The 144179-nt window shown below is 41.7% G+C and overlaps 3 protein-coding genes across 3 annotated transcripts in view; 2 read left to right on the forward strand and 1 right to left on the reverse strand.

Annotated features, from left to right (window-relative positions):
* Nucleotides 1-20451: 20451 nt before the first annotated feature.
* On the reverse strand, nt 20452-23744 carry gba3 (glucosidase, beta, acid 3). The gene is made up of 5 exons (XM_036551825.1): nt 23510-23744; nt 23117-23341; nt 21425-22224; nt 20941-21064; nt 20452-20660 (listed from the first exon to the last, which is right to left on the reverse strand). The coding sequence occupies exons 1-5, from the start codon at nt 23580-23582 to the stop codon at nt 20452-20454; spliced, it is 1431 nt and encodes a 476-aa protein (XP_036407718.1). The 5' UTR covers nt 23583-23744.
* Nucleotides 23745-28993: 5249 nt separating this feature from the next.
* Nucleotides 28994-66481, forward strand: adgra3 (adhesion G protein-coupled receptor A3). The gene is made up of 19 exons (XM_036551772.1): nt 28994-30041; nt 41545-41616; nt 46945-47016; nt 52348-52419; nt 52893-52964; nt 53165-53325; nt 54027-54240; nt 54756-54920; nt 55764-55965; nt 56780-56929; nt 58692-58853; nt 59366-59566; nt 59938-60145; nt 60665-60873; nt 61239-61363; nt 61798-61921; nt 62451-62596; nt 64123-64218; nt 64972-66481. The coding sequence occupies exons 1-19, from the start codon at nt 29818-29820 to the stop codon at nt 66248-66250; spliced, it is 3954 nt and encodes a 1317-aa protein (XP_036407665.1). The 5' UTR covers nt 28994-29817; the 3' UTR covers nt 66251-66481.
* Nucleotides 66482-128417: 61936 nt separating this feature from the next.
* The window catches only part of kcnip4 (Kv channel interacting protein 4), a 116066-nt gene continuing 100304 nt past the window's right edge, over nt 128418-144179 (forward strand). Inside the window, exon 1 of the mRNA XM_036551284.1 lies at nt 128418-128885. Coding sequence (XP_036407177.1) covers nt 128798-128885 — 88 coding nt within the window. The 5' untranslated portion in view covers nt 128418-128797. The remainder of the gene's footprint in view (nt 128886-144179) is intronic.

The raw sequence follows: 144179 nt of genomic DNA on the forward strand, positions 1-144179 counted from the left end.
GCAGCTGTAATGTGACAGCACATCACAAACAAGGGAAATGCAATCCCCCGCCATCTTCCCTCGGATTCCCACAGAGCGCCATGGCCGTCTCCATTCCGGTTTGGAGGTGGAGCGCTGGCACCACAACCGCCGAGGGGACCGGCGCAGACGCCGGTGAATAAAGAGGTCCTCTCACGGCGAGCGGCAGCAATGGGGAGCAAGCCCCTGCGATCCTTTATCTTCCCCCCCCCCCCCTTTTGTGTCAGAGGCCCACTCTGAAGGGATGGCCCCAGAAATGATTATAGAGCGGCCTGGTCCCCGTGCCCATCAGTCTTTATCTTCTCCTCCCTTCGCCAGCTCCCGGGTGCCAAATTGTGTGCTGTTTGGGTGACGGTGACGGATGTCCGCGGTGGACCAGGCCGAAGCCCCCAAACTCATTTCATTTGTGCCCTAAACTGGGTGTTAATCCCAGGCCTGCACCAGTTAGAGGTGTGAAAGGCTTGATGAATTAACTCTCTGTGGCTCTCGGCTGCCACGGTCACCACGGCCCCCCGTGGAGAGGGAGCCCCGGACCCACGGCGGCGCGGCCCTCCGCTTGAAAGAGGAGCGCGCCCCTCAACACCCTGCGGAGCGCCGGAATTGACTTTTCAATTAACGTGATCAGACCCCAGACTGTAATGTTAGCGTGATTAGATTAGTTCCTGTGGGGAGAGTTTGATTTGACGTAATGCGAGCGCCATTTGAAGGGGCCTCAGATGGACCTCTCGGTGCTGCAGTACTCCAGCGGAAGGATTTACCTCCAGAGGGGGAGGCAGCCGCGCAGCTCATACATTTCATAAATATGTTATTTGCTGCGCAACCTCTTCTTTCAGAGATGTGTCCACAGTTCTGTAGTGTTTGCATATATTGTTGTGCCTCTTACTGTCCTTATAGAGCATGTTACATTGTGGCGTTAGCAGGCTATAGGCTCTTTAAGACTGTAATACAGCCCTTGAATTTTGATGGAAATATATCAAACAAATGGATTACCATAGATTACTGCGGTCATTATATTCCTTACGAAGATGTTCTACCAGTTGCATAAGTGATTATATTGAAACTTATCATTACATAAATTAAAATTGCCGCGTTCATTATTTCATCCAGGCCCGAGGCTAACGCTTCTGTTCCCATGTAAGGTTGTGAAATATTGCATTATTCAGCGATTACTGGTTTCCATTTCTCTTCCATATAAAACGTAAAAAGATTTATAGTGCATCATGTTCTGAGATAACCCAGACTCATGTGAATTTATGGTGTTTGCCCCCTTTCTTTTTTTCATATACACCCATAAAGACAGTTCTTCTGAAAACGGGAACCAAAGGAAGTTTGGCAGTCCAGCAAGGCCATTGGACAGACCCTACAGGTCCCTACTGTCACCAGTCACTGGTTGCAATGAGCTGGGTATGACTAACTGAGACTGCTGGTGTGGATATCAGAGGAAGAGGCTGGCCAAAGAGAAGGCAGTATAATGCCAGATGTCGTCTCAGTAAATTCACTCTCAGGAATGAGAAAGGCTAAGGAAGCCAAAAAGCCATTAAAACTGTGTTCATTCATTTTCTTTTCTGCTCTTAATCCATCTCTTGGGGAATAGTCAGGTCGTTCATAGTAGAAATGTACACCTTAGGCTACCAATCCATCCCCTCCCTGTCTCTTCACATTATACTGAACAAAAGTGAGGAGGTGTAGAAAAGATGCCACACTTAGAATGTTTTTGTGTGGCATTCTAAGTCCCCGACAGCCTGCTGTCACATCCGCACGTGCGTAGACGGATACATATTCATTCCCAGCAAGCCCAATATTACATTACTCTATCTTTTACATTGATACAGGCTTGAATGGGAGACGTCGATTGGCAGCCTGTTGCTAGTTCATGTTTTGCCTTATTTCATATCTTTGCCTTAATTCACATTGATTCCTCAGAGCCCTCAGTATCCCTTTCGTGTCCGTAATAAGTCAACTGTCTGTGAACGTGATTTATGAGTACCTTCGCAGAGGTTTGGTCAAGTAAGATACAGTATGGTTATGTTTTTTAGAGCTTGGAATTAATGGCTTAAATCAAATGACTTCTTTAATTGAAAAAAAAAGTGGGGGCCGGCCCCCTTTCATGGCCACGCATGTGCGTGACCTGGGCGTTTGGAGGGGAAGTGTGCCGGTGTTCATTCCGTGCCTCGTCGAGCGTAAAAAGCCGGGGAATAAAAAGGTGCTTCAACCAAGGTCTAATTCCCCATCAAACGGAGGTTCTCAAGGGTGCCCACACCATTTGAACGTCACATTAGTCCATAAAAACGTTAACCTTCAGCACAAAACATTCCAAATTGAAAAATAAATGCTCGAAAACTATACCCCCTCCTTCACTGCATATCAACTCTAGAAATGCTGAATGACTCCGTAATAGATGCTTTATAATGTAAATTAGGGAAACGGTTATTTGAAAAGATCAGTTCATGAAGAGAGTGTGATTTAGAAAGAGAATCCATTATCCATTTCCATCATACTCAAAAACAATGACCTGGTATTTATGCTACATGATTAAATTACACCCAAATTGCTTCCATGATGCTCTGCTACAAAGCTTCATACTAAATATCTACTAAATATTTATAGGGCATTATAAGATATTAAAAATCAGCACTTCAGTAAAAAGTGTTGTTATCACCTCACGCTGGCCTGGCAGCCGAGATGTCAGGTTAGGAATCAATGTACATGCTGTCCTCTGTGCTGTGGTCTTCAGCAGACAGAGGTTCAGGCTTTCCAAGGAAACTAAATGGTCTTTAACTGCATGGATCATGTGCAGGATAAAAGGTTGCCAAGTACTGACTGTCTGCGACTTAGTTCCATCTAAATTTGGTTATCTAATTGGTGTAATTGCTTGATGAATTGCAGTCATTTAGCTTCTATCTCCAGGCTTCAGCAATTTTTACAGGTATTGTAAAGCGCCTTAGATCAAGTCTTTTTATATAGTCAACCAGAAGAGAACCTGCAAATGATAAATGTGTACAAATGGACAAGTAATCAAATTATTTAGACTAAAAAAACTTCCTCTGGAAGCCCAAAAGCTCAAATGTGGAGGGTTGAAAGTATTAAAGTATGGAGGGCTGACTGCATTATTGGTATAATATAAATTCAACTCTCTTCCAAGTTGAATGCACCCTAAAATCTGAAAAAATAAAAAATCACTCTAGTAAAATCTAAATTATTGTGCCAAACGACATATTTTTAGCACAACAACCTGCTTTCTTTCTTCTCCTAGGATGAGGGATGATATGTTTGTGTGGTCGCAGTGTTTCCCTACAATTGAAAACTCCATGTAATATAGATTTTTCTCACTTGAAGGTGTATTCACATGTAGGCAGCACCACGTTATATTCACATAATAAAAAAAAAGTCCAGTTGGTCAGTGGGGATTTTCTGAGCTGACCGCACTTGCTATTTTAACATTTCAACTTTGATTTTCTACCCCCTGTCTCTCTGAGTGTGCTGAGGGATAAGAAAGCACATATCTGTTTTAACTTTAACCTCATGTTTGCATTTATGTACAGCTTTCCTGCTGTACTCGTTAAAAATGTACCGCATTTCAAATAAAACGTATTTGGAATCCATTTCTGGCATCGTAAATGATTCATCTACACTGTCAATGTTGGAACTCTCAAGGCGCCAGGCATGTTATCTGTGATGGCAAGGAATGGAAGGTGGTTATTTCAGGAGAAACAAAGTTTACTACATCAAGACAAGTGAAATTATTCCTGTCTTGCGAATCTAAATTGAATTTCTGAATGCAAAATAACGACTTGTAGAATGTAGATATCACTAATTGAGTGAGCAGACATAATTGATATTTGTTCCAAAAATCACATTTTTTTTTTCTGTGTTTTCCTTTCCGTGTGCCTATATATCAAAGAAGCTTTTTTTTCGGCTGCCTTCATCAGATATCTCTGCCACAGTTGTTTTCAGTCCTCTGGTGAATCTGCTTTGCGTAACTAGCACCTCTCCTTATGCCGCTTATCCGAGCTCATATGTCATGTTAGAAGTATGCCAGATGTGAATAACCATTGTCATTAATTTTAAAAAATCCCCTGGACCAAGATGAATAAGCTTTGTGTGTTCAGTCGGTGAGTGAAGCAGTCTTTTAGAAGTAAAGTGCCACCACCACCAGGAACAGCACCGCACCAAAGCCACCCGGCACTGATAGCACACCATCAAAACCAGCAGCAGCAGCAGCTTCAGTTCAGGCTATATTTTCCATCCATTCCTTTTTCCATGCCTCTTTTGGCTCTTGATGAGATCCCTGACTGGTCCAGCATGATTTGTGCTTTGGCTATATGAAAGAGGTGAATGCCGGAATGTGCCAGGCTATGTCAAACTTTAATGGCAACCTTCAGCTCTCTCCACGAGCGGGCAGTTTTTTGGCAAGGCCTTGTCAGGAACAAGTGACAGGAGGGGAGGCAGAGTGGAGTGTGCTCTTGTCTTGTGTGCTAAAAAATAGTTGGGTCAGTGCAGTTGTCACTGTCTATATTTGGGATGTATGGATCCATAAATGGCCCTGGGTTGAATTTTTTTGCTTCCATTAACTGTAATATCAAATAAAAAAAAAAATCAGATACAGACGTATTTCCTATTGGAGTTTGTGTAAATCTGCTCATTCGGTGCGCAGCACTCAGGAGTGCATGTCTCAGCGAGGAGCTGTGCAGTTTACAGTCTGCTGCGTAAATGGGGACCCGGACTCCTCTCCTCTAAGTGACTGCAGATCAATGTTATAAAAAGCCAAATCAAAGGTCAGGATTCTCAGTTGTGTCTCTGGGATTAGCAGTTTCAGCGACTCGTAATGGGACCACGCTCTCATGGTCAGACACCTCAATACACCACAGTGTGTTTTAAGCAATAATGTTCAAAATGCGTGGATATGGGAAGTGCCCTGATTTCCTTGCATAGCATTAAAAAGCTGATTTGACTTTCAATTCCTGCCATTCCAACAAGAAAGGGACATGAAAAATTCAAATGCGTCACAATCGTCCCCAATGCTCTCTTTTCACCCCAGCCTGACAAACAAGGTTCTCTTCACTTGCCAATTCTAAATATATGTTTACTGCAAATAATCATCATAAAGAAAATCAGTCACATTAATACATCTGTACGTGTGGAAATGTATTGGTCTGGACACCAGCCTTGGAATAAATGAGCATGGTGCAATGCTTGGCAGGCACCTGGCTGTTAGTCTTCATTCCTGACGCACCAGTACAGACTGTCCACAGTCAATGCCAGACAGACTTACACAAGACAGGACAGCACTCAGTCTTTGTCAGAACATTATAATTTCCAGGTTCAGCACTGCCCCTCTGTGTGTTTACAATGCCAGACTATTCCATATGCAAACTGCACAATAGATTCACAAGCAAAAAAAGAAGATGATACCCGCAAAAATTGATGAGAGGAGAATTCAAGCTGTGCATTCAAATTGGAGAACACAGTTTGACAGGTGACCGCAGAGCCTGTCTCTTGGATTAGAGCTGGAGAAGCTATTTATTTGTGTTAACTTGTTTAGAGAATATCTCTCTCCTGTCTGATGGCTTTGATCCCAGTATCCACCATTTTTAAGCCCCTGTCAGTTTTTATAGACAAAACTTTCTCTTTTATTTAATCTTCCTCCACACTGTAGTACAAACAAGAACAGAAACTGGGATAATATTTGGAGAAAATCAGCCCAGGGCAGGCAGAATTTAGAAAAGATTCAGAATTAATTTTTAACAATTTAGTCCCTCGCTTAAATGAAAAGTATGGTAAAACTTACATTCCAGTTCTTTTGACAAACCATTTTTAAAGGAATTTAAACATTTCTCAATGGGGCTATTTTTGCTCAGTAAGGAATTCTATTATTAAGCAACAGTTATCTGTGAACCCTAATCAAGAACAAGTGCCTTACAGATGGCCTGTAGTTACTAAGAACAGAAGAATCAAGGTTAGATTTCTAATTAAGGGGCAGAAACACAGCAGAATTAAAATAAGTGGGAACTGTCACAGTAACAAGAGAGCTATTAATGATTGTGAGACTGTCATTTGCACACTCTTCCAGCCATTACCTACCATTATTACTTACCCATACATTGCTTTACTTAACTATTATCCAATCAGTCTTGGAGGAATAACATAAGGAGTACAATTTCATATGCATTACTGCTCACCAGTTGTTCAAATAGAATGATCCAAATTTTGCAATGTTCTCATAGACCATTTAGAGGCATCTAGCTCCCACCCAGAGACATCCATACACCACGTGAACACCTTTATATACTGTATGTGTGTGTGTTTATATATACTACTATAATATTATGGGTAGTTAGACTGCAGACTATTTCCAGAGTAGTATTACTAACTCAGATTTAATTAAAAGTATCAATCTGTAGTTTTAGGATAAATCAAAAGTGATTAACGGGGGCATTATTTCATAAAGGAATTAATTAAGTTTAATAACCAACTTATTTTTCGACTAAGTGTGTAATCTATTAGGTGCTGGAATGAGTTCCTGAGTCTCTGTTACCCATGAGTATGTGTCTGTTTTATTGTAGCAGGTTTAAGGTCTTACCATCTACTGTGTGTGCCTGTCTTTCAGCATCCTGTGCAGTGAAAGCACACACTGATCACAGCAAAAGTATATTATTAAAAGCCTAACTGTCCTTATGTATTAGGTGTCTACTGAGTGCCATTTTCCTCCTCGCTCTTGTACTGTAGACGACTGTTTAATTTATATCAGTTCAACCTCAACCGGAGGCCAAATAATTATGTTTGACTTTTTATTTCCTGTGGATTAGAAGAGCTAATCCAGACTGTTCCATCACACACAAAATGTTTTGTCACCAGATAGGGATATATGGCCCTGTCTGTAAACAGGCTGCCTTTGCTCCCTCAGATGAGAATATATAGCAGAACAAAAACAAGGATTTATAAGCTCTAGCCCTCTTTTTCTCTCTGAAGGGTGGATACAGAATGGGAAAGAAAAATGGCTTGGATGGTTTAGTATTCCTTCGGGGGCTAATCCTACACATATGGATGGAGCTATTACTTATCATCATCAAAAAAATGCTTGTTTGGTAATAATAATGGCTGGGGAGAAGGCTCTCTCCGCAGACAGGACAACCTGACGAATTCAGAGGGATCCGCGGCCTGCCTACCCAAGCATCTTTTTTCATATATAACCTATAACATTGGTGGGTGGGGGGGGACAGACAGGCAGATTAAGACAAGGATTATCTGAGTAAATGGACAGTGATGGAGTTCTTTATAACTGGGGTGAGGGGGGGGGGGGCGGATAAAGGATAACTGACAACTTCCCCTCGTGGCCTGAGATAAATTTGTCAAATGCGCTCGCTGTGCAAAAACCCAGCCCTAAAAACAGGAGTAAACACATGTGCCAACGGTGTGGCGCTCTATTTATCAGGGGCCCGCGTGTCTGAAAATAACAATGCTCCTGAAATATATTTGTTGCCCTTCTTTGTGCGATAACCTTTTGGCGAGCAAAGGGGTGAGGACGCAGCAGTTTTTCCTCGGGGCCACTTTACGGGGAGAGTGACCTCAGCACCTGCGGTACAGTGCTCCATTAGATCCACTGGATTCTATGGTGCATTCAGGATCAGACTGTTAATGTTAAAGCACTGCCCAGAGGAGAGGGGCAAACCCTGAGGACTTGGACCTCCAGAGATTTTTTTTTTCACCCCCCTGTTCATTACTTTTGTAACAGATGCTGGAAAAGGATAGCTCACCTTTTCTGATGTGAAATATCAATACTACTGTGCCATGTGGAAAAAAGAAATACATAAATGAGATGTTTATTTTGGGCTCAGCATTCAGGTGGTATGTTTGTGTAAAAGCAACACATTGCAATGTGCTTTTTGTCCATAGCCTGTACATAAGCACACAGTGCCGTGAAATACCACAACGTCTTTTCATTATTTTTCTGCCATTTTCAAGTGACAGGGAATATGACCAGTCCTATTCACCCCGCAGTTACAAAGATGATTCCGGTGCTCATATTTATGTAATATATTCAGAAGGGGGAGAGATGGTGAAGGAGAGGCACATATCAGGGTAGATCACCGACCCTCTTGGATAAATCACAGTGCTATGGGTTTCCAGAGTGCTTCAAAAGGCACTTTATGTTCTGTGTAAGATTAATCAGCACGTGTATTCGGAATACAAAATCACCCTGGGACATTTTTGACATACATGAAAAATTCACTACAAACTCCAGTGCCTCAAGTATTCATTTTTTGTGCAGTGGCAATTGTTTTGATATTTCTTTGAGCAAATAATGGGGAATTTATTAGTAGGGAGGCGGCTGTCAATGTCACATTCCCTTCACACAACCTTGGGTTTGTGGACTTGTAGTCTCATTACCTTCTTAGGTGTGTTTAAATGGAACACGGCAGTGCTGTGGAGCCAGCCGCCCCCATTGTTAAATGACCCAGCGCGTGAATACAGGAGTAAAGATTGTGTCAGTATGTGTTATGGGAAAAGACCACATGCTGCTCCAAAACAGACGCAGTCAAAAACAGGGATAACCGAAAACATAAAGAAAATAAAGCTTTACAGATTTCCGTTGACAGAAAAATGAACAGTGCCATGTCCACTAAGGGGTTAGACTTTGTACAAATTCCTTTAAAAGTCACAAGTAGTAAAGCAAGCTCCGAAAAATAAAATAAATATATATTAAAAAATAGCTTCTCTGCACGGAGGACAGATTTGAAGATATTATCCTCAAAGCCTGAAACTGCTTTGAGTGAGACTCGGAGAAGGGCTGTCTTTGGTAAAATATGAAAGTCCCATACTTGGTGACAGCCCATGGCTTTTCCTGATACTGCTAACACCAGCTGACTGGAGTGATCCATGGCTGCTTTGTGCGTACTTCTGATAGAAACGCTGAGGGCGAGATGTTCCAGATCCAAGCCCCTCTCGCACACAGGGGAATTTGTTATGTGCTTTTGCACTTTCAGGGTCTAAATATAAGGATGGGGACTCTGCTTGCTTGTCCTTGTGTCTTTACAATTTGACAAGCAAGTGGCCTTGGGGACTTAAAACTCTGTTTTGAAATTGACAATTTGTAATCGGTTTTCTAGAGAGAGAGAAGGGACAGAAATGGAAATGGTGCTCTTTTTTTGTCAGTATTGCAGGAGACTTTGCCGGAAATATCTGTGTGAGAGGTGACTTTGAGGGATGTGGGGACTTTTGCTTCATGAAGCAAAACAATAAAAATGTTCAAAAAAAAAAAAAAAGACCACACTTTTCAAACATGTATTGCCTGTGAATGTAACTAAGCCATGTGAAGGTAGTCTTATAAAATGCAAAATGTACTGTTTTCTGCACACAATGGCATATTGTACATTACCATCACAGCCAGGCAGTCTGAAAGCATCAGGATCCAGAGTCACGCCCACCGCCTGGCTCCATCACGCACTGACATTTGCGCAAGATGGCTCCCCTGAATTATGCGCCACAAAAGCTCATTTTCTGGATGTCTGCTCCTCACCCTAAACCGCACTTGTTTTCATCACAACAGAGCGCTGCTTATGCAAAATGGCATGTTTGTAATCGACCACAATCAATGTGTCTGCTTTCTTCAGACAGGCCGTCTCTCTGAGCGCAGCGACACGGTGTAACCTCTAAGCCGGGTCCTGCCTCAATTAATCCTAATTTGCGGGGAAGGGCTCGGAGCGAAGGTTGCATTGAAGGTAATCACCATTCACGGGCGTATGCATTTTGGGGAATGGCCGGCCATCGGCAATTGAAAAATAAGACTGACACCGGGTCGTTTGCACACGCAGGTCATTTCAGCTGCAGGAAGGCGCTGCTCAACCTAGCATGTAGCAATGGCGTGCGTGCGGAGGACATTTCATTAGCATAGCGGCTGATCGGGATGGGAGGTTGAGGTCATTCTCTCAGAACATTGACTCCATGGCGAGTCCTTCCCCTTCCTCGAGGCACTGTATCTTCCTCCGCTAAAGCCAGCACTGATGGTGATGCTGGTGCTGGTGCCAGCATCCATGCTGCTCTGTAATCCAGCCGTGGGTCTTTAGCTGGACTTCAGAAAACATCGCCACCCTGGGCAGCATGTTATCAGCAATGTTGCTGATGTCATCAGGAAATGCATATGGTATATTGAGAGCCCACGGTCTGTGAATGCATTATGTGGTGGTGATGACTGATGGCGTTCCTGTTCCCGTTTGAAATTCCCGTCCCTTGTGTTTCTCCCTGCAAATTTTGTTTGCCTTTTAATATGACCTGAAAGCCATAAATTCTGATTATGCCATTTACATGAGACCTGTGAACATGAGTTTTCATTAGGGTAAAAGGAGTCCACGGCAATCCAGACCAGTGCACCTCGTGCAGGAGGGTGTTAAGATTTGGGAGGGAGGGGTAATTACCATGCGAAGGAGGTGGCCAGAATTTGGTCTTGTGGTGCGAGTCCATTTGTTTTCGGTAATGTAAATTGATTCCAAGGTCCTTTTGAGCCATTTGCATCACATTCATTAAGAGCCCCCGCACTCACATGCAGCTCGCAGGACATATTGATGGGCCGCATTGATCTCCCCATGCATGTGTGAGCAGCTGTGCAATAATCACCGGGATTTAAGAATTTGCCACCCGCTGCTGACAGCGCTATTCATTCAGGTCCGGCGCGTGGCGGCTCAAGTGGGAGAGTGCCACCTTCCAGAAGAGCGTCCCTGATATTCCATCGATTTCGGAAGCGGTCAAAGCCCTAAAGAATAGCCTCACGGCCGACACGCGTTGACTCCGGCGGCCGGGGGCCGGCCCATGTAGGGCGGTGAGCGGAGATAATAAAAACCAGTCAGAGTTTGAATGTGGCGAATGCTGATTGAACAGAACTTCTAGTGTCACGGGTTCAACTCCGGCTTTATACCCGAGCAGGTGTTTTATAAAAGCGCCCAGCTTATTCAGTGATCCTCTACATTTTCCCTCACCTTGCATTTTCATTGTTGTAAGGGTTGGTTGGTGCTACCTTTATTCTTGCGGTCCATGGAAAACAATGAGTAGATGGACATTGCAGACGAAATCTCCTTGAAGCGGGTCTGTTTTTTAGCTGAGGCCCTGTACGTGTGAGATAAAAATAAAGGGAAAGGAGCCCCTTGCAGTTCTAAGTGTTTGACTTTAAAAGCGGATCATTCCATTTGCATAATGCTGCAACACTATTTATAACGCTCATTAACGGAGTCATGAGTACCCTCTAATCCCTCAAACCTACTGTGGTAGAGCCTTTTAATGATATGCAATATGGTTTTGAATTTCATCAGGCGTTGAGCACCCAGATGAAATATTGATTGATGTGGATGCTCTGACACAGACCCTGACAGATCTGGCCGCGGCCCGCGGAGACTCGCGCCGGCTCAGATGGCGGGATGGATGATGAAGCAGAGACAGAGACAGCGCCCCTGTCTCCGGTCCTCCCCGCGTCCGACACGCCGGCCACACAAACAAACAATGGCGTCCGGCGGACACGCCGGCAGGCACGTTCCGGCTGCCCGCTGATCGGCTGACAACAGATCCGTCACCGCCGGCGGGGCCGTCCTTGACGGTCCGTCCGATCCCCTCTCCCTGGCGCGGCTGAGCCGGACTGCAGATGAGAGGGCTGGGCGGCACCATCACCGTCCCGCCCGCTGGTGGTCCGACCGGGGCTCCTGACCCAAACCCGCATCCATCTCCTGTCAGCCGGCTGAGGCCCAACAGCCCCCACCAAGCCCCCTGCGTCCCCCCTCCGTCATCACTCACCGGACAGAGAGAGGGAGAGAGAGTGATGCTCGTCAGCGGCCTGAACGCAGACCGCTCTGCGCACGTCTGAGGCGGCGCATGTCAATGACCCCCCACGCCCGAAAACTCAATCTGCCAGAACCGAACACCGTCTCCCAACGCCACGCTCTCCGACAAGCAAAAGGACAACATTTGGACTCGTCCCCAAACTGTTACTCTTTCAGCGATTATGAATACACTTTGGGGAGGGGGGTATCTGCTCCTAATCTATTTTATACACAAAGCGATGTGTGGGAGTCAATGTAATTTGCCTCCATTAGAATAAAGCTGACGAGGAGAAAGAGGTTTAGGTGTGACAAAATAAGAAATCCCTTGTATAAACAAAAGGTCTGGAATAACAATGTGCGCATATTTCCAGCAATTATTGAGGTTCCGGGGTGCTTCTTCTCCACAGCTCGCGCGATGACAGTTCACTCTGAGTGGCTATTGTTCGGTTTAAATTGAACTGGAAACATACGTTCCAGAGTGAATTGGCTGCCGAAGGTATATCTGCAGTCTCCATGGCATGACTTGCAGCAAATCCCATTAAATCCATCTTAATTGTGTCGTTAGGCTCCTTTCAGTAAAATTCAAATTGTGTGTATACACTAAGAAAAACACTGTAATGAGGCTGGAGTGCTGAGGCTTCTGTGTAAGCACTTCCTAAGCACGCTGGTTTTTTTCCCTTCCCTCCACTCCACATGACGCATGGGGCCATGGACTATGATTTACCTTTATATTCCTGCCCAAGTTAACACACTTCTAATGTCCCCACTTCTACCCGCCGCGAGATTTATTACAATAAAAGACCCCAAAACAGGAATGCAAAGCTATTTCTGAGCAGCCTTGAACTTCCTCCGATCTGCTATTTATTACCTTGAATTGCTCGAAAAACAAAAAAATACCAACACCAAAATACCTGAAGGGGGTTATTTCTCATGTTGCTGGAGTGTAATGCCGCTTTGCTTAAGAACCAAGCACAGCATGCATTCAATTTCACACTAAATGAAGACTGACACTCTGATCCAATTAAAGTCTGAGGCTTATTTTCTTTAATATGAATGCGTAAATTAATAATATCAGCAGGTAATTATTAAATTTGTGTGCCCCCCTCTATACATTTGTATTGCATCTGAAGTTATTGTTTGTTCAATAATCAAGTCCACATTTTGTTTTGGCGCCAAAGGATAATGGTTATTATGCTAATCCAGCAAAGCTATTTGCATGTTATGGAATTTAACAGTAAACCTGTGACCTTATTAACCTTTCTAATCCTTACACTGTATGCTCTTGATAAGAGGCTTACACACACTTATTGACAGTTGCTTTGTTTCGTTGCACATCGTTCATTTCAAAATTGGCCAGTTTTTTTTTTTTTTTTTTGGTTCCGCATACCTGATGATCAGAAACAACAAGGTGATTCGATGTAATGGCGAAATCAGATCAGTCAAATACACACAATAAGGACGCTTGATGTTTACGCTGCTCTACATAGTAAAAATCAGCAATATATGTGAGTGGGATTAAGTCATTAGATAAGAGCTCAGCCGCACAACTCGGGCCGGTCGTGTTAATTTGAATGAATTACTTGTCAGTGTAGATAATTCTCTTAATAGACTGACTCCAGCCCTGAGTGACAACATGGGTGAGAGAGAACATGGCCAAATGGATGTATCACAATGCTTAAAGTTAATTAGTCAATAGAAGCTGTTGCCACCATTTCACTCTTTCAGTAATAAGCTGGGGGTGTCATTAAATATTCATGCCAATCCATTGGTTGTACAACACAGGAGTTAAATGCCATGAGAAACAAAATAGTGACTGAATTATATTGTAAGTGGCACATTTGCAGATTTGCGATATGTCAAACTTTGGGGTTTTTTTGGTAGTTATTTGAGTATGAAGAATAATTTATCATTAATTGACACTGGTTGTAAACCTAAAGTGACAGGTTTTCAGTGGCGCTCTCAGTGAAGATTTCACATAGGAAAATGCATGTTATGTGTCGGACAGCAATAATAAGCAAAGTGTGTCTTTGCTTTCATTTCCGACTGTGTTTGTTGACATTTACAGTGGAGAGAAGTGAACCCCTCAGCATACTAATACAGTAACCCGTTGGTCGCTGTTTCATATCTATTTATATTTTCGCATTTTTTTTTCCTTTCTGCCTGGCTGCTTGGTATCATTGTGGTCTATTAAGTCTCCTGTTTCTATATGCCTTGAATGTGAAATGAGCTTCGGTCTCCTCCTGTGGTTTTTGCGAAGAAAGGCGGCGTTTGCCGTGCTCACAGGGGGTCGCTCCTTCATGTACCCACCCCCCCGCCCCCAACATTCAGAATACCAATTACCACACACTTTCCTGCCTGCCCGAACAGGCGGATCTGAATATTCTAATGGCACGTTTTGAATCTTTTAGGGGATCTGTGAACCGTTGTCATTATGTGGCACGGTACGCCATAGACGGTCTCCAGCAGCGGTGTGAAGGGTCAGGGTTCTCGCTTCGGCAAAGCTCCCGCCTTTTTGCTCTGACGGACAGACGGGGAATCGAGAGAGAGAGGTGAGAGAGAGAGAGAGAGAGAGAGAGAGAGCGGGAGAAAAGTTTTGAGCAGCTCCTCTTGTTCACTCTCCCTCGTCTGCGAGGATGAACACGAGCTCACTCCGGCGGCCCCGCCCTCGCCGGCTCCATCCGCCATTCGGAAACTCAAAAATCAATGTACCAATTTCAAAAGCTGTCTAAAACACATTTTAACTTCAATGTCACGCTTCTTATGGCATTGATAAAAGTAGCGCCCTGGCTCCAAAGGACGGGGTAATGCCACGGAATGTACTTACTGCTACCACAATGTAGCACACATATCCGCTTAATGGGATGTGTTGAGACGGCCTGGAGCTGATAGAAGGGGGATATTGGTAGCAAAGAAGAAAAAAAAAATTAAGAAAATATTTTTTTTTCCCCACAGTGTTTCGCATTAATAAGAAATCCCCCAAAATATCTGGCAAAGTAGGTCAATGGGATTTGGAGAGTTGGGGTTGTCTTTCATGTGGATGGCAGAGGAGCAAGTGTGGCGAACAGGAGTGGGGATGTGAGCTCTGTGAAGAGAGACACAAAAGGCCTGCATCTCCTTAGGCCCTTCTGTAGCCTCTGACACTCTCACCGAAAGAGAAAGGAAGGGAGAGAGAGAGAGAGACATTCTACACAAGAGGAGTCTGGGATACACTGCATCTCTTTATCTAGATATTAAAGAAACAATTTAATTACACCCTTTCTCCGGGGAATATGCATATGAGGGTAATCAGTAAATAGAAAAGGTAATTATTTGCCAGAAGTCAGCGCCTCTGTACCTGTAAGCAGTACATCAAAAATAAGCTTAGATTTTATAATTTATTATGGAGATAGTTAATTAGCAGCTAAATTATTCAGTTAATTTATATTAAGTAAATGAGTTCCCTTGCTGTTGAATATTTTATAAGACCTGTCAAAATATAACAAGTTAAGTTTGGTCAAATACAAATGTGTCTCTCCTACTAATTTGTGAGTACGCTCATCTGTACCGATCTCCATTGGCGAATGTGATTGAATGTTACAATTAAAAGTACTAATTCATTGTCAGAAGTAACTTATCTATATACATGATATATTTGCAGTTTAATTGGCAAGCACTGTTAGAAATAGCTTTCATTCGTATTTTATACATCATAGCCTAATCAGAATAAATTCTCTCACAATGAATTAAAGTGTAATATTCTTGGGGTTATTAAAACTGTACCAGTGAATTATTAAAATGTTAATTAATGTTTTAATATAACAACCTAAAGTCAGAACATAATATTCTAAACTGTTACAAAGGCCATTTGTGGTTTTCATTGAGAGGAAAGTAACTTTTTTTTCCCCTCAGACCTCCATTTCTTGGCACAATGAGACAGCGCTGTATGGCAGTATTGAATGGTCTTCCTCCATGGCATGTTGACTAAATTTACATTCTTTCATAATCACGATCCAGAAGGAATATATTAAAGTAGGAATTATGCCGTCAACATAAAATTTGTGTTGAACAAGTGCAAAGTGGCATATACTCATCTTAAAATATGCAATGGAAATAATTTTGAGGAATGAGATGGTTGGCGTACTGTGTTCATATCCTCCTGTGATGTGTCTGATATATACATAAGTATCTCTTTAACAGCTTCTTAAGGAAGCACTGTCTGTGGGGTGTTTTTGATCACTGACAATGTGGTGTGAATCATCACTCCTGTAAAGGGTTTGCGAGTGTAAGACAGTATCAGAGTTATGGTACTATGTGGTACAGGGGTTAGAACACTGCACTCTACAATTGAGGGTCATTGATTTGGGTCCCATGCAGTGGTTCACATTAACAAAGGCAATTTACCTCAGTTGTTTCAGGAATCCTCGGTGCAGCTGTGCAAATGAGTAAAAGAATGTGTGGGATGTAAAAACTGTAGGCGCTGAGTGCCCTTGGAGAAGGGCATGCCTATAATGAGCCACTGTCCGTCATGTGTAGGCTGCCAGACATGCTTTCACCCTCCTGGTGTGGAGCCCCCCCCCCCCCCCCCCCCAATCGCATTCCCCCCTCCTTCCTCCAGGGGGTGCTGTGATTCTCCAGCCCCAGTGCTGTAGGTGCTTTCCCCACAGGTTCAGCAGGTTGATGGAACAATGGAGCAGGCAGCTGTGAATGTGCCCCCTCTGCTGGCCTCCACAGGTTCAGAGGAAGTGGACAGTTTCTTATTTACAGTCGGGGGGCGACACTTTATCAGAGCAGAGTTTATTTATTTATCATTGATATCTGTAAATTATTCTGTCAAATTTTTAATTCATATTTTAAAGCTTCAAACTGGGAGCATTTTTGAGCTGTTTTTGCAGATGTTTTTCCTCATTTTTTAACCAGCTGCAAATTGCTATGGCGATTCACATTGTGCTGTATGTTGTGTTTTGATCGTTGAAGATATTGTGGTTGATTGTGCCAGGTTTAGCAGCTTCTGTCTGTGTGTTTTCAGAGACATGTCGGCATGTTTACATGGAGTCTGGCTTCATTTTTTAGAGCTCAAGTCCAGCCTAAACACAAAAAACAATTCTGTTTGCAAAAAATGCAAAGTGAATGCTGGGCACGGTTGGGGTCCTTCGCATTTGAAAGGCAATGCGCTGCGCCTTGGCCTTCCCTCCGGCAGACAGGACAGCCGGTGGGCTGCCTGTAGTGCCTGGCTCCTGGGTGCGGGCTTTGCCAGGCCTGCGGTGCTTTAAGCACTGCTCGTAGAGGTGGAATGATGTCGCCCGGGAGGCCGTGGGTCCGGGGCGTGGTACAGTTCGCTGATTCGCTCATTTCATGCTAGAGCGGGAGCAGGAACATGCAGTAACCTCCAGAAAGATCATTCAGGGAGGTCTTGCCGTTAGCCATGCACCTCTAGGCTTTACAGCTCACATAATGATAATGGAAAGGCGTGGGGGGGATGTGTGTGGGGGGGGGGGGGGGGGGGGGACTGAAAGTCACTCTGTGTTTCAGACTGAGTAAAAGGCTGGAAATTGCCCTTGTGAAGGATGGGTAAATCATTTTTCATTGGGGACCACTCACTGACACACCGCTTGGATTGGACCATGGAGGAAGAGGCCAAGGAGGTGTGCTGGGGTGTGCAGCTCTTTTATCTCTTTAGTGTTTTATTAAAGCCTACACCGAAAAATCCACAGCACAGCTAACACGGCCCCTTTAAAACCACATAAACTAGCATTGAAAACAGGACCCCAAACACTTCACTTTTACATGAAACATACTGCATTTACTTTTCAAGCAGAGTATAAGAGCATTAATCCTCATAAGCCTGTAAGAAAACCTAGGGCTAAGACAGCGCTGAAGATTGAACAGTGCAATATTGTACATTTCTGCTGATAATGTTCCAATATACTGAAAATATCATACTCTACATATAAATATCACATTTGTACTGTATGGGAAATCTTGTAGGAAGGCTTTCACTAGTAATTCCTCAGGGGACCATAAAAAGCACATACAAAATGTGTGACTATCAATCTGCATGGAAATCCCGTACATAGTTTTGCTTTGAATGATTGTGATACTTTACTTAACCACACGAGGGCAGTACAGGTCAATACAAAACAGTGCTCCTAATTAGTTGAGCTTATGAAATGCACATACACGGTATTCTGCCTCTCTGAAATTAAACGAAAGCACATGTCACCTTTAAGGTCCCTTTTCAAGATTTTGATCATGAAAATGGTGATAGAAAATTATAAAAATGTCTGCAATTGAATGTGAATACACTTGTATCTGTAGAGGAGCAGGGGAAAAAATGTGATGGGGCTTCATGAGCATAGGTCTTAAATTGAAGACCGTGTGACTAGAACAATAATAACTTTAAGGAAAATGAACATGCAGCTGTTTGTCATGTTTACGGGTTTCTGAGTTTCCTGCTCCATTTCTGCCCTGCTTTGGTGAGATCATCCTCAGTATCCCGGGACAGCACCAGTGACAGCTTAAGGCCAGATTTCAGAGGATGAAAGCTCAGTGACCTGCCCGTCTTCTTTTATTCCCCTTTTTATCACACCAGCTCAGATAAATGTTTCGCAGTAACCTCATATCAATGGCATCGCATCATGTTAGGCTACAGCAGGTTGGGCCTTAACAATTCAAAGAGAAGCCCATTGTGGTGAAACGTACCTCACTGAAAAGAGCAGCTGCGGTCCTGCACTGAGCCCAGAGGTGTCATTGTGATTCTGCGCGAGTCTGAAGGCCTGTGGATTTGCGCCCTATTCTTCAGGCCCCGCGCTCCGTGCCCAGAGTGTGTTTACTCAGCTGCTCGGCCCCACCGGAGCAGCTGGTGTGGAAACGCGGAGGATTTGATTGCGCTGACGGTACACTTTGCTTTCGGAGGCACTGCTCCCATCCGTGCCCATTCCGCCCCCACTAATTAAAAGCTGCGGTTTTATTTTTGGAGAGAATCGTCGGGAGATTCATGGGAACATACAAATATGAGCTTCTCGCCGCTAACCTCTAACCTACAAAGCGTGTTAGCCGTTGTTCTCGCCAAACGGCAATCCACTGCGCAACAGGGCAAGGTTTTTTTTTCCCCTCTTTCTCAGACTGCCCACCTAAATGGATGCACACTGACAAGCTCAATGTAGTAACAAGTTCAGACAATGCGGTCACAAAGGGCTTCCCTACATGGAACAGAAGTAAACAATATAAATATTGTAAATATAACTCCACATTCTAATCCGTAGATCAGAAGAAAATGAAAAAAGAACACCCAAAATTGAATAGTCTTGATGAAATCACATTTTTGACTTTCATTTAGCTCAGAAGCACCTCTCCGAGTTTCAGTTATGATAAATGGAGCAGCTGTAGTCATAGCTGCTGCTGTGAATCCTGGCCTCTGTGGGGGGGACACATGGGGGGATACATGCATCTCAGGCCGAGCGCCAAGCTGCCCTGGCGTCTGCGCCCGTCAGCCGAGTGATCGCTTGCCCACCCAGGAGTCATATTCCAAGCTCTCATGCCCCGAGATCCATTTGGCTGCTGTCTGGCTAAGGAAAAGTGACATCACCTGCAGGCCTTTGATCCATTAAGACGACGAGCCAGTGCCCACACCCCCCACCTCCTACCTCACCCCTGTGGGCAATCCGCAGCACTAAAAACACATGCAGGCGTGTTCCACTCAGCTCTCCCGCATTATAAAAGGAAAGTTTCCTTATGTGCCGCGTTACTTCAGTAACCTCCCGTGCCCTTGTCCTCTCAGAGACTCCGCACGTAGGGTAGAATGAGAAGATCTGAGCACGGCGGGGGCTTCGTGCTGGGGAATATACTGTCTGTGGTTTGCATGCGCTGGGGTCACATTCACTCTGGGGGGGTCTCTGAGTCGGCATACGTGCGTGTTCACGTGGCTTTTATTGTCGGTCCTTGCGTGCTGGTGTGTGTTTGTTTTCTGTGTGTTACCGTGCTGTTCACGCACGGTTGTCCTTTGTTAACTCGCCCAGCGATAAGCTCCGCCCTCTCGCCGCCCTGAGCAGGATAAGCAGGCTTTGCACAGGTATGAATGAACAGATTTACTTTTAGATCAGGGCACAATGAGCGGCATTGTACGTTCCCATTCAACGCCAAGGCATTTCGGATTTACAAACGAAAGCCATGGGGGCTAGAAGCTGGCCGGATAAGGTCTGCCCGTGGTATCAGGTTACACACCGCCAGCCCACCTCTCCACTGACAGCGGCAGTCTGGGCTGGATGGATTGCAGCTGGCAAGATACTCTCTGTGAGGAGAACTCCACTCTCGATATGGGCTTTGTACAGGTTCGCTTGGAACTGGGTACCATTTCTGATTCACTTAAACATTTCACTGTGCGTGTTTAGATTGGAAAACACCCAAAGGCAGGGAAACCATTTTAATGTAACTGAATTATGCCTTTTTTGCGATGAAGTGCTTATGCAACATTATACAGCACAATTGAATAGGCTGCCGTTAAATAGTTTATATTGACAGAGAATTCAGAGGGCTAAAGAAAATAAAAACTATCCTCGTTGGTCTTTCATGTAAATCCAATTTTCAGGAATGCATCTGGTGGTGTTTCCACTGCATACACTGAAAAAGGCTCTGAGTCTTTTTCATGATTGTCCTTTCAGCTTTGTGTGCTGGAAGGGAAACCATTTCTTGCGATGATTTTGGCATACTCTCCTCCTGAGCAGTACATGGTGCGTGTCAGCTTCGGATGTTCAAAGTCCACGTGAAACAGGCCGAATCGAACGCTGAACCCGTCAGACCATTCGAAATTATCCAGGAGGGACCAGGCGAAGTAGCCTCTGACATCAACTCCATCTTCATGGATTGCTGCACAAAAAAATGATGACACTTCATCTGTTAAAAACATAATGAGATCATAAATACAATCTCAATAGTTTATTTGTGAGATCCTTGCAGGATCTGACCAGCTATGATACCCAATCTTTCGAAATGAGAATCCGTATGACTTTCTCTGTGATTCTGCTACACCCTTGTAATTGGACTTCTATTAAGGTCTGGGTTTAAAAGCTCCTGTGGTCCTTTGATCCTTTTTGATTTCCCATGGAAATACTGTATTGGTAATTGCGTTCTCCCCAGCATGCAATACCTTTAGAGACCTCCAGGAGGGTGTCCCGGTAGAATCCACAGCGTTGGGAGTCTTCCAGGTCAACAGGTCCCACCTGTGAGAAGCCATTCTCTGTAATGTACACAGCAGGGTTGTTGCACGTGTCCTGTGCGAACACGAGAGTTCAGTTAACAGACTTCATCTGGTTCAATAAAATGCCTATCCATTAGGTAATCGCGGACTCTTGGGGGAAGAAAAGCTAAAACAAACTTGATACTATAGCGCCAGGAGTGCAGTTTTCAGACTGCAGCCAGTACATTTGCGCTGCATGAGCTGGCAAGCCTGTGCAACAGGAAATTGTGTGTTTTCAGACTCTGATAAAATAATCTATCAATGTTTTATTCGATGTGACAGCTATGAAAGACTGCACATCTGTTTTTGAGTGAGTAAAAAAAAAATTTTAAAAATCAATAACCGGTGACTTACTCAGTCATATATCATGTCTTACTTTTTTTTCTCCTTTTACCTTAATGTGCTTCAGCAACTTGCGCAAGCCGTCTGGAACCACAGCCAGCCAAGAGACCCCACACATGGGCCAGGACGGGTCCAGTACTCCCTCAGCGCCCTGGTCGCTCTTTAAACTCGGTGTCCCCGAGGGAGGGCTTGCGGGCCTCACTCTGCGGGACGTGTAATAGTTCAGAGCGAAAAAGTCGGCGGTGCCCAGAACGCTGGGCTCTCCTTCGGAGAATCCTGGCAGCCGGGAGGACAGAAAGCCCTGCGCTCGGCTCCTGGCGTCTATCCGGGACCTCATCACGGCTGGATAGTCTCCAGTCATGAAAACGGGGCTGGCGAACCAGCCGAACGTGAACGCCATGTATCTCTCCTTGGCAGCCGCGTCCTGGGGGCTGCCCGGGTCCAGCGGCTCCGCCCAGTCGCTGCTGAGCGCCAGCGACACTAATCCCCTCTGCTCCGGCCTGAAGAGGGCGTGGTAGCTGTGCCAGGCCTTGGCGTGCGCCCGCAGCATGTTGTGACCCACCAGATAGGCGGCCGCTCCCGGGTCCCTGAGCCCCGGGGCGTGGAGGCCGTCCTCGTGGCCCAGCTTGGCGCAGACAGCAGGCTCGTTCAGGGTGAGCCACAGTTTCACTCTGTCCCCAAAGGTCCCGAAGCAGAACACGGCGTAGCTGTTGAAGGCGTCCGCGATGTGCGCGGATGTCCACCCGCCCTGATCCTGCAGTGCTTGAGGCAGGTCAAAGTGATACAGCGTAACCATGGGCGTGACATTGCTGGCTAGCAAATCGTTTATCACTCTGTTATAGTAACTAACCCCTGCAGGACCAAAAAAAAAGGTCAGATGTTAAGTCTGTTTTTTTTCCAGTACTGTTTTTTCAGTATTGAAAAACAAAAAAGGATTGTCCCATCTAACATGAGAATCCTAAATAAATTTTGTGCGTATTTTGTGCTCCCTGTGTGCCAGAGATCCACCACTTTTACGAGAATTTCTGTGAGCAAGCTATGCTACAAACACCAGCTGCCATCCTGATATAGAGCAGCTATATTTAAACCAAAGGTGATACTACAATTAAGACACTATGAAAGGAATGTTAGACATGAGGAAGCAGAGGCTTGCAAGAATTAAAGAGGATGTGATCCTGTTATCCTGTTAGTCCCAGTTACGAAAGGACTGCTATCATGCCATTGTCACTCTTTTTGTGGTTAGAAATGTACTTCCTTTATTGCCCTGTCAGAATCATTGATCAATGAGCAGATGCAAATACATTTGTAAAAGATATTGTATCATTATGCCTCCCTTCTAAAGTGTTTTTCTGACTCTGGCAAAAGTAATCCAACTGTGCTGATTCGTCAAGGTAAGGTAAGATTCCTGTCATCATTGGAAAAAACTAGTTGCCAGACTAGGCTAGCATTCAAGCAAAACAACAAAGTAGCACTCAGTGAAATATTATAACTGTCTGATGATACCATAGAACAGTACAAAATCTGATTATGTTAACTGAATTTTTGAGTATTTAAGATTTTATGCCAGATACGACTTTATTTTTCAAAATGCCTTTAGCTATTTCGAACCTCCTGTATAATAATAATAATAATAATAATAATAAACCGTTGCCCTTACAGTGTACAGCACGGCTCTTCACCTCCGTTTAATTTTTGTTTTATTTCTTTGTACCACTACAACTTTCCCCTCTGAAGTCTGATGTACCTTTCTGGTTAATGTGTCCCGTTGTTCCATCAGGTAGCAGGCGAGACCAGGACAGTGAGAAACGGTAGTGTGTCAGTCCTAATTGCTTTATGCAGCGCAGGTCTTCCTCCCACAGCTCGTAGCTGTTACAGGCTACATCTCCGTTTTGATTCTCGTACACCCGGCCTTTTCCATGACAGAAAGTGTCCCAAATGCTTGGACCCTTGCCGTCTGCATTCCAGGCCCCTGAAAAGACAGATGGCTACACTGTCACAAGCAAACAAGCACAACTCTTGACTACGAATTCGCTCTGCTGCTAATTTTCAGCATCCACTTCCTCTTCGGAGATCACGATCTTTAGATAACTTTTATATTACAGATCAAAGCACAAATGCTTCCTTTATTATGACCTACCCTCTATTTGATAAGCTGCTGTCGCTGCTCCCCACGCAAAGTCACTCGGGAAAACGTTTTCCTTGATAGACATTTCATTGACGAAGTTTTATAGTTAGCTGATTCAAATGACAACGCAAGAAGTAGTTTAGTTTGTTTCTGTCCACGTAAGAAATGTTGTAAAACGTTTAAGCGTACATAAAAAGTATATTCAAAGAATATTCACACATGCGATGAGTTAAGACACATTTCACACATTCCCTCTTTTATCAACACTCGTTGTGTCAAAGCAGCCGCGTGAAATGAAATGCTTACGTCTCCTACGTAACGTAAGATGCGTCTGTGCGTACTCGGTACGCACGTTGACTACGCGTTTTAGAAGTGGCGTGTATTATCATGTGAAACACACTTCACTACTGGTAGGCGCCCGTATTTATTTAATTTAGTCAAACTTTAACATATATTCCATCAAAAAAAACTGCTTGACCATACTCTGATGTAGAATAACTTTTTGTTGACTAATTCCGAAATATAGGCTACCTTGATTTGCGAGATTAAAGAGTAATGACATAAGATCTCTATCAAATAATATTTCGGATGAAATACAATAAGATAAAGAGAGAAAAAATTAAGTGTTTCGTAACGTGTGCAATGAAGAGATAATATACACCACATTTAAACACAATGCTGTATTCAATGCCGTAACCTATTTGTAAAAGGAAATATGGGTATATAGAAAAAGTAAAACTGATTTGAAAATGAGTTGAAAGAAAGTTTACTCCCTCGCTGGCTGGACATTGAAACAAATACAAAATGAAATCAAATTTACTTTTTATGTAAAGCTGTGATGAAGAGTAAGAGTGAAGTGTAAGAGTAATGAACTGAATGACTGAGTAATAATAATAATAATAATAATAATAAATGAATATTCACCACATGTTTCTCAATAATGTGTATCTACTGATTAAGTTTCATAGTGATTCGGGCATAAGGTATTCCATTCTTTTCATCCAAAAGGAACCAAACGATGGATATTGCTAAAGTAAACATATTAAGCTGAATTGTCATAAGCTTGGGGGCACTGATTTTGCCATTCAGCTCATATGAATGAAAGAGAATGGGAGCTGATGTCTGAGTAAACTTAGAACACCCTGCACCAGTACAGTGTCCTCTTTTTTTGGCATACATCTCTATCTGTCCAAGCTTATATGTAAAGCATGCACATAAACTCAGTTATTATCCAGGAGGTAAAATTTTGGTTTAAGAATTCAAAATTGTTTCAGGAAGCTGTGCAACCCAAACAGCAGCGAATTTCACTGCAACCCACAGCAATCTTTGTCTTCCACAAGGGGATTTTTCTGAAATGATAACAGTGTGTATTGTTCAGCCATACAGTACTCTTGTCAGGCAGCTTGTCTTTGCTTCAGTGAACTTGAATTGCATTTTATCTGGCCTCAGGGCAGCGTTATTTGTGTTTATTTATTTATTTTTACTTTTTCTTGTTTGAAGTCTTCACACAGACGTAACCTGATGAGTGTGTCATTCCAATCACTTGATTGATCACTTGATGCCCACCCATACTCTCAGCTTCATTGACACATATGAATACACTCTATTCAACCTGCGTTTTGATTTCTCAGAAGGTACGACATAACACTGAAAATCTGTTTTCAAGGGCAGAACTTTTGTAAAATTACATAACCATTCTCAACGGTGTCATAGTTTCACAATAACACTGCCTTGTTTTTTACATATAAAATTGACTGTAGGATATGGGTACAGTAATTCACTATTACTGACAGCATGTCATAGACCTAATTGACATGCACTTCTTCATGTATTGATAACAGGGAAAAGAAGATGTCAGATGCCATATTTTTATAAACAGTGTAGCTCCCCAGTGGTGCAAATTATTAGTCAGCATTGGAAGCCAGCAACAAAATCATGTCCCCAATTTATATATGTATTTACTCGTGAAACACAGCATCTTTTTGAACGAGGAGTGCTCTGCCTGTTTACCATCAGCCTCCTTTCAACTACCGTCAAAGCTCTCAAAGAGCTTGAAAACAAATTAAGACTAATGGAAGTAAGAGCTACATGGCCCCAGGACAGAAGAGTCCCCTGTAACCCACATGAAGGCACTACGGGTTGATACAGTACTTTCTAATATGAAGCTGCTTAATTGACCTGATCATAACTGAGATGAAAAAGAATGACAGGCCCCAGGCACCGTGAACCTGAGATGGATTTTTCATCTTAGTCCTCTGAGATGGTTCTCGCATGAAGATGAGGCAGACTCGCGGTAAATGAAGTCTCGATTCTTGAGAATGCTGTCCACTCTGAGCACGTCTGAACTTGCTCACGTTATGAATAGGACTTTTGCAGTAGCAACCAAAGCACAGAAATATGAAGACCTTGAAAGTGTTACATACAGAAACACTTTGCTGCATGCTTGCAGAGGGGGATTCTGAATATGCATGGGAGATCCTGAGGCATTTGCATATACTTAACCCGGACCAGCAATGTGCCTCAAATGTGAGCAACGCTAATGCATTTGGAACATACAGCTCCGCCATGCCCCACAATTTGTACCACTTTCGTTGTGCCACTCTGTGACACTATATTTACATTCAGTGGTCACAAACAAATTCTGTCATATCTTGATTTTTTGTCAATTCAGTGAATACATTTACATCTCACATTGACAGGACAGTGAAGTAATCATGCATTTAAACGGGCAATGCTTCTACTGTTCTCATCTTTCTTCAAACAGTTAATTTTGATTTACAAATGTGATTGGGTTATACTTATGTAGACATGTAGACAAATCAGCAACTGGGCACAAAGCCAGACTGTGAGGCAGAGGGACCATCTTAAGAGAGCTTATCCTCTGTCAGGTTCAAACTTGGTTTAAGGACCCAGGAGCTGGGCCCATAGTCTCTGTCTTTCAGTCTGCATAGTCCTCTCCCTTTGAAGCTGAATCCATTAATGATTTATTTGACAGCCCACAAACAACAAAATGGGCTGTGTTTGACCACATCAGCAGCACCATATCCAAATTCTCAGGTTACACAGCTTAGCTTTTGCAAAGGACTGTATGCAACCAAACGGTATAGGGCCCTGCAGGGTGACAGGTAACCACCCAGATCTGAAATGTGTAAATAGGACACAAATGTTATGCATAAAGCCGACAAATTTCATCATGTGTGTGAATACTGTGATGAACTTGTCTGACTGGCTTTGAAAACAACAGTATTATTTCCAGCATTTGTCAGATGCCTGGTGCAGAAGTTGGTGACAGTGGACATGGTTGTTGGCATGGCTTTGTTTACCCACCTGTATGGAAGTTACTGCATTCTGGGTGGTGTTTAAGAGAGTCAAATGAGCAACTTTAATGAGCAGAGCTGAGAATGACTGAGTTTAATCCTGAGAGTAAGAAGAATTATTCTCTTATCACGGCTGCTATGACGGAGCATGAATGCACACACAAGGCAGGTTTTAAGATGTGTGGTTCAGGTACTGGACATCCACCATAGATGTTATATGGTCTGGTACAGCACACAGGTTCTGAAAATGAAGTATTCTCCTACTTTTGCATTGCATAACACAAACAGCAGGAGGGCCAAACTGTTTTGGCTTATTCATAGTTTTGCCGAGAAGAGGACAAGAGACATTAGAGAAACATTCAGACTACAGAGCAAACAGAATAACAATAATCTTTGATCATTGATACTTGTTATTCACACACTCAGGAAAAAACAGCTATCATGTTTCAAGCCAAATGACTAATTCAACATATTTAACTATGTGGGAATTTTAAGTAAGAGCACTTGGATTTCTCCAGAAATGTACTGACTCCAAAATGGTTCATTATTCACAAACCTCCCTGTGCTGACTCACCCTTTCCAGCACTTCCTTTTCAGGATGGTAACCGCTGGTCCCTTTTGAACCCCTTTTACCTCAGTGTTAGTCAGATAAGTTACATACAAACACTGCGATGAATCAGGTGAGGAGTGGTTATTTCACCCTGACTGTGTGTGTGTGTGTGTGTTTGTGTCTGTGTGTTGGGGGGCAGGGGTATCAGATATGCTTTTACTGTCAAATACCATTTCAGGCTTTTTTCTTACACTGGTGCTTTACACTGCTGGCCATTGTCTCATTTCTTGCACATGGATGATTTAACAAATTGTGGGAGATAGTAAAAAAAATATATACATTAAACATTAAATAAGCAAGCTATTAAATGAATTAAATAAGCAAGCTTTAGCCAATCGATTGAACCAATTAGCCAATCAATCAAGCTGCAGAATCCCCATTAACACAGAAGAAACAGATAAAACTGCTTAATTAATGTTATGCATTATAAAACTGACAAAGTGATAATCAGCACATATACCCCCTCCCATACCTCTGACTGATTAAATTTCTCAGATATATACAAACCCACACACAGTGAACACTCAGAATAATGCCCAGCTGACTCCTTCATGGGGGTTTTCAGCAAAGATACTATCTATCTGCACACAGAGCTTGGCTCTGTCTGAGATTACCAGTACCTGCAGTCAATCTTCACTGTTGTACAGCAGACTCTTTGCTTTCAGTGGGACTGAATGCTACATCTGAGTATCACAGCCAAACAGTAGCACCCGCTTCATGAATCATTTGTTTTACATACTGTTCAGATGTGCATTAGCTGTCACACTATTACTTTGCTATAGATTTAAGATGAGCCCCTGAGTTTATTTTCGATTCTGATGCTCAAATTTCATGATGGATTCAATATTGCATCTGCTGAAGATGATTTTACTGTTGTTGCTCTGAAAACTGTGCAGGATTCTCATAAACAGATGGATGTTGTCAGAAATAGAGATGGATGTTGTAAATGTCTATTCCATATTACTTTACCCTAGCCCAGTCACCTTTGCCAAATATTTGCTTGAAATGAATGGCGAGTGGTCAATGTGCTTTGCTTTGGCCCACGTTCAGAATTTCTCCAATCTTACGGTATAAGACCATATTTAGTGTATAAATATATCATTGATTACAATTTATCTCAGTCAAAGCACATTCAAAATTAAAACACTGACAACATAAAAACGCCTCATATATAAACGGATTATGCAGCATAAATAGGTAACTTTAACGGCAACGATGACAAATTTACCATACAGCACTTCAATCAACACAGATATGTGAATAAAAATCCGCGTCGACAGTAAATCGATTACAGTAGCATGTAAAACGTAACATGAAACTTTCATGGGGAGGCTGTGCTCAGAAAGGACAGACCTGTGATGACGTCAGGGGGTGGAATTTCAACATGGAGCCCGGGCAGGTCTGCGAGTGTGGAGTTCCCAATGGGTAGCTTGGGAGTAACTACAGAGTGAATCGAGCAGTCGCCAGCCCTGGAGAAAGCACAAAACCTCAATGTTTAATGTTGTTTGGAACTTTTTTGCTCATCAACTGTACGGTTTGGAGGACACACACACACAGCACCGTGCAAAACTTTAAAGGATTATTCTTGAAGCGAGGAAGAAGATGAGTTGTGTTTGTCGGGAAATATTGTTTGGTATCGTTTAAGATTTAGCAAGCAATGTGAAAACTTTAGGCGTAGTAAAATTATGCACCGGTGTGGTGAGAACTTGTTTTTCTTTTGCGTATACTTTGATACAGCGCCATAACGAGTGGATTGTGTTGTTTGATGAAAGAGATAAATGTGGCAATGAGAAAGTTTTCTGTCGACCAAAGCGTAATCAGATTTCCTGAAGTTACCGTCTCAGTCTGGGATGACTGCAGCTATCTCCGTGTGAACAAGAAACGGAGACCTCAACTTGGTTTCACCCGGTTGCCAGCAAAGAAAATCTGTAATTGTAGTTAAAAGTACGTGTTAAATTTTGTCACCACAATCGTGTCCGTATAGCCTAAGCGTGCATTTCATACTTTTACTACACTCGTATCACGCAGTGTGTGCTACGAGAGGAGATGCAATGGTAACAAACCCTAACCGTTTGGCAAACAAAGAGGATGTCGAGACGATCTGTCTGTTTGATTGACGCCGAACATATACAAGGAGATCCATGCAAAAATGGAAGAAGAAGGATACAGCGCAGAGGACGAGATGGTTGCAATATGACTGAAAACAGTAGCTAGCTAGCTATCTCCTTTTTCTGAGAGACGCTTGAGTTTTATGTGAGAAGGGCTGGCATAGACCACCAGGCCATTTTAAAACACCGCTGCTTGAATAATTTTAAGTGTATTTAACCATTGTGTTTGGATTTACTGTTTTATCCCTTTTGAACGCGCGGGTTTATTTGCGATTTCGTTTAGCGATGAAGATCAGCACGGCGGATGTTTTGGAAGTCGTTGCATTTCTGCTTTTTGCAAGCTTTGGTTTAACAACATCATCTGATTGTAAATCATATGATGAACGTTCAAAAAACGCTGGGAAAAGCTCCTCTCCTGCAGCAACGTTGGAGAGGAAAGTGGTCTGCAGCAATATGGACCTCGTTCAGGTGTTGCCTTCAGACTCGTTTCCCAACAGGACGGTGACCCTGTAAGTACAAACCCAGCAATGTTACGTTGTTCTGTTAAACTTGTGCTATAACCTTCTTTCGCTCACTTCATTTGGTGACAAAATGCTAACAAGATAAAGTCAAATAAAGCCAAACCACATGCAACTGTTCATTGCTATAGCTAAAATTACGAACAGGAGCACCACGGGGTTATTCACCTTGCTGGTCTAAACCAGCCGTTAAGATTGTGAATATGAATTTATTCGATAGCTTTACCAGTTTGACCTTTCACGCTACTTGCTCAAAGAAAACTTCCTTTGGCACAGTCGCAATGTTTTGGTCTCGTCACACATACTATTAAGTGACATGGACTGGATTCTAGGCTGGCTTGATTTCATAGACAAAATAAACTGTTTTTTTTTCGTGATTTATGGTTTGATCTTTTAGAGATGAAAGGTGTCACAGCTGTGTTAACTTTGGCATCCCTAATCAAGCGAAGGTATTGCTGAGTGAGCTGCTATCTATACAATGTCGCTAGTGCCCCAATTATACAGAAATGTACAACACAGATAATTGTCGTTTTATTGTCTTGTTTAAGTCTGTTTTATGTCTGCAGTAATCTAGCCATCCGTTGTTCCTGGTTTTCGTTGCTCTCATACACCTTTGTTATGAACACAGTCACCATACCCTTCCTCCCTACATTTTTTTCTGTGAAATGGGCAAAGGTCACTTTCACCTTGATAAACATTTTGCTGACATCACTTCCCTTTATTCTACATCAGGATACTTAAATTCTTAATGCATGCAACAGAGGCCACAGAGACCGTATCTTCAAACAACTATTCAGCATTGTGATAACGCTGATGCCATAAAATGAGACCAAATCACGACTTTTTAACGACCCGTTTCAGTCACAGTATATATTACAAGGTACCACTAATTGCATAGACGCCTTCAAAACTCTCATTCTTTACTAATGCGTACTTCGTAATGATTTTCATCCCCGTATAACTGCCACAGAAGAGATGAAGTGTATTCTGTTTGTGCAGCGCAACCGCAATTTGCATACCAGTCGACCACCAGAGCTGGATGCGCTGCATATTCATTTACCATGTCTGTGTGCTCGTGCAGCATGCTGCATGCCTAATTAAAAATGTTACTTTAAAATAGCAATGGCGGCTTTGTAGCGGAAATCCCGTGCAGCTTGTCCTCCCTGGCTAAAAATAAGAAATGATTACCTGCGTACAGTTTATGTAGGATGTTTCACATTTTTTAGTTTCATGAATATAACAGGAAGCTAATGTGAACTGGTATTGGATTTATGGTAGATATTTCACTGGGCTTGTGCTGTTTGGCCCGGTAAGTGTGAAGGAAGTTTAGCTGTGAAGATGAACAAAGAGGAAAAAAGATAAAAGAGGCAAATAGACCTCATGTGGGTGCTAGCTGCAGTTTAGGAGTTGGGAGTCTTTTAAATTTATATTTACGGCTTATTTGAATTCTCCATTTTATTGGGTCTGAGGGAACTCGTTTTTGGTTTGAAGAGGGAGTGCACCCACTATGTCTCTCTGACAGGTTGTTTACCATTATTTTTAAAATGGTCTGGGAGACCCTGAAATGACACATTTCCCTGAGTCTGGGCCAAATGTGGTCCACCCTTGAGTAGGGTTTATTGGCCTAGGTCTAAACTGAAAGGAGATCCTACTGTCATGGCTTTCAAAATTGTTTTGAGTTGTAAGAATTCAAGTAATAGATTTAAGTCCTTGTATGTCTTGGTTATAAAAACAGGTGCTGTCAGTAGTTTATTGACATGCATTTGAAGAGGCTTCACAAGACATTATTTGTCTGTAAATAAACATGAAGACGTACTGTGCTTGCTGTAGGATTCTGCAACCTGTGATAGTGATAGATTTAGTAGGTGATCTTTGAGATGGCGCCATTTTTGAGATGGCATGGCAATGTAGCATAGTGGTAAGGAGCAGGGCTTGCAAACGAAAGGTTGCTGGTTCAGCTGGGGCACTGCTGCTGTACCCTTGGGAAAGGTACTTAGCTTAGAATTGTCTGGATAACATAAAACATTGTAACTTATGCAAGTTGCTCTGGATAAGAGTGTCTGCTAAATGCCTATAATTAAATGTAATGTAATCTTTTATAGTCAAAACATTGCAGCAGTCTTGTCTCTTTACTTGAAGAATTACAGAAGCAGTTACTCTTCACAATGTTCTTATGTACTCAGTAGGACATCTTTACTTTACCAGTCTATACATACATCTATATTTGTGTATTTGTAAATACTTTCTCCTCTCTGTCATGAGCAGATTGAAGAATGATTGGAAGATTGAAAAAGGTTGAGAAATGGGCTTGCTAATTGTGTCCAGGCACGTTGGTGAAATGCGACACTCCTCTGGGAATCAGGAGCTGGGTGTTTGTTAATGGCCTGTAAAATCAGCAGCCCTCCCATTTTGCGATGGTTTTGGAGATTTTTACGACCTTGGCTGACCGTCCTGCGGAGGGGATGACGGCGGTCAGGGCTGTTTGACGGCTGAAGAGCTGGGCGAGCGCGATCCAAGGCAGGTTCCCTGCTGCCACGGTCAACCTCCCCTGACCCTGAAAATCAATCTCTTCCCCTGGCCGGACACTGTAAATCACCCTTTCTGTAGGCTCCAAGGTTACTTTTCCTGGCCGTGCTGTGTGCTGACAGTCACTTTAGGAAAATGGCATTTCCAAAGAACATCAGGCTTGATGTGGGTTTGTAAGGAGTGAGGGTAACAAGCTGGATAAAACACAGAATTTGATTGCCTTTGATGAATTGCAGATGTTTTTAAACCGAAATTAATATGGATATTTGCAAATCACTCTGGAAAAATACTCCCTAATGTTATATGTAATGTTATATTATCATCTTAAAATCACATTTTTTGATAAAAAAAAACAAAGGCTGTATTGTGCTGTACCAGCTATGTGAGTGTGCATGTTTTTTTCATGAAGCAGAGAGCAATTAGTCAGCTTGAGTCAGTCTGACTTGTAGATTGAAGTCTCAGAATGTGAATATTGATAAAACTAGACCTCACCTTGCCACTGCACATTACTAAACTCTTTGCTTAGTTTCACATTTGTCCCTCACTGCCAGTTACTCAGGGCAGTAGGTGACAGAAATGTTTATACTGCTTTTTGTTTGGGGTGAAATGGAGGGGGCTGGTGAGTGGTCCATTCTCTGAAACTCCTCACTCAGTGCACATTCCTAAGCCCCTTTCACACCGATGCTCTGGACCTGGGTCACGGCCTTCCTCTCGCCAGCCGGCGTAAAACAATTAGCCTGTGTAAAAGGCACCTATCAGGGTCATAGTCATGTTGACACTGACTTCATTGCTGTTTCCGTCAGCACATTGCCCTCTTTCATGTGCCGGGGGGATTGGTGCAACCTGGCTAGTTTGAACGCCAGTGTGAAGCTGTTTTGCCAGTGACTCTAGAGACCCAGGTGGAGACCTCACCCTGGCTAGTGAGCCAGCATGAATGGGGCAATAGAGCAGGCATTTCACATTGTGAATGAGCTGCTAATGAAAATGATACATTATAATAGCATATTACAATTACATAATACATTTCCAGTTATGGTTCAGGTTATGAGTACAGTGTTCCTTCAAAGCACTCCAGAATAGATCTGCATATCACAGGTATATAACTGAATATAGTAATATAAAATGTTTAGTCCCGCTTCAGTTATACATCACCGGGTACACAAAGACCCTGGATTTGCAGCAAAAAATTGTCAGTTAGCATGTTTACCATATCAGAGTAATTTCTAAGATCAAATCTGGGTCGTTAGCATTTTTACAATTTTACCATGACATATTTATAAAAGGTTTCCCCCCAGACCACAACAGGCTGAGCTGACTATAAACAATTAGACGGGTGGCTTGGGAAATCTTCCTGGTCTTCATGTCTGTTGGTCCTGAATGGAGATAGTCAGGAGCCATACCCATTAGTGGATTATGAGATTTGAGCGTTCAACATTCCAGGTAAATATGACAGTTACAGCCTGTGAGATGTTTTCAGATGCATCTGCAAACAAGTGTTCTTAAACCTTTTTTTGTTTACCCTGACCATAAAGACGAGAGTTGAAAAGGTACCATACTGGCTACTACAGGGTTTGTGGATTTAGTTCTCGCTGTGCACACGTTGCTGGGCCTATGTGCCCTGGCATGTCTTGCACTGTAAACAGTTGTAATTGATCCCCAAGAATCAGCAGTCCTGCCTGTGTGGAGACTATGTTGTTGATGTGTTGAGGACTTTAGGTCAAAGAATGATCATGATCATAGTGGATATTATAGTTAAGGTAATGTGTAACCACATTATCCTTAACTTGAAGAAGATCATATGCAGTGTCTAGTAAGTCTTATTGTCAATATAAGGCAAAAAGGTAATGTAGGATGCAGTATGAGCCTTTTCAATTTGACATCTACAACACAATGTATTGTGTGGGGAGGGTTACTGGCTTTAAGAAGACCTTAGGGAGTACACCAAAAGTTTACAGGACTCTGTTCAGTTACTATAAAATGAATAAAATCAGAATACCCATTACAAGACAAAATTTGTCATTACATTAAACAACAGTGACACATAATAATGATAAAAACTTAAATGTCCCAAAGGTTCGATTGCCTAACACATTCCTCAGTGTGTTTATGTGTTTGACTCTGCCAACACAAACCTGCTTAAAAACCGACCAGCCTTTGGATGGCGCTGACTGTGGTCTGTGTGGGGGCCAGGGTTATGACCACGCTCACATTTCTTCCAGGGACAGGAGTGTTAACGGGATCTGTTCCCAGCTACACCTGGGTAGCCTTCCTCCGTGCAGCACACCTGGCTCCCACCACTGGGAGAGCGGGATTGATGTCGGGGAGAGATTTCCTACTGACTCAGGAGGGCTAGTTAAACTTGATTATACAGCCGAGTGCTGTAAACGGTCACGGTTCAGAGCAACACGGAGCCAGGGGGACCTTCAGGAGCGACAGCAGGCCGAACACTTGAGCTGCACACAGTGGGCCTGAACCAGGCCTCTTTCCCTTTGGATAAACACTGAGTTTTGTCCTCATAAACGTTGTATCAGCGCAAAATAAAGCGGAGCTGTAAATCTCATGCCTGTTGAAGTGGACTGAAAATATCTGGACACAAGTATGTTTGATTTGATTAAGCGTCTGACTGCAGCAGAAGCAAAAAGGTACACAGTGCCTCCTTTGAAGTGTTTGTTTCAGTAGTACCTAGGAGCATGCTGTCATGCATGTCCACTGGATTCACAGTGTTGCTGTACCTTTCTAGCTGAGCGCTCAAGCATGGAAAATTCCAGAGAAGGTTTGTTTTCCTTGTTTTACTGTTGTGCGGGTTTTCCTTAGGGAAAAAAAAAAACCTAGAGGTTGGGTCACGACAGAAGGGAAAAGAGTTGTTCTATGACTGGAACCTTTCAGTGCTGCGGTAGATTGAGGTTATCATAACTCTTAAATGGACTAGACTGGCATCAGTCCGCTGCATGTAAGGTTGGTGAATTTCATATAGGCTACAATGGTGACACATTCTTTGCATCCTGCTTACGTAACACACCTGATATGTGAAACTTTAACATTTGTGGTGGGTAAGTCCGGTAAAGGAAACCACGGTGCATTTTGCTAAAGGGGCTTGACTTACTGGAATCAAAGTAGGCTATTTAGAGGCCTATGATTTGAGGGCAACTACGGAGCATTGTTAATTCTTAGTGGTAAGAGTACTGTATACAAAGTCTCCCATAACAACACAGTTACTCCTGTGCAAAACATGGGCTTTTGCAAGAGCACAATGCCACCAGCTCTCAACCAGAAACTGGCAGACAGTCCTCCATGGTTCATCGAAGCAGTCATTAAGGCCAAAGACGGGCCAACATGCTATTATGGCGCACTGTTGAAGATCATGACTCTTGTTAGCATCTGGTTGTGGTTTGACCTAGGCGGACAAGATGTTGCTACCGGAGATTGCGCTAGGTTATGGGCTAAAGGAGACATTATGTGGGGAGTTGAGGGGAATCGGTGAATCTAAGCAGTGTTTTCCAGTGACAATGAGGTTGTGTTAGTCCCATGGTCACAAATTTCTGAGGCAAATATTGGGTAGCGCATTCAACACTGTATACACATGGGTATGCATATAAATGCAGAGCTGTGGCAATTGTGGCTGTTTGTTCAAAACATTGTGGCTGAGTTTGTAAGGAGCCCTGATGTAAGTGAGTGATTTTTCACTTTTTTGTTCCTTGGAAATTCATGGAATCAGCAGTACATGGCATTAAAAGGCTAACTGTAATTTTAACTTTAACTCTAACTGTAACTGTGATTTTATTTTCATAGCATATTACAAAATGCAAAATTCTCACTTTATTAGTATTAAGAGATTATTGCCACCCAGAGCCGTATTGGATATAGTGAGGAAAAGGGAGGGGAAGGTGGGGCGGTATTATCGCAGTTAAACTGACTGACGGCATTTGTGCTGTTGCTATAGAGGATAAATGCACACCTCTGTGCTTGGACCTGAAGGAAACGCCCCTTACTTCTACATGCGAGTCCAGACGCATTCCTTCCGGACATACTGTCCTGGGGTTTTATGGAGCGGCTTGCTGGAGACGACTGTAATTTCACCCATTTGGCTGAGCTGGGCAGAGCTGACGTCTTTTGTTTCAGCACAGGAATCCTGTCTGCACCAGCATTCATCCGGGGGAACTGCGGGGCACTGCAGACCATTTTTACGAGCTAACAACCACCACAAACACGTTGTCTCTCTCTTTATCAGTCTGAAATCCTCCTTTGTTTTTTTTTTTTTTTCTGCAGGGCTAAAAATGTTGATTAGAAACCATTGTTTCTGGGCTGCCTTTGGTCAGGCTGTGGAAGTGTCAGGCCTGTGCAGTCCACCAATATATTACTTCCTTGTTAAAAACCTGTGGCCTGTCATTTCTCAGGTTGAACATAAGGACCATACTGGGTATTGTATTATTGTGCTTCTCTGTGGTCCAGGAAGCTTAAAATGGAAGGTATGTGTAACTCCATCCTCTCATTACATTTCAGTTACTTGTGCTGAGCCTAAAACACAAGAGTATATTGGTCCACAGTCTTATTTTGTGTTGAATTTTGAAGGCCAGGTAACAATTGTCTTATAATTTGCATCATTGGGTTACGTAGTGCATTATATTCAGTTAAATCTTCTTAGTACGTTTATGTGTATGCACGGGCTATTGCTGCATAATGCATCAGGACTTGTTAGTATTCAAACCCTGGGCACGTTTAAAATGTTTTGTAATCTGTCGTCCTGAACATGCAGTCAGCTGCCCAGGTGCTGTCTGCGTTTGAGTGTTCACAGCGCAGGCCCGGAATGCCCTGTCATACATGAAAGGCTTTGTGGGTGGGCGGCTCCTTTTCCCCATTTCCTGTCTGTATTATCACTAGAGTCATGATGCCTTCACATTTCATACAAATTTAACGGATATGATGATTTTTTTTTGTTGTATTATGGCCACGGTAATAAGAGATATAGTAATATGTTGAAGTTAGATGGTCCTCAGTTCAACAAACGGGCCCTTACTGTACTTCTGTAAAGAATGCATAACATAGTGACAGCATTGAGTACATTTCAATTCTGGGTTACACTATTCCCATTGCCAAGGCTGAGTCTTCTACCTTTAAGTTATTGCTAAAGTAAGAACTTTTTTTTGCTATGAAGTGACAGTATACACAGTACGTCTATTTTGAGAAAATGTCTGGTTTCCTGGAAGGGAGGTGTTTGTAGACTTACCTCAGGAGCGAGAAGGACGACTATCTGATCTTAAACATGCCAGGACACATGGCTGTTTACAGAGTGCGGCATGCTGGATGTTCTCTCTCTTCAGCTGTGTCAAAGTTGCGGAAGAGATCTTCGCTTTAGCCTTCGGTGGGGCATTCCTTCGTCCACCACCGTCTCCTGGACCAAAGGCTCAAATTCTGCAGCAAGAAACTGTAGTTTTCCTACGTAGCTCTTCAGTAGAATCACCCGGGGAACAAATCGGAAGAGAACCCAAACACTCCTGTCTTGTTTGTTAGATGGTGGCTTTTATTCTGTGAATTGTTTGCAGTCATTCAGTGAGAGTAGTGTCACTGTCTGTGGCGGCTCCTTCAGCTGGACTGGAGACGAGGCAGCCAGACTGTAGGGGAAGATGAAGGTGGCCTATATCCCAACTTTGCATCGTTAGGGTTACAGTGTCCACTGTGCATATCAGAGTAATATTCTGTCGTCCTCATTTCTCACAGTTAAACCGAGAGGAATTCAACACAGTTTTTTCACTGAGCTACAGAAAATAAAGGAGTAAAATAAAGGAGGACATTCTTGTACAAATGCCTCTTGTGTGTGAATGTCAAATACAATTGCATGGTTGAAAGTGGCGTATCCAAAAATACAGGGTAAACCCACACTCATGTATCCAAACATGAAAGAAAGTGGCCTTGTGAATGAGCGCTGTTCATAAGTAATCTTACACTGCCAGTCACATCAAATGTCCATTCAGCTCGTGCATTTGTAAAACCCCTAGCTTAAGTTTCTCTGAACCTTGCATGTGGTTCCAGCTCGTATACAGAAGTGCCCAGGCAGTGGTGTGGGGCTGTTATGGGTTTGACAGCAGGAGGCTGTAACAGTGTGTGAGTGGCTCTGCTAGAGAGGAGCATGATGCAGGCCCTTTGTGGTTTGTGCCACTCTGGGGTCATACTCCAGTCATGGGAGAGAGCTCTCAGCTTATGACTCAGAAGGAGCCCCTTACAAAGATTTATTTTGACAGCCAGAAAGTCACAAGGCCGCCTGAGCATATTTATCCAGCCAGTCTTTTCAAATTTCCCTCAATTTGGTCTCTGCTCATTTTGTTTTTCCAAACTTAAGTCTTGCATAAATGTGTATGCAGTGTAAACATAGTCGTAACAATCTCTGTGAAAGACGGGTAGATGTTTTGTGTCAGTATTCGCAGCTATAATTAGAACAGGGTGTTTCCTAAGGTCATGGAACTCCTAAGAGACTGTGATAGCCAGCCTTTCAGTTCTTTTTTTTCTCTCCTGCTTGTACTCTTACTTTCTTGGGCTTCTAAGCCTAGTTGCTTTTCTGTTTTAAGCACGTTCTGTTATGACAGCAGCTCATGCATTCTCTCACGTCGTTCACAGAATGCGTTACCCCCATGGTCGCATATAATTATGCCGTCAGGTAGGAATCCAGGCCAGACAGGTAGTTTCACAATGCAAATCATAGTTGCTGAAGTATACTCTTGAGTAAGAGGCCTCATGGTTCCTGTTGATTTAATCTTATTTTCGTTGTGATCGGTCTGCAATGCTTTGCTCTCTTTCTGTGCTAAGCATAGATTTCAGGGCTTTCATAGCGCATCTTATGGTAATATAAACGCTGATCTTGGAGCCGAGGAGAAAGGTGTCTTTCTGATCTGACTGCCCCTGGAACAGACTTGTTTTCTGCAGTTCATAATCACAGCAATCTGAGGGAAGATGTCAATCCTGCTTGTGTTACCCATCACTTCCCTAAAAGCCAAAAAATGTCAACCACAAGTCATTTTGGTCTCGCCCTAAGACGAGCTGACATCCCAGTTTAATTACTAGGCCTCTGGGAATGGTCTTTCCTGTGTGTTTATGAATAGAGGAATAGAGCTATGGGAAAACAAATGTAGACATGTGAGACATCACAGCCAGCAGGCCGAATTTCACTGAAGCGCTTGCAGTAAAAATCTGTGCTTGGTAAGAATCTCTGCTATGTGGTCTGGATTGGTTCAGGTGAAATCAGACTCTCACTGTGAGGAAACAGTTTATTTTACATTTAGCAGCCTCTACTGGGGTGTTATAATGGGGCAGCTGTGTGTGGGAATGTATTTGAAAAGAAAAGCCGTCTCAGAGCGGGTGGCGCTCTGATGTTGGACCCCGAGTTCCAGCCAAGCCCGTGTGCACCCCCAGGGGAAGGAGAGACCGCATCCTGGTGCTAAGTTTTATTAGCGCTGCGTTCACGTTTTAGGTTGTCCATAGCCCTTTCTCCCACACAGTTTTTCTTTTCTTTACTGTGCGGTTTGCTGACACGTGATTATGAACATAATTGCCCATGGTGATTATCTGCATTCCAGTCACACATCATATGTGGCCGTTTCATTTTCATTTGCAGTTAATATGGAAATTCCTGCTGCTGTATGAACTGGCTGTGTTTTTTTCCCGTTACGATGGAAAACTTGGCTGCCTATTCTCTTAAGATGAAAATACGAACGATTTTACTGCTGCTTGTTAATTTCTGAGGGCAGATGTGGGAGCTGCTGATGGATGATAGCAAGAGTTTATTTGACACCTTTCACAAGCACATTGAGTAAGATTGGCCTGTGTTACAACCCGTTTTGCCAGTGATCACAAGTGCCATACAGTCTTCAAGAGCTGAAACGGGGTGACCCAGGTTTCAGGAAGATGTGTACAGTAAAATTTAGGGTTATGGTTAATGTAAAGTGGGTTCATCTGTTATTTTGAGCATTGCCTTATTTTATTCATTGTGAATATTAGTATTTTTGTTTAACCAGTGAGGTTGAAAGTACAGGTTGTTGGATAACCCTTTTCATTTTAAGAGTTAATTCTGGGGGGTACATACGAATGTGTTGGAACATGCAAGAGATTGTGCCCAGAGACAAGATTACACCGGAACTAGACAATTTTACCTCTTCAGACGCTTATGCTGCAATACTCCGCTCATTTTAGTTTAATCAGAGTATCAAAGACTTCAAAACTATGACTGTCAGAGTGATCAAGCATATAATCTTGCTTCAAACAACTTCATATGGTATGTAAAACCATGAAAACAAGTGCTAAATTAGTCATAGCATTGGCTCTGATTATCATACCTCAAGCCAGCACTGACTTCAAAGTGAACCGGGCTTGGATTTTATCTTTTTATGGAAAGTATGCATCGTATCGCTTTTGAGCTACCTAATTGAACTATATATACGCTGTAGAGTTTTGGATGTAGAATTCAGCTTTACAAAAGAGAGGAAAGTCTTGTTGCAGAGGAATGTCTTGGTTATGAATGAAAACAAGCATTAGCACAGCAAAGGCTGTAGTTACCAGATTTTTGGTCTTTCTGGCACCAGAGATAGTCTGCAAGCTGCACTGAGTGATACCTTGATGGGTAAAATATGTGAACCTGACAAAGAAAGGACAAAGGCTTGTTCTCTGTGAACTGAAGCAAAAACTCATTAATGTAGACATTTCAAATGTAACATCTCCTGCTTATTTCCTGTGAAAACAGCACATTGTTTTTAAGGAGGCTGGTCATCAAAAGCTGTGGTGGATTTTACGTGATTCAGTAGCATGATTATGTTGTTGTGATACACATTGTTAAATATGACATGAGCTGACTGTCCAATAGATAGATAACTTGACAGACAATTGATAATCGAATAGATAAAGTATTTTGAAAAAGTTTTTTTTTTTTTTTTTTTTTTTTTTTGCTTTGGAAACCTCTAATTTTTGTCATTTTTTCCCCCCACAGGATTTTAAGCAATAATAAAATTCAAGAACTGAAGAATGGCTCCTTTCTTGGTCTGTCTGCACTGGAAAGACTGTGAGTATTTTAGTTTTCCTACAACAAGCTACCATGGTCCATGGTACCAAGTTCATGTAAAAGGGGGTGGGGTGCTGTGCAGAGGGTTAATTATAGCCACTGCTTCAGGGGATGGCTATTGTCCAATTCAGTGTCGAGAAATCTCTGTATAATACCCATCATGCCCCACTGAGCAATAACGACCCTTGATTCACTTACAGGATCAACTGAGGTGAGTGCTGGGACTTGATTGTCTCCATTCCTGTAATGTAGGAGCACATGCCCAGATAAATGTGTTGTGTATGTGCTGTGAAGTTTTTTTTTTTTTTTTTTAACCAGTATACGCTCAGTATTGGTCAGTGTAGATTTCTTTGGGGGAGATCAATATACGCAGGTGTCTCTCATTTAGTTCAATGTCAAGGTTGTGTTTTAGCCTTGGATAAGGGCAGAAGAACCACTGGCTGACAAAAATGGCTCCTTTCTAAAGAGTGTTCCCCTTCAAGCTTCTCCCATGGGGAAAAGGGAGTGTTTGGGTTTCATGGCAGTTATTGTGTGAGATCATTTTAAAACCTTTTTGTGTTGTATTTGCATCCTAAAAATACAGTCCTGTTTATTTAGATATTTGAATTTTTATTTGGACTGTATTAAGTACTGTTTAGGTACTTTTTAAAAGGTTTTAAAAGGTTTTATTGTGTATGTTCTATATGGCTAACTAAGGTTAGAAATATGAGTTTGGATCTGTGAGGATTATTCAAACAATGACCAATTTTTTAAAAAGAGAGAGAAGAATTGGAGGTGGTGCAACATTTGCTTTATCTCAATCCATTGCCAGGAGAGAGTGCAATAGAGTGCTTTATGCAGCAGATTTTGACATGATGTGTGTAGGAGGGTTTATGCGATCAACCTGAAAGGAGTTATTGTTTCTGTGAAAAAGTGATGAGTCTGGCTGTGGAGTTTGAAATTTATTGCTGATGTTTCCCCAGAGAATTAAAGGAAATACTTTTGGCATGTGCTTGTGGATTTTCTTGATTTATTGTGCTGAAATTGCTTCATGCAGATAAAATAACCAGAGCATTAATGGGCTGCTTTTACGGAGACTTAGAATAACACATGATGGCATTAATGTGGAATTTTAAGGACATATTTTCCATGTAATTACTCCAGGTCTTGCTTAAAATGGTGTGCCAGTCCAATAGATTGGAGCTCATATGAGGTTTTTGTGGGTAATTTGGTCATAATTGGCCATCAGTTATTGGTTTTGAAACCACAGTAGGGTGGAGTTTGACTGGATGAAGATATGCTTGTAACCTTACTGCACTGTAATCTGAATAGCTAATGCTTATATTATAATACATTATATTCCTTATAATACTACACATCATCCCATTTTATTAAGCACCAGTCATACCTGCCAGCCCATCCTGTCTGCTCCAGGCTCATTTTACCACTCATAAAAGGAGGTCTGCTGATGGGAGGCTGCTTTTTTTTACTGCGTCTGTTTTAGTCTCATCCATAATGTTAAGTCCTGATGTTCAGCAAGCAGGGCATGATGTATGACCATGCCTCCACAAATAAAGCAGTCAGGACTTCAGCTCAAGTGCCCTTCATCAAGACTAAGGCAATTAAAAGGATATCTGACTCTTTCAAGAATGACCACAGCTGGAAAGCAGCCAATTACCTGCCCTGGTGTTGTGCTCTGTGCCAAATCTCAAGCAACTCTTGTCACTGAAAGACTATATGAATGTGTATCAACAGGTCTGTCAGGCTGGAATGCTCAGGCACATTTCTGTAACTGATTGAAGGTCTGTTTATTGGTCCCCCTGGATTTTGGGGGATATTTATCAGGTAATGGGGGGAAAAAATAGGATGTTGCAAATTTTTATTTTGGTTTAGTTTCTTGTTTATGGAGTTACGCTTGATAAGAGGTCTATTGAGATATTGTGCATGGATTGGGAGAATTGTAAGAAACTCCTCCTTTTAAAGTAGACGTTGAACACATCAGCGGCAGAGTCTAGGGAGTAGAAGATGATAAGCCTTTATAGCCCCTGAAAGTGTAAACAGCTTTGATCCTCCCACTGTGGAGAACCCATAGGCATTCCGCTGCTTCTCTACAGTGAATCAATTTGGCTCATTTCATTCTTTTCCCCATATGTACCCAACGGCACATTTACCTCAGAAAAGAGCTCCCTTTGTGCTTGCAGGGGCCGAGTGCGCCCGCGCGGGCTTTGTCATTGTAATGAGCCTAGCTGGGGCCAGAGGTGTTGGCAGGGTGATTTTCCTCAGAAGCGCGTCGCTTCGCCGTTCCGCGCGCTCGAGTGTTCTCTCTCTCTCTGCCGAAGACGCCTGTAAAAGGGCTCTCCGTCAGCCCACGTCAGGAGCGCTTCAGGAGCGACACGCAGAAGGGGCGTCGTGACTGGCAACCAGGCAAAATCAATTGCAGCACCCCACCACCACCATGAAATTGCACCACAACTGGAGAAAAGGGGCTGGTTTTGTTATGCTGGACTAGAGCCCCCCCCCCCCCCCCCCCCACCCTTTGGGTAGATAGAGCCCAGGGTTTATACTGTGGCGTTGCTCAGAAATATGAATGTGATCCAGAATGCACGATTAGTTAAAGCCTTACCATTAAAGCACATTGCGTTTAATGCAGACAATGGAGAGTCAATTGAATGGATGGGCCTGAAAAAGTGCTTTGGTTTGGAAAGTGTTGATTGAAAAGTGCTTCTCTCTGCTTGTTTCAGCAATTATAGTATAGATGTATTGCTTCAGTAAACTGGAAGAACATGTGTCCATAATAGATAAAAATATCTTTTTCAGTGGTTGAGCTTTTTTTTAGAATTAAAAAGCAAAGCTAGTACAACCATGCATCTTTCCATTTGTGAACAAAGCAAAACTAAATGTAAAACTTGATCATTTCATTCTTTTTTCCGCTGTTTAAATCCTGAATACATTCTGCATAGCAGTTAAGAAGCTGCTGTTGTGACTAGCATAATATTACTAGAGGAAAGAGACTTGTGAACTTGTACCAGGGAAACATCTGTGATTCAGGAGTTTCCTTTCCAGAAACAAGCCATTAAAACGTCACTAGTTTTAGCTCCCTGCAAAATGTCTTATCACTCTCCCCCTGAAAGCATGTTTAATGGGAAAGAGATTTGATCTTCCTCGTCCAAGGCGCATGGCCATTTCACCGCCATAAGTCATCCAGATCTGATTATTTGAATCATCTGGTCATCATATTTTTGTGTAAGGTTATGTCAGAAAAAAAATTACATTTTAATGAAAAGAAAAGTTGAATGACTTCTTTCAAGTGGATTGTCTCTTGAACTTGAACTTTTTTACCAAAGCAATATAGCTATAATGGCAATGAGTGCAATGTAGTAACCTCATCAGTTCATCGGTAGTTTATAGCAGGTGAACATCTCTTCCATTTTCCATGTTTGTGCATTATACTTTTAAAAGATAAAAGACCTAGGGCACTGCAACTGGAAGCATGTGTGATTTTGTTACCGCATAAAGTGCTCAACACAAAATTAATTCAGACTTTATTTCTTAGTAATCTCCATTTATTGTGACACGTAACCTTTACATGTGCGCAACCTTTGAATTTATGTGGGCAGAGTGCTTTTGAAAGTTTGTCAGTCCCATTGCAGGCTACAGTGTTAATATTTCCCAGGGAAAATGCATGTATTTAAAGTTACCAATTACGTCTGTGTAATTCTGCACACTGCAAATTGTCTGAATGTGTTGTGGCATTGCCAGAATGCGTTGTGGTAGTCAGCTTTGGCAGAGCTCATATATAACAACAAATAAAACAGTCTGCTCATGGAGGGGTGCCCTCCTGAAGTCAGAAACAAACACTTTATTTGGATGTTTTCAAACACAATAAACACCACATGTGGGAATATTGCCTTAGTTTAAAAAAATATATATATACTATTAGTTTTTAGTAAATACATGCCAACATACATTCTTCTTTATGAAATTCCTTCGTGGTGAAATTCATCACATGGAGAGGACAGCAAAGAAGCAATTAATAAAACGGTTAACAAATTGCATTCCACTCAGACAACTGCAAAACAAGCCCTGGGTCCTAGGTACCTGTCAATGCCAGTGAGATGTTAGGCTGTGGATTGCATCACTGGTTGAGTTTATGCTTGGCAGCTGGCTTACATTAACCTTCCCAGTGAATTAGTCTGCCAGGGAACAGCGTAGATTGTGCTTCCCCAGTGTAGAAAGCACGTTCTGCATCACAAATTGCATTTGTGAGTGCTGAATATAGTGCATGAAGGAAGGGTTGCTGTGAAGGAATCAAGCAGATGATGAATCTGAGACCAAAAGAACTGAGGTAATGGTGGATTTCAGATGGACTGACCAAAATCAGAGTGTTAGCCATAATGGCTAACATTGTGCCTGATTTGTGTGTACATGTGTGTGCATGTGCATGCAAGGGCCTGTGTTGTGCATGGTGATTCTATTGGTGGATCTCACAGTACCCCAGAGGTCGGCTGGGTTTGTGCCTCATGTCTCAGGCCTGTCTTTAGGACACGCTTACAGGGAGCGGCTTCACGGGAAATATCAAAAGCCCCAGCATGGTGATAGATGTTTATAATATAGCCCAGGTGTAATTGCCCCGTGAGACAGCCTCCCAGCATCGAAGGGCAGTCCAGATCTCACTACAGGCTTTTGCATAGCGCTCATGAGCCGTGACCATTCTGAGAGCTTGCTGCTGAGTGACACACAGACCCCCGTGGAGGATGAGGACGCTGATGGGCGCAGGTGTCAGTGACCGCAGCCTTTGAACCGTGCAGCAAGCTTTTGGGACCGGTCCAACTGGGACAAGCTCCCAGTCTCTGTCAGCAACCAGGCTGCAGATCACTCATAGGTTCTGTACTTCATGGACATCTACAAATCCTACTTATAATGATCATAATATGGCAGCATTTTAGAATAGATATCATACACAATGTGTACTCACATAAGTCGTAATAAAGTACTGTGACAGTGTAATTGCTTTGGCTTTTTTCTGTATGACTGCAAGTTAGCAATTGATAACCTTATAACAATTAATGTTTTCAAGGAGAGGTATCTTTAGTGTTGTTTAGCAGTAGGGCTATGAGTAGGTTCGAGTTCACAAGCTAATTATATAACATAATCTAATTACATCAAGTCCAAGTTTCTGTTCCAACTGTGTCAGTATGTGTTTTCAGAGGATACTTGGTGCTTGCAGTGGAACTGGAATGAAAGTATTTCACAAATTATGTACAATTATGTTGGACCAAGAGTTTTTGTTCTTCATTGCTGTTGTAGACCGTCTTAATCTTGAGTTACAGTATTTGTTTTGCCTTGCAGCGACATTCGGAACAACTCTATCAGTCACATCGAGCCTGGAGCTTTTCTTGGACTGCAGGCCCTCAAAAGACTGTAAGTACCTCTGGTTACTGCTTGTTCCGATGAAAAAACTCACACTTTTCCATCCAACACACACTGAGTCTTCAAAAATTCAAATCGGTCTGTTTTGGATTAGGCACCATAAAGCCACCACTTATTTCGCTATCCTCAATTCTCTCTCCAGTGTTTCCCCTAACATTTTTTTCTTCTTCTGGTGGTCATATTTCTCTGCATTTTTGTCTCATGCTTGGGATCTTATTTCTGATAGATAACTTCATGTTTGAGGTGACATACTTTTGTATTTTTAATCAGTAATCTATCAAATTTCTTTATACTTCATTTTTAGATGAATGATCAACTGTTTTGTGGCTGCTGTTCTCACTGAAGAGTGGTTCTTAATGAATTTCTTAGGTTTCCCTCAGTTTCTGTGTAGTTTTGAATGTCCTGCAGAACTCTTGCTCTAGTTCAACGCCAGCCACTGCATTTGTGTCATCTGTAAAAGCAGCAACTTTTCTGAATAAGCCAAACCTGCATCATTATAGTAAGTCAGCGGACACAGCCATACAGCCAAATCTGCAGTAATTACCATGCGGTTTGAGGTGGAAAATACGCATGTCAATACCACACAATTATATTTTTTCTACCCATTGAATTTTTTCTGTCCCAGAATATTGAAGATGTATATTTACATAGTCATGCATGTATGTGTGGATGTATGCATGTATATGTATGTGTGCACACACACACACACAGACATGCACAATGTGTCTCACAAATACTCGCTGTCGTCCAGATGGTTCTTATTTGGCAATGCGGGGAGATTAAGTGCAGGGTAGTGTGTTTCAGTGGGTCCACAGCTAGTACAGCGTGTCTGAGAGTAAGCGCTGAAATGTAACTGCATAGGCCTGCAGCGGGTTAGTGTGTCTGAGCTCCTGTCAGACCAGGCTTCGCACAGTGTGAGTGGCTGAGGCGAGTTTGTGTTTGTTTGCGTGTGCGCCTGTGGGAGTGTGTGGGTGTGTATGTGGTTGTGTGTGTGCGTATTTGTTTTTATGTGACTATGTACCCATGTCCATGCTCAGTTGTGTGTGCGCACATGGGTTTGTGTGTGTGCGTGTGTGTCTGTGTATGTGTATTTGAAATGATTTGATATGATCCGGTTCCTGCCAGTGTAAACTTGAATTCAGCCTGGCGGTTACGGTTCGCTGCTGTGTGAGGCAGAACGGCGGACTCCTCGGTATGGACACATTCAGGGGTTTGGTTTTGGCCCGAACAAATTTTCCCTTCTTATGCCCCAGATCTCTGGTCTTCACTGTAAGGACTTGTGTAGAACAGAGCAGACATGTCCTCCAGTGTTTACAGCTCATCTGACTGCAATAAACCAAATCAGCCACAGCAGAAATCATAGAACATTTTGAGAAATACACGTTGTGCAGATTATTTCCTACCGTATGGAAGGGCCTGAATGCCCATCCATACGGTAGGAAAAAGAAATGCTCTCTACCTTGTAAAATGTCACTGAGTCTTGCAGTTGCTGCCTTAATACCAGAAAAGATGTTTCTGAGAAACCGGGAGTTCCACAGGCAACACTGTCTCAGACTGGACAACACAAGGATGGCGTCATGGAAAAATGAAGGAGACTGAAAACTCCTTGGAACCTGAGAGGCAGTTAGATTTTTTTTAATGAGACTGCACTTGCCACACGATGGCTTTGTTGTCTCAACAATATAGCTTAGGATGTTTCTCACTTAAATGTATCTTGTCTATCCCATAGTTAATCAGTATTATTAGTACTCAAGCAGATGAATGTACGTGTAACTGGGCAATCGATTCCCCATATGCAGTCCTGCTGGGTACAGATCTCAGCACTGTTCTTCCCGTGGAAACAGGGTGTTAGCGAACTGTGTTAAGGCACACTGTTGTCAGTGTGGAGAAACAGCAGGTGACCTTTGATAGTAAACCCGTGGGTAATTAGAGATTCTTTGGAAACTACTAGCATACATGGCGCAGATTTTGGAACAGGGTGTCACCGTTAATTGGTATCATGTAGAAGAAAACCTACTTAATTTGGTTGCTACTAGGACTTCTCACAAAGAATCCCTGTGTGCCTTTCCTGTTTTTATCAAAATGTTGAATTTTTTCTCCCCATCTGTTCCTCCCTCTCTTAAAAGAGCAAAATTAGATTTCACTCTGAGATTAAGAAGTGCCACTCCGCAACATGGACCGCGAGTCGCTCTCACTCCCTTTGCCACGGTGGCCAGTCTGCACCGTCACCCTGTGAGGAGCCGGCTCTTTTGTACAGTACCTGTCATCTCGTGAGAAGCTCCCACCTGTCACTCCCGCCACCCCCGCGTGTAGCGTGATGTGTTTTTTTGCCACCTGTCAGTGCAGCGTCAGATTCGGCTGTTCTGCATTCACATTGGACTTCTTGAGTGACAGCCAGGGAACGGGAGAGAGCACCCAGTCATTAGAGAAATCAGCTTGTCTGGAGAAGACAGGAGGAAACAAGGAGGACTCGTAGGAGGGAAAGATGATACCTTCGTAGGGTCACCCTCCCCCCAAAATATCAGCCACAGCCTGATTTTTTTTTTTTTCTTCACTGAACACGTTTCACTACTCAGGACCTCTATCAGCTTAATTTCACCAATTGCCCTGCTAGCTCATACACATTTTGTGTACCACACACACATTTTCAGGGCAATGTATGTGCGTGTGAGAGCAAATAAATGATGAATAAAATGGCTAATTTGATAGGGAGGATAAATGATCGAGGGCTGTCCTCATTTCTACATATGCAGACAGTATTGCTCAACACTCTGCCTTCTGTCACATTATACTGCACTGTACAAGGAAATCCTTTTGATTATACCCAGTCACATAGTAAACACCACTGCCAGCAGCCTTGCTCTCAGAAAAAGGGGAAAAAATAAACATGAACACCAGAGCGGTACTTTTTGCCCAACAGATCTGGCATAAGCTTTCCTGATCTGGTACATACTCCTATGCATTGAGGGTAAAATGGCACTCTAGCATAGAAATCATAGGTAGTGAAGGAATAATGTGGATTGTATATGTCATGGTGTTACGTAATGGATATTAATATCAGTGAATACATTTTTTTTCTTTTTTTTTCCCCCTGGTTCTATAAATGGTTCTACGTAAGATTCTTCATTTCTGTCAGTCCTGGTATTCATTTAGTCATCAGAAAGATCTCAGTTTCTCAGATTTAGGAATGTTGGCAGGTCTGAGTCAGTGTTATACCGACTGTGTGAAACGTGCTGAATGCTGGCACAGAAATGGAGCTGTTAGCATCAGACAGCCACATGCGGTGTCTCCTTTTGTTGCTGACTTCACTGCCCTGTCCTGCTATGCTTCACGTTTTGGCTTGGCTGTGTGTGTGTCCGTGTGTGTGTGTGTCCGTGTGTGTGTGTGTCCGTGTGTGTGTGTCCGTGTGTGTGTGTGCGTGTGTGTGTGCGTGTGTGTGTGCGTGTGTGTGTGCGTTTGTGTGTCCGTGTGTGTGTGTGTGTGTCCGTGTGTGTGTGTGTCCGTGTGTGTGTGTGTCCGTGTGTGTGTGTCCGTGTGTGTGTGTGCGTTTGTGTGTCCGTGTGTGTGTGTGCGTGTGTGTGTGTGCGTGTGTGTGTCCGTGTGTGTGTGTCCGTGTGTGTGTGCGTTTGTGTGTCCGTGTGTGTGTGCGTTTGTGTGTCCATGTGTGTGTGCGTGTGTGGCTGCGAGCGGCCCACGTGCACACGTGCAGGTGCCCGCCCGTGCCCTGCAGCCAGGGAAGACGCCCCTGCGCCGTTATCCTCCCAAACAGAGCATTCCTGCCAGGCTTGGCAGCCCCCAAAAGGTTTTTTTTTTTTTTTTTCATCAGAGCTCAACTAATAACCTCTCACAATAAAATCCCCAGGTGCTGTCTTATGCTCCAAAGAAAACAGCAAATGTTTGTCTGCGAATAGGGCTTGTTTTCCTCTTCAGCCCTTTATCGGTAATTGTGGTGGTGTTGTCCGTGGCAGGTGAGGGGAGGCGTTTATGACATGGAGGCTTACCCCAGTTTGATTGGTTGCTCGGTTGCCATGCCTCCTCCCCGTCTCGCCGTGGTAACAGTCACTGTGCCATTTATTGGCAGCGAAGCGGCAGGGGCATTCTGAGCCAGGTCATCAGGTACCACCGCTTGCTGAAAAGGCGACTTTGATGCTTTGGCAGCAGTGCTGTTGGTATATTGCATTGCAGTGTTGGAGATGATGTGATATGCAGGTGCTGTCATTGGAGCAGTAACAAGTGAAGTCAGCTTCTTGAATGTTTTCATATGGCTTAAGTTTTGCCTGCATTTGAACCCACGGTCATAACACACTATATCATTTTCACTGGGATTCCTATAATCCTAGATGGTGTTGTGATGTGCCAAACATGGTCAAATCCATTAAGCATTAATAACAGAAGTGTAACTTTGAGATGTCAGACAAGAATCCTAGCATATTCATTAGAACTCCGTATGCAGGTTTTTAAGGTGGAAGCCCCAAGGCACTGTCAAGGAGAAAGAAATTATTGCAAGCCTTTTAAACATTGTTTGACATGAGTTGGATCTGTATGAAAGCATTGAAATATACCTCATTTTGCGGCATATGAACACTTGTTAAAAGATGACAAAATCTTGATTCCAGCAATTCCAGTATGTGCAGTTAATACCAAAAGGAATCGAAGACTTTGAAAACTTTGGCTCAGGGTCCATTTTGAGTCTTGGAATAATCATCTCTGTTTGTATAGTTGATATTTAAATTTCGTGCTGTTTTAATCCATCCACGATCACAAGTTCAGGGAATTATTATAAGCATAACTGATAAATTAAGTACTAAATTTGTTCTTGTGTACAGACTCTAGATTCTAGTTGAATGTTTCATAGGCTTGCATGTACAGATTTCACCGTTCCTCTCAAATACGATTTTTTTGTGTGTTATTTAAATGTATGTATGTGTACCTTTCTTATAGCACAGGAAATTTTATTGTGAAATATATGTTGTAAGAAATGATTTAAAAAAAAAAAATTCTGAAATCATACATCTATTCATGAGATAATGTATGCAGACACTGTTTAGAGGAAGCCAGCTTGTTAATGTCCACCTCTGCTGTTCAGCCATAGAGAGATGCAAATGTGCATAATATGCACTGTTTATGTTGTGCTGATATTTCCACTAAACACACTCTTCATTTACGCATCAATTGCATGTGTTGAGAACAGTAAAACAGAAAATTTAGAAGGTGGTCACATCTATGCCGTAAATGGAATTATAGCATTGTGTTTGCTGGCAGTAGGAAAGGAAAATGACACCATCATAAAATGCCATCATAAAGTGTCCTTTTTCTTTACAGAGATTTATCCAATAACCGAATCGGCTGCCTGAATGTGGATATATTTAAGGGCCTCCCGAGTCTGGTTAGACTGTAAGTCAATTGTATTTTTCATTACTGTAATTTACAGTCAGCATGATCACTATATTTATTCCATGCATTGCAGCACAGGTCTGTGTGGTGTGCTGGAGCTCAGTAATGCTGGAATAATGAACTAGCTCCATTGTATTGAACAGGCATGAAGCTTGGAAAAATAGTAACAGGTGTGGTGATATTAGAATGATGTGATAAAGACAGATTTTTGTCACAGGCCTCTAGTGGATTCCACGCACCAGCTGCACAGCTGATGGTGCATAATCTGTTGGAGGCTGTCTGTATGCAGTCTGTAAAAATGATAGCTGGACATCTCAGTGAAGGTCATGGAGCCAAGCTGGTGCTGTTAAATGGTTATTATGAAGATGAGTCTTCTACCTTACCAACCGTGTGTCAGGTTCTCCCAAGACTTAAGTCCTTGTTGTCTGTATTGTGCTGTTTGTTTCTAATGTATAATTGTATTGTCTTTTCAGAAATATATCAGGGAATATGTTTTCATCTTTGTCTCAAGGGACCTTTGACAGTCTTGTCTCTCTGAAGACTTTGTAAGTACAGCCAGACAAGTGGAGATTTCTTGTGTTAGATCATGCATTTTGAATGGTTGAGGTATTATTTTAAATACTTCATTGTGTTGGATTTGACTGTCATGGTGTGAAAGGCTAGGTAATGATTAAATGTGTTAGGCACTTATTTGATTTTGTGGTAGAGGGTGGCAATGGGGGGTGACCCTCTCTTCTGTCCTCAGGGAGTTCCAGACCCCATACCTGCTATGTGACTGTAACCTGCTGTGGCTGCTTCGCTGGATCAAGGACAGGAACATTGCTGTGAAAGACACCCGCTGTTCATACCCGCGGTCCTTACAGGGCCAGCTCGTCACCTCCCTCAAACCCGAGCTTCTTACCTGTGGTGAGAAACGGCCTGTCACCAGAAACCGTCTGGCTGTCTGCAGTGTGCCTATCCAATAACTCCATGTACCTGTCTCCTCCTCCACCCTCCACTAAAACCTGCCTCTTCCACCCACAGTCTAGAATGGGAGAGATTCATCTCCCCCAGGTGCTAGTAGAAATAAGCTTGAGACATAAACCAGCTTTTGCTAAAGATGGTTGTTAGAGTTCTTTATATTTAAGTGAACTCATGATAAATAGTAACAGGGCTGGGGCACATGATAACAAGCATCCTGTTTGATATCAGCATGATGTACTGTAATACTATATAACTTGCAGCTTGCAAGTGTTTCATGAGTATGGCCTTTTATGAAAATATTATGAAATATGTGGCACAGAGGAGTACACCACATACTCCATGATTTATGTCTCCATCAGAAACTGTATAATTAAGCACTAAAGATAACTCAATGGATTCCCAGTGGATTGTGTTAATGCAGTATTTGGCTTCACAGGCATCTCGATCTCATAGGCCAAAAAATAAAAAATGTTCCAGACAAGGTTAGTTCATCCCCAGACCGCTGGAATATATAGGAGAGTTATTTTCTTTTGCTGTTTCGCCTCGACTTTGCGCAACCAACGTCAAGCAGAGGGTGGTTGAATATGTGTTGTGGCGAGGCCGCGGGCGGGATGACCTCTGACCTCTGACCTCGTCGCCCGCAGACGCCCCCCTGGAGCTGCCGTCCTTCCAGATGACCCCATCCCAGCGGCAGATCGTGTTCCGCGGGGACAGCCTGCCCTTCCAGTGCATGGCCTCCTACATCGACGAGGACATGCAGGTGCTGTGGTACCAGGACGGCAGGATGGTGGAGCCGGACGCCGCCCAGGGCATCTTCATCGAGAAGAGGATGGTCCAGAACTGCTCGCTGATCGCAAGGTAGCCTCACGCTCTGAGAAACGCACTGAGTAAGCTGCAGCTATCCCCTACAGTCACGCCTTAACAGTAGTGATAGGACAGTGCGACAGCTTTAAGGCAGTGAGTTGCTGGTGAATGCTGGATGGCTCTACCCGTTTTTGTGTTCTTCCTGGTCCATTATTTTCCATTGTAGTAAATTTTTGTGTCCTTGAGAATACTGTGCCAAGTGATTGCATGGCGTCTGAGTGGTTTAAAAGCTGAGATGGCTTTCAGGACCAGCTCTCCCTCAGGTGGACAGCAGTGTGGTGTAGTGGTAAGGAGCAGGGCTCGTAACCAAATGGTTGCTGGTTTGATTCCTCACAAGGGCACTTCTGTTCTACCCTTGGGCAAGGTACTTAACCCACAATTGCCTCAGAAATACCCAGCTGTATAAATGGATAAAATTGTAACGTACTATATGTACATCGCCCTGGATAAGAGCGTCTGGTAAATGACGGTAACGTAATGTGAAGCGAATGATGTCTGTGACGTTGCAGCGCGCTCACCATCTCCAACATCCAGCCGGGCTCGACGGGGAACTGGGAGTGTCGCGTGAGGACGAGCCGAGGGAACAACACCCGCACCGTCCACATCGTGGTGCTGGAGACCTCGGCCAAGTACTGCCCCCCGGACAGGGTGTCCAACAACAAGGGGGAGTTCAGGTGAGGGGGCTTGGAACTGCCCATTTATGTCACTTCATCTTCCTGTCTGCTTCGGCAGATATCTCTAGACTCGCAAGATGCTTCAAACATTCACTGTTTCATTTCAGCACAAAACTGTTAACAGGAGATGCCACCACTAGTATATTGACTGGTTGTAATTAAATTTCTGGCTTTCAGACAGGTATTCGTTATTTTTTTAGTTTAGAGGTACCAACAGCAGCTGCTTTAGAACGTGAATGACAGCTACACCTATGAGTTGGACTTCTGTGAGTGAGTGGTTAGGTGTTGTTAGCTGAGATGACTGGTCTGTGCACAAACATTGTCTTTCTGTGTTCATAGCTGCCATAATCCAGCCTGTCAGTCAGCAAGCGCGTGAGATACTCAGCTCCGCGATGCCCTCTAGTGGTAGAATATGTCACTGGCATCTCCTTCTGTCTAATAGTGTAGTAGAACACCAACAGTTTACAGTTGTTATTATTTGTGGCCTAGGTGCCTGGAATGTATGAATAGTGGGAAGAAAACCCTCTTGATTGGGCAAATCATTGTATTTCCCCGAGAATGTCAGATGCGCTCATAAAACATGGTTAATGGCTATCAGGGCTGGGGACTCATAACCAAAGCCTTGCTGATTCAGTTCCCTGCTAAGGTGCTGCTGTTGTACCTTTGAACAAGGTACCTAATCCACAATTGCCTTAGTAAATATCCAGCTGTATAAATGGATAAAATCGTGAACTACTATATATATGTTGCTCTAAATAGGAGCGACTGCCAAATGACAATAATATAATGTACCACGAGTGAAAGCCTGCTCTGCAGTGCTCTGAAGATTCCCCTCTTTGCCAGGTGGCCCCGCACTCTGGCTGGTATCACTGCCTACCTGCCCTGCAGCCGGCTGGCCTCTGGCACGGGCATCTACTCGGGCTCCTCTGCGGACGACCGCAGGGCCTGGCGACGGTGCAGCCGGGACGGGTTTTGGGCGGAGGAGGACTACTCCCGCTGTCAGTACCAGAAAGATGTCACCCGCGTGCTCTACATCATCAACCAGGTAATGCAACAGGAAAGGCCACACCTTTCTGCGCTTTTGGTTGTGATTGAGGACATCAGGATCTAGGAGACCTAGGAAAACCCAGGTTATGTGCTTGTCCTCCATGACGCCACTGTTGTACGTACCTTGCAATTGATAGAGGATTTAACAGACAGAACTCTGAATAAATTCTGTTAAATCCGTAGAAATGCACATGAAGTATTTCACTTTTTCTGTTTATGACCTAACTTTCAGATAGACACCTCTTGCCCTGTTTGTAAGGGCTCTTTAATGATTTGGGATATGCCAGATTCTGTTCCATTTCTGAACATTTGTGTAACAATGCACATATTGTTAAGACGCATGTTTTGTGTTGGCTACCCTCACCTATAAAGTAAATCTATATGTAAGGGTCCCTTACAATTGCATGAAAGTACATGCATAATCATAATAACAGCAGGGCTCAGTGAAGCTGCATTCTGAAACATACCCTTTGTGTATTTAGCATGTTATGGAACCATTTTGATGCGGGACTGCAAACTGATCCATGCCTGGCCTCAGAGGGACCTCGGATGTAGATGTTATCTGAGAGCACTGCTTATAATTTTGGGCTGAGGCTTCAGAGCTGCTCATGTGGTGACATGCCTGAGTCTCTCTTTACCCCTCCCCTCTCTCTCTCTATCCCCCTCCTGTCTCCCCCCCCTCCTCTTCCCCTTGTTTCCTCTCCCTTTTCTTTTCTCTTCCCCCCTCTCTCTCCCTCATTTCTCTCTCCCTCCTCTCTCTTCCTCTCCTCCTCTCCCTTCTCCCTGTCTCCCTCTCTCTCTCCCTCCCCCAGATGCCTCTGAACCTGACCAATGCAGTGACCACCGCCCGCCAGTTGCTAGTGTACACCGTAGAGGCCGCCAACTTCTCTGACAAGATGGACGTCATCTTTGTAGCGCAGATGATCGAGAAGTTTGGAAAGTTTGCAGAGAAGTATAAGGAGGTGAGTTCAGGCTCTCTGCATCTCTGCAGGGGGTCTTTGGAGACGGCCGCATCTCTTCTTTGCCTGACGGGATCTGTGGTCAAGGCCACTCCCACCCCCCCGGTCTTCAGAGAGCTCAGCTGAAGGGAAGCGCCCCCCTGCTGCGCATCTGTCCCCTGATTGGAGCAGCCAGCCCGCTCTGCGGCTCTCACCAGCAGTGGTGGCCTCATGCAGAGCCGGGAGGAGAGAGGCGACGTGTTTGTGTCTGGAACCGGGAGGAGCGGTCCTGTCTCTGGTGTATAAGCTGCCTTTTCTGCGGAAGAATAGCTTAACCTTTCGCAAAAGTGTGTTAACTCTCCTTTCAATCCCCACGATGGGGACAGGTTCTTAAAGCAAACTTTTCTAAGGCGAACCACAAAGGACTGTCCATCAGACAGACTGAATTATTTAAAGGAATTAAACGGCACCATCTCTTTTCTAAAACTTAGTATTTGAATTGGCAGTTTTTAAAGTAACGTCTCTCTTTCTGAGTCCGCTTCCGTCTCAATTGATGGTGAGCAGTGAAGCAGTCACACAGATGTAATGCCTTATAAGCTGGTGCTGTGACTGACAGCTGTCTTGTAAGATCACCTAACACACCTAGAACTTAAGACATTATTAGATGAAGTCCCATTTCCAGGCCCCTTTTATGAAAGAAACCTCGGACTGGTGAGGCTCAGATTGGTGTTGCATTAGACACAGTCTGCCTGTGAGACACGTGGGCAAAATAAATGGCCCGTCTGTAGATTGAGATGTCCTCTCGTTGGCTTCACCTTGCCCATGCGCCCCGGGATTGGCCCTCTGTCCCCCCCACAGATGGGGGAGCTCTGTCTCTGTCTTTCATCACTGGGCCGTCTCCCCAGCCCGGGAAGCGGCGGAGCGGCTCTGAAAATAAACCGCCGGCGGTAATTACGCTTCGGGGACCATCTGCATGTTGTTCTTTTGCGGAGACGGAGTTAGATGAGAGCGGGTGTGACGGGCGATGACGGATCATGAAGGTAATGATTACCTGCTGCTCGGCGAGGACCTGGAGGTGTTTCATCTCGTCTGGCGGCGAGCGTGCGGCACCTGCTCGCGCACAGCTGTGGCGGCGGGAACGGCAAACTCGCGGTCCGCGGCCCAGACCCCCCGCTGCTCCTCTGAACCCCCCCCTCGCCTGCCCTGTTTGAGCCGTACCAGGGGAACAGTGCAGCCATGCAGAGGTTTATCCACAGTAAAACTCTGATGGGAGCGGTTGACAGGATCTCTGGCAGGAGAGCGTTAGGGCCCTGTCTGATGGCTGGTGTCTGGGAGAGCTGACTGCTCTGTGACACGTGTTGCTCAACTTCCAATCCAGTTGGCGTAACTCTGGAGGCCGATTCCCTCTGTATTGCCACAGCTTTGTTGCTTCTGAGACTTAATGAGGGAAAAAAACAGTGGATGATGCCATTCAGTATAACTGTTTTTGCCTTTGCCTTTGCCTCAGGACAGTAGCGCTCTGTGTCTCTGCTTAGGGCGGTGTTGCCAGGCAGTGTTGACAGGCATGTAGACAGATACAGAGCAGGTGACCCTAGGGTGTGTGACACATGTGTCTGTGGCTTTAGCAGAGTGTCTCGCCCACGTGGGCTGTGTGGGTGACTCGGGGTGACGGTGTGTGTCTGTGGCACAGCGTGGGCTGTGCGGGAGACTCTGGGTGACGGGGAATGTCTGTGGCTGTAGCGTTTCCCATCCGTGCGGGTGACGGTGTGGGTGTCTGTGTCTGCAGCTGGGGGACGTGATGGTGGACATCTCCAGCAACCTGATGCTGGCGGACGAGCGGGTGCTGTGGATGGCCCAGCGGGAGGCGCGCGCCTGCTCCCGCATCGTCGAATGCCTGCAGAGGATCGCCAGCCACCGGCTCGCCAGCGGCGCCCAGGCATACTCTACTGTGAGTCTGCACGCGCATGCACACACACACACACGCACACACACACGCACACACACACACATAGGCTGCTCGTGGAACCAGCCAGACGAGACACTGGGGACCAAGTTTGGGATTACAGTTGGTTGGTGGTTTATGATTTTAGAATTGCTGGTACCACCATAAAAAGGCTAATGAAAATTTACCACATTTAGCACTTACCCTGCAGACACCATAGAATTCAAACTTTTCACCTCATTCCACATAAGGTCTATATGTATCTATACATATATATGTGGGTGTATATAATATACATATATACTATATAAAATATTGTATATAAAATGTAATTATACATTTTATGTGATAATTTTCATTGTAAGTGGTAGACAGAACATTTGCATATTTGGAAGGAGGTTTTACAGGCACTGCTGTGTAGTGAAATTGATAATGCTCTAGTACAATCATAAGACTATAGAAGCGCCTCTGCCTTAGATGTGCGTCAGTAGTTGTGAGATAAGTGTGTCTCCCCTCAGAACTCCCACAGCATCGCCCTGGAGGCCCACACCATCAAAGCCAGCAGCTTCAATGGCATGACCTGCACGCTCTTCCAGAAGATGGCGCCGGAGCGCTCAGGCATGCGGGAACTCGGCAACCGAGACTCGGACATGAACCTGGACAAGCAGCTGAGCTTCAAGTGCAACGTCACCAGCACCCTGTCCAGCCTGGCCCTCAAAGTCAGTGTGCTCTCCACCTGTCTGTCCCTCTGATCTCATCAAACAGCTCCTTGAACCCTTCTCAAAAACATGACGATGAATCATATGCCAGTGTGAATTCCGCGCTAAAAGTAGAATTCCTCTCTCCATCTCTTTTACATAGACTTCCTGCAGTGCCATTTAATTTGGTTTGACATCTAAAGTTTAAAAGCTTTAGTTTGGTGGTTTTAAAACTAGTGGTTTAACCCCTACCTGTGAGAGGAAGAGGATTGTGAAGTTTAGTGTGGTAACATCGACTCTGAAGCCTGCAGAGGTGCCGCAATTGTGGAGCTTGTAAACACTGTGAGTGAGGTACCACTGGAGTGACTGGATCTTGCTGTCCACTCTCCCAGAACACCATTGTGGAGGCGTCTCTCCAGCTGCCTGCCTCACTGTTCTCCCAGCACTCGGGGTCTGGCCAGGCTGAGGAGGCCTTCTACAAGCTTCACCTGCTGGCCTTCAGGAACGGCAAGCTCTTCCCCGCCACCGGCAACTCCAGCCACCTGGCCGACCAGGGCAAGAGGCGGAGCGTCACCACGCCTGTCGTCCTCGCCAAGATCGGTGGGTGTGGAAACGGCCCGGCCAGCACAGTACACCGCCGCTGTAACAGCACTGTAACGCCATGGGTCGCTCCCCTTACCTCAGTGTATTAGCACTGTAACACCATGTGTCGTCTTACCTCAGAGTAACAGCAGTGTAATCTTTTGGGTAACCTTACCTTATTATAACTATGGCATATTGCAGTGAGACACCTTTTGAGACACCTCGATGGACTGGTCTTAACGTTTTAAGATAATTCATAGTCTGATTATTGTTGCTCATTCAACTTGAATGGATACACTTCTGGTCTTTTGTGCTGGAAGTTGCTCTGGATAAGAGTGTCTGCTAAATGTATATAATGTAATATGATACAGTTCTTTTAATACTGGCTTGGTAAAGGAGATCAACAAGTAAGCCTTGGGCCTTGGCAAGCCATTTGAAATAGTATTGTGGAGTATGGAAGTTTGAGATGTATCTCAAACTTTGTGTGATAGTAGTGGTTTTGGCCTCTGTTCTCATATGTGGTCTCCTCCTTCACAGAGGGCTACCCTCTGAAGAATCTGCGCAGCCCGGTGAATGCCACGCTGCGCAGGTTTGCGCACGGGGCCGACGGCGTGGCGGCCTACTGGAACTTCAGCCTGCTGGGCGGGCAGGGGGGCTGGGAGTCGGACGGCTGCCGGATCCTCCACTCCGACGACAACTTCACCACCATCTCCTGCAACTCGCTCAACAACTACGCCGTGCTGATGGTGAGGAACGTCCACTGCGCTTTTTCCAACGTGCCATCTCGTACCTCCTCCCAAGCCGAAATTCACTCACCTCTGCTTGGAAATTGCTTAAGGAGACCTTACCATCATCATAACGATGGAGTCATTCAGCTTTATGGATGCTCTTTTTTCTCACTATATGCTAATTTAATGGCTTCTCTGAATTGTAAATAATGCTCTATTTTGCATTGCTTCCAGTAATGAGTCCCAGTTATGTCCTACGGCATACTGCCTGTAGGGACTAATTACATCTGTTACAATGCCATCTCTGCTGTCACGTGCACGGGAACCCGAGGCTGTCAGTGAGATGGACGGATGGATGGATGGGTGTTTGTTTCTTCCTCCAGGACTTAAGCGGAGGGGAGTACTTTTTCCACAGCACTGACCTGCTCCACCCGGTCATCTACGGCACCGCTGTCATCCTGCTGCTCTGCCTGGCGGCTGTCATGGTCAGCTACATCTACCACCACAGGTAACGCCCCGGACCGCGCTCTGCAGTACATTACATTCATTTAGTGAGCTCTCTTACCCAGAGTGACTTCCAGCACGATAGAACAAAAGTGTATCCATTGAAGTTGAATAAGCAATAGTGTCAGACCAGGCTAATAATACACACAGGCCAGTGAATGTGAGCATAACACTTCAAGCCCTACCACAAGTTAACTTGTGCAACCTATCTAGACAAGGGAAGCCAAGTGTACTACCATACATCAGTCACAGAATCCAAAACACACATTAAATAAAACAGCAAGTATTACAAGTAGCAGGAATATGAGATAAGAGATGGGTCTTCAGTCCGCATTGGAAAATGGCTGGCGATTCAGCCGTAGTGACCCCTGGGGTTTTCTCTGGTGTTTTCTCTGCACTGCGGCAGGATCATGGCTATTTCTTGTCGTAAATCTGCAGGTCTGTCAGGATCAGCCGCAAGTGCTGGCACATGCTGGTCAACCTCTGCCTCCACATCTTCCTGACCTGCGGCGTGTTCGTCGGGGGCATCAACCAGACGCGCCATGCCAGCGTGTGCCAGGCCGTGAGTACCCCCCTGTCAGCCTGGCACGGGCTCACTGAGAACAGCGCAGGGGGGCCCCCAGTAGACCTTCAGCGGGATGGTTCTGGCGCCATGTTAATTCCAGGAAATGAAGAGGGACAGTCCTTAGAAGTCAGCTTAGTCAGAGTGCCGGTGTTTGTAAATGAAGATGGCTGGAGCGCAGTGCTGCTGCAGAGATTTAGTGGAAACCCAACACCACAGCCCTCTTGTCCCCAGTCTGACATGAATAGCTCAAGTGTTATGAAGATTTTACACAGAAACCCTGCTGTTGTCCTGCATACCAAAAAAAAAACCTAGTTAATCTGTGTTTGTCATCCCTATCACAAGTGTTAATTCCTTTCCGCTGTATGGAGCTGAAATTTAATGCCATACTTGAAAACATAGCGATGTATGGAAATGGATTTGGGATGCTTCGGCTAGGCATATCCCCACCATTCTTAGGTCCTGTGTTAAATGCCAAGTCGATAGCGTTGATGTTGACTTATTGTGACCCCCTTGGTGTCCTCCTTAGGTTGGCATCGTGTTGCATTACTCCACTCTGGCCACTGTGCTGTGGGTGGGAGTGACTGCACGCAATATCTACAAGCAGGTCACCCGTAAGGCCAAACGCTATGAGGAACTTGATGAACCGCCTCCCCCACCCAGGCCCATGCTGAGGTAAAATACGACATCCCCCACAATGCACCTGAAAAATTGACTGGAACTGCAGACTTGGGCAAGGCTTGGAGCTTTTTGCAGTTGTATCTGATTTTGTTGTTTCAGGCTGTGTAATGGCATCGCCTTTTCCCAGTGGGCATTTTACTGTAATGTATGTGAATTTCTTAATTAACCAGGCAACAAATAAGTACTTCAAAGTCTGTCAAGTCTTCAAGTGTTTTGCTGTGGAGATGATGTTCAAGGAACCAGGGAGTGTTCAGTAGAGGGTACAAGGGTTAAGACCTGCATTGTCACTGATCACTTACAGTTGATCATAGTGAATGGCATCCAGAACTTCCTTGAGTGCAGGTCTGTGTATGACCACAGGGTGTCAGTAAAAGTGTCTTAAATCAGACATCTGGGCTGTTTGTACAATAGTTACAGCAGTATGGTGTTGAATTTACACTGAGCATTTGTCTTTATAAAAACCACACATTACTGTTTTAACAAGAGAAGCACTGAATAACCAGTTCTTCAAAAAACGGAACAGTAATTTGCCACCTCTACTGACATCCCTGTAAATGACAAATAAACCGCTTCAGCTGCATGCTGCAGCTCTAAGGGGAACTGCATTTATAGCAGAAATTAGGGAGATGTTCATAGCGTCTCAACAATGTCAGAGTAAGAGGAAAATTTTACCCAGAATCCATTTTTCTTCTATAGAGTCACATTCCGGCCAGTGAACCTGGGGATGCTGTACTGGCTCTGATTTGTGGTTAGACCTGTGACCTCCATGTCATGCTGCAGGGGTGTGGGGGTCTGTGTGTCCACATGCATTTGCATTGTTGCCTGCATTGGGGCTCCTTGGTTGGAAGTGCAGTCATTAATGTAATTAATCATAGTAAGAGTGGATCGCCTTTGGCTGCTCAGGCTCGGTCATGAAGACACTGCTGCCTTCACCCTGTACATAAGGATATCCAACATGTTGGCAGCACATCAATGCTGTAACTCGCCTAAAGTAATAAACCAACTGCCCTTGCAAGCGCTTGATAAGTCATGCAAATTAAATGGAATATGTAAATAGAAATGTATAAACTAATTACAAAATATATAAGTCAAAACCCATCAACTGGAATGCACTTCATTACTACAATACATTTAATCAAGCATTACAACTGAAATAGACTTGAAAATGTGGTCTTTATTTTACAGTTGCATTTATTTGAGCAATTTGAATGGCTCGTTGACATGTACAGGACATGTAATCTGGATTTAGTGGAATTTGGCTTATGTGTAGTTTACGTAAATTGTCTTTGTAGAGCACTTCCTCGTGGCAGCTCTCTCACACAGACTCATGGTTAACATGCTTGTGACTTTCACAAAACCTTTCCAATTTTTTAGCTGTGCGGCCAGTATGGGTACATGTTTTTAACAGGTTCCCATGCCTCCTCATAGCCATTTATTCTTTTACTCCCTTGTTAAAAAGTTAGAAGAGAAGATGGGAGATCTAAGGAGGTGTTGAATGTGAATGTCTTTTCTTTTCGTAGATTCTACTTAATAGGCGGAGGAATACCAATCATTGTCTGTGGTATAACTGCAGCTGCTAACATTAAGAACTATGGAAGCCGGATTAATGCTCCATTGTAAGTACACCAGGCTCTATGATCTCATTGTACGGAGATGGATAACTTTAATAATGCCATGTCTGCTCCCTTGCTTAGGGTAGGTGAAAAGCTGTCATTTTCTGTCTTCTCCAGTTATGCTTTAGCATATTCCTTCCCTATTCTTTCTTCATAATCTGAGAGAAATTGCTTTTTTATCATCCAGCTGCATTTGTTTGATTTTGTAAATAATGGATATATATGGAGAAAATTTAGTTTTCTCAGAATTTCGAAGCGCCTAATTATGACTGGCTATTTATAGCTAGCATGTCAGCGGCTTGCAAGTGCTGGTTCCAGAGCTGCCTCTCTCAATGGTGACAGCTGTTTTGGTTGCGTAACAGTAGTGAGTAATTTGGAAGTCTGGACTCTCTGAAGTCTTTTGAGTTTAATTAATTTTGCTACAGAGATGCAACGAAACTACAGATTGGGGTGTTGCGGAACAGTAGCGCTTGGAGTGGAAAACAAAACTTAACGCGCAGAATGCATCGGTTAATTTACTGTATCACACTCCAAAGTGAATTATAATGAAGTTTCAAATTTAACCTAATGAAGCTCATCCCTGTCTGTTTTTAGATAATTTGAGACCATAGAGTCTTAAATATTAACTGTTTGCTTGCTGTTCCCAACTGAGATGTAGTGTTTAATCACATTCCATAGATTGTGAATCACTCTGGTTGGAGAGGGGGCCAGTGAGCTTGGTGCTGTTAACTGTAATCCTGTCCGCTATGTTTGCAGTTGCTGGATGGCCTGGGAGCCCAGCTTGGGGGCCTTCTACGGGCCGGTCGGCTTCATCGTCTTCGTGAACTGCATGTACTTCCTCAGCGTGGTGGTGCAGCTGAGGCGCCACCCGGAGCGCAGGTTCGAGCTGAAGGAGCCGGCCGAGGAGCAGCAACGGCTGGCGGGCAGCGAGACGGGCGAGGCCGCCGCCCACGACTCCGCCTCCGTCTCCCAGGGCAACTTCTCCGCCGTGTCGCTGTCAGCCCTGGAGAACGAGCACACCTTCCCGGCCCAGCTGCTCGGCGTCGGCCTGGCCCTGCTGCTCTTTGTGGCGCTGTGGGTGTTCGGCGCCCTGGCGGTCTCTCAGGAGTACCCCGCGGACCTGATCTTCAGCTGCCTGTTCGGGGTGGTGGCGCTGGGCCTGGGGGCCTTCATGGTGGTCCACCACTGCATTAACAGGGAGGACATGCGGCGATACTGGGTGTCGGCCTGTTGCCCCGGGAGGCGGGACTACTCCATGCAGGTGAACCTCCCGCCAACGGGCTCCAGCACAGGGACTGAGGAGGCGCCCAAGTGTCCTAACGGCAGCGCCGAATCCTCCTGCACCAATAAGAGTGCCTCCAGCGTCAAGAACTCCTCTCAGGGCTGCAAGCTGACCAACCTCCAGGCGGAAGCTGCACAGTGCAAGCCACTCCCCGTCCCCGCCCCCAGCAACGGCACCGCCCTGCTGGACAACAGCCTGACAGAGCACTCGCTGGACAACGAGATCAAGATGCACGTCTCGCCCATCGAGGTGCAGTTCCGGCCCAACGGGCACGCGGGCCGGCACCACAAGAACCGGACCCGGGCGCACCGGGCCAGCCGGCTGACAGTGCTGCGGGAGTACGCTTATGACGTGCCCACCAGCGTGGAGGGCAGCGTGCAGAACGGGCCGCACAAGAGCCGCCACGGCAGCTATGACAGCCACATGCGCAGCCGCCGCGCCGCCTACATGGCCTACAGGGAGCGGCACCAGAGCCAGCAGCAGCAGGACAGCAGCGAGGCCAGCGCCACCCTGCCCCGCCGCGGCGGCACCACGGACAAGGGAGGGGGCGGGGCCAGCTCGGCTGGCACGGCCAAAGACAGCGCCAAGCAGTCCATTAACGTGGAACTGGAGGCCCAGCCCAAATCATATGGCCTTAATCTGGCCAGCCAGAATGGGCAGCTCAAGGACAGTGTGCTGAGCGCCCCTTTACTCACCTCCGATAACACTGGCAACATAAAGACTGGCCTATGGAAACATGAAACTACTGTGTAGCGAGAGTGTTCCTGGGTGAAAGAGTGAATCTGACTTACTTTTTTTTCCTGAACTGTGAATCTTGGTTTTGTTTTAGACAATTTTGAGAAGCTCTGTAAAAAGTTTTTGCTAAAAAAAAGTATTGAAAAGCCACAATAATTCCGTATGTGAAATTAAGTGAAGATTTGTGAACAACCCCATTTATTGTAAGAGGACCCGGCTTTCACCATTTGTAAATGATCTATTTTTATATCATTTAACCCTGTTTAATAGTCAGTTCTTAAACTTTGTATGTGGAACTGCATGGCCTGTCCTGTTGCCCTGTGCATATATATGGGCTGGTATTTTTTATTTTCAAGTTCTTGAATTTTGTTTTTACAAAATAAACGAAATGTCTCTAATTGCATCTACAGCATAGAAAAAATGTGAACTCTGCCGAACACACACGCTTCGTATAGATCTGAGGGGTACCCAAAGGTAAGTTAAAGCGTCTGCGTTTCAGAAGTTACCCTTCAGTCTGTACTTTCTTGGAAAAGCCAGTAATTGGAGCCGATTGAGAAGCGCGGGGCTGTAAAGGCCACAGTTTAATTGTGGCGGTGTCGCTCTCACGATCGATGTGGCACAGGCAGCGGAGACGGGATGTGTCAGACCCGCGGGCTGGTGCGTCAGTGGCCCGGGGGGGGCGGAGGCAGACAGCTGGCTCTTTGGGGCTGGGTGAGGTTACCGGCAGGCGATGAGAGAGGACGATAATTAGCGGAGTCTCTCTCACCTCTCCTGCCTTTGCTGGATCTTCAGAACTCTGTCAGCGTCACTGGGAGTAAAGAGGGACTTCTTAACTAGCTCAGGAAAGCACAGGGCTCAACTTTACCAGTCACGGCTAAGTCAGGTTTACTTTTTAAAGGTGAAATTAATGCATCATTTAGTAGCCCATTCCCTCTAATGGTAAGGTATGTTCTGGAAGTTAAATCTGTATTCTGCACCATCTGTCCACCTTATACCGCACCTTTCAGTGAAGCTCTGAACTGCTTGCATAGCAGGAAGGGGCGATCATCTCGGCTAGGTATTGGGTCACCTGATAAACCACCTTTAAAAAGACATTTTTGAAAGCCTTTTGTGCAACTGTCATTCACTTTTATCAGGTATACTTGCTGGAGGTGTTTTGCCACACTGCAGCAGTTTCTGTTGGAGCTCACTCCACATGTGGACTTTAACCCTGCACGAGTCTTCAGCCAGTGGAGACAGACTGCCTCCTCAGCACTCTGTGGCCATGCACTGACTGTAGGCTCCGTGCTGATGCCACAAGGTTGGTCTGCTGCAGAATGAGAATGAATATTCATTAGGGCGAGTTTGGGAAATGCGTCTGGTTGGGTAGCTCAGCTGATAGCTTGGAGATGAAACCCTGACCCCGCTTTAGCATCCGCGGATCCGGCCTTAGCCGGAATCTCCTTGATGTGAGAAGCCCTGTTTAAGAAAGCTATGCAGATGTCAAGGTAAATATTGATACTGGAATAGCTGATGCAGCTGTCCTGTATCGACCTAGTCATTGCAAACAGCGCTTTCTGATGGGTAGCCAAAGTTTGAATGACCAAGTTTTTTCTTCCATAGAGTTAAAAAGTTTGAAGGCAGATGAAGCATTTTGTGAGTTATGGATGAGGGCCTGTCTGTCAGTGAAAGCATACTGTGAGATAGCCTTTTATCTGAATCAATGTTTTTTTTCCTTCTGTGGTTGTGTCTATCCTGGATGAAGAAAAACAGTGGAAATGGAGTTCCAGTTTTGACAATAGTTTTTTGTTTGTCATATTTATACCATGCATCAAATGCTTTCAGCACACCGAGGAATAGAACATTTTCCCTACTGTCTGTCTCAAGTCGCACAAACATGATGCTGAAAGTTTTAGATGGTGTGTTTCACTATTATTTATTAATATCCTGCCAAAGAACTGTGGTTTTTGTCCCATGCTTTGGACTTACATTGTGTTTTCGAGCTAACATCCTGTTCTTCAATCAACATATGTCCATCCCAAGGAGATTTCATCAAATAACACACTGCGGTGCCAAACTGCAATATGACTACAGCGTTGTAATTTAAGTCGAGTGAGCGTGTACCAATGATCAGAGAAATGCTGGTGTCCTGAATTTAGTTTCAAGGATTTCCTCTGTCAGACGAAAGTTTGGCAGCACGGTGTGAATAATTGTAAAACTGATTCCCTCTTTATCATTGGTGTGACCAGCTGGCGTTTCCCCTTCTGGCTTATTGCGGAGGTCATTCAGTAACAATTCATTTAAACACTGCTTATCCATAACTGTCAGCAGCCATTACAACAATAATGCTGTACACTGCAAGAGAAAGGAACGGTTCAATTTTCTCTCCAGTAATGATATATTTAATGCAGATTTCAGGAGGACTGAGATGTATTGCATAGCCATCCTGGATATATCAGAATTTAATAAGCCTTTGATTTATGTGTGGGAGAATAATTACTTGGTTGGAGAAAGCATCAGCAACCATAAAAAGTCATCCTCCAATCAGTGTTGAAGAAGAGAGTGAATAATAAATAAAATTCCCCCACATACCCTACACAGCAGGAAAGACCCCCCCCCCCCCCCCCCCCAAATCATCTCTGTATGGTGGATGGCCCCAACAGAGAAATGGGTACCGTATTAATGAGGAGATTAACAGCCCTGGTGACCCTCTTTTCTCATATGCTGTTTGTATTGTATCGTCAGGGCACAAGACAGGTTTGGCCAAAGAGATGGGACCCTAAGTGCACTGTGGTTTATAAATGGAGGATTTATGTGTAAGCAATATTTTTACACCCATTTCACAGCTGATTTCCACTCCTATTTATTTTGTGTGCGTTGGTTGAACACCCTGTCTTGGCCATGTGAAAAATAGAAAGTTAGTTTGTCAGTTAATTTTCCTCATTTCTTATTGTGCCAACCAAAGATTTGTGTGGTGGAAAATGTGTGTGGGAGAGAGAGAGACTGAGGGAGAAAATGCAAACAAGTATGACCAAACATGACCAGCATATTGTTCTGTATCTTTGTGCTTTCAGAATGAATTAAGCAACCTGTATGTCTTGATTGTTGGTAGACATCAAACATCCTAAATTCAATACTAATAAGAGATAATTGTTAATGATTTATCTAGAGCTGTCATCGCTTAGGCATGTGATTGGTGAGATTTCGAGAATAACAGTAGATTCAGTAACGCAGTTTGCTGCTGTTTTCCTGCTGCAGTCCCCAGACACTTGATTGGATGAGCTCCAGTCTGCAGTGATTATTGCACTTTGGTCTTACTGCTTCAGTTATTGACACTAAATTCATTGGGGGGGAAAAGATGATATGCTTTCATATATCCCTTTTCAATTTTATTTTGCTGTCATTCTTCATTTTGAACGCATTTAAAAACAAGACAGTAAGTGCTATAATAAAATTGTATGTGTATTTTGCTGAATCTCAGAACATCAAGGTAGTGGTAAGTAGGTAGATACTCAGTTTCTCAGTTTGGCATGAATTAAATCTTGCATAAATGTATTGACTTTGTCAGCATGAATGGAGAACTATTGAACCTTGAAGATATTTAACTAGCTGTGGGATTGTGAAAGATCATGTGGAAGTAACATCTACCTACCATCTTCCACCTAACAACTACCTACAGAAACAAGTGCATAGACAGGAATTCTCTTACAATTAGCATTTCAAACATGTTCTGATATTCTTGTGAACCTTTAATAGACAGTGTCACACTGCTGTAGTGCACAAGCTTTGTCTCCGTGCTGGAACGGCAGGGGACAGTTTCCGCATGAATGCGGCTAAGGTTAAAATGATTTACAGAGGAAATGGGCTTGGTAAAAGTAATGAGGTGTCCCCATGTGTTTATCTGACTCAAAAACAGATTTCTACAATGTGCTGAAGCAAGCAAATGACACAATTGTTTTAGAACCATAAGGAAATAATGTATTTATTAGAAAATAAGTATTGTTTCTATTATTTCACTCTCTTTAATAAGTTCTGCTGAGACTGGTCATTCACTGTTGAAATACCATAGCATATTAAAGATATGGAGTGAAGATAAGAAACAGAACACAATAGCAAACTTTAGGGCAGAGTTGCATCTTATACTTTCTTTAATCGGCAGAAAATGTGTCCCCAAGAAGCATCTGGCTCTTTTGTGGCAACTTGCCAGTAAAATTAAGATTGATATCTTCCATAAAGTCATACCATCTGTGCCCAATAAAATTAGCTAGGCTAACTTTCCACAGAAGCACACATATATTACCATGAATGTCCTAATTAACCACAACAGTGGAGAAAGACAAATGCAGATTGTGACATGAATTTGGAATGGTAGAGGAAATGTGGAAATACATTTTAAAGTATGACAGCAACAGTTTGACAGAAAAAAGTAAGTATTTATTGCGTATATGGTAATACTGTGGCCTATTTAAAATTGTTGTGCATTTGAGGAGACTATATAATTACTTTGATTATGAAACTTGTTACACTTTTTAACAAGCACTGATACAGTCTTCTTAACCAGTGTTACTGATTTGTGTCCCAAGGCAGTGGTATATGAATCACTTCATGAGAGTGTAAACCAGTCAGGCTTGCTGTGAATAGTGAACTGTTTGTTAATCGTGCTTGAAGATGAATTGAACTGAGGGCACACTAGTTCAGATAAGTTTGCAGTAATGAGTGGGCTACTTTCATTGGAAAATACTATATGCAGCCATAAGAAGTTCACTTTAAGCAGTCAGACTAAAAAGGGGAAAATTGCAGTTGGATGGAATAGTTAAATTACTGGAAAATAGCATCTGATTGTCACAGTTGATCTTACAGAGCAACTGACACCACCCAGTTCAGTCTTAACTGGAGATTACAAAGGAGTTTATTCTGTAGTTTGCACTTTTATGGCTGAATATAGATCATTTATGCTCTGATGATGATGCTGATGATGATAATGGGTGGAGAGTTATTACAGTTATCTACCTGACTTGCTGTCATTGAGGAGATGACCCTCTTAACTTCATTTTTTTTTTTTTTTTACAATTCCTTATTTTCAGATGATTAAGCTAGGTATTTAAATGTATGCCCATTTCATCAAAGGAAGCCCACAAGAATGATTAACTATACATTTTATTTGATTGTCTGCTTTTATACTTCTGCATGCTTTGCCAGTCTCTGGTTAGCTGTAAAGCTCTTAAGTTTTTTAAAGGAGCAACTCACATCACGAACAAATGCTAATGGCGCTAATGCCATAGACGTTCTGGCCAGGGAAAATAATTGGAAAAAATTCATTCTTATTTTCTAAGGAAGTGTACAGGAAAATGGGTCCCCTGTATGTGTGTAGGTGTTTTAGAGAACAAACTGATTTATAGCTCTTGTGACTTGGCAGAATGCACAGATGGCACTTCTCTCAAAGTGATTTTATACAATGGGCAAAAGTCCAGTCAACTAATGCAAAAGAGTGGAACAAAACTGGCACCAGGTACGTAGCTCCCTAGGCTGTCCAAACACCGCTAGGGTGTTTTGAACAATCAGAATAAAAAACTTCTATTTGAAGAGCAATTACTTGCTAAAACTACAGAAGAAAATGTCTATGGAGCTCCATTTTAGATGATTCCTCTATAATATGGAAATACCTATTCAAAAATTCACCCAATGTGCCAATCAACTAACATTCTGTTAATGCTGACTGACACACACTGAAACAAATGTAATAATCCATGTTGTCAAGAATTTCCTGTGCGAAACACCGTAGATGTCCTTCAATGTTGTATATTTTAAGGTGTTCTGGTGGTTTATGTGACTAGACCTGATCATGTGATTTGCTTTGATTTAGAGTGGATGTTAGCAAAGCGTTTTCTGTGTGGGTTTTGGTGCCAACTTGGTGTAATACCCAGTATAATCTGGGAATGAAATCTTCTCACTCCCTACAACCTTCATGTACATTGAGCAATGGCCTTTAAATTGTGGCTCAGTAAATGGATAATAATATAATGTGGCACCAGAGAGGCAGTGTTGTACTTAGGCTAATTACTGTAATAAAGGCTTTACACAGGGCGTACAGTGTGACATGAGGCACAGCCTATCTTATTGCTGACATGCTCCTTTTAATGTTGGTGCAATGTGAAGTGTTTTTATGTACCACACACAGGCCTGTGGCTCAAAATACACACTAGGAGTTCAGAGTTCAAAGTGAAATGGAGTGCCGTAGCAAATGTCTGGCCAGGTCCCTTAGTCAAGTGTCTAATCCTGTAGGACATTTTTTTTTAACCATCCTACCACAAATTTAGACCTAGATTACTATGGTGATTGTTCATCGCATAGTAATGAGCCGCTTGAAAAAAAATTCTCTTGTCTGAACTTTGGATTTAAGTGAGTAGCTTCCTGCAACAAACACGATAGCATTCAGACACAATCAGCTGGGCTCCTCCAGATTGAGCCCCCGCTGCACCTGGGGCAGTCTGACCCTAATGATATCTGGCCATCTGCAGCGCGCCCGCTTCTCGCTGTGCAGCCTCAGCCACGCTCGCATCAAGGTTCCCCGAATGTCATTTTCCCTGTCTGCAGTGTCTCCGTTAGGCCATTTCGCTCTTTTTGTTGTCCTCAATGAAAACTCCCTCATCAGACGTTCGCTGAGTTACATATGTCACTGCAATATTGCACTTCAGGGCACAACTGTTCGGGGCACAATGTCCCTGCTCATTTCAGTGGCTCATTTAAGTTATCTGTCCTGGAGACACTCAATGGCAGATCACTTTATTCTGTGTCTTCTGAGAGGTAGGAATCCCACAGAGAGCTGTGTGCTTGTTTAATCAATGTTCTGTACTTTTTGTCACTGTTCTCCTCTACGAATTGCCCAGTTCTTGCGCAGGCATACACGAGTGTGGCAGTGTCCACTCCACTGGAATCTTATACCTGTGTCTATGAGTAATGCTCACACAGGTGAAATGTGGAGAGCACACCCTTGTATGATCTCCAGCTGACATTTGGCCAGCTGGTTGGTTTGGCCTCCTCTGCGGGTCAGCAGCAAATCGCATTCTGTTCGCATTTCTTATCGAGAGTGACCTCAACTTACGTCAAGCCTGCAGAGGAACGTGCTGGCAGTAATGCAGATGTGAACAGGGTCACACAAATCAGTCGACACGAACTTTAAAATACGCTGTCATTAAAACCATATGAACTGTGTCCACGTTGTGATGCTTTTGATGCCAAATAATGTCTTTGAGTGTCTACAGGTGCCGATCACCTAATTTCATTGAGAATAAGTATATGGATATGACAGAAAATAAACAATACTTTATAATGTGGATAAAAATGTACGTATGAAGGGACCAAGGGATTCAAAGCATAATCTCCAAATTGGTTGACACCCTTTTTTTTTTTTGTTCTAAATTGTGCTGAAGTATAAGTGTGTTACATAAGCCCATCACACGTAATAACTCATGCAGCCATTGAAGCCTTTGGGCTTTACTTACTCCCTGTTCAACCAGCTGAAGCCAATGCTGAATATCCAGTAAATGGGTAAGGAAATTACAAATGTCATCTAACTATATGCTACACAAGCTGTTACATGTAGAAATCAGGGAACTGTTGTGTAGTTGACAAATATAAGATTGATTCCATTGCCAACAAAAATGTAGAATCTTTGTCCTGAAATATCAGCTTGTATGCTGTATACTGGCCATTCCAGCCAAGCATGATTAGCATGACCTTGATCAAAATCCATATGAATATTTCATGATAGGATTACATTGATGAAGTTTGAAATTCATTAAAGGCTCATTTTCATGAATATCACAGGCTCATATGTACTCAAACATTCTTATCTCTTTTGATAAATCCCACATCCAACAGTTCTCTCACATGTCCTTTAGAAGACACAAAGGACACTGGTATGAACAGATGCATGTATTAGTATTGAATTTTCAATGAAGGTTTTGCGCAAAGAAAGATTTTTTTTTTTTTTTTTTGCATTTTTAAAACATCAAGGTCATTGGAGCATACATAATGCTTGGAAGTTATCAGTACTGGCTGATGTCACAAACAGCTTCATGTCAATTGAACTAAACTCAATACATAATACCCACAATTCAAGATTTTAATCATGAAAACATGTCTTCAGTGAACATATTGTTCTTATTCGTGACCTCTCTTTGCACTTAGTAAAGAGGTGAATAAGAGGATGGCTCAGCAAACGATGCACCTGGTGCACAGTTTAGATCGCTACATCAAGCACAGGAGATATCCCGAAGTTCACCCCCGCCCACTGTTTTCATCAGCGCATTGTTGTTCATAGTTGAATTGACAGTAAGGCTTGCACTGCGCGTGCTGCTTGTGTGTTCTGCCCTCGGGCACTTTCGTGAACTTAACTTTGTGCCTTCTTCCCTCATGTATTTATTCATAGCTGCATACTCTTGTCAGTTGCCACCCCAGGAGTGTGTCTCTGAATACTCAGATATGTCTCTGTCATAACTTACACAATAACAGCATTTCTGTTACGGTCGTGTGCTTATTATACTGTAGATCGTTATGTGTTGACGGAAGACTACTTTATTATTCTTCTTTTATTGTGCCTTGGTCGTGAATGTTGATGTGAGGAGTCTAAGAAGCACATTAAATTTGTTTATCAAGATAAACCGCTGTCTGTCAGCTTGTGATGCTTTGAAATGTGCTGTGCGTATATTGCATGTACTGGCTAATACAAATAAACGAACTGAAACCGTTACAATACAAACTTGACACATTGTAAACATCGTTAAGATTAAATAAAGATACCCATACAGTAATGTAGGTGGGGAATCTTTGTAATGTGGAAACCTGGTACAAAATATGAGCCACAGTAGACAAATCGTGCAAACGAAAAGAAATAATAAGGTCTTTGCCCCCTGGGTTTATATTCACTGATTTCGTGTTTTCTCTGACGTTGAAATCCTCAGACGACGCGGCTCCGCTGTTACTCGCTCGCACCCGACGCACAAGGAGCGCGCAAAAGCGCTGCATTGACTTCAGGGAAGTTGGTGAGCGAAGGCGCGATTACTACGTTTCGATCTGGTACATACGGCGTTGGCACTCAGTCTAGCAAATAAAAGCTGCAAACAAAATCACAATGGACTCAAAAAGGGTGGAAAGCATCTCTGCTCGACTGGAAGAATCGGGTTCTGCAGGCGGTAGGACAGAAAGAGCATGCTTTTTTGTTTAAGAAATTGGTGATACGCTGTCAGTCCGTCAAACGTACATGTGGAATGCTTGAGAGCGCGCACTGCATGCAGGTTGTTTCAAAAGTTTTACTTCGCATGAGTCATTTAGTACTTTTGCCTTCTAATTGCGGACATCGGCAAATATCGTGAATGCAAGGAATCGTTGACAGCATATATGTTTTAAATGTAAAACAATCGATATGATAGTCTGTTTGAATGGTGTGGTAATGTCACAACCTAGATGTTAAACCCAAACAGTCGTTTTTTTCTCTATATAATGTGTCACAGACCGATATATGTTCTATTTTTGTAAACAGCTAACTTGTTAGGAAACTTGAATTTAACCTTGACATTTGGGAACTTGCAGCTGCAGGAAGCAAATTTAACAATTGCTACTCGTCATTGTTGCCGCGGTTTCGCGGATTTTTGGCAAGAATCGTTTAACAGATTGAAGTAAAACACCTACCCCTTGCTGTTTGACGGTAAGGATTGCATTTTTAATATTTAGATACATGCAAATAGCTACAATTGACTGAAATGATAGATAACACGTATGTTGAACCAAACTGCATCTATGACTCAGCTGACGTTAATATATGCAATATTTACATTAATGGATGAAGGGTTATTTCCTCCGTATTCAGTGCTTTTTACAGCTGCAATAGCAGTGATGCTTAAAGGAGGACCTACCGGGGACTGAAGAAACGTGCCACCACGAGGATTTTTTTTTAAATCACTTCAGAAGGGTTTGCTCTTGGCTGTTAACCAGCGCTAAAAAGTCGATAATTTTCACAGTAATTTGTGCAATGAGCTTTATTTTTGGCAAGAGCTATCTTCCTGTAATGGGTTGAGATGAGCTCATTCCTTCTCCTTCAACTGTCGTGTCCAGAATACAGGTTGCAAACTAGTGCTGTGCAGTTAAAGTTGGTCAAAATGGATGCCAGCCACACACATATATATATATATATATATATATATATTTATATATATATATATATATATATATATATATATATATATGTATATATGTATGTATGTATGTGTATATATATATATATATATATATATATATATATATATATATATATATATATTTAACAATTAGGTCTTGATAGGCTCTGAGAAAGACTGTGCTACACTTGGCCTGACGGACTTCTTTATTGCTGGTGGCTTACCAGTGGTTTATCGACTGAGTATACTACTGCATAATTTCTTGATAGTAGCCAGTGCCAAGGTACGAGGAGTTTTGAGGAGATTTGTGTCAGATCAACCACAGGTGAACACAATGCTGCATTCTAATGCTGCACAGCTAGTCTGTGTGGTTGGTCTCTTTCCAGCTGGATTAGAAGTCTGTTCGTAGACATGTTTTTAAGTCGTTTCAGTGATTATGCAAAGCTTGAACCACAGTTAAATTTTAATTATCTTCACACAGATCACTCATACTGTATTAGTGCAGCTCACACACTCATCGTGGATATTAACACAGGAAAGTGACTCTTTTCTGGGGCTTGGAGTGCTGTGATCCACACCTTTAATGAATTCAACATTCCTCTATTTGTATCAAAAATGGCAGTCTCCTTTATTGTTAGTACAGTCTGACCAGTGTAAAATGTTTTTCCTTATATGTACAATGACTTTGATTTGTACTTAATGTGCCATGTCACGGATGCTTGACACAAACCTGAGCATGTTTCTGTTGGCCTAATTCTCTGACTTTACATTTACATCCTGTAAAATGATTATATATGCACTTTTTTGTACTCTGTGACACTCATTACATTATTTCCTTCCTAAATGAAAGTTTCACTTGAGATGAATTACAATAATTTAGGTATCCACTGCAGTGAATGAGTCCAAAGTTAATGCAGCACATGCCAGGGATCTGTAATGACACTAGTGAGTGTAATTCCATTGTATTGTTTGGAGAAGATCATCCTGAATTACGCCTAGTCAGAAACTCAGTACCCTTGTCTACACGCCTTTAGCTGCTAAAGCTTGCCTGGGACTTTATGGATTTGGGTGGGCATCTTATGCATTGTGTAGGATTCTTGTTAGGAGAGATTGCTTCCTCAGTCACTGTTGTTCATGTCACTTGTCCACTCCTGTCCTGTCTCCTAATTCTGAAGGTGAACAGAAGCTCTCACTCTTCAGCAGGGAAAGCATTTCTTTCTAAAAACATAAACATAAAAATATCAAACTGTGATTGTTGTTGACCAACAAGCACATTTGGGGGGAAAAATATAATCAAATATAATAAGGCAGTCCAAAGATTTTGGAAGAAGAACTTAAACCTCATGTCAGCACATCTGAATAATTTTGGTTGGCTATAAAAGTGCTGAAAATAGTCTGAGAGTAAGTCTTTGTGACTCAATGTTACATAGGTTGTCTTTTGAATGTGTTCATGTGATTGTTATCTGACCAGTTATGATCATTTTGTGTATGTGCCGCTTCATTTTTGAAGAAAACAGCAAAAGAAAAAAAGCAATCGGATATACACCAAAAGCCATAAATCTCTGCCAGTGTACATCTTCCTTCACTTAACTGAACAACACTCATCATGAAATGAGGTTTGCCTCTTCCTAAGGCTTTTTCTAAATCTTCTTCTGAAGTGCTGCCTAGGAGACAGTGATTTCCCCCTTTCCTTTTGAAACATCTTTATTTTATTAGCTGCTCTCTGTTTTTTTTGAGGATGATCAGAGTATGTCTCATTAATTATTTGAAGGTCTTTAAACGTGTGGTACATCTTCAATTTAGCATGAGTGGTGCGTTTTCATGTCCCACATGCAAAGATGAAGGATAACGTTAATATTTTACCCCTCTAACATGAGGAAATGATGTGATATTTCACAGTCGGAAAAGTCTGAGGAGGTCTATTCTCTAAAATGCTAAAACTGTACCTTCTATCTCCTTATTCTTTTTCAGAAAATTATAGATCTTATTATATTCTTTATTTCCTTGATGATTTCAGTCAGGGCTGACTCCATTCAAGCAGTCTCCCATGTGATGTCCGTCTTAGGAGGATGGCACCGCTCTGAGAGAACTCTTTCTGTCTTTTCCCTCTCTCCGCTAAACATGTTAGCAACACAGGTAGTAAGGCTGTTCATAGCTGTCCATGGGACACTGAGCAACATAGGGCTTTTACCAAAAATCTGGTAAACAATGTACAAACAACTCAATGTGTAGAAATATGGAAATTGTACCATGTTACTATTACCAACTAATCTAAGACTCTAAGACTTTTGTGTCACTCCATTTGTAATCGTAGTGTTTTGCAACATGGAGGCTAAGTGCTTGCTGTTCTTGGTCACTAAAATGCAGTATTCTTTAGTCATTGCATTTTAAATCATTCACAATGACAATGCAGTTAAAACGGTCCATTGAGTACATATTTTCAGTACATTGTCAGTATATTGGTAATTTGTTCTATTCCTATATTGTGCATTTTATTCCTGTTTTGTTTCTCTTTATGTTACATAAAGAAAAACACATCAAGGTTCCTTGTACTTTTATACGCTTGTCAAAATGCAGTGGAGATGGTGACTCCGAGGGTGATTTGAGAGAATAGCATGCCATCACAACTGTTAGCAACCCGTACTCATTGCCATTTCAGTCCTTACCCCAGCCTTTGTGCTCTATGGGGTCCCAGATGAAAAGGGTCTGGAGATGAAATCTGCTGCCAGATTGGCAGTGCTAGTATTGGATGCTGTCAGCTGCATTGGACTTAATGTCCTTTCAGGGTGCCTTCGTGTTGATATCTATGCACATATTTATCACAGTTCAGTATTCATTTTTTTACTTTGAAAGCTGCATTAACATGATCTTGAACTTTAAAGAGATGTTTGGAGAGAGATTCGTTTTCTTAATGGAGCCACTTGCTTCCACGTTGGTGCTGGAATGCATTTATGCTCTTGAAAAGGTCAGTGCTATCGACTTCAGCACCATGGTTAGCTCCTGCTGGTGTTCAAGTCACTGCCAGGCTGTAGCAGATTGTCACTGTTGACGATTTCAAACCCCAAGTCCGTGAGGGAAATAATTGGTATCACTTGCCCCAGGGGTGCAATATTTTGCAATTTGCCCTGTTGGATGAACTATTTGTTCACAGCTGTTCACAGAATTTAGTGAGGGTGAAGTGATGTGCCTGAGTTATTATATGCTACTGCCATTTAAATTCTGTGCGTATCCTTGGTACAGATTTTATTATTTCATCTGTGCCATTAAAATAAATAGGCATACTTACAATTTTAAAAGTTGCATCACAGTATAATGGATCACATTCCTAGCTCACCAGCAAAAGCATTCAGTCATCAGGAAAAGAACAAATGTTTTTTTTGAAGCACCAAAATTTCTTAATTGATTGAAACTTGTATTCATTGTATTGTAGTCAGATTTGTAGTCAGGCTATTGTAGTCACTGGGTGCTTTATAGCTTTTTTTGCCCCAAGCTGGTTATTATACTATTATTCCACTCTGCATGTAAAGCAGACAAGCCATGCTGCAGTACACATATGTGGATATAACAGTCTTTGTAACAACAATTCAAGCCATCTAATCAATAGATGGGCTTTGAATTGCCTTTTAAATCAGTCGCAGGGGCTTAATTTGTAATTGCACATAAAGTACATAAGGGATCTTATCTTATTCCTTTTATACCTTTCCCTTTTTTTTGGCACGGCAGTAAAAATAATCTATGCCCAGGAAGGCCATGAGAGCGTTTTAATCTATAATGCATGTGCTGTTTCCACAAATTAGTGCCATGCAAAGATTCTGTGGATGCAAGCCTTACTTTGCAAGTTTGTTTAATCTTTAATCCCAAATCGGGAAAATTGCATGTATTTCACCACAGATTAATTTGAAAATGTAATGCTTGGTGTCTTGCTGACTGGTAGCCTTTTGTTCAAATTTACATTTAGAACAGTAGAGTGCTGCTGAGCTGGGCAGTATTAAATATTTAACAGTCTACGAAATAGATAAATAAATACTGTTTTTCATAATACATTTGTATTAGATCCCTAGGTTTTGATGAAACCTTTGGAAAACCATTACAATTTTGCAAGATAGTGGGCGAAATTAGAGGGGAGTTCTAGAAACATAAACTTCATGTGTGCAGGGAATGCAGTTGTCATGTTACGGATGACAGTGGGGACCATATGCAGACATATTCAGGTGGAATGCATTTAAACAAAGGCCAACTGGGAAAAGGTCCAGAACAAATAGCTGTTTCTACTTACTCTTTTATAGCTGTCTTAGTATTTTCCCAAACACTTTGTCACAAGGCACTGTTGTTACCAGAACAGTGGTTTACAGAAAAGACAAAATGAATCAGCAGTTAAACACAGCAATGGTGACTGTAAATATGTAAATTTAGATAGTGAGTTGAATTCAGAGAGGGTGTTACAACCTCAGCCCAATGGCTTTAGGCTAAACTCACTCCCTTAGACCTTCATAGACGTAGGCAGTGTTATATGAAGACGGTTGCAAATACGGTCACTCTAGCACAATACAGAATAGTTGGACAAATACAATGTACATAGGACAGTGGGATAAAACAATACTACAGGTTGTACGTCCCAATGATAATAAACATTCTAAAGTAATTTAATGTTATTACAGATTCTTCTCATTGACTATATTGTGTTCAAACGAATTTACTGTGACAGAAGAGCCATATGTGTGGAAGGGGTATCTTTAAGGTTCAAACACGTCTCCCTGTTTGGGAGAATAAGTCATACTAGATCAGCATATCTATAGTCATGGACAGTCGATGTCGTTTTTTCAATATGCGAGGATATTAATTGTCAGAAGACATCAATCAATCAGTAAGTATTTATTATTTTGCATATTGCAGATTTCCATAGCACTGCTTTTTAGTGCCGCTGACTGCAAATGACCTCCTGGAAACTTCAATCACATTTAGATTGATTGAAGTGTCATTGTTAATGGATTTGAGTAATAAGTCATTATCCTATGGATGCGCAGTTATATCAGAGTGGGAAGTGATAGCATGCTGAACGTGTTTCTTTCTCAACGGAGGATGTTACACATTAGTGAAAGAAAGGAGAGAAAATGTCAGTTTATAAAAAATACAACATCAGTCTGTGTTACCAGGAAAATGCTGAACAAATAAGAGAATGAGCAGTGCTGAAATGATTGTTTATTCACTTACTCAACATGATAAGTCCTCTTCAGAAATGTGTGTGATGGGTTAAACTTGATATGGGTGCACAGAGCTAGTATAATGTCAAGTAAAAAAAAAAAAAAAAAAGTATTTCCCGGACTCTTAAAGGCTAGGAATTCATCTATGACTTGACTAGCAATTCTGGTCAGGTGATTCCTTTACCTGTATTTAGGCTTGTTTGTATTCCTCTCATTTAAACTCAGTGAAGACCCCTTTTTTGAAACCTTGTCTGTTTGTCTAAACAACAAAGGCGTTTAGGAGCAACAAAGTGTGTGGGCCTTATGCCTTACTCGCCTACAATCCTTCTCTTAAATCACCACTTGACTTTAAAGAGTAAGTTGAAGGTGAGTGATCTGCCTGGTACCATAGTGGAAAATTGCTTTCATTCGGAAATAGAAGATTCTAATTGTATGTGCAGTTCACCTCCCAAGAAATTTCTAAGTCAGCGATATGAAATAATCAATGCCAATATTCAGACACACACACAGACCGGTATCCTCTCTGACTGATGCACATTGCACATTTGCATGCTAAGCCATGTTGAGCATTCAGTGAAAATTCAATGGAAGTGCAATTACATTTAAAGACGCACTTATTAAAAAATGAAATTACTGCATACATTTAAATTTGGGAATGGTTCATATAAAAAAATTACCTACATATACAGCGAATATGATGAGAGTAACTGGAGCAGCAGAATGAACCACTAGAGGAACGGTGTAGATCAACAACTACATGTTGTTTTAATTGCTTTAATGTTTAGATTTGGCATTTAGGTCAGCAAGATCGATGCTGTCATTCTAAATTCTCTTCTTACTGCAGCTATTCAGATTCCACTACAGCAGTAATCTAAAGATTGTGTTGCATTTTTACAAAGTACAGAGGCCTTTATTTATGTTGTGGTTTTAAATTGACATTATTTCTGATAAGGCTCTCTCAGATCTACCTGCAACACGGACTATATATTTATGTTGAAAGGACATTGCTTAAAGCAAATACATAATGGTTGTTGTGTTTGCTCAAGCTGTCTTTCAAAGGTGGTACCTTAGTTCACCTGAGATGCTGCTTTCACCTGCAGAGATACATATAGAATATCAATAGTGATTGAAACTTAATGCATACATGTTACTCATTTTGTACAATGAAAAATTTATTTGCACAGTCCAGCTCATTGAATGTTAACGTGATGCAAATATGTCATTTGTGCTATTAGATGTTGTTTATTGAAGTTTTATATACTGAGACGTATGACCTGAGAATGCATAACATGTCCCCTATTGAACTAATAGTGCACAGTGGTTTTCTTCTTTACATGGACTTTTGGGCTGGTTGAACTGCCTGGCCAATAATGTAAAGTAGGTAACACCAGAATAAAGTGGCAGTCTGTTCTCTTGTATTTTCGAAATACATGAGATTTGCCAAAGGATGGAAGATTTATCTGAGAATCTTTAGCAAACCCAATTTATATTGCCTAAATAAATCCAGCAAATGCTTCTTTGTACAGCCATTAAGCTCAGGTTAACACCAGGGCACCTGTAGTGATTTATACTGTAGCTGTACGCAGTTAAAAGGAATGGGAACACTAAGAGATAAAGAACAAGGCATTCTACCAGGCTCTCAACATCGGAACTCTCCGCTCCCTGAAATCACCCTGGAAAAACAAGGATTAATTGCTGTGGAGCACCTCCTATCCATCTCCCGGATATTCCGGCAGGTTTGTTTGCTGTGGAGCCAACTTTGGTTTTTCCCGTTGGGAACCAGGGCAGAAAGCATCTGCCAGGGCGGCCGCCTGCTGCTGGAGCGGGCTGGGATGAGCTGGAGAAGCCGAACTGGAGAGGCTGCTTCAGAAGTAAACACACAGTGTGGGGGGGAACAGACGGCCTTATTTATAATTGCTACAAGCCAAAGGAGAATAGGCTTCCCACCATTTTCAGTTTCTCAGGGGAGACTTGCTTTCACCACAGATCCCCCTCAGTTTACTTTCTGGGTCTCAGTTTGGCAGTTTTAGTTTGCATCCTGGTGTGATTACATCAACATCACATGTTTCAGGAGAGCCACTCTCGCTTTTTCTGGAATGAGACGTCACAAGCAAATGCACATCATTCCACTTGAGGATCCAGCTTATTGGTGTCACACTGGAGTTAAACACAAAGGGGAGAAGTGACACTTTTGTCAGTGGCTGAGGATTGCTCAAATGCGTAAAAATAAGATGACCTGAAAGCAACCATCTGATATGGAAGAGAACAGAAAATTAAGCTCAGTTGACTACCCGTACTGTTGCTAACCATGTTGCCATTTCAAAAAAAAAAAAAAAAAGTGAGGTGACGAGTGGTTTTCATATTTAATCAACTTCTCTGTATCATAACTACTTGTGTCAATGTAAGGGTCAACCTAAATATAAACTGAGTTTGTTTTATGAAGACTTTGCTAAACTCACTTGTTACTACTGTCACACTCTTCACTCTTCACTCTTCAGGGTACTTCAGTTTAAGGCTTATCGTTTGCCTTTGATACGGCTCTGGTGTTCTTTCAGTGTCAGGATCAGATGATCTAAAAAATCAGGTTGATCCAAAATAGCATGTTACTGTGTTTCTCTGGGATGAGGAAGTAACTTGTCTCCTCTGATGACAGTAAACTGTTGCCACGGTGAAGGAAGTAGCCCTTTTCATGTTACATAGGTAGAGCCATACATTTTGAGAAAGCATTAGCCGCCAGAAGAGATGACTTGCTCCTGCTGTCCTGCAAGAATCTGGCAGACCTGAGCAACAGTCACCAGTTAATTATGTTCGCTTTCATACCTATGCCTGTCTGCTGGCTCCTAATGTATTGCTCTGCGTGAACTTTGCTAGTGTGATATTGTGGGGTAATACAGCCCCATATAATCAAAACTGCACTTAAGTATGAATGAAACATTTAAATCAACTTGGTGTGCACATGTCCATAGTATGTGCCCGAAAACTGGAACCCCAATGCGAGGGAAGCACATCATAGACTGTGGCCAATCCCTCCCCCCTCCCCCTTGCAAAAACTGATGCACCAGAACTGCTGTGCTCAGCTTTTTACAGTCCCAAACTTATACATGGGCTAATGTGATACGGCCACCCTGTCACCATCCGCAACCTGTCAGTTTATTCCAGTGTCTTCATTTCCATCTCATCATAAAGCAGTGTCGCTGTTTCCCCCCTTAGTCTATTCCCCAGTTGGCTAATCATAAGTTTCACTGGACTTTCTCTTTGCACAAAGTTAGTGTCTGCTTTTCTGTCTTCTATATATAAAATAATTGCCTGTATGCTGAGATACTCAGGCAAGACACTTACATTAGATTTCAGTATTTTGTCAGTTCTGAGCAGTATGGTTTGACAGGGAGCAACAAGGAGATGGATAGAAGAATCTGACCCCAGGGCGTCGTGTCTTATTTAAGGCATTGCTTGACCAACTGCAATGTGACCTTCCGTGTTTATTACCGGACTGCCTCTTCACCCTGGAGAGCCTCCATGACAAGATGGACTGTATACGGGAGCCTGCGAACTGTGGGAGATGGTGTTGATAAGCACTCATCATTGCCTCAGGAAACAGTGGCTGTAGAGCATCAGTGACAGTTAAAAGCTGTGGTTTGGGGATGGAGGTTGGCACAGGTGCAGGAAATGAAGATGACGGTCTTATGGGCTTGTGATTCTCATGTTTATTATCATTAATCACTCGTGGAACTTCCTCCGCAGTTCCGTTAAGTTAGCTCATCAGTTTTTGACTGGGTAGATCTTTTGCATTCTTTTATGTCAGTGCTAAATCCCTTCACTGTGTCAGAAATAAACTGGAGTTAGCTCTGTCGTGCTGTTTTGCATCTGAAAGCTTTGAGATTAAATTAAGAAATTCACCTTGAAATGTAACAATTCAGATCTTAATGACACACTGTTGCTGTGTTCTGAAATGTTTACACTTTTGATGCTTTTTGACGGATGTTTGCAAACTAGGACAAATGCATATCGCAGATAGAGAAACAGGAAGCGAAATGTTCTGGCCTTCAGTCAGGAGCAATAAATCTTTTAGCTGATGGCACAATTTATGGAAGCGTGTAACAGAATGTAAGGACTAACAATTCAAGTTGAAGCTCAGTGGCAAAGTAAAAATGTAATTCTCTCTACAAAAAGTGTTCTATCTCTGCTTTTCAGAGACACTGGCTTTTGCTTTCAAGATCAAAGCACAGAATATTTTCAGTTCAAAGTGTACTACTTTTTAAATCATTTTACTGGGGTGCATACTTTTGTTCCAAAGAGCTCCAAAGAGCACTGGCCATATTACCATAATATTTCTTCACTTTTAGTGGCTGCATATATGTGGCATTTTTTCCTGCAGTGTCCAAGTATCACAGGTCTGACCTGACCTCCCTGTCAAAGCAACAGAGCACTGTAGTAATTAGTTAATTGGGCTTATTATCAGGTGGTTGCTGGTTTAAAACCCCAGGTGTCTGCTAGGTAAATAGCAGCGATGGTATATAACACTGATGTGAGCTGTGGGTTGTGGTTATTTGAAAAGGGGTCTGATACACCTTTTAATCAAAAAATAAGCATTGAAAGCATAATACCATTTATTTTTTGTCTGTATGCTTTGAATGAGTGATTCCAAGCTTAGAAACCAGGTAAAATCTGTTTTGGCATATCCTGAAAGTACAGACTGTGAGTATCATTCAGCCGAATGGCTGTGTCTAATGTACTGTATCAAAGTACCGTATTGGTTGGACACCCTAAAGAGTATCCATTTAATGTGTTGTTTACCTGAGCTTCTGGTGTCCAGTGTCTATACCTGAACACCACATTCCAACCACCATTGCACTCTTTTAATCCCCTAAGAGGAAAATAAGTAGCAACAATGTACAAATATGTTGCATGCATTCAGTGAATGGTTTTAAGTAAAAAAGTAATGAAAATATACATTTAATAAAGACGCATGTAATGGTGGGGGTATTTGAAATGGATTGTGAAAGGATATTGCCAGCACACGTGAGCTCAGAGGGAAGGAGCAGGAGCCCCGAGCCGCCTCGTACCTGATGGCGGGGACATGTGTGCAGGCGGGGCAGCCCCTCTCCCTGGGGCAGCTGGAGGAGACCGTCTGGCCCGTCCCGTCTCCTCCGGAGTCTGGCCAGCTGTCCCAGTCGCCGCTGACCCCCGGGCCTAGTCCTTGGCCGGCTCTGTGCTGCCCAGCTGCCTGGTGTGGAGGGACCGCGAGGCCCCCCAGGCTGCTGGCACGTACATCACAGAGCGGCTCTCTCCGGGCTCACCACCCACAGTTAAACCCTCTGAAAAACACCACAGCTCCCTGTACTGTGTGTTTATTTGTCCAAATCGCATTATACTTCCACAGTCATCTTTACAGTCAGGATGAGTTTCACCAAGCCTCATTACTAGCATTGGCATTCTGATAGGAGTGAGTATACTTTTGAGACAGTGAAACAACAAAAATAGGGCAAGCATAGGCACAAACATAAGGAAGGATCTATGGAACAGGGATGAAAGGAAAAGGGAGGAAGAGAGAAGGAGTACAGGGAAAGGAGTTAGCTGCCTTTTTCACATGTTGGTATGCCTGAAGTCAAATATGCTGGTAGAAGTAGCTTGTCTCTCCTGTGCCCTCTTCTCTGTGGCAATTTCCCATGAATTTCAGTTCTTGTGTATGTTCTGGTAAATTGTATTCATGTCCAATTGTCAAGAAGCTCAAGACCACTAGAAGGATTGGTACCTTGCATTAAAAGTTGTTTAACTTCACTGCACTTAGTGGCAAGGTAGTAGCTTGGTAGGCAAAGTCAAACGCAATGGGAACTAATGTGCAAGTGTATCATCTTTGGGATATGCCTCAAAACCTGCCATTTGATGTCAATCTGATGTTGACTGACTGAATCATCTATTCGTGTGTTGTAAGGAATGAAGCACTTCATCGTTCATAAAACATGTTCCAAAAAACATTGAAATGAAGCAGATCTACACTGCCTCTTTGCGTATTGTTTTTCTGGAAAGCATTAGTAATTATGAGTCAAACAAGGTAATGCATATGATGGCAGGGTTAAAATCAGACACCAGGGTCAGTATTTCACTTTTGAAGGAGAACAATAGTACAATAAATATGATTTTTAAAAACATCATGATTTCTGAACTTGACATATACCCTTAGTTGAGGTGGACCACCTATCTTGCATAGTTGACATGGAATCAGCTGGATTTGTGTGTGTGTGTGTGTGTGTGTGTGTGTGTGTGTGTGTGTGTGTGTGTACTAAATTTGTAAGGTTTGTATTTGAAAATGTACACATAAATGTGTATATTCTGAAATCAGTTTTTGTGTCACTACAGTTGAGTTTGAAAAACTGTAAAGCTGAAAACAGCAGCTATGGTGTTATACTGTAGCAGCCTTGTCATTTTCTTGAACAGGGGACATAATTTGTTGTTTATTTATGTGCTGATGACCTCTGCTTATGAACTTTGCGACTGGCATGCAGAGTTGTTGTGGGAAGAAATGACAGGAGACTATTACGGTGTGCAAGGCTGACATCCAGTGGCAACAGTGAAATCGTCAGTTGAAAGAAATGTATTAAGTGAACCACTATCTTGATTTAATCCACTTGATCACCCAGGACACCTTTATACACCTTTATGAGTCCACTCAGTTATAATTTCTTGGCAGCAGTGTGTTACCAGCAGGGTTTAGGTTGTAATCCGTGTCTTATACTTGAGCAGGGCACTTAGCCTAAATTGAATTGTTACAGGCTGTGTGAATGAATAACACATAGAAAGTGAGCAAGGTGATTACCCTCGGTAACGATGTCTCCTAAGAAAAGGAAAATGGTGATGGAATAATGGTAATGTAGATTCAAATCCAAATGTGCCCTTTATACATTTGTATGGGAGATAACATTTGGTTCATTCAACAGCACCGAAGAGCTTCCTCGAAAACCTCACACTTAAAACAAAAAATCCCCAGACTGTTGCCTTGTCAGCGTCTTTGTAACATACTGACTGGTAAAAACAAGTGTTGCTTCATGTTATTCAGTAGTTCAGTTGAATTATGCATAGTACATTCCCAAAACCTGCCTCGGAAGCAGCAGTCTCAGGGGAGGAGAGGTCTCTAAGGGGGAGAGAGAGAGAGAGAGAGAGTCTTTGGAGCCATTTTCTATGGAGAGTTCAATGCTATGCTTCATTAATCAGGTGAAAAGGTGAGGGGGAGACAGAGTAAACACACTACACTGCACACTAATAGGCTATTCGTTTTTTTTTTATGTGGAGTTTTCTTCTCTATAGTGCTCTCTAAGTATTCCTATTAACTAATGCTGAGTCTTCATTTAGGCAGTAATTTATGTCAGACTCAGAGACATAGTAGAGCAGCCTCACTGACATGGCAAACTGCTAAATGAGAGAGAGAAAAAGCTTCTAGACAAAATATGTCTGGTTTCTCACAGAGATTATGCATAAAGGCAAGGCTTGTTTACAGCAGTGGAAGAGGACCAGAATTCCTCTGCAGAATTGCTGAGGAACTAAGCTCTAAGTAGTTGTGTACAGATAGAATTTCATTTGACAATCAGGCTGTAGTTAATGTTGGACTCATTAGTCTTCAGTTCGAGGACAGGGTGGTGGTGTTAGTGAAGGAGCAGTGTGGTTGGCCCAGATGCAGAGTGATCTGTCTCCTCTGTCTGGCTATGCTGTGACTGCCCACAAAGTTGTGCCTGTAGCACAGCAGGGATTCTGACCACAACCTCTCTGAGATCAGGGAACAAAGCTCAGAAATATAGCAGAGAGAGAAATGCTGAACACTCCAAATAACTGTGGATAGACAGCATGTTGTTTTGGAGGCATTTTGATGCATCACTGTTGCCAGAGTGGAGACACGGTGTCTTATATGGTGTCAGTTGTCACAGATATTACAAAATGTGCATGTCAGAGAATGGCATTTCCCAGTGAGCTGCCTCCCAACTTTTGATATTATAATTTTGATTAAGTGTGATGATATAATCAAAAAAATTGCTGTTTTTTTTAAATGTGGCCAAAAACAGCTTCTTACTTTTCCTTTCAGTGATCTCGAACATAGGGGATTACCGGCAAACATCATCGTGACCAACCTGTAAAGTGTTGAAAATGCAAATAGACCAAATTCATGTGGAGCTTTGATAAGACAGCTGCTCATATCATCTATATTTACATATATCTTTTGTCATTTAAGTCATTTAATGAAGGCTGCTCCTTCACAATAAGTGTGTAATAAGTCTGGTGTGCAGGAGATCCTAAGGTAGTGCCGTCAGTGTGTTTTAAGTGTACTGTAAACTGGAATCCACACTTCTGAACCTGCTTTGATGAGCACAAAGCTTGCTGCCATGAACCAGTTGAAGCCTGTACTGGGTTTTTATTTCCATGTCGAAATGGAGGTTGACATGAACCTAACTCATTTTAAAAGGGGATGGAAGAAGCGGGATAATGTCTCATGTTTCATTGTTTTCCAGCTCATAATCTGATGACAGTGTAACAGAGTTTTCCTATCTATATACAGTATATTATCGATGAGACATTATTCTCCATCTCCTCCATCCCCTGTAGGATGAGTTAGGTTCATGTCAACCTTCAGGAGATGCTTACAGACTGTTAGACCGTGTGTGGCTGCTTATTTCCAGCTGCCCTTTGAGAAGTAGGTGAGGGCATTCTAATAATACAGCTGTCCCCCGGAGGAACATGTGTAAGAAAAATGAGCAAAGATTGAGTGGAGAATATGCAGGGCCCTGACCAGAGCCTCAGCCTTTAGCCAGAAACCCCCCCCCCCCAGTCTGAGCATACAGTGGGACAGAGCAGTGACCTCATCGGTTCTGGCCAACACCCCCCCTAATGCATTATTTACAGAAGGCTTCAAGGAGCCCCTGGGCACAATATAGATGGGCAAATTACCTGGCTGTGTGCATTTTATCATCATATAAACAGTGAGGGGAGAAATGCCGGGCTGTAAATCACACTTAAGTTCCCACCCCAGGCTTTTACAGGCAGGTGAATGGAGGTGATGGGGAAGGAACAATTCATAGGAAGTCATGTAGTGTGTCTAATTGGGATCGGTAAACTGGAACGCCGTTTTTTTTTTTTTTTTTTTTTTTGTAGTCAAAGCCTTGTCCCATTGTTGACCATTGTTGGTGAGCTCTTGAAAAATTCATGGAAGAGGAAAATTGTTTAAATAATTTAATGACTGTGCGTCATTAATGAGGAGTGTCGTTATCCATATGTTACCATCCATCTTAAAACTTTTTTCAAGTTTTTTGTGTGTGCTTATGAGTGAGGCATTACTAATACACTGAGCTGTCAATGTAAATGTATTTCAATTGCCTGTGCTACTTTCGCTAAAACAAACAGATGCAGCTCAACCAGACTCTCTTCCACAATGAAATACATGGCAAAATAAGTGAATTAAAACACGGCTGTAATGGATTTTAGGATGCCTCGCCGGGACAGATCCTGACTGGTAATCAATACTGATCTGTCATTGAAGATGAATGAGATGAATGAATGATCACAATTACTCAGGAACTCAGATTTCACGCAGAACCACGTCAGTGCAAGCGTGGAGCTCTCTGTTTGGTAGACATATTTTACAGCTGGAAGTCAATCATGTTGATGGGCTGATCCAAATCACAGTTTGCCTCTCCTTACTATGCCTTCTTTGTAAGAATCAATGTGATCATTTACATCGCCAACTAAGTCTTTGTTTCTCTTTTTTTCCCTTGTGAATTATTCAGATTGAAATATACAAAAGACCTTAAGATGCCATTGAAAGTGGATTGAAGTTAAGAAATGCTAAAGTTTCATCTTATCAAAGGGCTGGCAAAGTATGCTTTATAGAGGGTGTTAAGGTGAGGGACGGCCTTACTGAACATGTCATACTGTCCTGGATATTGGTTGTACTGTAAATAACTTTGAACTTTGCCATGGAAATTGACTTGCTCTTTCAAATCCAAATGCCGTTGTTTGCAGAAGCTAAGATCTATGCTTGCTTTATGTATGTGTTTTATGTTCTGTTGTGCTATTGCTTTTCTGTAGGACATGTTTTGTATACAGTGAAAGACCTGTGGGTGATGGCAAATTAGACACACATTGATGTCTGATTAACCCTTGCTAGGGATACATGAATGGGGGTATATGATGTTTTAAGATCCAGGACACCTGATGACACCAGATTACAGCACTGATGATGTGTCCAAGGGCACCATCTAGATATATTTCATAGAGAACAGTGTGCCAAGTTCATGTCATTGTTTGCACCAAAATAAATGTATTGTCTAAGGTAAATCACACTGGAGTGCCTGCTAAAGAAATGAGTGTAAAAAGTAATGTCAGTGCATATAAATTGTGTTTATATTTGTAGGGTACACCATGCTGAATGATTTTTTTTTTGTTGTTGTTCAATTTTCTATGTTTTCTGAACAAGCAGCCTGTATGTTTGCTGACACAGATTCAGGGCTCAGAGTTTCACAGTGAAACTATTTGTCACAATGAATAAAAAACATTTTTTGTCAGCTTATTATAGCAAGACATTAGTGACAGTCACTTCTGCTTGGAACACACAGCCTGTCCTCGGTCAAAGGTAGGTTTGTTTCTCAAAATAATAAATAAGTAATCCTTTGGAGTACAGCAGTGTGCAGCCTTTCCTTTTCACATTAAAGTTTGAGTTACAGAGGTGGAACCTTGTTGGCATAGGTTTCATGTGCACTCTTTCACTAATTGAAACAATGAACAGCAAACAATAAAATGAAGGAACATTAAAAGCAATACAATATCTCTGCTTCTTCTCTTAACCACTTGGAATTACCATTACAGTTAAAAAAAAAACAATGTTTTAATTGAGTTTTTCTCAATGTTGATTGAGATGTTGATTCATATTGTGGTACATTTTTTTGACAACGTAGTTGTTCACTGGAAATTGGACAGGAGAAAGTAAAAGTTTATTTGGCATCCTGTATTTGTGTGGAATTAAAGTTGTGTTGTATCTTACGATACTCTGTTAGTGTCTGTTAGAAAAAAAACTTGACTTCAGCAATTGGCGTGCTGCATGTGACATCTGGTAGCTAGTCAAATCACAGCAAAATTTTCTGGAGAACATTAAAAGTGAATATTTGACTCTTTGGTACAGTGCAGAATATTATATGTGCTTCTATGCTTGCATTTACAGTTGTTGATTCATCACAACCTTCAGATGTTTGGAGTCTATGCACTAAACAAATGTCTATGTGGATACTAATATGGTCACATTTTATTATAGTTGTGCAGTGCAACTTTGTAACTTCAGGTCTCAGGTACTGTGTTATTATACGCAGCATTAAAGTATTGCTTGTCATTCCCTTTCCACACAATGCATCAGACTTATCCTTTACATAAATCATAGCTTAATCTCAGTGCAGAGACATATGTTGGAGCATTTCACAGGGCATATATGCCTGCATAACCCCCAGAGGTGTGTGATGAGTACAATCACATTCCTCTTAGTGGGTAGACAAGAGAACCCTCAGAAATCAATGGGGTGCACATTGCTGTGTGTTTAGCAGCTAAGCATATGTAAAATTCACCATAGATTCACCTTAACAAAATAACATGGGAAAATATTTAGCTTTTAGGAAAGCAGCATACTGAGACCTTACAGAAAAAAACCTTGCTCACCTTTACTAAGGCTTTTCTCATAAAGGTATTTCATATAGAATTTTCGTGAAGTAATTTGACATGATGAATGGGGCCTTCTGACAATATTCCTGACATCCATTACCTTGGTGATATTACTGAGTTGGTTATTCGGTCCTGGAGCCCATCTTGGGATCCCAAATGCGTTAATGTGAGCCCTGGGGATGCCAGGAGGAAGCTGCAGCACTAGAGGGAAGAGAGGGGAGAAGTGGAATTGCCTAAACAAGTCATAGGTTTGTCCTTCAATCCTAAACTCATAGAGGGTGTGTGTTTGGAATGAAATAAGGGGATCCCATGTGACAGAAATACAGTGTAGATTAGTACTGAGGAGTCTGCCATTTTGTCATTCAAGGAACATCAACTTGACAGAATGGTTATAAAAAAACTGTATATGAATTAAAATATGGCATTGAACAAATTAGACCTTGTGATCTAGGTTTTAAAACAATTTTTGTGGTAGAACTCTTGATGGGTTTAGGGAGATGTCTCTTCAGCATTTAGTTCAGCCAAACCCTATAAAATAAACACAAATCAGCATACAGTATGTCTTTAAAAAACAAATTACATAAAAATACTTGATTTACTACCATGTATTTTTACCTTCTTGTTACGTCCTGGGACGTAGACTACTGTTCGTGTGTCTGCGATATTAACTTGGCAAGCTTTGGAAAAAGATCCTTTTTGGTCTTTTGTTCCATGGAGACCCCTGTCACTATAACTTGAAAAGAGCAACAGTAATGAGACATGGAACTGCCTGTAAGATAAATAGCTTGAGCTGTGGTTTCACTCAATAAAAAGGCTCATGCTCCAGTAAAATATCTCTCCATTGTAGTAATGCTGCTACATATTTGATTTTACTGTGATATGGACATCCGTAGTTTTAAGACTTCCTCATGTCAAGGAAACAATCCTGTTTGCACATATGGACACTAACTTTGATCACTAATGTACAATAATAATGATAATGAATTGCTGAGTAGTTAAGATGTCAGTAAAATCATTTCCGTAATAATTTGACAGTCTTTTCCATGTAAAAATTTATCGTAGCACGTTGACCTTCAACCACTGTTGTGAACGATCGTTACAACATAATATCACTTCCCAAAGACCCTCAAATATAAACCTCAGTGAAGGACAAACCAAAATAAACAATATACAAAACTGAAGCAAACATTGTAATGCCTCTAAGCCATGCTGTGCATGAGCAAATTGTGGATATATATGAATCATTTTTCACTCTTAGGAACATCCTCTTGGTTTGCACCTTGAGTGTACAATCACCTAGAGACGAATTATCATGCATGCTTCACGTTACACAGCCCTGGGGGAATGACATGTAGAGGTATTTCTAGGTCTTATTAACAGACCCTCTCAGACGTTACATGTGTTTGGCTGTCTGTATCTCTTGAGAGGTTATTATGCACTCTTCCTAGTGCTGCTGGAGGTTTCGTCCATCTATCATTGTTTAATGATGATGAAGAAGAGCTCTCTCTTCCAGTTAAAAGACAGAGCTTAGAAATCATGGTGTGCAACAGCAAAACAACAATACTTGTTGCTGGTTGTCGTTTTAATTATTTAGATTTAGTTGTCATTTAGCAGATAAGGTATTATACACACAAGGGCCACATAATGAAATAGCAGTTTATTGTCTTGTATATCCCTAGACAGTTATTGTTGTGGTAATACAACTCTACTCTTTCTAAATGTGCATTAAAAGCTGGCCATCCCATATTATTTTCTACCATCATGTGGCCCTGTGAGGTAAACTAAATGGTCTCTGATATTAGTGATAATTCTTTGTTAATACAAGAAGTTGTATTTTACGGTCTTGCTGCAAGCAAGCACATTTATTTCATTTAAGGCATGTGTCTGGGGAATCATCATTCAGAGGTGACCCAGTGTGCACCATTGGAACACTTAAGCTGATAAGCAGATAAACTAATATCTGTACCTTAATCTATGCAGTGGGGAAGTCAAAAAGAAGTCTTTGTCTACTGCTGAAGGTAGGCTAATGACTGCTAAGAGGTACACAAATACCAATATGTGCAGTGGACAGAGTTTGCTACTTTAGTTCTGTAGGTTTACCCAGCGCACTGTGCCTTGGTCTGCAACGGAGGCAGGGAAGGCAGCCGGGTTGCCGCGGCGTCCGTGTGTGGGAGTGGGTTTCTAATTGCGCTGGAGCGTGCCGGAGACACAGCGTGGAGCGTGGCAGTCATTGAGATGAATGGAGGAGGAGGCGCACTCATTGGCTTTGCCCCCGCGAGCCGGGAGGCTGCTGATGATGTAGAGGCATCCCCCCGCTGGCTCCGCCGCACCGCCATCAGCAGTTGAGTCAAAGTGAAGGACGCGCTGCCGCGAGATCCCTCCTCTGTCCACGCCACACCGCGTGCTTCTGAGCTGTTGATCCCGCTAACCAGGAGCAGCGCTACCTCCAAAGCCCACGAGAAACTCATCGGCTGGGGTGATATCGTGTTGTGTTGCCTCTCTGGACCCTGCAAAGGTAAGTCTCTGTCTGGGAAGTCACTTTAATTATTGTGTTTTTTTTTCTTTTCAGATCTTTTGAGCCTGACTGTTAGGGCAAGCCAGCTGCACCTTCAGATATGGAGCAGCTAAAAATAGATACATCATTTAAATAATGTTCTCCACCAATTAAGGCAAAGTGTAAAGCACGGAGGCAATGTATTTATGTGTTCAGCTTAGCAGCATGTTGTGTGAAACAGCCCTTGGAATACTGACAGTGATATGTACTTCGTTCGGTAATTCCACTGCATGTCTGACTGTTTGAAGTACACATTACCTGTAAAGTGGAAGCAATCGTCCCAAATCAAAATAGGAAAATAATTCTGTGACTAAGGTGTCAGGTTTAATTGAATGCAGCGTATTAAAACAGTTGAATATTTTATGTTTGATTCGTGACAGCTCTGTGGAATTGCACTTGTTACAGGTTAGGCTGCTGACTTTTCTCAGCCCGGTGCCAGCTGTTTTTCAGTCTGAAGGTAGGGCACAGACGGAGCCACCTGACGGCCACTCTGTTTCAGTGAGCGATGTCCCTGTCGACGCCGGTGAAGAGGACACACAAGTGGAGAGAGGACCTGCAGAACTTTCGCAGGAGCCACGGCATCTCTAAGAAAGCTCTCCTCAATTGCTGCCTGGTCAGGCGAATCTTAGCCTGGGCATCACCCAGCGCCAAAGGTAGCTGAGCCACACTCCATCTCTTCATCTCTATCTTCCTCTCTTTCTGTGTCTCTATATGTGTGTGTGTTTGTGTATAGACACATACACCAACACACACACATACACACACAGATCTAGAGATGCCTTGATGCATTGGGTATTAAACAGGGACTATCCAGCACATGGTGAAGGCTTAGATCCAAAAGCCTGCAGCCAGTGGAAATCTTAAATTAATTAAGACACACAGCACAGAGAGCTGTGCATGCACTGTAGATGTTTGTGATCATAAACTGCGATGGAGCTCATCAGTTTTTATGCATAGAGTTTGCTGCTTTGACGCTTTTTCTTGAAGTGGAAGTATGAGGTATTTATAGAAACGTGTTCTAGTCGTGCCCGTTGACCACAGCTTCTCACACAGCTAAGAATCTATCAGGATTACTGATGTGATATTGATCCAACCTCTCCAAATTTGCACGGATATGGGAATTTATTACGTGCATTGAATCAAAGAGATTTACAGGCATTTCTGCATGTAACGGCTGATGGAGACACTAAATTATTACCTAATACGGATGCTTCTAAGAGGGAGTATTTTCAATAAATTACATTTTCATAAGATCCATATTGTCAAATGACCAACTAATACCAGCATCTTTGTATATTTCTCTGAACACAGTCACTGTGCGTGTTAATTTGATGTGATTTTTTTCCCTATTTTTGTAGCTAGCCAACTATGTTTAAAATGGTCCAATTTGCCAGATCTTGTTATTTTCCTGCATCATTTGGTCTGTAACATTAGGTGATCTATCGCTAGCTAGGTCTCTGTGATGTGGCTTGCCATTTGCTAGGTAACTGCACGACAAACACTGTCATTTAACAGAAACCATGTGGTCCTCAATCATTCTGGATTAAAGTGATTATTTCTACTCATGGTTCTTCTGTTTGTTCAACACCAGAGCGGTGAAGAGCATATATTGTATTGTATGCATCTGAAAATGAATAAAATAGGAGATTAACTGTGGATTACCTGTTTTAGATGCATGTGGCTCTGTGTGTATACAGCAGTAGATTCATGAAATGCATGTGAAAACAGACATAGTTTGATCTTAGACAGGTAATCAAGCAAGCCAGGTAAAGTGTTATGTATGATGTCACCCCTATAAGGTGGATTTCTTTGGCAGGGGAGGCAAAGGTGTTTTCCACATGCTGAAATTAAAAAAAACAAAAACAGAAACTGGATGTTGTCAATAATCTAAAGATCAGGTTTAACTACTTGACATGTGCAACAGACAGAATTGTCCCCTGGTCTCTGAACAGGAAGTTAGGACAGGGTGGTGATATTTTTCTCAACGTTGATATTTTTGGGCTCAGGACATACGTTTTATTCAGATGTATGAATAGTTGAATGATTAAAATGTCATGTTGAATGAACAACTAAAATGTTGGAATTTTTAGCTTGGATAAGTAAAAATATTTATTTCTAACATGTTTAAGTGCCGCTTGTGCAATATATTTATTAAAAAGTGATCAACCATGATATAGAATTGTGTTACAACTGGTGAAAAACTGGTGAAAAACCACTATTGAGACTTCAGACTTGAAACTCAGGACATGAGTTGCAATTCTTGCCACTTAATTTCAGCAGACCTTTGTGACTTGGGACTTAACCTCAGACGTCACCATTGTTACCCAGGACTTGAGACTCACCTAGGACTCAGATAAGTGTGACTTAGTCCCATGTCTGCCAAAGAAAGTGAAGCAAACAGTTATATTGTGCAAAAGCTAAAACTTTACCTCAATCAGCTGAAAGTTCATTCTGTGCATTTTGAGGGCGACTCCAGTCACTTGCTGGTTTGTAATGGTTTGTGTGTGCATTACTTGGAGGTGTCCTTTGTTGAAGCAAATCAAGTTTTCATGTGGATTAGCGGTAATAGCATTTTGCCAGCACTGATGCATCGGCCCAGCTGGCAGGTGCTATGACTGTAAGGTGAAAAATGTTCTATTTTTCTTTAATGTTATTGTAAATGTTTAAGTGCCCCAGAGTAACTGAGAGTATCAAACTTCAGATAGAGAGAGATGATACTATGCTATTCAGATACTTTAGACTGGGAAAAATGTCTTCCTATTGCAACAAATCCTAACCCTCTGACTGGAGTTATTTTTTAAGTCCCCATAGCTGGAAATGCACCATGACCTCACCTAGTTGAGCTGAGTGCATTTTAAGAGCAAGCAGTATGAGCTATTGGCATTAAATGATGGAACACACACAGACATGAGAGGAGCCATGAGAACTGCATGACCCATTTTTATACTGTGCTCCAGCAGATGCCAAGTTTAATGTTTTATGTTAATTACTTGCTTGGTGAAAAAAATCATTCAGAACAACTGACTTGCATTTGGTACTGTTGCAGGATATCCAATGCAAGGTGAACATAAACTATAAACCACGACACCCTACTTTTGGTTATGCATTGCATTCAGTGTGTCTTTGGATATTTATTCTACCATTCACAACCATTTATGTAACCATTATATCAACAATTAGTGTTTTATTTCAATAGCACTATTTCAATGAGTAACAGATTTCTGCAGGACTGGTCTGAGAACAAAATAAAGTCATGTACAGTTTCATTTTATAGTATAAATAAAATTGGAGGATGGGCCCTTTGCTGGTTAAGGTTTCTGTGGATTTTCCTATAAATTGGACCTTTCATAATGATTTCGTAGGTTGTGATGTGATTTCCTTCAGTGGTGGACGAACATGTTGAAGAGCTGGCTGGGGGACTGGTGGTTAGAAGGCAGGATTTAAGACCAGCTGGGCCTTCCTTATGGAGCTAATCACGACTCTAACGGTGGAAAAGGCTGTTGGTACATATGAGAACCTTGTACTTTATAGCTTTTGAATTTGTGCTTTTGACAGTGACAGTTTTCCTATTCCCACACAGGGAAGGAAGCGTGGATTCAGTGTGCAGTCCATTTGACACTGTACAGTAGCATGTATAAATCTAAGCTGTGACACTTTATGTACTTTGGTATCACAGTGGACTCTACATGTAAGAATCAAGCAATCCCCTTATAACAATCACATTTACAGTGTATAATACACTGGTCAATAGAGTGAAATGGTGCATAATTAATGAAGAGAAAAATGATTAAAGTATCTTTAATCCTTTGCCGATTACCAAGTCACGTAGCAACTGAACTATTTTCAGAGGAAAACACTCCTATGAGTGCAGTTTAGCTACTGCAAGTGCCGAGATGCCAGTGAACATGGAAAGAATAAGAAAGGTGCTTTCTACAGATGTAAAACACTGTCCTTCTGTGTCTTACAGTAGTCTTAAGATCAGTGAAAGAAGTGCATCTGAGAAACTGTGTATTCCACAGCCTGTACTAAGTTTTTGTGAAGAACTAAGGAGACATCACATCATGAAAATATATTCAAACCGGCAAGGCACCACAAAGCCGATTGTGGCCATTAAAAATAATTAGTGTGAATCAAAGTATGATTTTATTTTTTCATAGACTGGGCTACAGCACTGTACCTTATCAGTGCCAGCAATTTACATGGTGATTTCCAAATAATTAACACAAGTTAAGAGAAGATCATATGAAAACACTGGGCATTTAAAACATTCAACCTTGTGTTCCATGTTTGAAGAACTTTGTTGAGGACATTTTTCAATTAATGAAGAGAAAACATAACCATCTTATTCCTTAATTTGGAACTCCACTTTCAAGAATCAACTGCCTATAAAAACAAAAGCATCTTGGAAGGATGGATTCTTATAAACGGAGTGCACTGTGTTGTTACTAATCAGGAAATCATCTAAATGGTGTGGTATACAAGTATCAGATGGCTCTTTTGTGTAGTATTTTAAGGGCTGAGCAGGAGCACCTATTCCATTTCACAGGTTATTGTTGGTAGTAGGTGTAATAAAGACAGGTGACACAATCAGGAGTGAAATGATTTCCTGGCTTGGTTTTATTCCAGTGTTGACATCATTGCGTATGTGTCAGCACTGAAAGTCAGGCCACAGGAACTTGTGTAGTTACTAACAATGGGCAAACATTGCGTAGAAGTCCTCAAATCATAATTTGAGGGCGTATCTGTGGATTTCAAATTTCATTAGAAAATGACCTTATGTATCAGAAAAAAGGGTTTGAATGACAAAAATGTGTAGCTGATCCTCATAGACTGCAGAACTCTCAAATACAAAAAATTAATTTGAATTCACAATGAATACATGGTCCTATAATACAGCTTTAATGAATGTTCTGTGGTCAGGTTCAGTCTCAGTGTATACACTGTATTTTTATGTGCAGTAAACTCCAGATGAAACCTGTAGCTCATACCACAACTAGCAGAACTGAATGTCATACTCTTGTAGACTCTTAATTAAAGCACATGGACATCATTATACCTTTTTGTGTGGCATTAAGGAAGAGTTTTGCCCTGTGATTTGATGCTGCTTACATGCGTAGGCACGTACAGTGTGGGGCTTTCCCAATAATATACAATCAGGTATACTTTGTGTGGCTTTCACTATCATGTGGTATACTGAAATGTTCTATTGAGTAGTTCAAGAAGCATGCCATTTTTTGTCTATGTCTATATTTGTATCCTCAGTTAGAAATGTGTATATCTAGAATTACTGAAGCATTTTATAAAGGGTTTAATTAGTCTGGATACAGACAGATCTCTTCATGTGTGGCCCTAGTGTTGAGCTGGCTGAAGAAGTGGCATCTTAAACCACATTGCATTATTTAAACTTCACCCCACATGCTACCCCTTGAGACAACCGGGTGAGCGTGCTTGTCTCCCTCTGCAAATATTTGTTTATCATATTTCTATTTTCATATCCTCCTGCCATTTATTTTCCCTCTCTCTGACCCAGGCACCCTGCGTGCTTATTACATCTCCATGAATTGCTTTCTTAATGTGTGTGGTGGTGAGAATGGCTGCGATGTGGCAGATTGTGTTTGCAGAAGAGTCAATCACAGGGTTTGGGGACACATTCCACCTCTGTGCTGGGCAGTGTAGGGTCTCCGCACTAATCACAGAGCTGCCGCAGACAGCTGGGTCCTCCGTCCCCCTCATCTCCCTGTCTTCTCCGTTACTTCTCTGATCCCGAACAGGCCAGAGGATTTTCACTCTCTTTTTTTCCAATTTAGCACCGAGTAAATGATCTCATTTTCAGTCCTCGCCACCTTGACTGTTGGAAGGTAATCAGATTTCTGAACGCGAGGCGTTAAAAGTGACCCTGCACTTTCGGAAACGTAGCCCTCCATGGACCGACGGAGGCCTTGTGTGATCAGGTAACGTTGTAGGTGACTTGACGAGTGAGCACGTGAAATCGGTCACGACAGCCAAAGCCACACTTCCACACCTTTGGTCTGAAGAAATTCTGTAAATGATGACCCTGGTGTCAAATGCAATGGTGGAAACGTAGATCCTCTCTAGGAAAAGGTGACAATTCAATGCATAGTTGTTTTGCATTGGCATGTACAGATCTGCTTGTACCTGCCAGCACTTGGGGCCTCATTGTCATAGGCTGATGAGGATAATGTAGTCCCGTTAAAGTTTAAATAGGACCAGTGTAAACAAGGACAAAAAGTCGCAGTGAATTCCGATGCAACCGCTGTAAGCTTTTTGTTGAAAGTTCCGTCTTGTTTTCCCCTGTAAGTTACACTTGGCTCAATGAATTTTTCATAGCCCGTAAAACCTGCCTTTTGTGTTCCATTGTGAGGAGCTTGTGTGTTCTGAGGGGCTGGAGAGGCCCGGAGTGAAAGCTGGGTCTGATTGCTGCTTCTCCACTCGGCCCAACTCTTCCTGCTTTCAAGTGAGAGGAGACCTGAAACCTTCATTTGTTATTTATGTCTCCCTGAGCATCTCCTGGCTCAGACCCTCCATCTGTGTGTGTGTGTGTGTGTGTGTGTGTCGGAGTCGGGGGTGGGGTACAGTTCATTGCGTGTGAGGCTGAATAGAGCCCGCAGTTAGTCTATTCTTTGGATGTTCTGTCCTTGTTCTGACATTCTGAGCTGGAGCTGCTCTGTGCTTTTTTTCTTTTCTCTCAGACTCCATTGGAAAAAAAATGAATAGAAAAGCACCAAAAATCCCTCTTGCATGAAGTCATACTCTGTAGTTTTGCATGTTCAGTGATGATCTGACATAAAATGCAGATTTTATGGAATGGGCATGTGACCATTGCATTGTGCTGTTGTATCATAAAGAAAACAAAATCTGTTGTTCTGCTTTGATGATACTTAAAATTTCATTCTCTCATTTATAATATATTCGGTTGCTAATGAACTTTATTTGTCCACTTTATCAACTTTTCTGGTAATGAAAGAGTTGTCCTGAGCCATCAGACTTAATATTGTTACATATGTATGATGAAAATGAACTTTACCATTTGTATGGCCTGTGGTAATATTGTGGAAGAATCATGCTTAATGAGATAATGTTGCAATACATTGTAATGAAAATGTTTTTCAGTTCCAGCCATATATCATATGGCCAGTAGGGGGAGTGAAAGTACCGTCCTGTTGTGAACAAACCCATTCAAACTCATTCAGATACAATTTCAGGCTTCTCGGCTGCAGTAGCTTTTTATTTTTTGTCATCAATCATCATCACATGCCCCAAAAATAGGAGTGTAGGGAAAGTCTCTTGTTAGCAATTAGACTTGTGGTCAATTTGTCTAGCCATACATGGGTTTATTAAAAATTTTGTGTGATTCTGATTTATGTTTATTCTGATTTATATTTTAAAAAACTGAGGCATACAATTTAAGTCATTTAATTTGTTCCTGGAAGGCTCCCTATTGAATGTTTCAGCTTTTCCTTCTGCATTCCTTGCAGGTAAGGTATTAAACTAACTAAATTCATCACTGGACAATTTAAGCACTTCTTGCTGTAAAGCTTGGGTGGTGTTTGCCAGGAGGTGGCAGCACATATCTAATAATAATAGCAACACATCCACAAGCAGAAGAAAAGCAGACAGAGACCTTGGAGTGTTTTCTGTAAAAATGAACTAAGTTACACAGGAGTCATTACAAAGCCTTCTTATTCTGTGCCAGGAAATGCACATTACACTGTATTTTGTATACTGTAAATATGCATGACGCTGTACAGGACACAAAATTGCTGAATGCAACATGTTCTTTTTCTCTGCCCCCCATCTTTTACCATTCCTGACATCACATTGTGACATTGGCAAGCTAGAACCCTGTGATTATTATCAAAGAAACAGGCATTAACATTAAAACACATTAACTGTACCCTTCCTTGTACATCCTCTGTAATGTGTAAATGAATTTAATTAGAGCAGACTTAATGCGTTTCCTCTTTCGGCCTGTGTATCGACATGACTAACACAGTGCCCTTCTTCTGAGAAGAAAGCAGAAGCATTTCCTTCACTGATAGATAATGTGGATAATATGCATGTGTGTGTGCACCCACAGGGAGACAGGAGGGGAAAGTTCATGCTGAGACACAGGGCAAATCCCTCTGAGTGTGGTGCTCTTTTCAAGGGTTAGTAGGCAGGGATGAAAGGGAAAATTAAGAAACGTTTCGATCTTGGTATTCTGTGATGCTTCCATTGTGGTCTCACTATGGAATGTATTGAAACAGACCATGCTAATGGTATGCATTACACTGTGTAACTAAGGCAAAATGTATGTGAATGTATGTTAATGCATTGTGGTTACTGGATCGGAACTCTTAAGAGCATGTTATGAGGATTTGGGAGGATCATGTATTATTCAGTAGACAAGTAGGAAATCTATCTTAATTCAGCCTGTAGTTATGCCATATACAAAGTCATCAAAAATATAACATGTCATCATGTTGCCATTGACATTACTTCCTAATCCCAGTAGTTTTTTCTGGCTATCAGGACTGTGACCTGCATTATTGTGTAATAATATCCAATGGAGTGACAGATGGTATTTTTGTTTGTTTGTACTGAAAATCCATTGGGAAGCTGAAGTCCTGTAGCACACTGCTGTCTACTTGAGGGCTGGTGGCTGCCTGTGTCTAATATCTAAAATATTGATTCACACTTCATATTTGAAGTTTTCTGCACAACTTCTGATATAAATTTGGTTGGCTGTTGCAGTGTGGTGAAGCTGTTCCAACAGTTGTGGCCGCTGCATCTGGTCAGCTGAACATCAGAAAGAAAAAAGTAGCTAGATTTAAACAGCTAATGCACATAACAGGTTATATTAAAATGTTCTTCAGAAAATCAGAGTTCTGTATTTTAATGGTACAGTATTAAAAATAAACAGTTTTTTTTGTGGTTAAACATTAAAAGATGGCTTATTAATTAACTGCTGGCTATGATTGAAATAACAGCATTGGCATGTCAGAACAGAAGGAGTAAGATGATAAAATGTAACAGGATTGTTTGTGTAATCACATTTGAAATATCCACACTGGAACCAGAGAAAAAGAACATGGGGCGTTTCTCACCAAAAAGTCTGAAAATGGAATTAACACAGGAAGGAAGCTTGCGTCAGAACATACTCATTTAATTCAAGTTGTAATGACAGTATTCTGTGATTAATAAGTGCTAGGAGCGTTTTTAGCGCTTGTAGTGGTTGACTGTAGTGGTTGACACCTGTTCGTTGTTGTTTTCCTTGTTTTGCTCTTATGTGAAACTGACTCATTTTGGCCAATGATATGCAGCGCTTTCACACAAATGTGCAGGTACGGGCAGAAATTCATGCCAAAAATTCATGTTTGTGAACCATTTGAGTGTTTTTAACAGTGTCATCTGCCATTTTCAGCTCAATTGCATTGATTTCGATGGATACTGCATAAGGAATCACAAGCAACATAGACAAGCATGTTTTATAAAACGTATATTATTCAGACCATATAATTTCTCACCGCCAAGGATATAGTTGGTCTCGGGGCCAGGTCTTTGTTGTTGGACCACAGGAGATGTTGGTGCTGAATCGTGAAGTAGTTGCACCAGTTCACTTCACAGGTATTCTTGAATAATTCATCAAAGTTTACGAGAAACAACTGTTTTCACATTTTTAGGTGGTATCAGCCAGCAAACTGTCAGTCAAGTTAGATATAACGATTTTGTGTGCCCACAGCCTTAGTGTGAAAATATCTTTCACAGTTTTTTTTTTCAAATTACAAGTAAATGTATTCTGATGTATTACCACTCAGAAATACCACTTTGAAATATTAAAACATAACTGTCATAACATGTATTGTATTTTCTTCTGGTACTGCTGGGGGTGACGCATGAATATATAAATGAATAGAACAGCCAAGAGGTGAAACGGCACTACCATTTTAACCAAACTGAAAAGAAATGTAGATGTTTTTATAGATGATATTGTTGAAAATGGTTGAAAGCGAATTATAGTGTAAGCTTGTGTGGGTTTGTCTCAGTCTTCTCAGTGGCCGATTATGGGCTGCTTACATCCCTGTCTGCAGCACGCTAAGAAGTGCTCATGAGCTGCAAAGCCCTTGTCCTCCACTGCAGGTGTTTGAAGGTCACCTCCTTGAAGCCCACGCTGATGATAACACCTCTTGATGTTTGCTGCTTAGATTCAGACCTCGCAAGACAAATAAATTATGTTGGAATAAAAATAGATATATCTGTGACTTCTCCTGGCGTCATTAAACACCAGAAATGTAAATTAGGCAAATTAGTATTCGTCAGACAGTGCGACACATCAGTCTGCTTTTGCACTTGCAAATTGCTTCATTTTTCAGCTCTGTGCATAGCCACTGCTCCACAAATAAGCAGGGTGTCTTTAAAAATGCACATTGGCCTTATCTTTGTAAAGGAAGAAAGACAGCTACAAGCCTATTTGCATCTCATTTATTTTCACAAATAGGCTGTTTATATAAAATTTATGAATGCAACACCTAGTGAAAAACATCATGGCAACTTTTAAAGACTTGATCCAAATTTTGGAAATGTTGACCAGATCTGGGCACTGAATAGTGAACTCCCCCAAATGGTGCTAATTAGTTGTCCATGACCAGTCTGTGAGGTTACGGTAATGAATGAACCCTGATCTCAGGTCTACCAGTGTGCTTTCATTCTACTGTATTACAATAATATATAGCCACAGATCCCTGGGGGCTGTCTGGCTCTGTATTAAATGTTATGTACTTCACTGGAAATATTTCTTTTGGGAATCGCATACCTTCCAGGGCTTCTCCACATGAAAATGGGTTTGAGAATAAAATAGATTTGAATAAAAAATGATATTGAGAGAGGAAAACACTCTGCTCATGCTAGTTCTATTAGCCAACTTACCCTTGACCGTCCTCCTCATTGCCTTATTGACATAATTGTTAATTGAATTGTTTATGGCAAGACACAGTCGCAGCGTGGCAAGCGCTGTAGTCATTTGCCACTGCTGAGCTGAGGATAATGGCCCTTTCACCTTGAGAATCTGCCTCAACACTACAGGGTATGCCTCAATGTGATTTTCACTGGGCTCATAGGGAGAGGCTGCTAATCTGTCAGTTTGTTGGGCACTGCCGAAAATGTCATGTACACATTGCTTATTTTCATACTACAGCTTTTTCAGTTGCTCGTTTGCCTGAAGTCTGAAGTCCATCATATAAAAAAAAAAACCGTGTCGACTGCCTCAGACTGTGAATTTGGATTCCTCTCCGATCGCATGACCTCTGTGTTGAGAATTCTGCGTGAACGCACATCCATCTATCACGCCGTTTTGCCTCTGTGCCTTTTCCTCAGAAATCCCTCCGCAGAATGGAGGAAGGAAGCAGATAAGAAGTTGATGGATTAAAATGAAACGCCAGGCAGCGGCATCGCTGTGTTTGGTGGAGGGGAAGACGGATTGCCCGGGGAGTGATGGCATGTCCCATGTCTGCGTCACAGGGATAAATACGCCGTTGGAGGTGCAGGTGACCCGGGAAATGTGCAAAGATATTCTCGCCCCGCCAACTACGCTGTTACATTGTTCTGGGATGGCCAGCAGTATACAGCCCCCATCCTTTTAATACATCAATTTAATCTACTTCGATGTGATTATGAATGCTGTTGTAAGAGGCCAGTTCTTAAAGAAGAGTAGCTGTGAGTCATTTGCATGGCCATAAGCAGCACCATTACAGGATTTTTAAAACCAGTGAACCACACGGTACCTAAAATGTAGTGTGTGATGCTCATAACAGCAGATCCAGATTTACCTGAATTGCCTTTGTCTCGCTGGATGTTGAACATAATTGGAGGATTTGAACAAACGTGCAAGGCCATACTGATAGCTATTGTGCTGTTCAGACAGACCCCCATAGGGTGTTTCAGTAATTAGCAGCTGTTATGAGAACATAATTGCTACACTGATAACTGAAGTCTGAGAGGTCCTTGTTATTGTTATAATTATATTTAGACACATTTGTGTGCGTGTGTACACTGTTTGCCGTTGTATTGTCTGTTAAGTCATGGGCAGAACATGATAAAGAAACACAGTTATGGTGCTATTAGGAGTATCAGATCATTATGTCACTCATGATCAGATGGCTTGGCCCAGTGTTTCTCCAATGTGTTGGTAAAATGTTACTGCAGTGCCTGCTGCGGCATCATACAGTGAGAGTACGTTTCAGCATGTGTGAGGCCTGTAGAAAGGAGTTTATGAACATCGATATCCAAGAGCCATCAGTGATTTTTTTTTTTGTTGCTCTGAACAAGAAAGTTTCAGGCTTTTCGACTCATGAGGACTGTCCACTGCTGTGTTTTATCAAATCTGAAATAGGGTGACCGCCCCCCCCTCCCAGGAAGCCCCTGCATTCTCCTTGTGATGGGATCACTCTTGATAAACCTGAAGAAAGTGCTAATTAGATCCTAAGGAGTGTTTCCAATCCTGATTGTCATATGGAATTGTTCTGAATGAATATGATATTTATTGTGTTTTTACAGCCTGAATGAAAACACTAATGAGCCACAATAATTGTTTAATTTGATTCAATGCTATTTACCTTGGTTAAGTCATTATTAAGGGATATATTATATAATCCTTTTTCTGAACAGTAGCTCAATTGAATGAAGCTGCAATACTTATGAATTTCTGTATTGCAGTGTCTTATAATGATTATATATGGGTTGCTGCCATTTCAGCCATACTTTCAATGGGATTAGTGTTACAATGCATTATGGCTGGATATGGGTGTAGTGGGTCCCACTGGAGGGAGCCGTCCAAGTGTAGAGAAAAAGACCATGACAAAACAAAACACTTTCGAGCATTTTTTCCCTCTCTTGTTTATACACATTCCCTCTTTATCAGCGTAGCAGCACCTGTAGAATTGTTAAGTGCCCATGGTTGGTAGCTGTTACATATCTAATGCTTTATTTATAAAATGCCATTAGTGCATGTAGCCCTTTGGCTTACAGTAGGTAACCTACTTGGGCTGTATTTGTATTCCAGTGGTGGCCTGGTGCTCTATAAATAGGGTAAGCGATGGCCATGTGGTACAGTGATACAGTCCAGGAGTGACTGCTTGTAGGCAGAAGTGACTTTCATGGGTTTGTGCTGTTCCCATTTTGCATTATTTATGTGCTTCGTGGACACATGTATCCAGGGCAACGTACATTTCAGATATTTACATATTTACATTTATGCAGCCGGGTCATTTTTTCAGGTTAAATACCTCACTCGAGGATACAACAGTGGGGGGATTGAACCTGCAAGCTTCCGGTTATCAACCCGGTGCTTTAACTACATGTAATTTATCACTTTTGTAAGTTCAGTAACAAACTGCATAGACCATTTAATGTCCTGATCATTACACTTCTTTTTACTTGTGGATACAACAGTGGGGGGGATTGAATTTTAACTAAACATTAGGATAGGGATTTATGTGTTCGGGTTTTTGTTTGTATGTGTGTATGAATTTAAATTAAAAATGCTGATGTCGTTTCTGTTGATTCAGACACTGAGATGTGAAAATAATGGATTGTAATTTCTAAAAGAAATGTGTTGTGGAAAGGTGGCATGTTAGACCGGTTAGCAGGTGATTTACCAACCTGTCGCCATCAGAGGAGGCCGGAATCAAAGCTTTACTCCTGCCGGGATTGGTTCAAGACAGTTGACATACTTGGACACTGCATAAAAATTTGTTCAGATAATAGGCATACAAATCAAACTGCTTGTTAGATAATTGTGGATGCCTTTAATTTCATTCCTACCTGCATCAATATATTTCAGTTCTTCACTACTATGTCATTGTATTTTCAGTTCATCATTTCCTTCATTACTTCATTACTTCATTTCCGCATTACTGTCATAGCAGTAATTCATAATCAGAGAAAATTTGTGTTACAATGTCTTTTTTGAATGCATGTGAACATTAGGGCAAACATTGTGGATTCTCATGAAACACCTGGGTGATGATTGTTAAATGAAAGCCAGGGTGCATAGTCATGCCCACAGTGTTAATCAAACTTTGAGACTGTCAGGACATAAAAGGTTTATGTATACCTGCTGTTTTTCATATTGATGTTGTGCAATCACTCTGTAAGTGGATATTTGACCACTTGTCAAATATATAATGGGGAGAGAAAGTAGAATTAAACACTCAGTTTAACACATAAATTTACTCTAAAGGATATTTACCATTACCTCATTTGTTCTTTTGACTTATTTCATTATTTGCTCACACAGGGACTAACATTAATTTCATATGTTCCTGTGCTACCGGTAAACTCTGTGATCAGGAATCCATGGCATTGTTATTTCCATTACACATCACACACTTGGTGACCATAACTCAGGCTCAAGCCTTTCAGTTTTTGCTTATTTAAAATCATCTCTACTCACAATATATTGTGTGCATATCATATGTGTAATGTTAATTATTATTCTACCACTGATTTGTGTAAAACAAATTTGTTAATGAAACGTTAGCCACTGTCATCGTACATGTGCTAGCCTTTCTCCCTTTTGATTGTCGAGTGATGAAAACTGTTTTTGATGAGAGAAAAGCCACGATATAAGCACATATGCTGCAGAGACACTGTTTAGTGATCTCATCCCGTTCTGTTTTTTGACAGTCTGTCTCAGTGCATCTGCGGGAGATGAAACAAGGCACCCACAGAGACAGTGTTTTAATAAGTCATTATTAACATTTCACTGAGGATGTGTCATGAATTTACATATTAGCTTGTGTACCTCAAAGGGCATAAGAATAGGAGCTGTTATACAGACACTTGCTGACCTGGAACCCTTAAGCCTTCAAACCATAGTTTGCTAGCCATCGTCCTGAATACATTCTCCAATATTCTAATGTCAAAGGTCATTTAGTGTTTTCTTTTTTTTAATTAATGTGACACATACTGCATACATTGTCTACAGTTTTAGCTGTTTATGGCTATCCCTTGCATTTTTATATTTCATAGCTTATGTAAAGATTAAGTCAAGATATTACTTCAGTACATGTCTGCTCTTCTCTCTTGTAGTCTCCTTTGGTGAAGGTTTTTGTTTTGTTCTTTGGAAAGATAGTGTCTAATGTTGGACAGTCTGAAAAGGTCATATTCAACTGCTGTACTGTGAGTCTGACCTAGCTATAGAAATAATATTAACAATAACATTTATAGTCATGCAAATATTCAGTCTCAAGATAGTCTCAAGATTTCGTGTAATAGTCATGAATCATTTAAAGCATTCTGATTTTACTTCTTAGTTGATTCTGGGCAGTGGTATCTAACTCAGCTGCTTTCTTTAGAAGGAAAAAAGCTCTACTGTAACAAAGGGGACTCAGTCATTGTGATGATTGTAATGTTCATATGTGGTATGTTAAATGGCTCAATTGTTTGCGAGCAACACTAGCAACACCAAGGTTGTGGGTTCGATTCCCAGGGAACACACATAACAAAATATATATATCTCCAATGTACTGCAAGTCGCTTTGGATAAAAGTGTCTCATAAATGAATAACTTTAACTGTTGTATATCACAGTTCACATGTGGTAATGTTGTTTCAGCAATTGTTCAATTAAGCTATTGAAATAGCTGAAGTGACTATATGAATTGAAGGCATATGGAATGGAAATAACATTTTTGCTTGGTGTAGTAATTTAATACATTGCACCTTTCCCTGTCCATAAGGGTGTCAAAGAGAATGTCCTTCACAGCTCCCACTGATTGCAGTAGAATGTAATAAATGTTAAACACTTAACTATGCATATTTGGTTGCACAAAGAGTCATTGCAATGAAAAATTACACATTGAAACATTTGTTTATGGATTGATTATACAGCTTCATCAACATTATCTGAAATGGAAAAAATATGGTGGACTGCCTCTGACTGAGAGGCAATGCATATTAGAGAAAATGCATATTAACACTGTGGAAGCTTGAGTTGCTACAGAATAGAAGAGATGGGATGTTTTCTGCTTTAGCTGAGGCACGTCCAGTCTAGCCCCAGACACAGACCTGGCTCCAGACCCACTGATAGAGAGCTATCAAACAGTGAAGAATTTGTGGGAGCTGAGAACAGGAGAGAGACGCACAGTGTGCTGCGTTTACACGTTGCGTGGGGGCAGGTAACTCTTCTTGAACGTGACGTAATCTATAATAGGATTTAAAAGGGGTCTTCTGTGCCAGTTCTTTGCCCCCCAAACAAACCTGAGCTGAGTTAGTATTCTCTCTTAACTTGTCAGAAGGGACACGTAACTACTGGCACAGCAAGGCCAAGTTGCCATTTTTTAATTTTATTTTTTTTTTGTTCTTTTTTGCTTCATGTTTTGTAGACTCATGCATCAAGACTGAGTGCTTCCCAAAAACTCTGAACTCATTAGCTGTGTATGATTTTGCAAGTGAAGATGAAGCTGCAGTAGACTCCTGTAGATCGCTAGGGCAACACCAATGTGCATCAGTCCCTACGATGCATCGAGGACATCACTGACATTTTGGAGATGGCAACACTCAGGCTTTATTACCACTTTGACCTGTGAGTAGGCGGGGTAATGTTTAGACTTTAGAGGGACTGGGACTTGGGAAAATCAGCCTTTTGTGTCTGCCACTTGTGCTGGAAGAATGGATGCAAAAGTGCACATACAACTCTGAAAATACTTTCCTACAGAGATTTTCATCTGTTGGTGGTATTCTCCATGTTTTATTCTGTAACTGGACATGCACTGCAGGACTCATTTGTGAGTGATTGGCAAGTTAATGTCCAGATTATTGCAACAAATAAAAATGATTTTGTGTCAAGCAGGAGATTACTATTAAAGTTAGAAGTTGGGTCAGTAGTGCCGTAGCTGCTCTGTGGTCTCAGATAATCATCTGCAATATGGGTTTGTGGATTAGAGAGTGCTATGTAGGTTAGTCACAAATAACTTTTTGACAAATATCATTTGGGCTTATTCTTAAAAAAAGTACCAGCACTCTTATGCTTGAATGTCACCTTTTAGAATTCATCCATAATTAACCACAGAGAACATGTACTACTTTGGTTTATAGAAAATATCACCCAGTGTTTTGTAATATTGGAATACCTCCAGTGCTCTGGTAAGAGGTGTCAGTGACAAAACATTGCTGTGTATTGCCAAGCACTAAAGAAGATTTTCTGTCTGAATGTGGTCTTTGCTGATAGCACTCATCTTTTTAGTATCACCAAAACCATGAATTCTATAAATGTGCATATTTATCAGAAACAAAAGAAGGGTACAGCAAGAAAGCAAGGGCTGTCTTTGTAAATCTATGGCAACCAGAATGAGATGGGCAAATCAACTAAGCCCAGTACATGATTGTTTATATAAGTTGAATAAAGGTTCCAGAAGCCATTTTAAAGATGATTCAGAGAATGGGGAGGGAAGGGTAGTGCAATGTAGTTTCCAGACTTTTCCCAGCAGGTGGATTTCATCACTGGTCGGGTCTCACATTAACATAAGTTGTGCTTTCTGAAATGTAGATAACGCAGGTGGCTGTCAAGAACAAGAAATCCACAATCAGTTCTTTGGCTCTGTGGTTTCAGATTTACCAGGAACCTTGTCAGTGCAAGCAAGTACACCACCACTAGTCTCAAGACCGTATGCATGGTATTAAAATGGGTGGTGATAAGTCATTTATTTTTATAAGTACAGTACCAGTCAGAAGCTTCGACACACCTGATTAAGATAATGGGAAACAAAGACATTTTGATCTGAAGATTTATGCTTAAATGATTAAAATTTGTTTCTTAGATAAATATAAATAGCGAAATTGTTGCCTATATATGAATTTATTTCCAAAAAAAATCAATTTTAAAATATATAATTTTGGCTATTTTGAAGAATCTAAAATAGTTAAAAGATAGTTTTGATTTGTTTATAACACGTTTTTGGTGACTGCATAATTCCTTTTGTGTTATTTCATAGTTTTGATGTCTTTACTACTGTTATTCCAAAATAAAATAAAGAACAAAATAATTGCCATTAACATGCATATGCAGATGTACAGTACTATTTTTCCATTAAATCTGAATCCCCTCTGATGGAAACCTTGTTATAAGCTCTCCTGTGTTCCAAGTAATAACTTCCTCTCATTACCATTTAATTCTCTGACCTGTCAGTGGTTGTAACAGCTCAATAACACTGTCATTCACTGAACTGTGCCAATGCTCTGAAATGATTTTCAATACCATCCTATTTCCTTTGATAGTGTCACTTTGGTACTAATCCTCCACACTTCTTCATAGGTTGAAACACTAAATTCAATTTAGTGTTACCAGCTATATGTGTTTAATGGCATAGATGAAGGTAACATAGATGTAGGACAAATGGTCAAATTTTGCAGTCATGAATACTAAGATAATGTGCACTTCAGAATGGAAAGCTGTCAAGCTCTGTATGCTGAACTGAAATAAAAATGATAATTTGACTCATCCAAATAGAAAGGCAATTTACACCTTTAAATGAGAAATGCATGCATCAGTGTAATGCCATAGTTGTGCATAGATGATTTAAGTGATTGGCACACTCAGACAGTAACCAATTATTGTCTGCTGGATAAAGGCTGTGTCAATCTCAGTAAAATATGTGTAGTATTAAATACAGATCTTTTACAGTCATCAATTTTGCCTTAGACTTCGCTGTCACATTTTCTGTTCTGAGTGGTTTTATAATCTGGGAGGTTTTTTGTTATAGAGGGGCTGTTTTGTGTTGTCAGATTAATAGCAAGAAACCTGTATGTATTGTGGCTAATGCACATATATTGTAACCACAACCAGGATTAAAATGGTTGTTTTTGTAGCTCTTGATGGTCCTTTTCATGTAGCGGCAATATCATCCTCAAAATATTGATTTTTTTTTTTCTTTTTCACAGGCTTACCGGTTTTCCCAGAGGTCTTTTTGGCTCATTGCGTGCCTACAAAATGAGTCCTTCATTTTGTTTAATCATATTTCCATTGAAAAAAATGTTAGCCTGGTTGATTAGCATAAAAGTGTTTAAAAAGAGAATAATAGGATTTCTTAATTACAGAAAAAGCCCCCGTTTGGCTTGTGGACATCCCCTGTGTACTCTGTACTATCTCGGAATTCTTAACTTGAGTCGTGAACGATGTATCTCCAGCGGTCAAGGATCTGAGGCCAGTGACAGGCATCTAATACTAATGTGCCTCAGAGATGATACAGGGATGACTACTGCATTTCATTCTGAAAAGGAATGAAACAGCAGGACCGGAAATGTAATTCATCACTATGAAATGAAAATAGGGCAAGAAATGCTTAATATGTAAATAAGTACAGACTTATAACTGCCTTTATTTGGAGGCAATATCTGTTTCATTGGTAAAAATAAAGTGGTTAGAATGCTGGACTTGAACGCAGTTGAAATTCTGGGAGTCATCTCGGATACCTCAGTGGCGCTGAATATAATAAATATAGCTAAATGTCAAAGAAGTACATTTTGATACTACAAACATTAATAATGTACTAATATAAATTAAATCAATAAAATGACAAAATGGTTACACTGGACAATGCTATTGCTGTAATAATATCATTCATAGCCACGTTATGCTGGAAATTAGCTGCTGCGTGTCCTGCATTTCCACTCTTGTGTCAGTTTTCAAAGTTCCATAGATAGGGCTTAACGTTTGCATCTCTCACCTGTGCCAGGTGCTGTCATATGCCCATGTCCAGGGAGTGAAATGTGTGGATTCTAGGTGCAGGAGATAACCAGTTGGGTTGTTTGGGTTATATGATTATCGTGTCATAGTTCTTGATACCGGGATATGTTGTCATATGGAATGCTTGCATGCGGTCTCCTACTTTGATAAACATGCCCACAATATATTTCAGTGATTTGGTCAATAATGAATTGCTTTTCATGATAACCCTTATCAAATCTTATTCCCTTTTCCCAGAAATTAATGTATTTGTAATTATTATTGTAATTATTAATGTCTGTATTATGGAAAATAAATGCAATTCTTTTTCCTCCTCTACGTAAATCTTCTGGAGGGGAGTGAGTGATGACCCCAGTGCTCTTCTAAATGAGTCTATATTTATCGTTCTTTCAGACCAGGGGCACTAACTGGAGGAGATTGGTGGCCTGCGGACCCAATGGAAGTGCATTATTGCTTTCTACCACTTAAAACAATAACACAACGGAGTGAAAAGCTCACAGAGCTCTTCCCCCATTAAGGGCGGTGGCAGATTTGGGGTAATTGACATTATTCTCTGCAGCCTTGGGGTCTTGGCTCTTTGAGCGGGACTCTCTCAGGCGCCACGGCAACTCATTTATCAGCTGTCCCCAGTGGACTGAGACAGCTGTCACTGATGTCTTCATCTCTGACTTTCAGCCTGTGGACCTTCTCACATTGACTTTTGGGTAAACACATAAGCAGGTAATGGCATTTTTTTCTCTGAGAACTGCTTAAATGATGGCACTAGTAGTTTGTGCATTTTGGATCAAGAGTATGGCAGTGAGGCAGATTGAACTGCATGCTGGTTTCCTGTAAGGGAATATAGCAACCTCAGATGTGCTATTCAGGTCAAAATCTTTATATGATATGATAGTAATCTTGTATATATATATATATATATATATATATATATATATATATATATATATATATGACAAAACTGTATCCTGCAGTGACTATCATTGAATGTTTTGTATATGTTTGTTTCTGCTATTTGAAACTGTACATAGGAAATGTATATTAATTGGCAGCTGACCTCTTAAGGTTCAGCTGCATGTTTGCTTACAGTATTAGTTATTGCCATGTGATTGTTATCTTTTTACCCAGACAACCATCTGAGGACAGCCATCCTGAGGATTATTAAAATTGAAGACTGGCTTCTATTTGCTATATTCATAGTATGCATTGCATTTAACTAAGAGTTAAGAGCAACACACTTCTACATATATTGCAATTTTAGATTTGTATTTCAATTTTAAAATTGTAGCGACCATCAAGCTCACAGTGATATGCAAGAAAATGGAATCGTTATGGAAATGGAATCATTACTTAGACTTAAGGAATAAAACGCTATGTGTTTCACTATGGAAGTGTTGGTAGCCTTTTCAGCAATACTCCTGCATTTAGTGTATTTCTCTAGACTTGGAAGTTAGATGACCTGAGGCTTTGCTTTTCATACTGCTGCTCCCTGAATATTCAGTGACTCAATGGAAGATATATGAGCAGTTAGTGCACCCAGCTATAGCTTCTGGGATGTTCTTGGCCAGTCCTGTCTCAGCCCAGCTGTATCTCAGTGTGCTGTGACAAAATCCATATCGCACATCCGTATATTGGCACGCATGTTTCATTAGTTTTCATAACTGCGATCTTATGACGCTATCGAGGGAACAGGCGGCGTTTCTGTGAGCGAGGAGATGATATTCATTTTCATGTCTACCTCCTCTTCCTAGGGACCTTGACTGCTAATCTGATTAGAGAGGCTTTTTCAGTCTTTACCCTAGAGTTATGGCTAAATGATATCTGATAGATACACGGTAGGGGCCATGTTCACAGAGAGGACAAATACATTGAGATTCTTTGCTGTGAGCGAGTACATTTAGTCATTCACCTGTAGACTACAGGTGAATTTGAAGATGTTTTGTATATAGCTGGAACCTTTCAGGGATGACATGGTTCCCTACTGGTTAGGTTTAGACTTTGCTGTTACTGGTAATGCATCAAAAAGCATAGCTGCAAATTACAATATGATTCACTTTTCTGAGTGCTCATGGCCCAATTGTTAGGATGTACTGCACATACTTTTGCCTCATGGCCCATAGAATAATAGACAGCTGTGCACTATATGAATTGTTGTCCATTGTGCATCACATTATGGCTGCATTTGTTTGAACATAATGACCGTATTTAATTAGTCTGAGCAAATGACCTGCTCCCTACCCAGTGCACTGAAAGCCCAAACCACACAGTGCCTTTGGTCTACTGCCAGGGGTGAGAGCGCCCATTAACGACAGTACTGGGGACTCAGTAATAACTCACCAGCTGAAGGATGGTCGATTTGTATTAACAGCAGTCCTTACAACCCTGTGCAGAAGGGCCATTACTTTTTTCATCAAACAGGTAATTAAAAAAGAATATTTATCTCACTGCATAAGCTATTCCAAGCTCGCCCTCTTGCTGCTGTAGTTTTTGTCCAAAGAACTTCAGAACCAAGTTTCACACAGATGAAGGTCTTCAGTTAATGTTGAAAGCGTTGTGTACAGGGTGAGAGAAAGTGAGTCAATCAATGTCTTCAAATTTGGTTAGTAAAGACATCCTAATACTGGATGTTAAAGGTGAAATATCATAAATAGATGTCTTCCTGTCTGAAAAATGATTCATTTGCTCAAGTTTACAGTCTGAAGGTGGTTCAGTCATTCTCTATGTACATGACGAGCATTGTCTTTAGTACTCATTGTCTGGTTGTAAGACTTGGAGACATGTTTTTTGGCGTTTACAAAAGTGAGATGTGGTTTTGTTGCTAACATAAAAATAAATGTATGGGATAGATATGAGTGATAATCTTAGGGTTGAGATGAAATGCACAAAGAAGCCTGAAGAAAAGGGGAAAGGAGAAGTGTTTTGAAGCAATTTACAATCTGCCTGCAGCATAGATAGGGGAAATCAAGTAGCCAGAAGTGAATAGTGAACAGCAGTGATCAACGTGAGAAATAACCAAAGCATGAAAAAATGCCAGAGGTATTACATAAACTGTAACATGATTCTGAAGAGACGGTTAAAGAACAGATATGCTGATGGAAAGTGAATGGCCTAATGCGTTTTGGGCAGATGAGGAGGGAGAGAATGCTGCAGTGAATCTATTTGTCCTTTGTTTGCTGTGTCTTTCTGTGAATTTCTATTTTTGAACATTCACCATTTTCAAAATTTTTTGTGAAGTCAACACAAGAGGACAAGGGAGCAGGTAGAAAAGTAGGAGATCAGATTTTCAAAGGTTTTGTCCGAGACGGTGAGACTGCATCCGAGAGCAACATCACCAGACTGAAGCTGGAGAGAAAATCTAAGAATCATGAAACTATTATTGACCAGTCAAATAAGGAAGTCTGTGTGAGTAAGCACTGGGACAGCTCAAATGTTTAAAAGCTTGGGAAAAAGCAAACAACTAAGTAATAATTGATTATGTTTCTCATTGTTTATACTATGTCATTATTATTGGAGTAGATGCAAAATTCAAATCTACAGTAACTCCATTTCTGTCACTGTTATGAATATTGAGATGTGCTAAATATAGAGCTCACAGATCTTGTAGGGAAACGTCACTACGCTGTGACCAGCCCATCTCACTGTGAAAAGAGATCCCAGTATCAGCATTAGGTTTCCAGAGAAGCCATCATAAAGGCTTAATCTCATAAACCTGGGCAGTGTGGAACATAGTCTGGCCTTGCAGAGCATGTATACATTAAAGCTGTAAATCATAGGGAGAACATCCCATGTGCTTCTATTGTACACAGCCCAGGGGGAAAGAGCAGAAATAACATTAGCACACTGATTGCCATATCAGGTTAATATGCACTGAGGACATCAATCCTCCAGTTTAATGATCTCTACTGCTTCATGTGGAATCCCTCAGCAGTGCTTTAACAGTTATTGTCTCCTGAGCCCTGCAGTGAAGCGCACCAATCTCAGAACCATGCACTATTTGTATTACCATTTCCAGTTCTTTTGTTTCACTGGGTAGGCCGTTTTAACTGCCCCACTCTGGAGTGATGGTGGTGATGAGTGTTGAAGTAGCCTTTAATGATTGCTCTATTGAACGATGGCGAAAGATCAGCGCACAATGATGTGATTTGAAGCGCCACACAGCATAGAGTGACACATTGTGGTTTGGTGGTTGTGTTATCGGTCTAAAAAGCTTGTCTGTAGGAAGTGGCTGCACAGAGGAGGTGGGGGGACCTTAAGGTGCTAATCTCATTCCTTGTTCCTTTATACTGGTGATATGTGGCAGCCATTGACCACTGCCCCTTCTGGATGGTTCCTGCACCCCAGGGACTGGAATATTACCTGATGCTCATTGCTTCTGCCATAAGTCTCCCAGGTGTCAGGTTCACCCCCATCCCTGTCTTTAGAGATAAATACTGCTGGAAGGCATGGCTTGCTGTCCTTCTTTCTGGATGAAAATTGCATCAGAGTTTATTAAAAACCCTTTGCTGAAAATCACTTCAGACAGTAAGAAAGATTACAACAAGGATATCACAAGCTGACTTTGTTAGGTGTACTGCGCTTTTCTTCTTTGTGATTCTGAATGGAAAGTAATATTCTGAAATGGCTCTTTTAGTAGTCTTGCTCCCAATTCAAGCTTGGCAATAGTAGAGGCAGACAGCATACACTTATGTTCATGTTGAAAAGGGTTAATACTTTTTTCTCCTGGTACAAAATGACTGTAACAGGTTTTCGTGTTTTACAGTAGTTGCACTTTCATATGCTTAATTATTTAAATTGTTGCATGTCCAGTGAAATTGAACTAGCTTTTTACCTCAGCTGAGTTCAAGCTTAAACTACGTTATTTTAATTCATGGAGAACCACACACACTAGAAATGTATTTTTTCTCTTGCTCACCTTTGAAATAGTTTAACCTGGACATAGGTTTGTGGCTGAGTGGGATGCTGCTTTACTGTAATATATAAGATTTGGAATCCCCTACCAATAAGGTCACTTAAAGGTTAACCTACAGCCAGATCCCCAAATGGTTGAGTGAATGGTCAGTTGTCTGTAAGGAATACTTTGGTTCAGTGTATTGTGTAAGTTGTCTATTTGATTTCAGCAACTTAATGATTTTAGGGTGATGTTTTGATGTTCAGTATTAAAGAAGTGTTGATGTATTGGAATATATTTCCCAAAAGGATGATGTTACATTTTTGCATTAATAAAATGGAAAAGAGTTCTGTGGACTAACTGGGTAGCAAAAAAATGCTTTTCAATCTAGCCTAACCAGAAGTGTTTCGAATTGGGTTATTATTGGATCTATTTCTCTAATCGCATCAACCGTGAAGGTATTTATCCACAAGAAAGTGTTATTCTGTATACACACTAGCACATACACACACGCATGCACACACACACACACACACACACACATGCACGCACGTACACACAGTGGCCCCCCAGTTTTATTTATACACTTGATAAACTGTAGCAAAATAGGTTATCTAATGCTAAAGTTTTTTTCCCCTCAAATAAATGAAAATTCATTTTAAATAATTTTAGTATCACCTTCTGGACAGAACAACAAATATATCAGTCATATATTGATGATGATTAATGTATTCTTTGTTTTTTGTGTAACTGAATTGCCTCTTGAAATGCTATTTAAAATTGCAAAGAGCTGTCCTTTCTCTCAACAAAGCACATCAATCTACTTAAAAGTTATATCATGACTGATAAATAGTCAAAACGGAGAAATGGTCAAATTTCCATCAGAACGAAGAATATGCCCTTGCCTGATTGTGATGCTATCAAATTGTATGCATTCCTAAAAATGAAGCGGGGTTTGTTCAAACTTCCCTGAGTGCATTGCATTTTGTCAGATATTTCTGTTTTTGATATCCAGTAGCTCCAAAACCCACATGCTCCCTGTACTGGATAATTTTTCCTCTTTTGACTCAGTCCAGAGAAACTTCCCCCAGTCAAACTTCTTCTTTTATGCTGATTTTCTCTGACAAGCTCCTGTCACCATATAGTGTTTAGAGGTCTGCTTTTGATGGGACTGTACCATCCTAACTTCTAACTGCTTGATGCCTAAGCCCTTCAAATGGGCCCACAGTAACTTCACTAATTCAAAATTGCTAACTGGGTCTGCTACTCTAAATGTGGAAAACCATTATCTCTGTGTTTTATTGAGCTGTTTAGCTTTAATGGCCTTTGGAATGGTCCTTGTCCTGGAGACCCATCTCCAGCGGTCTGGATCCACTCTCTCAGAATTGATTTAGCCCTCTTGATGAATCCACGAGGAAACCGCTTTTATCTTCAATGGTCAGTCTGATCCATTGCTTTGAGTCACTGGAGTCTGTAATGCCACTGTTATTTATTTCTGAGCCCATTATAGCATCCTGTCTTTCTTTGTTTTCAGTTACATTGAGTGAACTATGTCTTTCTCTATTTCAGTCAAGTCTATATTTCAGTCAGTATTTCCACATATCTAACAAAAATCATCAGTAGCAATATTGACCAGTATTTGGCCAGCATTTGACGTGATGACGCCACACATTGACGTGAGTCTGCGCACACCTCCATTCGCTGCAATTGCTAGAAGACAGAAAAAGTGAAATAAATATGCATAAAACATTCTGGCACTATAGTATACTGTGGATGTGAGTCTGCAGTTTCTGAGGCCAACGAAGGATATTGAACACACTGCAGGTAGAATGGAGAGAGCCTCTTATCAGGGCCCAGTTCAAGCCTTATTGAGTTCTGCCTTCAAGAGAAGACTGCACACTCTAGCATTCTAAACTAAAACTTCATTGGTGTTAGATTGACTGACAGGCTATATTTTTTTAAAAATCAATAGATGTCCTTACTGCTGGCCTTTTGGACTACTGCTGATACTCAGGAACATGGCAACAGCAAGAAAAGTTTCATTCCACTAATCCATTATTTTACATTATAAATGAATGTAATACTCTTAAAAAAAAAAAAAACTGCAGTTACATAAATGCAAGAAGCTTTATTATACACTAGACAAGTATGGTGCTTTAATTAAATCATTTAAATATTAGAATCATTTAGTCTTAGGAGTCTTAGGTCACAGTATTAATTTTGCATTGCAATTTAATTACGAGATGATTACTGTCAGTTATGGTATCTTTGGGAAACTCTTTTTACTGTCAAATTCATTTAATTTGAAACACTTCAATTTCTTCTATATCATTTGTCTTTCCGTGCAGTCACATATGCTTTACTATTTTTTTACAGCTAGTGCTTGTTTTCAAAGTACTACATTTGAAGATTTCAGCAAAACTATGGGTTGTTCTTTATCTTGTTGTCTTGAAATTAGATTTAAGCAGCAAATCGAATTTACTGAATTTTTGTGTATCCGGGCAACAAGCCCAGATGCTTAGTTTAGAGCGCTGCATTACTCCAAAATTGGTATCTATTATTTCTAAATCGTTTTATTGTGAAATCCACATTGATGTCTGAAAAGCTATAAGTACCAAGGTTGAGTTTGCACTTTCTGATTTTCTAAAACCCCTTTCTCTGCTTAGACGTCAGGTTCATATTATACAAGCGAATTCGTTCTATTGCTGTTTCCTGCCAGTACTTAAACAAGAGTCTGTGTTGCACTTGCATAGCTGTGCAAATCGTAAGTGGAGCAAATATTGTGTACGTTCTCCTCGTAAAATGCATATACAGTATATAATTAAACGTATTCCCTGTGATAAAAATCGATGCATGTGTAGTGTTATTGCTGCTAGGACAGTCACATCTGCTTTGTAAATTGGTCATTAAAGGAAATGGCAATCATCTTAAAAACCAGTCAGTGCTCACACAGTGCTGGACAGATGAAGTAAGCATACTAATACATACAAGAAGTGTCATTTCCTACAGCTGCAAATCACTACAATAAAATACATTTCCTAAGCGCTAAAATAACTTTGCGCAGGGTTTCCAGATATGTGGGGTGAATGGATTTATACCTCTCATGCAGTTGTTGTTGGAGTTGTGTGCAGGGCATCTTGTTGGCATATGCTCTTCTCTAGTCAGAGGACACACTGGACAACCTACCAGGAATAGCTAGGTGCCAGGTGGACAGCATGAGATAAACAGATGAGTCGACCCTCATATTGCTCTTTGTGGCTCTGCTGGCGCTCTGATCTCCAGGATTTGTTTCCTTGAAGACTTATTTATCCTCAAGTGAAGATACATGAAGGCGAATACAGATTTTTATTAATTGTACAGAAACTGCAGCGGTCTCAAAATGAGAGTACATACAGCGGAACAGTACAGCCTTAGTCCTGTGGAGATGATCTGTGACCAGTGAGAGGTGTCAAAGAGAAATCTAAATTTAGCAAAGGCATATGGGTATACAAAACACCTTCAGATAAAACTGAATTGGGCTTTACCACATCCAACAGAACAAAATTTAAAAGGAAAATATCTTAGTCTTTGTAAACTAATTTCATAACCTTGCATCCTCAGAGTACAATAAAAGCAGTGTTATGATGCATTTGTTTTTTTTGTCTATGCTCTGCCAGTCTCAGTCTCTCAGAAGAATCAATAAATGTGTCAGCATATCAGGAACTGGAGCAATCTCACAGGGTCTCCAGTGCCAGAATGCTAAATGAACAGTATTCTAGCCGGATGGCTGAAAAGTTTACAAAGTACTTTCAGAGGAAAATAAGTGACATATTGTTGTGGATTGGGCACTTGAAGCTGTTAGACGTGAGAGCTCAAAAGATATGATAAATTGATTCAAAAACCCCAGCTGCCGTCAGGAAATCTAAAAGTAAACCTCAAGACTGTAAAGAGGAAAAGTAAGAGGTTGTCAAAAGCCCCAAACTACAGAATACATAAACAGAGATGTGTGCAGCCAGAACAGTTCAGTAAGATTCCACAAATGCCTCTCTAAAACGGGATAATGCTGTCCATTCCCCTCATTGCGTCTGTTCAGTTGCTGATACTGTGAATGTAAATTGATAAATCACGTTTCTCAAAACACAGGGAGCGGGGCACACTTTGTGTTTCGCGCCAAGCCGCAGTTGTTGGAGGCTGTACTGGGGGGGGGGGGGGGGGGGGGGGGGGGGGAGTCATTGAGAAGCTTACACTCATTTACTTGTGAGTGATATGGCACAAATAGATGTAATGCAGTGGAAGTAAAAATTATACATTTACTGAGGGGGAAAAAAAATCAGGTCATTTTTTAACTCGGAAGAGATGGCCTACAGATCAAGGATGGTTTATGTCCTTACCCTGCCTCCCTTACAACCTGCAGGTGTTGAGTGGATGAGAAGAAATATGTACTTGGTGATGGGACCGGCAGTCTGGCATGTGGAGTCAGAGGTCCGGTTAGTATTCCCCTGGCTCCTCGTGGCTGAGGGTCAGCCCTGGAGGATTCTGTGGCCAGTGCTGTGGTTTTTAATATTTTAGCAGCAGACAGGGGCAGAAACCTGCCGTTTCTGGTTTCCTCTCCGTTGCAGGAGAGTCGTAATGAGGGCTGTGGTTCGGGAGGCCGCTCCAGCCAGTAGGTTCAAGGACACTCAAGAGCTCACCCCTTGTGCTGTGGGAGAATTGAGTGCTGCAGATAAAAGAGGCGCATGATCATGGGCACTCCCAATGGTGGGGAGTACAATAAACACAGGCACACAAATGAACTTCATTAATTTGCACTGTACAGTATGTGACGTTAACATCTCTTTGGTGCCTCTCTTTTCCCCTGTTCCTGTTTTTCCACTGAGAGCGTGCTGTTACAGCTGCTGTGTGAGCATTGTACAAGGGATGATTCATGTACAGATTTGACGCCTGCCGCTTGATTATTCGCATTGGCAGTTTTAGGGAGAGCATGCAGAAGTGAGGCCGGAGAGGGAGGGAGGGTGGAGTGTTGTATTTTCGAGGCAAAACTTTCTTCCCATGAAGTCTCACTAATTTCGTTTTTTCACTGTTTGCTGTCTTTTAATACCTGACCCGTTATGAGTCTACAAGCAGGAAATACATACTTTAAAAGGGAGATGCACCATAAATACTGCATTTGCAATGGTACTGTATTTATGACAACACTTTGGAGATTGTTCAACTGTACAGTGTGGCGTCACTAAACCAGATAGACAGCAAAGGTTTAAAGTAGGACTGCTACTGGCATTTCCAATTTAGATTTAGATAAGAGCTGCTGTTGTCAAAACGATTTTCTTCGCTGTGTACTGTACCTGTATGTGTGTGACCATGGGTTGAGCTGGGAATTGTATTCATACATTATAGGAGTAAAAGCTTAAAGGTGCCATTATAGTGCATGTGTGCTGGGTCAACAGTGAAACCGCTTGGATCAACAAGCTACAGATGGCTAAACAGATAGGTATTCATATAGTGTGAAGGGAAAAGCCCGTCAGTACATTTTGGCTAGGCTGGCCTTTTGTCTGTAACATGCAGCCTGTATTGTTTACAAAACATCTCACTGAATTTACACCTACTATGAGATGAAACTATGAAACCGTCAATAAGAAACACAAGAGATGCTGCTGACATTTGAAATGTTTTTTTTGTGCATAGTAGAGACTGACTTCTCTGGCTGCTGGCCAGAGGGCAACTCCCCAGGTTAGCAGGTAGCATCCAGGAGTAAGGAGTTATATGAAAAAAAAAAAAAAACAACAAGCTTGTTATGCACTGTTGCTGCCATGCTGATAGACATGGTGCACGGTTAGTCCAGCGCACCCTACTTTGCCACGTGTTCAATAATTTATAGTGCTTGTCGATGTTCGCTAAAGTCCAAAGGGCTTACAGTCTTTTATTTCGACAGCTACAGAGGCAGCAGGAATAACCCCCTGGTCATGGACTGAAATTTCAACAGCACACTTTCAGAACATATCCCCTGTGGTTTCATTCCGGCCATGATACAGTATTTTATTTATTTTTTTTCTTTCTGGAAATTAATTTTGAGGAAACAAGCAGAAAGAAAATGGTGACATTCTGAAGTGAATTACACGAATGAAAAGAATGAGAGCCAGTGCAGTAGAGCGTTTTATTTGAGAGGGAATGTCTGTGTTGCAGAGGTTTGGAATTAAATGGGTTGCAAGACAATGTATGTGTCTCACTGCATTAATACTTTAATGTGTTGGAAAGAGTAGATGTTATAGGCGTGCAACAGAGGTAGCTCTCTGTCTGCTTCGAACCATGACCCTTTCTGTCAGCATGGCACAACAAGAGATGTGATTATCTTGCCCAGCTTAAAACTGAGGTCCTTACTCAAGGAAGCCGCATCATACGCCGGCCTTAGGAGTTAAGTCAAATACTGTAATGTGCTCACCCATGCTCTCTTATGCTGTTGAGCCCTTTCTAAACTGGCCCTTTCTGAACTCTGATTGACCCTGGTCTACAGTATCTCAGCCATGGCAACATTATAGCAGAGGGAGGACTGCTGCAGGTTGTGAACTATGGCCCTTGCTCCACACAACGTAACAAGAGATACAGTTAGCTTGCCGTGTTAAAGAAACCATGTCCCTATCTAAAGGACCCAATATGACAGGTCTTCAGGCTTTACCCACTCATTTCGTGCTTGTTGACACTACGGTTTTGTGTGCCTTTTGCATGCCTGATTTTGTTTTCTTTTTTTCCGGTGTCTAAACCAGCACAAGGAGACAGGCCTTCCCACCCATCTCAGTTGTTCCTTCTGATGGTGTTATAACTGGCAGTTAATCATATCCACCCACTGGGAACAACCTCCCACAGCAAAACACTAATTCATTATTTAAGCACAAGTATGGTTAGCACTGTGGTCAAAAGAGATGAATTTATATTTGAAAAAAAAATATTTGAAAGTTAAAACTGAAACTGTACAAACAGAAAGGTGCTGTGTTTAAATAATGTTCAGAGAGTATATTAGCCTTGAGTCTATGTCCAATGTATTGGGTACCACATTCTGAGCTGTGATATAGCATTTCTTGGTAGAACATGCAAGAAGGAACAGTTGTATTATACAGGGACATGAACACTTGTGGTAAAGCTCTCAATTCTGAATGTGATTCCTTAAATAGTGCAATCAGAATGGAGTGAGATCTCTGAAATATTGGTCTGATTTCAAAGTACAAATAAAACATTCAGTATTGTTCCTGAGTTCTGCGTCCAGTATAGACTACAAGTAATGTATAGAAAGTTCTTGGTTATATTTAATGATGACACATTATTGCATTCAAATGAAAAAAAAAGTGATTTTGAAAATTTCTGATCATGGACCTTAAATGATGATCTGAAGAGTTGGTGTAATTGTAGTTAATGACTGTCAGTTGAAAAGTGAACCTTGTCATTAAAAGTGAAGCTTCTCATTAACAGATGACTGTAATTGAGGTAGGGGTAATTAGCAGGAGATGATGTACTTCATGGGTCGTTATGTCATATTCTGGCATGGTCGCTATTTTCAGGTACAGTATTATTGGCACAGCATGCCGGTCATTATCAGGGCTGACCTTGGCTCTTTCTATTTCATTACTGCAATTTACGAGGCTCCAAGCGTCCACTCCATGGCTTGAGTTTTTACCTTCTTGTGCTCTCCCCCCTTTGTCACTCTCCATACCTCCTCTTTTCTCTTCTTTTCCTTTCCTTCCCCAGTTCTCTCTCTTGCTGTACTGGAAACCAATGCCATTAACGCCTTCTGTCAGTTAGCTGCAATTTTAATGCAGCGCAACCTGTCATGTGACAGCCCCATAACGTGCTGTCATTGCTGATTCATTGAGGTAGGCACTTACCGACTGCTTTTTTTTTTTTTTTTTTTTGTCCTTACCAGTTGGCCGAATAGGCCCCGCCTCCAAGGCAATGATGTGTGAGGTTGCAACATCCACAGATGGTGCTGTGTGAAGTGAAGTGCAACTGTAGGAAGTCCGGAGCACCAGAGACAGAGAGAGAGCAAGAGGGAAACAGAGGGAGAGAGAGAGAGAGAGAGAGTAAGAGAGAGAGGGAGGGAGCCGCTTTGCCGGGAGGCTGGGGCAAACCGCGTCCGAGGAAATATTAATGACCTCACTACACAAGGTCCACGTGCTGATACAACTGCAGTCCGTAGCCTCCCACCGCTGTACATGAGATCATTTTGTCTGCCTCTACCGCGGCAGGCAGGAGAGGGGAGGTTAAGCCAGGGATCCTTCTCCTGATTTGGGAGCGTGGCAGCTGAAAGTGGATCCGAAGTTCTCTGTCACAGACACTTTGTCCGGAGGGGATTAAGCAGCTGGGAGGATCTCCTTTCACAAGATGAGCAGCTGCAGGAAGAGATGCAAGAGGGAAATTCTGAAATTCGCCCAGTACCTCTTCAGATTGATCACAGGCACTCTGAACACAGGTAGAGTTCACGGGTTTCATGTGACTTTGGTCATAGCTCCTGGATTAGGCTTCTCATTTCTCTGGGGTTTCTGTTTCCTAAAGTTCATTCAGAGACGGGGTGTTTCACTGGTCCACCTCATTGTTCGTCAGATATTTTACCTTTTCTCTCTTCATTTGTGAGCTGTTGCTGCTCATTGTGAGCTGAGCCATTTGTGGTTAAAAATAGCCAGTGCACACAGATGAGGATACACTTCAGGTGAAAAGGTTCTGGTTATTGCCAGGGTTGTGGCTGATGGCTTCATCACTTATCACACATGGCATTATAACCTGTTATGTAAACAGTTTTGTGTCACGGGCCGAGCGGCAGACACCAGTTTGTCTGTGTTTCTGTCTGAAAGCTTGTTGAGTGCTGTAGATTAAATGGTGTGTGAGTAACAGCTTTTGGGACTTAGGAGGATGTGCATAAGGCTTTCACCCAGTAACCTTGGGATGGGCATTTGTACTTCTTATCCAATGGTCAGTATGGACAAAAGGACTGTCCACTTTTCACTATATTGCAGGAGAGCTAGAATACACTTTTTGATGCCCTGTGCATAATGCAAGTAACTATACTATTAAATAATTTGCAAATCAGATGATATTAGTTTGCCTTTTGATGTTTTCAAATATGGGTAATGCTATTGCTGTATTGTGGAAAACTTTCTATGTTTTTATGTGAAATATATGAAGGATGTAATTTCCTTTAGCCAGCTGAGTAAATGTGGAAATTACAGGCATATCATAAAATATGCATATAACAACAATGGGGAAACTCAGACTGCAGATTTATGATGGTGCACTGCATAATGTGTGTTCAAAAAAGAGTACACTGTCAGTACAAAGTGACCTTGATGTCTTTTTTCTTGGTTTAGTTTTGGTCATAGATGAAAAATCTATTCTTCAATTGGTTTGATCACATTTTATTTCATAATATTAGATATGATTAGATTAAAGTATATGTGAGCTACAGTAATAAGTTCTGGACAAACGTCATGGTAATACTCTTAGCACAGCTATCTCAAATATATTAAGAAAATTAGTTTAATGGAATGATTTCATTAAAGGTTATGGCCAATTGTCCTGAGTAAAAGGACCATTATGGATCAAAGACCAGTGATTGATTTTAGTCCAATGTATATTCCAATTCAGTGTAAATGTAACATTTCCCCCAGAATGAAGCATATTCCTCTTAATTGTTTAAATCTTACCTTTCGGCAAATATTTATGACCCAGTGGATTTCTGATTTATACTGTCTAATAATGTAGTGGTTTCACCTGAATGTCCTTGATTTTAGTAATGCATAATGCTGCTTCACAGATTCTGCAGTCTTGCAGTATAAATTGTGTGAAGATGCACTGAGCAACCAGGAAGTTCCAGAGGAAATGCAAATTATCAGAAGTGACTGTGCAGTCCTGGAAATCCAAGTTAGAAATATAGAACAAAGGAAAAGACTACATGTGTCAGGCTTCTGTATTTGGAGTTCCACTACAATATCAAAGCAATATCTCAATACCTAAACCATCCCCTTCAGCTTTTTTGACCTGTTACTTTATCTTGGCCTGATCACTCTCATTCACAGAGAAATTAGCTGTTAACAGTCTTTTAAGGTTATCCTCAGTTGAGTATTATAGTTTCACTACACTTTAAATTTTTTCATGATTGTGTACATATACGATGGACAATATTGTTTCCCAGTTACTGTCTTTACAGGATCTGAATACAGTTATGAAAATCAGGCTCTATGGAAAGCTTTCTTGAGTAAATCAGCCTCTTACTGAATTTTACCTTTGCAGGTGTGTGCAGTCTAAAAGGCAGAGCTTACCACTTAGCTGTCCCGCAAAAGGAGTATGTCTCCTAGTAATTAAGGGATTCTGGCCTGGGCTCCTGTCTCGGTGGAGTCGACAGAACAGGGGAGAAGGACAACATCACTGGTCGCAGCAGTGCGTTTCCATACCAACTGTTGAGTCTTGGCACTCGAGAGCAAGTCCTTTTCAAACCTGCATAATCAGAGCATGCATTCAGTTTATTACATAAGATGACTTGTCTCCTTCATGTCTCAGAAAGCCATTTTCAAGTATGAATATAGCCTCTTGAAGGTGCAGAAAATAATCCATGCTTAACTTCACATCAGTAAACATTTTTGACGATTCATTTTTATAAATGTAAACCAGACTAACTAGTTAAACTGAATTTATAATTTTCTAAATGTTGGAATAAAAGCCAAGAATAAAATGTCAAATAATTGTGATTGTTTTCATAGATATTTCCATAGTGGTTTCCATACAATAAACATGCATTTTTTGCTATTTTGAAGGGAACCCTCTTGATGGTAGAGTGCTGAGTCATAGATTCGTTGGTCACAAATGTTACACATTCTCTGTAATGCACACCATGAGCCTAATAGTTAAGCTTACCAATCGGCTCAAAGGAAGTATAATAAATTCAAGATTTGTATTTTGAATGATGCAGATACTGTGTTTCTGATAACACTGTCATTAGTACTCTTTCACAACTTTTTCAGCTAGCGATGTCTAGTTTGATCCACAGCTTTTTCTCAGGTGACATCCTCATATTGTGACTGTAATCACATAAAATATAGTGGTTCAAGATGTTGTTCAATGTTCAGGAAAGTTGATAAAAAAGAATTGCCTGGGATATTTACTGTATTACCTACAACAGTTGCAATAGCTTTTCATTATACCGTATGCATGGTTTCTACTTAGGTTTTCATTTAGTTTTTAAATAATTGTTTGAGTACACCATAGTGCATGAAGCTTGAAGAATCATTTTGACAATTGCAGAAAGGGGCACTGCATTACTAAAACCCACATCTGCAAGTGAAAGTGACAATATTATAATATTTCAATGGATTTGAATTCTAACTCATTAATGCTCTTATTATTAAAAATTGATTTGATTTTATTCAGTTATGTAACCTAAGGCAGTATTCATTTAAGCCTCACTATAATCATTGGTAATGAAAATTGAGCTACATGGTCTTATCACCACTAATTTTATCGGTAATATTGAAGGTTAATGCAGCGCTGTGTGAGTGCAAGTAGTAATTTATGTTAACTGTGCAGTATTCTTTGTTTGAATCTTGCATAACAACTTTCTTTTATACACTGGAGAGCCTTCGTCATGCAAAACTGGATTTGTTTTTTTTAAAGATGTTTAATGCATGCTCTATTTGTTAGTCCATGTGAAGCATGTGGGTTTCTGACTAAATTAGGTATTAATAACTACTTTGTTTTTATACTCTATCATCAATGGATGTTTTAAATGCGACATTGCTATCATGGTACTTGTGAAATAAATACAAAAGGATATTCAAATGGTAGAATTCTAAAAGCTGCTGAAAAAAATCTTCTTCTTAGACTACATGATTTCAGTTTTGAATGGATTGCCACATACAGCATTGAATTGATTATCACATACAGCAGGCATTAATCAGTTTTGCAGGTCAAGTCACAAATTGATTTCAGTCATGACTTGCCTCAAAAAAAAAAAAAAAGACAAAGAAAATCTCTTGAGACTTGGCTTGGAGCTTCATGACTTGAGACCTCAGTCAGAATCAGATCTTGATGACGTGAAAGAACTGAAATTATCAGACAGAATTTGAGTTTAATGTTACTCTTCATCACTCTGCTCACCTGTTTCTCCTCTCTGTCCTCTGTAGTGGTCACTGCTTTGGGATGCATGGGGGATAGTAGCTAACTGGCTACATCACTGTGGTCAGACAGCAAGTTGTGTATTTCCTTGCTGGTTGCGTGTGTGTGCTAGATACCTTGTGCACAAATACCTTGCATGAATGTAGGGTATATTATCTTTTGTGGAAAGAAGACTTTCCTTGTTTGTATGCAAGGGGGATATAGTGACCTTGAATGTTAACACAGTGTCACAATTAATGATAGATTACCATTGAGACTCAAGGAATGAAACTTGGGACTACAGTCTCAATTCTGACAGTTTTTGACTTCACTTGACCTGACCTGACCTGACCATTGTGGCCCTTGACTTTCAGACTTGATCATTGTGACTTGACCATCACGAAATGACTTGTGACTAAGTGAGTTAGTACTTGAGACTCACTTGGGACCTAAATCAATCTGACGTAGTCCCATCTCCTGTCAAGGTCATAAAATGAAACAATGACGTTGTTAACACTGATAGCATTAGCCAAAGATCTGATGGATTATGAGTGCAGTGGGAAATCAACAACTCCACAAATTTAACCTTTGTGTCAGTTCCTTAGGGGAGATAAGTACCCCTCCGGCACAGAGACTGTTTGTGTATTTGGGCCTAATAAACTGTGTGATTTATTTGCTTACTTTAAAGAGCAGTGTAATTTGGGCACACCGTTGTGGCCATTTGTTATCTTGTCAGTGCACCCTGACTGCAGGCCTTTGTGGTAGCACTTGCCTGTCTGTACATTTCCTGTATTTTCATGCAGCCTGTCAACTTTTCCCGGAGCTGCTGCACAGTAAATCTACAATTTGCTCCTGATCAGAATAATATCTTTTAGATTTTTCCAGCCCAGTGCCTTCTGGGCTTTCAGCTGTCACCACAGGCACCCTGAGCAATATTTCACCCGTTTTCACGAGGACGGGCTGAGATATTTGGCAGGGGTGCTGGAACATTTTATCCTTTTTTTCCAAACTGGCAAGCGTCTTCTATTTTGTCTTAATTATGGGAACCCAGACAATTCACCTTATTTACGTTTCTGCATCTTTCCAGTTTTTCTCCCAGGTTTTTGTAATCACCACTGTGCATTAGGCCCGTCTTTCTGCGACAACCTCTGTACTTGTCTGAGAGTGCAAGATGAGGCACATGACTGTTTTTCACACTGCACGTGCCACAGTACACCAGGAAGCAGACATCATTTAGATAGCACAACTTAGTGCCTTCATCGGATCCAAAGGTGCCTGAACAGGTCATAGGATGCTAAGACTGGTACAAACCCTGGCTGGTATACCCACCCCTTCCCGGGTGGAACCCAGCCAGCTTGACCTGCCGCTATGGGCTTGTGGTCACTGTTAGCAGATGACATTCGAACCACAGGCCACAGGGCTCAGCCTGCACTTGAAAACAGTGCCTTAACTGACAGCCACTTGGGAGGCCCAGGCAACTCTTTTTAGATGAATACATTTCCCAGCTGCAAAGAAGTTCATTCAAGAAACAAGAACACTACTGCAACAATGTAAAACTAGTAAAACGATGCAACATAAAGGTTATTACCAGTTTAACAAATAAAAAAAACTTGCCATGGTCACAGATTATTTTATTTGAAATGAAATTTTACATTTGGGTATCCACCTTCTACCTTTCTGTAAAGGCACTGGTTTGAAGTAAAGCCTTAAAGGTGGGCGTCTGGGTGATGCTAATTTCAGTTGCTGCTGACCTAGAAACACGGTGGAGAAAGATAAAAACACAGCCCAGTTGTGCTCAGAATGCCAGCTCCTGCTGTTTGCTAGATTCTAGCGTAAAGAGTTCTTCTTCTTTCACTCCCCAGTTCTGTCTCTCACAACAGGTAGTTGAGTTTAGAGGGCCAGCCTCACATGAGACATGATTAGCCTTTACAATAGGGGTACTCTTATACATATTGTTGTTCAGTTTGTCCCTGTGTGGTAGGGGCTAGCAGTACTTGTAGCCATTGGCCATCTTTGTCTATAGTCATCTCTCTCATATGAAATGCGTTGTGTGACTCACTACACCACTGGTTGCAAGGACTTTACAGTTGGCCTGTTTTTGTGATCTTAGTGTAATTTAGTATAAAATTATCTGTCTATTGGCCTTGTAATTGTTTGTAGTGACAGCTGCCGTATTCAGTCGTTTCAAACTCGCGCACTGCTTACTGTAGCCTTGTTGAATCGAATGCAGTTTCGATAAAATGCACAATGGGAGGGTCCAGTGGTATATAATATAATAATGCAACCCATTGAGTCAGTTGTAAAAAAAAAAAATCCTTTTCTTGCCTAAATGGTAATGGAGCTTCACGTTTGTATCAAGATACTTGTTTGCCCTGCAGCTCTAGGGCTTGAAACACAATCCTGTGGAAATCCTGCAGCTTCTCAGATTTGTCTTGTATACACAGGTTTACATTCACGGAAGGTCCTTTCCAGGTCTCGTGGAACTGTAACAACAGTTTTTTTTTTTTTTTTTTTTTAATTCTACACTTACTTTCTCAAGGGGTCAAAATTTTGAAAACAACAAAAACCCAAGAAACAAACCAACCATGTGGTGACCATGAACAAATTTGCAAGTGAAGGTATGCGTGTCTTGGGGAGGTACCGTAGCAGAGAATCCAGGCTCCTCCTCTTACCCGTATCAGCTTGTTTGCACGTCTTGATAAACTGGTATACACACAAGTCACCTACTGATCTGTCTCACAGCTCCACCCATGCTTACATTAGTTCCCTTCAGGATCGCTCCAACAGTCTTTGTGTTCATCATAAAAGCCAAGCGTTTCCCTCTTTTTCCCTTCCCTTTAAAGTGCTGACTCTTCTTACCATGGAGGGCACACTCAAGGCCTCTACCTCTTTATAGCCATACAGCAATTTGTAGTGGTTGACAGAAACACATGAAAGGAAAGAAAATGCTACACTTTTTTCTAGCACCTATTTCTCCTCTGTGATATTGGCTTCAGCTGCGCGGTAGTGGTTTGAGCAAGGGCCAGCATGTAGACGCCGTTCAGTGACGTGAGCCATGCTTGGTTCCTCTGACTTGCTTCCCATCAGCTATTACAAGCTCATGTTGCACCTGTCCTCTTGAGATGGCAGACTGTGTTGCTATATTCCCAGCCAAACACTGAATATTTAATACAAGAGGGTAGATTGTGTGGCCCACCCTTAAATCTACGTTCCATTCGAACAGAGCAGGCTCACAGTTGAACTGTGCAGATTGTTTAGAGTTAACTAGCTCTTAATTTCAGTTGATTTCACAAACTGCTAAGTGCTAATTCCTTCTTAGCATCTGAGCAGAGTGTTTTCTGTCTTTTTGCTAAGATACAACAGATGAGCACGGATAGATAGCCAATGTATGGGGTGTGAGTCACATTGATGGATCTCATTAGTCCATTTTTGCACAAATGTGTGTGGTTTGTCCTGAAATCTGAAATAAAATGTGTTTCAATCAGCTATAGGTCAATAGAAAACATCCCTCTATAACCAGAAGTGAATTGCAAACCTTGTTCTGTGCTTCATCTCTGAAACATCATAATGTGGTCTTTGTCTCTGTTGTAGCATTTTGAATGAATGAAACAATAGGTTAAGGAGAGTACTGTGAGGGTCAAGACATTGTTGTGAACAGGCCCTGGGTGTTGGCTGTCTCAGATTGCATGGGAGGGGGATGGCTTGGCATACCAGACATCAGTACACATCCTGGCATGTATTTTAGTGTTCCTCTCTGTAGTGCCAACCTTATCCAAACTGAGGAGGGAAAGTAGGACACTGCATTAACCTGCAAGCTCTGGGGAAGACAGATTTTATCTGGCCCAGGTAGCACATGAAATTGCACTCTGTCTCCAAGACTCCTGTGCCCACTCATACCTGTTGAGAAAGAACAGCAGACAGTAACAAAGGGCCAGATTCAGTCTCTTAACAATGCAAGATTTCGAACGTCCTTTTATTTGTTTCATACCCAGTATTTTTCTTTTATTTCTCTGACTGCCAAACTCACATTGCCATTTGGGAGTAAAAACAGAAAATGCAGAAAACAGATGCATAAAACATGCCAAAAGCCCATGCTCAATACAAGTCAAATACAAATACAAATACAAATACAATACAAGCTCAATAAAGTCGAGTAGTATCATTAGTTTATACTGATCAGTAGTAATAAATGATGGAATCGTTTATGTGTTTGATTGTTAGCTCATCATTACTTCAGAAAATGTGTGCATTTACCATTCTCACCCGTCTCTTTCTCCCAAAAAGACCCGTTTCTGTAGTTCACAGTATATCCTTGTGTAACTGAAGAATGTGTGTCTTTGCCCATGAACTCCTTCTCACAGATCATTGACTTTGGCATCAACTGAGAGGAGCAGTAATCGTGATTTCTGAATACATACCAGCTCTGTAACGGGGATAATGTATCGCTTCTTTGTTAGAGAGGTGATTCTGGCTGTATTGGATTACAGAGCTTTGTGTCAGTCAGGCAGGATGGCATTTCCTTGGCCACCGGTGTAGCAGCACACCCGTCGGTAGGCATACTGTGAGAGCTATCAGACTCCGCTGCGATCCAAATGCTTGATCCTTCAGGCTGTAGGGTTTTGTGTATTCACTTCTTCATTTTTAGAAAATCGCCAATGGCGGCATCTGCCAGCAATAACAACGGCAGCAAAACATGTTTTCCCAAAGAGAGTTAGACTGTTTGGTATTCATGATTTCGTTTTTTCGCCCAACACTAAAATTGTACTTTATAATGTTTTCTGTTAAACGAAGGGAGTGATAATGAACACACCTTACAAGCAGAGATTTCATTCCCCCTCATAACTGCCCATTATTAGAGTCAAGGCTTGTATGTTAGAATGCAGGTACTTAACAATCAGCGGCAAGCATTGTTATCAGTGGAGTGCTTCTAATAGCCTGTCTCCAAGCCGACACTAATGTGTTTCAGGTTGGTTCAGGACATAACGTTCCAAAGTCTAATTTTTGGTATTGTTCCCCTTTAAGTAATTGTTATTGTTCCAGCATTCAGTCAACTGCATTGAATGTGCTCTTTATTTAATTAATTTGATGTACTGACTAATTAGGTAATGATGAGCCTGTTACAGTAATGTCAGCCTGAGGTAAAGAAAGCAAAGTGGTGCGAGACGTCTCTTTGTGAATTTGACTGAGACTAATGGAGTTCCATTGAAATCGCCACAGCTTCTTCTCTTGAAGCTAATCAGATTTTTTTTTTTCACTGCAGCAGTTATTGAATTTAATGGAATGAAAGAATGATGTTTGGAATTACAAGACTAGAAGTAGTTTTGGGCTGTATGAACCTTTTGCATTTTAAACGTGAAAGTGAGGATAGATTGCCACAGATGGCTTTTGGGCTGGATTCTTAGGCTTTAACCAACCTTAGGACTGAGAAAAGAGATTACATCTTCTTTTGCCCTGAGCCATTCAATTTCCCATCATGGCATTTAATGTTACAGTGTAGTATATTAGTAAGTATACTTCCAAATAAATGACATTGTGTTGAAAAGATTACAGACTTTCTTTCCCTCTCCTCCTTCTTGCGATGCTCTTTTTTGTTTGTTTGCTTGCTTTGCCTTTGGTGCTGTAGCGGTTACTTTGATGAATTCACAACTTTTGTCTCATCTTGCTTTGGAACCCGGGAGCATTGTTTCTGCCTTTCATATTGGTGTCTGGCTCTCAGGCAATCCACACTATCCAAGTCTCAGTCTATACCAATTAAAGCCTTTAGCAAATGTAATCAGTTTTCTCATTTGCACTAATGTTTGTAAATGAGAAGCCCTTTAGAGTAGAAAACAGCAGTGTATTTTTAGAAGCAGAGAATGCTGTGTTGGAGAGGAGTGTTCTGACTGTTGGAGGGCTCTGAGTTTATGACTTAGATGGGGTTTGGGGGTTTTGGTGTTGCAAGTACATATAATTGTAAATGCAGGGTTGCATGCCTTGTGATTTTTGTACTATTTTAAATAGGCGAAGGCCCTGGGTTCATTATTAGGTAATGGCACTCAGAAACGAAGGCCATCCAGCTGAAACCAACTGAACCACATCAGTGGACAATGGTGGAGGCAGACGGTACAATTCAAATTTGCAACAGCCGACTCCGCTCCATTTGTCTCCATGTTTCTGTTTGTATTGTAATGTTGTTATTGCATTATTCATCTGGGGCATCCATGCCCTTCCTCGTTCACAATGCTGCTTTGTCTTGGTATCAGATGAGCATCAGCACCATAAACTTAAATTAGTTGAAAAAGTTTTCTCACCTTCCCAGCTGGCCTTGTCATTGTTCCAGAAATAAGCTTGGTGCCAGACGAAGGGGAAAAAAAAAAAAAAAAAAGAGGTCCTCTTCATGCATGGTTGGCTCCCACTTCCGATGATTAGAGTCTGCAGTTTGCTCTTGTGGAACAGAGAGATCAATATTCTGTGTTCTTTAAAATAAGAGTAATGATCATGTGGCTGTCGCTTAAAGTTCAGTCAAAGTCATATGCCAGGGATTCTTTGCAATGGCAGATCTCCTCATGAAGTGAGTACACAGGTATGTACTGGGAAGTGCTGCAAAACTAAGCATATTGACTATAATGCCACTTATTGCAAGTATATGCAAATTTATGGGCTCATTGCAACAGAACGGATGGAACTGACCAATGCTGCCTGAAAAATAGTCTAAACCATCAGAAGCACTGCTCCCTGGTGTCACACACAGGAATTGAAAGAAAGGCACAAATAGGTTGAATCTTTTTTTTTTTTCCCTGGCACTGCTTTCAAGTCATTTCACATTGCTACCAAATTGAATTCTGCTGCAGAATTGCTGGGTCTTCAGTGAAAGGCAAATATGATTCTCATAAAATGCCAGGATTGATGTGGGGCATTAAAAGAGGAGATGAACAGATCACGAGCTGTAATGAAATTCCTCCTGCTCTTGGGTCCTAGACTTACTTTTGACCAACATCCAATGTTTCCACATAGTGTTTCTTATCATTATTTTACATAGTTGAAGTAATTTACTCTGCCTGGTGGGATATTGTGCCATTTAGTTCACAAAGATGTATGAAAGACCACTGCAGAAACTATAAAGCAACATGAGTGCAGAAAATGTACTAGGAACTTTTCACATACCAGAGCAAATGCTCTGCTCAACTTTTGTTTGGCATCTAACAGAATACATTAATTCATGTAGATGTTTATGATCCTCCAGAGCTACCATTAAAATCCTAGATAATAAACTTTAAAACAACAGATCTTTGTGGAAAGTTCATTTATTTTAACATTTTCAAAACCACAAGTTTCCTGTTTGGCTTGGTTAACTTCTGTACCACCATCTATATTCATATTTTCCTCATACAGCATATTTCATGTATTCTATGTGTCATAAATCATGTAGCTACATATAACACCTACTCATTGCTCATATAATGCCTAAGTGCTTGGTTGTTTGCATTATATAGATCATTTGTATGTGACTTTTAAAGAAAATGAGTAATTGCCTAATTTTATTTCTGTGCTGAATGGGAAATTAGTAGATTATGTGAAAATTAATTCTATAGATAGTAACTGAGCTTCATTCTAGCTAAATTCATTTCCCTGGTGGAGCACTGCCAGGTGTATTAGATGGATAATATATAATACGTGAGCTATATAAATTACCCTGGATACATATCTGCTAAACAAATAACTAATATTAATGTTTTTGTTTTTGTAAAGAGATACAGTCTCTTTATACAAGATATGTTGGTTTTATTATTGTAGTTTTCATATTCTTTTGTCCACATGCTGCAAACTTCAGGGGCACCTGGATTATGTGAACTTGTCCAAAAAAAGTAAAAATATATATAATATTTGAATGATTCAGTTTTTCATAGGTTTGCATGCAGATATAAACATAAATTGACTGTACCTGTAGCCATTATTTCCTTTGCTCAAAATATCATCCCCCAAACCTTATGATAGGGAGATGACAGGAACACATTTAAAATGGGATTGGTTGCTATTTTGTTTCCTTAATTTCACTGATAACCTGCACTCAACTGTATTCTTAAAATATAGTTTTTTTTTCATTTAATCTGGCAAATTTGTGCCATTTGAGTATATTTCATGGTGTAAATGAAATACGAAACCCTATTTCATGGTTAAAACCGTGCTTCCCTGCCAGAGCTAGAAATCAATTAAGTCAAAGGACTGATTATATAAATATGGAAAGAAACAAATTTTGTAGCTGGAATAGTTGATTATTCAGTTGAGCGTAATTTGGTCCTTACAAGCACTGTAAAAAATGTATATTCCTGTGAAAATATAGTTTTTTATGGATTTTTATGGGTGTTGTCCTAATACAAATTCATCATCATGGAGTACAGTCCTTTTTCACTGATTCTTGCAAGAAGAATGTTTGATGGACTTATTTTTGAAGGAATCAGACCAACCTTAAATCAGGGAAAATATCATCTACATGATGCGTGCACAAGGCAAAGTTGTCTAATTACACCATTTTGTCTCATTAGTGTGATATTATGTGAAATGCTTTGAAAAATGATGCCAGTTGTATCTAACACTGAAAGTCAACCCCCACTTGGGGTATAATATAGTATTGGCATAGTGATTTTCACCACGTTTGCACTGATTTTCACCACAGTACTGTGCTGAATGTGGCAGCATACTGTTGTGTAAGCTACTGCAGTAAACTCGGAAAATAACAAATTTGTTGGCTGTTGAACTGACAGGCACTGAGCACTTTTCACCTGTTCTGTGAACAGAATCAAAAGAAACCTGAGTCCAGCTGAAGTTTGAACAATATGCCCTGAAGACTACTGCAAGGTCTTTTCTGCAAGCAAGCAGCTCTTGCCTCTCAGTCTGCAGCAATAATTCAATATTAGTGCAGACCGCTCTCGCTGAGAATATTACGCCCAGCTGATTCACCCTCACTGCATTATTTCATTGTTCATCATTATATGAATGTACTTTCCTTCAGATATGCTGCTGTTCCATTTCACACTGGAATAGACTATGTAAGCTACAATATATTCATTTTACATGATTGGATTCTACTATTATGTCAAGTATACCGACCATGGTATCCATTATTTAACAAAAATTGTTCAGTGTGTTTTATGTAGAATTCAAAGAAGCTTTCAAAGGATTCTTGTTTCTTTGTTGGTTAACTTCATAGTATCCACTTTCCTGTTCCTTAATTTTCCTCTGGAATTATTTCGAAATCCAGAAACAAAACCTTCAGTAGAAAAAATAAAATCTTATGAAATTCTTGGAGTACATGTTACTTTTAAGTTCGTAAATCTGATAGGTTTGCAGGCTTTGATCGGTTACACACTTCGGCTGTGTAATTTGGTGTGTATGGTGACAATCTTGTCTCCCCTGTGACTATGAAAGTTTAATAAGATGTGAGCTTTTCCTTGCTGACAGAAAACAAAATCGTTGCGAGGAACCATTTTCCCAAAGCGATTAATATTTCACGCATGTGGAACAAACATCATGATATTGTCATGACAAGAAGTAATAGACATACACTGAGCGCATTACCGCTTGAGAGAACTGTGTGCTTTTTTTCCACTTGTATTGAGCCCCAGTAATCCTCTACATTGTTAGTTGTCTGACATCTGTGTTGTGTTTACACAGTAACGTCAATGAGGCTTACACATGAGATCTAGGAGTTCTTCTAGAGTCGTGTTCTGCAGTTGCCGCTGCCCTATCCGTACCTGGAAGACAGCCGGGACATTGAGGGAATGCTTGGTGTGCACTTCCCTCTGATGATCTGTGTGTCCTCTCCCAGAGCTCCTGCGAACACCTGTTTCTCCTGATAGTTCCTGTCTCGATAATGGCGTATGTCACCTTGTACCAGACATGTCCCCTGTCCTAATGGAAGTCCTTCATACGTCCTAGAACAAACAGCAATGCCTCCTCATTAGCTGCTGAGTGTTTTAGGGCATTGTTTAGGATTTTATTGTCTTGTGTTTTGCACCTCTGTTTCAACACTGGGTCATTGGATGAATAGCTGGACTGTGGTGTGTTGTAGGTGGAGGAATCTGTCACAGTGACAGCAGGTATCAGTGAAATGCAACACCTGAAGCTTTTCCAGTGGCTAATTTAATGTGCATTCTTATTAAGGCATTCTCTTTTTATCAAACACAATCCAGCAAGAATTTGTAAACTGCATTATTTGTTTCTACTTAAAATGTAAATTGAAAGTATACATGACTGACAGTGACTGCAAATTCAACCAATTGTTATTACTGTTTCTGCCTCAATCTCAGGTTCAGTGCTAGGAAAAGCCCTTCTTTTAAAGTAGAACACCTGCGTCAAGTTCATCCAATCAGGCTTCGGAAATTAACCCAGATTTTGGAGAGGAGAACATTCCATTTGTGTCCTAGGAGTCACCTGCGGGGCGGAGAGGAATTGGACTGCGACCGGAGGCGGGGGGGGCGTGAATGTCACGGCGACACAGCCTCGTCGCCAGTCCTGAGTGACCTCAGCGGGCATCACTCCCAGACTGCGGTTTCCCTCCTTAAATCCAGCTAATCCGTCACTTCTCACGGATCCTGTCATGGACCATCATGTGTAAAATAGAGGACGCTTTTTCATCAGAGCTGGGGCAGCGGGGAAAAACACCTTAGCTTAACCTCCTGAAATTTACTGTTAGTGTCCCACTAGCAAGAGTGAAGGAAGATTATCCTTTCTCTCTGTCGCATACCTGGGCCTCTGGAAGAGGACCTGTGATGGTTTAACTTCAGTTTGTATGTGATCAGCTAAACATGGACTAAGGACAGAGCTGTGTCAGTGGAGATACTATAGAGCCTATTGTCTTGCTGTGTTCTCTGGTGATTCCAATAGCAGTCTTCATTTTCAGAGCTCTGGAAAGTGTGTGATGCATGAAGCATCGTTTCCTTGTAAGAAGAAACGGACTGTGAAAGAATGCATGCACCATGGAGATGCCACTGAATGTGAAAATCAGTCAGGATTCCATTTAAATGCAAAGTAACACAAATAGCATTGCATGGCTTTGCTGTGTTAGTGGTATAAATATGTATTGCGTATTTAGATTGCATTCATTGTTGCTATGGCTTGTCACACGGGACACTAACTCACCGTTGTGCCTCTCAAGGACTGGTAGCTGAAAAACAATTAGCAGATCCATTATAAGCATGGGCTACTGTGACTGTCATGTCTGCACTTGGGCACCTGCATCAAGGCAATCGTTGTCCTTTAGTTGTCCCCGAGGGTTGAAGATGGCCCGCTGCTGCACACATAATTGTGATTAGTGTTGGCCCATGCCAAGCAGTGCAGTCAGGCCCTCTGCTTCACCCCGCTGCAGTGGCTCATTCCAGCAAATGCCAGGTGTGGCAGTTATTTTAAAGGAATAGCTGTAGCGTGCACATCAACATCCCTAGCATTAATACCAACATGCATACAGCATAAATCCAATTAAAACCTTGTAAATTTCAGAAATAATAAAATAAAAATAAAATAATAAAAATAATAAGAGAGGCTGGTATAGATGTCTGTTGATACAATGCTAAAAAGTGTTTAAACTACAGTAGTCACATTATTTACATGTATGAATAATCTCTACTTCATGCAGTTGTTCATGTTC

The sequence above is a fragment of the Megalops cyprinoides genome, chromosome 18 (genome assembly GCF_013368585.1).
Source record: "Megalops cyprinoides isolate fMegCyp1 chromosome 18, fMegCyp1.pri, whole genome shotgun sequence".
In the NCBI taxonomy this organism is placed as follows: domain Eukaryota; kingdom Metazoa; phylum Chordata; class Actinopteri; order Elopiformes; family Megalopidae; genus Megalops; species Megalops cyprinoides.

Coding starts and splice junctions, on each gene's coding strand:
- gba3 (XM_036551825.1), bottom strand. CDS start 23,582: ATGTCTATCAAGGAAAACGTTTTCCCGAGTGACTTTGCGTGGGGAGCA. Junction 21,065..21,424: donor AGTTGCTGAAGCACATTAAG/GTAAAAGGAGAA, acceptor GTGTTCGCACAG/GACACGTGCAACAACCCTGC. Junction 20,661..20,940: donor CCTCCTGGAGGTCTCTAAAG/GTATTGCATGCT, acceptor TTTTTTGTGCAG/CAATCCATGAAGATGGAGTT.
- adgra3 (XM_036551772.1), top strand. CDS start 29,818: ATGAAGATCAGCACGGCGGATGTTTTGGAAGTCGTTGCATTTCTGCTT. Junction 47,017..52,347: donor CTGCAGGCCCTCAAAAGACT/GTAAGTACCTCT, acceptor TTTTCTTTACAG/AGATTTATCCAATAACCGAA. Junction 60,874..61,238: donor ACAACTACGCCGTGCTGATG/GTGAGGAACGTC, acceptor TTCTTCCTCCAG/GACTTAAGCGGAGGGGAGTA.